At 44.1% G+C, this 144,179-nt stretch overlaps 5 protein-coding genes across 10 annotated transcripts in view; 3 read left to right on the plus strand and 2 right to left on the minus strand.

The window, feature by feature from the left end:
• Positions 1–5,054: 5,054 nt before the first annotated feature.
• Positions 5,055–18,899, plus strand: LOC106580285 (repulsive guidance molecule BMP co-receptor b). Of its 2 annotated transcripts, none has more exons than XM_082966333.1 (3): positions 5,055–6,003; positions 11,023–11,540; positions 15,304–18,899. In XM_082966333.1, exons 1-3 carry the CDS (start codon positions 5,883–5,885, stop codon positions 16,042–16,044), a joined length of 1,380 nt encoding a protein of 459 aa, XP_082822459.1. In that variant the 5' UTR covers positions 5,055–5,882; the 3' UTR covers positions 16,045–18,899. The 2 variants fall into 2 exon arrangements, with proteins under 2 accessions (XP_082822459.1, XP_082822460.1); XM_082966334.1 differs by having other exon boundaries at positions 5,063–6,000.
• A 153-nt stretch (positions 18,900–19,052) lies between these two features.
• On the minus strand, positions 19,053–27,382 carry LOC145862398 (uncharacterized). Its single transcript, XM_082966335.1, has 6 exons — positions 26,576–27,382; positions 25,798–25,941; positions 25,506–25,673; positions 25,337–25,378; positions 25,116–25,221; positions 19,053–19,486 (listed from the first exon to the last, which is right to left on the minus strand). Coding segments are annotated over exons 1-6 (516 nt in total). The 5' UTR covers positions 26,631–27,382; the 3' UTR covers positions 19,053–19,485.
• A 3,637-nt stretch (positions 27,383–31,019) lies between these two features.
• On the plus strand, positions 31,020–45,042 carry LOC106580284 (endoplasmic reticulum aminopeptidase 2). Of its 2 annotated transcripts, XM_045703189.2 has the most exons (21): positions 31,053–31,110; positions 31,261–31,280; positions 32,369–32,926; positions 33,213–33,382; positions 33,625–33,763; positions 35,468–35,602; positions 36,081–36,201; positions 38,095–38,249; positions 38,582–38,695; positions 38,823–38,954; positions 39,106–39,237; positions 39,328–39,396; positions 39,544–39,719; positions 39,817–39,896; positions 40,560–40,743; positions 40,918–41,074; positions 43,364–43,548; positions 43,709–43,870; positions 44,026–44,166; positions 44,434–44,515; positions 44,666–45,042. In XM_045703189.2, the coding sequence occupies exons 3-21, from the start codon at positions 32,573–32,575 to the stop codon at positions 44,810–44,812; spliced, it is 2,835 nt and encodes a 944-aa protein (XP_045559145.1). In that variant the 5' UTR covers positions 31,053–31,110; positions 31,261–31,280; positions 32,369–32,572; the 3' UTR covers positions 44,813–45,042. The 2 variants fall into 2 exon arrangements, with proteins under 2 accessions (XP_014016590.1, XP_045559145.1); XM_014161115.2 differs by lacking the exon at positions 31,261–31,280 and having other exon boundaries at positions 31,020–31,110.
• Positions 45,043–54,412: 9,370 nt separating this feature from the next.
• LOC106580282 (leucyl and cystinyl aminopeptidase) lies at positions 54,413–79,291 on the plus strand. 3 transcript variants are annotated; one of them, XM_014161112.3, is made up of 23 exons: positions 54,413–54,505; positions 54,622–54,762; positions 61,429–61,523; positions 61,647–61,840; positions 61,998–62,109; positions 66,602–66,859; positions 67,070–67,260; positions 67,440–67,578; positions 67,792–67,926; positions 68,074–68,194; positions 68,504–68,655; positions 68,868–68,981; positions 69,062–69,199; positions 69,303–69,434; positions 70,754–70,914; positions 71,221–71,309; positions 72,743–72,926; positions 73,335–73,491; positions 73,610–73,794; positions 73,961–74,122; positions 74,643–74,783; positions 75,573–75,654; positions 75,757–79,291. In XM_014161112.3, exons 2-23 carry the CDS (start codon positions 54,741–54,743, stop codon positions 75,886–75,888), a joined length of 3,096 nt encoding a protein of 1,031 aa, XP_014016587.1. In that variant the 5' UTR covers positions 54,413–54,505; positions 54,622–54,740; the 3' UTR covers positions 75,889–79,291. The 3 variants fall into 3 exon arrangements, with proteins under 3 accessions (XP_014016587.1, XP_014016589.1, XP_014016586.1); XM_014161111.3 differs by having other exon boundaries at positions 54,426–54,762; XM_014161114.3 differs by lacking the exons at positions 74,643–74,783; positions 75,573–75,654; positions 75,757–79,291 and having other exon boundaries at positions 54,424–54,762; positions 73,610–73,798.
• Positions 79,292–135,850: 56,559 nt separating this feature from the next.
• Positions 135,851–144,179, minus strand: part of LOC106580280 (SET-binding protein) — a 163,150-nt gene continuing 154,821 nt past the window's right edge. For both annotated transcript variants that reach the window (XM_082966337.1, XM_082966336.1), the window contains exon 6: positions 135,851–140,662. In XM_082966337.1, the coding sequence (XP_082822463.1) occupies positions 140,193–140,662 (470 nt within the window). In that variant the 3' untranslated portion in view covers positions 135,851–140,192. The remainder of the gene's footprint in view (positions 140,663–144,179) is intronic.

Consider the following 144,179-nt stretch of genomic DNA (forward strand, 5'->3'; position numbering starts at 1 on the left):
AACTGGTCTGCTTGGTACAATTTTGTGATACTCAGAAGAGACAATATAGCCATATTACCATAAAACTGTTTATATAATAGACTCAGCTTGAGACTTGCATCATAATGGGTGTATAGAATGTATTAATAAGGATGAAGCTTTTATAATACATTGAGATGCTATTGTACTGATGTTAATGTGATAGAATTGTATTTCTGTAACCAAGTCTAGCTCAGTCATCGGCCCGCCCCCAGGGACACATACAGGACCAGGCGTCATTTGACAAGCCTGTTCGATGGGCACTATAAAACACCCCCTGATTTACATTTCTTCAGACCAGGCCCCCACTCCATGGCCAATAGGTTTTACCATCCAATTCCTCTACTGAAAGTGAACCATACCACGTGGTTAACTTTTAGACTATTGATACCGACAGAATAAGAACAAGTCTTTGATATTAATTATTAGTCTGCAGCTAAGTAAATTATATCATTGAACGCGAAGACCAACGAAACATCCATTCTAACCGAGAGAGAGAGAGAGAGAGAGAGAGAGAGAACGCGGGGAAAAGTCGCCAACAGAACCGAACACTCTAGCAAGAATCAGAACGACACACTGAGCGTAAATATATATTGATTGCAATTGTTCCCGAATGAGTGAGCCTTCAATTGTCAATTGTTAATATTAATGAACTCTGTAGGTGTGCATTCTCAGCTGACCGTTTATGACCCATTGTCTAACAGACCAGCCATGCCTGTTAGCCATTAGCGCACATTACTATACCAATCCTTTGTGACGATAATTACTGTTTGTATGTTTTCTGTTAATTACTTAGTGTAGTAAATAAATGATTTTAAGACAATTGATGTATGGATGATTTTAGTAAAGACTGGGTTCGTGCAGATACAACAATTTACGACGTTTGGAATGAGACTGGACTAAAGGTAAAATACACCATTTAAACCAGAAGATAATCGGCCTATACTATAATAGAATATAATATTATAGTACAGGAAAGTTATATTAGGAAAATTATAGCTTTGTAATCTGAATATTCTCCTTGGTGCCCCGATCTCCTAGTTAATTACAATTAAACGATTAATCAGTTTAATCGCGTGATAATAATTACAGGGAGCTAATTGATAAACATATCTTCAGTTTAATGGTACCCCCAAAGACACGACAACACCAACCTAAATGACACCAACCTAAAGCACACCAACCTATAACACTCACCAACCTATAACACACACCAACCTATAACACTCATCAACCTAAAGCACACCAACCTATAACACTCACCAACCTATAACACACACCAACCTATAACACACACAAACCTATAACACTCACCAACCTATAACACTCATCAACCTAAAGCACACCAACCTAAAGCACACCAACCTATAACACACACCAACCTATAACACACACCAACCTATAACACTCACCAACCTAAAGCACACCAACCTAAAGCACACCAACCTATAACACACACCAACCTATAACACACACCAACCTATAACACACACTAACCTATAACACACACCAACCTATAACACACACCAACCTATAACACACACCAACTTAAAGCACACCAACCTATAACACTCACCAACCTATAACACACACCAACCTATAACACACACCAACCTATAACACACACCAACCTAAAGCACACCAACCTATAACACTCATCAACCTAAAGCACACCAACCTATAACACTCATCAACCTAAAGCACACCAACCTATAACACTCACCAACCTATAACACACACCGACCTATAACACTCACCAACCTATAACACACACCAACCTATAACACACACCAACCTATAACACACACCAACCTATAACACACACCAACCTATAACACACACCAACCTATAACACTCACCAACCTAAAGCACACCAACCTAAAGCACACCAACCTATAACACACACCAACCTATAACACACACCAACCTAAAGCACACCAACCTATAACACACACCAACCTATAACACACACTAACCTATAACACACACCAACCTATAACACTCGCCAACCTATAACACACACCAACCTATAACACACACAAACCTATAACACTCACCAACCTATAACACACACCAACCTATAACACACACAAACCTATAACACTCACCAACCTATAACACACACCAACCTAAAGCACACCAACCTATAACACACACCAACCTATAACACTCGCCAACCTAAAGCACACCAACCTATAACACTCACCAACCTATAACACACACCAACCTATAACACACACCAACTTAAAGCACACCAACCTATAACACTCACCAACCTATAACACACACCAACCTATAACACACACCAACTTAAAGCACACCAACCTATACCACTCACCAACCTATAACACACACCAACCTATAACACACACCAACCTATAACACACACCAACCTAAAGCACACCAACCTATAACACTCATCAACCTAAAGCACACCAACCTATAACACTCATCAACATAAAGCACACCAACCTATAACACTCATCAACCTAAAGCACACCAACCTATAACACTCACCAACCTATAACACACACCGACCTATAACACTCACCAACCTATAACACACACCAACCTATAACACACACCAACCTATAACACACACCAACCTATAACACACACCAACCTATAACACACACCAACCTATAACACACACCAACCTATAACACACACCAACCTATAACACACACCAACCTATAACACACACCAACCTATAACACTCACCAACCTAAAGCACACCAACCTAAAGCACACCAACCTATAACACACACCAACCTATAACACACACAAACCTATAACACTCACCAACCTATAACACACACCAACCTATAACACACACCAACCTATAACACACACCAACTTAAAGCACACCAACCTATAACACTCACCAACCTATAACACACACCAACCTATAACACACACCAACCTATAACACACACCAACCTAAAGCACACCAACCTATAACACTCATCAACCTAAAGCACACCAACCTATAACACACACCAACCTATAACACTCATCAACCTAAAGCACACCAACCTATAACACTCACCAACCTATAACACACACCGACCTATAACACTCACCAACCTATAACACACACCAACCTATAACACACACCAACCTATAACACACACCAACCTATAACACACACCAACCTATAACACACACCAACCTATAACACACACCAACCTATAACACACACCAACCTATAACACTCACCAACCTAAAGCACACCAACCTAAAGCACACCAACCTATAACACACACCAACCTATAACACACACCAACCTAAAGCACACCAACCTATAACACTCATCAACCTATAACACACACCAACCTATAACACACACCAACCTATAACACTCACCAACCTATAACACACACCAACCTATAACACTCACCAACCTATAACACTCACCAACCTATAACACACACCAACCTATAACACTCACCAACCTATAACACTCACCAACCTATAACACACACCAACCTATAACACACACCAACCTATAACACACACCAACTTAAAGCACACCAACCTAAATCACACCAACCTATAACACACACCGACCTATAACACTCACCAACCTATAACACACACCAACCTATAACACTCATCAACCTAAAGCACACCAACCTATAACACTCACCAACCTATAACACACACCGACCTATAACACTCACCAACCTATAACACACACCAACCTATAACACACACCAACCTATAACACACACCAACCTATAACACACACCAACCTATAACACACACCAACCTATAACACACACAAACCTATAACACTCACCAACCTATAACACACACCAACCTATAACACACACCAACCTATAACACACACCAACCTATAACACACACCAACCTAAAGCACACCAACCTATAACACACACCAACCTATAACACACACCAACCTATAACACACACCAACTTAAAGCACATCAACCACTGAGCAGCTTTTCCATACTCTGGCAAACACAGGCACACACTCACACCCTTACGCATACATACACACACACACACACACACACACACACACACACACACACACACACACACACACACACACACACACACACACACAGCATGACCACACTGAGCAGCAGTGATGTTAATGTGAACAGAGATTCCCACTGGTGTCTAACTGTTCCAAACACCTGGCACATTCTGGCTGGACTAAGGGAGAGAATTAACAGCCACACACACACACATGCAAACACACACACACCCTAGAAGAGTAGAAGAGAGAGAGAGAGAGAGAGAGAGAGAGAGAGAGAAGGGATGACAGAAAAAGAGCGGTGAGAGGGAGAATCAAAGAGGAGAGAGGAACAGTTGGAGGGAATTATATTTTTTCAAAAGATGTTTCATATGCAGGCTCAGCATTCCAGACATCAACAATGGAAATGAGATGCTGTGAAGGTGTGTAATATTCTCCTCTGAGCTAGTCTCCATAACAAATCTGTTTGGGTCTCAGTGGGACTCCAACACCCATGATGCCTCTGTCTCACCTGTCAGGAGATGAAAGACATTGTACACCTGTGTGTGGCATAAATCGGTTTGAGCATGTTTAATAGTGTCATCATAATCATTACCATTAGGGCTTGTAAAACTTAACTTTGTCTGTAGGTCTTTGTCTTACTTCTGGAAATGTATTGCATCAATACATAATGTTTTTAAAATAACTATTCCTCTCCCTCTTTCTCCCGCTCTCATTCCCTCCCTCTTTCTCTTTCTCCAGGGAAGCCAAGGGGCGGTGCCTGCTCTATTAGAGGCAGGTTTTGCGCCAATGGTATGGTTCATTCGCAAAGCGAACAGAGGAAGAAGCAATGCGAGACGGATAAGTGGGCCAAAAATCTGTTTCTCCAGCAGGTGGCGATTTTTATTTTATTTTTTCGCTCACCAAGCGAAGAATTTGTGTATGGGAGGTGATGAAGAGTGTCGAATTTGGTTAACGAAACTTTGAATGTATTATTTGATACGTGAGGCTTATTTAATCAAATAGAATATCGCAATACTTAGCTTATTACGAGTTTACTGATATAAGTAGGACACGTGACATCCCGGCAACTTTGATTTAAAAAAAACCCCACTTTATATCGGAGTTGTGCCCGTTTTCACACACGTATCTGTCCTCTCATTGGCTATAATGTTTCCAACTGATCTTGCCTCCTCCCGACTGCCTTCTATTTTAAATACGTTTCTTTTCATTGTTAGAGGGGCCACTTGAGTATCTGGTCAACAATGGATCATCTGTGGTATCCATCTGGGAAAAGGCTATATGGTCACTCCTGACCTGCAAATTGATATTTCATTTCAGAATCGGTTAAAATTTGGTTATGGTTAGGGTTAAGGGTTTAGTTAAAGTAAGGGTCCGTTTTAGATTTTAGTTAGTCGTTTGCAGGGCAGCAGTGCCCTTAAGTCTCTCCCATAGATCTGAGGAACAGAGGAGAGGGGCAGGATTCTGAGGTGAGGTAGAGAGAGACAGAGAGGGGAGCTGAGGTTGATCGCTACAACAAGACTCAACTCAGTCAGGACAGAATAGGCTGCTAGAGACACACTGCGGGGTCTGGGAAGGAAATCTGTCGCAGGGGACGAAGAAGGAGTGAAAGTGTTTATGTTGCTGGATGGACTTGTATTTTTATATCGCAACTTAGTTTTTCCCTTTTCCTCTCCTTTCCTTTCCACCGCCCTAACGGATCGCATTCCGCGGAGCAGCTGCGCTTTAATGCCCCTGCGCACTCGAGGAGGAGAAGGAGAGAAGAGGCCTGACTTCTCGGAAACCGCTCCGCCGCCCCTCACGCCTCTCCCCCGTGGCTGTCTGTCCCCTCTTCCCTCCTGGCCCTGTATGGACGGGGATGGGGAGAGCCGGATGTTGTTACCGCGGGGCTGAGCGCCTCGCATCCCCACCGAGGGTGCCCAGCCTGCGCCCGTTGCTGGTGCTGCTCCTTGCTCTCTGCTACGGGGCTCACAGAGGTGGTAACTATATAACTTCGGATGTTGTTCATTCTCGGTAGCCTACATCGAGACCTAGTACCCTGTACGCCGTTCACTTCAGCGCGAGCGCTGCGAATGTGCCATAACAGTTATAGGCTAATGAAGAATTAATAACCAGTTAATAATGATACAACTAAGAATGTCCCACTGGGCACAGACGTAAATTCATCGTCTATTCCACGTTGGTTCAAACCACGTTGATTCAACCAGTGTGTGCCTAGTGGGGTGGGATTGGAATGAGTCTTCCATGTGGTTTAAGGGGAGTCTAATGGTGTGTATATCCTATAGGACTGTAGCCTATGGGAGTGTATTGGAATTGGACCTCCTGTCCTCTTCGTGTTATTGTTTGATAGTGCCTCTCTCTTTCTCTCTCCTGCGGACCGCAGTAACGCAGCAGTTAAAAGGTCTCTCCCGTGTTTCTCCAGAGTTTCTCCCGCGGTGTCTCTGCCGTGGGACGCTAATGGCTGATAGAGAAAGGGAAGGGTGGCTGTGCAGATATCTTGGTGGAAGGTCCTCAGCAGCCAGGCTAACAGATTATTGTTGACACGTTTTAAAATAATATAGGTTTATAATAATAATATTTGGAATGTAAATTATAATTGTGTACAGTTATGTCACAAAATTATAGCTTTACTTTTACTTTTAATACACAAAGGAAATAGTAGAATATAATAGGACCACATGGAGACTCTAGAATAGAATGGAATAGAATAGAACAGAACCTTATTGTGACAGTGTAAATAATAATTTGTTGTTAATTTAATTACTTATATCAATAAAGGTAAAATAGAAATAAATATAACTATATAATCTAGAATAGAATATAACAGAATACAATCATACAGAAACTCTAGGATATAGAGAAATATAATCTAATCAAAATGATGTAATGAAGTAGAATAGACAGAGGAAAGCACTTTGGGTGCTGGTAGGCTAGGCTACTTGAAGTCATCATATAGAGTCTGGGTTGGCCTCAGTAACCTGGTGCTAGCTGGCCGTTGTGCCCAGACAGAGAGCCACGTTCTGGGCTGGCACTGCGACAGCCCACCACCCCTCTGGATGTCCCCCAGACCCCAGGCCCTGCTGTGCAACTCGTGCTCAATGACTGTGTGTGTGGTGTGAGTGTGTGCAGCAGGTAATTAGTTTAACACGGTCCCAGACAGCTGGACATGATACTGTCTGTGTACAGTTCTCTGCAGTAGGAGGATGAGGACTGGTTGAGAAGCATGAAAAGCACTGTGATGCTCCCTGCCAATAAGAATTACAATTTAAAATCATCTAATCTATTTAGAAGGTCCTATTTCACTTTTGTAAGTTTGTTCATGACACCATAAAACACCATTGACAGTATAATTCCATTTAACTGATTCACACTTTTAATTGATCAGCATGTCCTGTCTCATTGGGGATGTCAGATGTTGCAACGAGGAGATATATACAAAAACAAAACAACAATTATTGTGAAGAAACAGTGACTTGGTGTGTGTTATAGTGTTGTTGGTGTGTGTAGCTAGCTTGTAACAAAACTTGGTCCGTGGGTTATTCGGCTGATGGTGTGTGGTCTGTGACTTTGTGTTACTGGTCAGTGTGTTGATGGTGTGTGTAGCTAGCTGGTCTGTGTGTTATTGTGTTGATAGTGTGGTGTGTGTCTTGCTTACTGGTAACAAGGCTCCATAGCTGTCTCATGGTGCTCATGACCAGCAGATGCAGCAGACCGGCCAGGGAGCTATGACTTCTGATCCTGATATTATGTTGCAGCGTCATTACCGCCAGCCGTCCACACTATTTACCGTTATTCAGTTCTGTGTGTGTGAGCGAGAGAGGGGACTGAAACGGAAGTGAGTGTCTCTGAAGCGGAGGCCAGAGCAGCTGTGTATTGTGCCACAGTCAGTCACAGTTATCAGTATGTTCAGACTAGACACACTGCACAAAGACCTGTGTGATCAGAAAGACCTGTGTGATCAGAAAGACCTGTGTGATCAGAAAGACCTGTGTGATCAGAAAGACCTGTGTGATCACAAAGACCTGTGTGATCAGAAAGACCTGTGTGATCAGAAAGACCTGTGTGATCAGAAAGACCTGTGTGATCAGAAAGACCTGTGTGATCAGAAAGACCTGTGTGATCAGAAAGACCTGTGTGATCAGGAAGACCTGTGTGATCAGAAAGACCTGTGTGATCAGAAAGACCTGTGTGATCAGAAAGACCTGTGTGATCAGAAAGACCTGTGTGATCAGAAAGACCTGTGTGATCAGAAAGACCTGTGTGATCAGAAAGACCTGTGTGATCACAAAGACCTGTGTGATCAGAAAGACCTGTGTGATCAGAAAGACCTGTGTGATCAGAAAGACCTGGAGACTTACAGTACATGTGTTTGGCATAGAGGTTTAATCTCAAGATTCAGCCTGAGAATGAAACTGTTTAGTTGTTCACTGTATCTGTGAGTAACTATTTTGTGTGTGTGTGTGTGTGTGTGTGTGTGTGTGTGTGTGTGTGTGTGTGTGTGTGTGTGTGTGTGTGTGTGTGTGTGTGTGGTGTGTGTGTGTGTGTGTGTGTGTGTGTGTGTGTTTGCTGAAGAATCGTGTTAGTATTTAACACAATGAAGGGAGATTCTGATCCGGAGTGTGAGTTGGACGTGTTATGTTGTGGACCCCCCTCTAATACTCAGCACACTGCTGCCACCACCTGGTTGGCCCGGGTACTGACACACACACACAACCCTCTCACCACACAGCCTTGAGAGAGTGAGTGTGTTGGTTTTATGCAAACATTCTTCTTTCTGTTATCCCTTCATCTTATGGTTCAGGGCAATCATACCAGTATAACCATGGATGTGTTTGCTTTACCTCTGTATGCACCATGGGAACTGGGCATATTGTTAGCATAAGTTCTGTATGACGTGTGTGTGAATAGGCCTATATTGTGTGTGTGTGTGTGTGTGTGTGTGTGTGTGTGTGTGTGTGTGTGTGTGTGTGTGTGTGTGTGTGTGTGTGTGTGTGTGTGTGTGTGTGTGTGTGTGTGTCTGCTGCAGCGGTTTGAACCAGAACAGAACATTGAAAGTGATCTCTAGTGGTTCAGAACAGAACTGTTCAAATCTTGAGAAACGGTAAATAATTGTATTTTTTGTTCCAAAGAATATTCCTGGTGTCTGGTATATCATTGTGTAGATGATTGGAGTTATGATGATAGTAATAGCCTAAGCACATTCCAACCCATCATCATGCTCAGTGCTTCAAGACAAACCCCCTCCATGTCCACCGCTCTCTCCCCACCCGTGGAATTTCAATCACATCTCTGCCTGCACTTATCTGTCCATCATACATGTAAACAACTAGCTTACCCATTCCGTAGCAAGATGTTCTATCCATGCTAATTGGTGGGTGGTAAATGAATGAGCTAAATGTAGAAACTATGTTGATTTCCTGGGGAACAGTGAACAGTTACTTTTGTTTGGTTGGAAACGGTTCAGAACTTTGTAATGCTGGTTGGAACACTGGAACGGTACAAAATAAATAGGGGTTCTACTCAGAACGGAATGATTCCAACCCCTGGTGTACTGGTGTCTGTTAGTAAATCATGCCGTAATCAGGTGAGCTCTGACAGTGTGTGTTGTCGGCAGCGGAAGCAGAGCCAGTATTCTCTCAGAGATAGTTATAAGTGTGTGTGTGTGTGTGTGTGTGTGTGTGTGTGTGTGTGTGTGTGTGTGTGTGTGTGTGTGTGTGTGTGTGCGTGCGTGCGTGCGTGCGTGTGTACGCATTAGAGAGCCTCTGCTCTAATCTAATAGTTCTCACTGTGTCTGATGCATTAGGCCTGGCATCTTCTCCTCGTATCTCTTCTTTTCCTCTCTCTCCCTCTTCTCTAAGCCTTAACAGGCCTCTCTTTTCCAAGCCTATATGAACTACTGCTGCAGTACATTGACCAAAATGCTGCACAACGTAGGAACACATTATCGCTGGCTGAACCATCTCTAGATGGCCTTTACTGCTGTTTAGATGTAATCAGTGAATCATTCCAACGTGTTTCTTTTCCTCCGTTGGCTAGAGGCCGGGGGCAGAGGTCACTGCAGACTCCAGCCTGACACTGAGAGCTATGAAGAACTTCTAGATCATAGAGTTGGCTAAGACACTGCGGTCTGCGGCCACCCGCAGCTTTTAGCACTTCTTCATGATGCTGTCTCTGAGCTCTTAAAGATGCACTCAGGAGTTTTCTTTCCCATGTGGGGGCATTATTTTGAGGCAATATCATAAACATGGCAGTTTGGAGAAGGACAAGCTTCATCAGGCAGCAGAGAATATTACGTAACGGTTATCAGATGTGGATGTGTGTGATCAGTTATTCTTTCACTCTCTAGCTCAGTCTTATCTCTGGCTCTGTGGGAAGGTCTGCAAGTTCTGTCTCAGTCTCTCAGCGCTGCTCTTTGTTCTGGTTTATAAAAGTCATAAAGTGGTGTTACTGTACACACACACACACACACACACACACACACACACACACACACACACACACACACACACACACACACACACACTGTAGCCTGTTCTTTCTCTGCTTTATTGGTCTAATCTGACCAGGCCGGTAATGTTGTGTGTGTTTATTTGTGCCATAGAGATCAAAGCCTCCTTCACACCCCTAACCAACCTGACTCTGTGTGCGTGTGTGTGTTTGTCTGTGTGTGTGTGTGTGTGTGTGTGTGTGTGTGTGTGTGTGTTTGTGTGTTTGTCTGTGTGTGTATGAAGACGAGAGCTTCCGTGAAGATGTAATGTATGTCATACCAACGACTATGACTTTCTGTTATAGCCACATATCATCTGTACCACATGTTCTCTGTCTTTGGTACCACGAATGAACATGGATATTCTATATGACATTAATAGCCTGTCAATAGATATGGTATTGCTACCCTGCCAGGGCACTGGTACTGTATTAGTGCTGTCATAATAGAACTGAAATACTCTCATAGTTGTACTATAGTACTGACAGTTAGTATGTGTGTGTTTCTCCAGGTCATTGCCAGGTGGCCACCCCTCAGTGTCGTATCCAGAAGTGCACCACAGACTTTGTGTCCCTGACGTCTCACCTGACCCCAGCGCTGGATGGCTTTGACGTAGAATTCTGTAAGGCTCTGAGGTCCTACAGCGCCTGCACCCAGAGGACAGCCAAGTCCTGTAGGGGCAACCTGGTCTTCCACTCTGCCGTCCTGGGCATCTCAGACCTCATGACCCAGAGAAACTGCTCCCGGGACGGGCCCACCTCCTCCACACACCCCGAGATGCAATCAGAGCCCTGCAACTACCACAGCCGCACCCAGCACGCTCTCACACACCCTCACACACACACTCACACGCCGCCGGGGTACCTGTTCTGCGGGCTGTTCGGGGACCCCCACCTGCGGACGTTTAAGGACAGCTTCCAGACCTGCAAGGTGGAGGGGGCGTGGCCGCTTATTGATAACGACTACTTGTCCGTGCAGGTGACCAACGTTCCAGTGGTAACAGGATCCAGCGCCACGGCGACCAATAAGGTGAGGGGACCTCATTACTCTATATATATATATATATATATATATAAACTCCTTCCTACATACTTCAGAAAGGGTGCTATTCCACAAAGTAGAAAGCGATACACTTATAGATACAGGAAGATTGTTTTGTTTCAATATAAAACATAAATAAATGGACTAAAAGTATTATTTGGAGCATGTTCCATCTTGTAGTAGAGTAAAGGTATGAAACACACAGAACAGACCCTACTATAGAGCCCTGAGGTACTCCCTCTGTAAGACGTCTGATAGATGAATGTTCTGACCCAGCTCTCCACTGAGGAAGCAGGGTTCTGAGGATGTAGTATACAGTGAAGGCTGGGACGGAAGAAAAGAGGTTGAGTTTGGCGTACAGAATAAACAAGCTGCTTGGTATGAAGAGCTGTGCAGCTGAAGCCAGAGCTGTTCTCATTGAGGCAGAAAACACACACACACACACACACACACACACACACACACACACAGTCTCACTCACAGGTGCGAGGAGAGCAGAGCAAACAGTTGAGTCTTGTGACCAACACTTGTGACTAACGTGGTGTTGGAATCCTAACTTAACTAATAGCTGCTTATAGCATGACCCCTAATACCCTGGAATGAGGAGCGTGAAAGAAACCACTGTGTGTGTGTGTGTGTGTGTGTGTGTGTGTGTGTGTGTGTGTGTGTGTGTGTGTGTGTGTGTGTGTGTGTGTGTGTGTGTGTGTGTGTGTGTGTGTGTGTGTGTGTGTCAGCAGTGGGCCCAATAACTTTCACACACATATGGCCTGAAGCAGGTTACTGTCGAGAGCGAAGGGCACCATACCATAAACAACAAAACACACACACACACACACACACACACACACACACACACAGGCTGAGAGTGTTGTTAGATGTCATTAAATCTGTTTTGTGCCTCACAAAGGCATCTCTGTGGTGGCCAAGTGGCCATGCAGTCCCCCCCACCCATCCAGGTGATAGTTATACTGCTGCTGCTCTGACCCTGTGTCAGGGCTCGCTATTAGTCAGAATTATTAGCACACACACACACACACACACACACACACACACACACACCACACACACACACACACACACACACATACACACATTGATGTGTGACTGTGCCTGCAACAGGCCTAATGGCTGCCCAGACCTCATCTCTGACAACTGGACAAAGCAGTCATTCATGCTAATGCTAATCCTATGACTGTGTGGCTATGGCCACAGCCTTGTAGATAGAAGGACCTGGCTAGGGCTAACGCTAGGGCTAACACCATACCACTGCGTCTGCCATCCCTCAGCCTGGGTGGGTTTGCTTAGCTGTGTCTGCTAATCACAACTGGTTAAAAAGTCATTTGGTCATTGCTAAAATGTATTCTGTGGAGAGTTAATGGCATGAGTGTAGCGACAGGTAGCCTAGTGGTTAGAGCGTTGGACTAGTAACCCAAAGGTTGCAAGATCGAATCCCTGAGTTGACAAGGTAAAAATCTGTAGTTCTGCCCCTGAACAAGGCAGAACTGGGTCATGAGGTCTGAGATGCCCAGGACAGCGGAGTGGAAGACCAGGTTGCCCCTACAGGACTTGGCTAACCCACTGTTCCTAGGCCATCATTAAAAATAAGAATTTGTTCTTAACTGACTTGCCTAGTTAAATAAAGGTCAAATAAAAAAAATTGTTTGTGTAAGATAGAGTTAGGCTGAGCCCTCTGACAAATATGATTTCAGAGAATGCCAAGAGTGTGTAAAGCTGTCAAGGCAAAGGGTGGCTACTACTGAAGAATCTCAAATATAAAATATATTTGTTTAACACTTTTTTGGTTACTAGTTTTGATGTTTTCACTATTATTCTACAATGTAGAAAATAGTAAAAATAAAGAAAAACCCTTGAATGAGTAGTTGTGTCCATACTTTTGACTGGTACTGATATTGTAGTATTTTACAATGAGTGTTCAAAACATTAAGGACACCTTCCTAATATTAAGACCTTCCTAATATTAAGTTGCACACCCCCTTTTTTTCCCTCAGAACAGCCTCAATTCGTTGGGGCATGGAATCTACAACGTGTCGAAAGCATTCTACAGGGATGCTGGCCCATGTTGACTCCACACGGGAAACTGTTGAGCGTGAAAAACCCAGCAGCGTTGCAGTTCTTGACACAAACCGGTGCACCTGGCACCTACTACCATACCCTGCTCAAAGGCACTTAAATATTTTGTCTTGCCCATTCACCCTCTGAATGACACACACACACAATCCATGTCTCAATTATCTCAAGGCTTAAAAGTCCTTCTTTAACCTGTCTCCTCTCCTTCATCTACACTGATTGAAGTGGATTTAACAAGTGACATCAATAAGGGATCAAAGCTTTCACCTGGATTCACCTGGTCAGTGTATGTCATTGAAAGAGCAGGTGTCCTTAATGTTTGTACACTCAGTGTACAGTGGCAAGAAAAAGTAGGTGAACCCTTTGGATATACCTTTATTTCTGCATAAATTGGTCATCAATTGGCAGACAGATAGCCTAACATTCTCCTGCAAAATGTCTTGGTAGCGATGATAGCAAGCTATCCAGGCCATGAGGCAGCCCCAAACCATGATGCTCCCTCCACCTTACTTTACAGTTGGGATGAGGCTTTGATGTTGGTGTGCTCTGCCTTTTTATCTCCACACATAATGTTGTGTGTTCTTTCCAAACAACTCAACTGTAGTTTCATCTGTCCACAGAATATTTGTCCAATAGCGCTGTGGAAAATCCAGGTGCACTTTTGCAAACTTCAGACATGCAGCAATGTTTTTTTTGGACAGCAGTGGCTTCTTCTGTGGTGTCCTCCCATGAACACCATTCTTGTTTAGTGTTTTACGTATCATAGACTCGTCAACAGAGATGTTAGCATGTTCCATAGATTTCTGTAAGTCTTCAGCTGACACTCTAGGATTCTTCTTAACCTCATTGAGTATTCTGCGCTGTGATCTTGCAGTCATCTTTGCAGGACGGCCACTCCTAGGGAGAGTAGCAACAGTGCTGAACTTTCTCCATTTATAGACAATTTGTCTTACCGTGGACTGATGAACATCAAGGCTTTAAGAGATACTTTTGTAACCCTTTCCAGCTTTATGCAAGTCAACAATTCTTAATCTTAGATCTTCTGAGATCTATTTTGTTCGAGGCATGGTTCACATCAGGCAATGCTTCTTGTGAATAGCAAACTCAAATGTTGTGAGTGTTTTTTATAGGGCAGGGCAGCTCTAACCATCACCAATCTCGTCTCATTGATTGGACTCCAGGTTAGCTGACTCCTGACTCCAATTAGCTTTTGGAGAAGTCATTATCCTAGGGGTTCACATACTTTTTCCAACCTACACTGTGAATGTTTAAATTATGTATTCAATATAGACAAGAAAAATACAATAATTTGTGTGTTATTAGTTTAAGCAGACTGTGTTTGTCTATTGTTGTGACATAGATGAAGATCAGATCAAATTTGATGACCAATTTATACAGAAATCCAGGTAATTTCAAAGGGTTCACATCATTTTTCTTGACACATTAGTATTTTATGTCAGTGTGCAGTCAGTGTTCTCTTTGCTGCCTAGAATTGGGGTTTGAATAAAACAAGTTGGGAGGTCAGTATCCTTGCTGTGTTTGGATTGCAAGATAAACTTTATAAGATATTATAAAGTGTCTGGCAAACCTGTTTTAACCTGTTTCATACAAAGATCAAAGTTATTGTGTGCCTGGTCACTTTATGATGTTTGTGTGTCCATAGATCACCGTCATATTCAAGCCATTTGAGGAGTGTACAGACCAGCGTGTGTACCAGGCAGTAACAGATGACCTGCCCGCTGCCTTCGTAGATGGTACCGTGAGTAGCGGGGCCCCTGACCATAACCTTAACGGAAATAACGGTGACTCTACCGGGAAGGTACAAGCGCTGTGGATCTCGGAGCATAGCCCCGGTCGCCACGTGGAGCTGCATGCCGGCTACATCGGCGTGACGATTATCGTACGGCAGCTGGGGCGCTACCTGACCCTGGCGGTGCGCATCCCGGAGGAGATGGCCCATGCCTACGACGCTACGCAGGACCTGCAGCTCTGCCTGAATGGATGTCCCACCTCAGAACGCATCGACCGGGGGGGTCACCTGCCTCTCCCTCTACCACATCCAGCGCTGGGTTTACAGCTCCAACAGCCACACGGCCAGGGCCAGTCCTCACACACACACTCCCACACGGCTCCCTACAGCGCCCCCCAGGGGTTCAGTATGGAGGGTGCGCGGGCACGCTGCAGGGAGCAGCTTGAGGTGCAGGATATTTATTTCCACTCGTGTGTGTTTGACCTCCTGACCACCGGGGACGCTAACTTCACGGCAGCGGCGTTCAGCGCCCTGAAGGACATGGAGAGTCTCCACCCCCATAGCGAGCGCTGGACGATCTACCCACCCAGCTCAGCCCACACCTCTCAGCCTATCACATGTCTCCTACTGCTCACGCTCTGTGCGCTCGGATAGGCACTGGTATAGCGTGTGTTTGTGTTTGTGTGTGTGTGTGTGTGTTTGTGTATGTGTGTGTTGGCATAGAGCTCCTAGCTGAGCTGTAGGATAAAGTTCCCTCTTGATGCAGATCTAAGTTCAGTTTTGTGTTTTCGCCCTAATGGTTATGATTGGGGAGGGTAACCTAAGCTGATCCTAGATCTGTGTCTAGGAGAAACTTCTAACCAGAGCCCCTCTGGAGATTTACCCTTTTCTTCTTCTTGACTGAACACCCCGAGGCATATTACTGCCACAAAGGAGCTGCAAGCCCACAGGTCCAAGCCCACAGGTCCAAGCCCCCAGGTCCAAGCCCACAGGTCCAAGCCCACAGGTCCAAGCCCCCAGGTCCAAGCCCCCAGGTCCAAGCCCACAGGTCCAAGCCCACAGGTCCAAGCCCCCAGGTCCAAGCCCATAGGTCCAAGCCCCCAGGTCCAAGCCCATAGGTCCAAGCCCACAGGTCCAAGCCCCCAGGTCCAAGCCCCCAGGTGGATTCTGAACAGATTCCATGACACTCTTGTACTATTCCCAACTCTGCTATGTGGGATCTAGCAGGCCTTGTGGAGATTAGGACCTATCTATATGTGAGGATAACACATATAAAGGAAGACCCAAATAAACACTCCCAACTTGTGTGTATATTGTAGAAACACACTCCAGACTGTAGGTAGTGTGTGTGAGTACCGTATCCAGGTAGTGTGTGTGAGTACCGTATCCAGGTAGTGTGTGTGAGTACCGTATCCAGGTAGGTAGTGTGTGTGAGTACCGTATCCAGGTAGTGTGTGAGTACCGTATCCAGGTAGGTAGTGTGTGTGAGTACCGTATCCAGGTAGGTAGTGTGTGTGAGTACCGTATCCAGGTAGGTAGTGTGTGTGAGTACCGTATCCAGGTAGTGTGTGTGAGTACCGTATCCAGGTAGGTAGTGTGTGTGAGTACCGTATCCAGGTAGTGTGTGTGAGTACCGTATCCAGGTAGGTAGTGTGTGTGAGTACCGTATCCAGGTAGGTAGTGTGTGTGAGTACCGTATCCAGGTAGTGTGTGTGAGTACCGTATCCAGGTAGGTAGTGTGTGTGAGTACCGTATCCAGGTAGTGTGTGTGAGTACCGTATCCAGGTAGGTAGTGTGTGTGAGTACCGTATCCAGGTAGATAGTGTGTGTGAGTACCGTATCCAGGTAGATAGTGTGTGTGAGTACCGTATCCAGGAACGCTGAATGGCGTTGACTTTTGGTTGTTATTTTGGCTTGATTTTGTTGTGATTGTTTTTTTATACCTCAGACAGAGGAAGTTGATTTAACAGAAGCACTTTATTTATTTTTTGTTGCTAAATCCATACCAGTGTTCCCCCTCTCCCCTCTCTACCCCACCCCCTCAACCTTTCCCCCTACATGACACTTTTCTCTCCCCCGCCCCGCCACCAACAGCCCAAGCTGTGGATTTCATCTGCCATTTTCTTCACTCACAGTGCAAATCTCAAATGACACCTGATTTCCTCAATATGCACTTTTCACCAGAGGGACATAGGGAGAAACATAGGGCATGGTCAAATGTAGTGCATTATATAGGGAATAGGGAGCCATTTGAGACAATTAACCAGCTCACTAACACAGTGAGATGGAACCTCTGTTTTAAAGCCGACATTCCAAAGGCAGTTGAGTTGATTTAGCCGCTGTTCTATAGTAAATACATTTTTCTGTTGAATGTATGGTACCAGAGTAGCTGTTAAGAACAGTTTCACACACCATTACCGTTTAATGTTTGGTTTTTCATTTACATTTTACAGTATGTCTGCAAATACAGGGTGTGTGTGTATGTGCTTGTGCGCAAGTTTGCGTGTTTTACCTGACTTGTCGTCTGAGGACTGAAAAGTCAGTCACCCTCAGCAACTCTTTTAATGAACATATTCCCTGTTCACACTGGTGTAATGACTATAACATGCTCTGACTATGTTTTCTTTACAGCTGGTGGTAACAATCCGTTTACCAAACAGCTTTGACTCTCAGCTTTTCTATGTTGTGGTTTTCTCTTTCTATGAGTGTTCAGTTTGCTTTCAAAGACAAACGCATACAGTGATTCACCATACAAGTTCGCCAGTGTTCATACGTTCGAACATGATAATCACACATCCCCTCCAAAGCCAAACCGTAACCCCCGCCCTGACCCCTTCCTACACATCTGGAACTCTTAGGAAACTGCAAAGCCAAACCGTAACCCCCGCCCTGACCCCTTCCTACACATCTGGAACTCTTAGGAAACTTGCTATTGTAGATCAACTCTATTTTGGGCTGCTCCCCAACTGGACACATGGCTAGACTGTAGTAAACTGTAGACCAGGGTTGCACACTTTAGTTCCAGCCCAGCACTAACACACCTGATTCAGCTACCCAAGATATTGATGATTGGTTGATTAGTTAAACCAGGTAAGTTATAGCTGCGCTGGAACAGAAGACTGCGCACAATTCCCTACAGTAATAGTGTTGCCTACAGGCTGTAGATGGAGCACTGGGACTCCCACAGGCCGAGACGACGTCGCACACTTACAGATAAATCTACAATGCAGTGTCTGATGGGATATACTGTACATGCCTATTGCGCTCATATACAATTACAAAGCAGTATCTGATGGTAAATGAATGCTCAGTCTGCTTCTGGCATTGTGAATTATTAAGTTGTGTGTGAGTGTCCGTGTGGTGACTGCTCAATGTTGAAATATGTAACTTATTTATAAACATAGTGTCTGTTAGAGGAAGGTACGCTTCAAATTCTGGCTGTTTCAGATGGGATTGTACTGCCACCTAGTGGCGCTCCGTTGCTATGTCAGTGTTTTACTCTTAATGGATGCACTAAAGAAAACTTGGGGGAAAAAAATGAAACGTGTGCAAGTGTTTTATTTAAAAAACAGTAAATGAAAAAGAGACCCATTGTTTCTTTTTCAGATTCTGTTGTTGTTGTAAACAATGAGAAAAGGGAAATCAATCTACAGACCAAATAATTTTGTTCTCAAACTTATTTACATTTTATTTACTTATCTTACGTTATTTCACATTGTCTCTGGTCTTAGTGTTTCTAACTGACAGAGAATTAGGTCAGAGCGTAAGCCAATTGTCTCTGTATGTACATCTGTCTGAGGTGATCAGATACTGCAGGTTTGTTCACACAGACACACACACAGCTACAGTAACTGTCACCCTAACATTCACAGGGACACCTGCAACCTCCAGGTTTCTGAGAAGCACGCCCAAACTCATGAACACACACATGCACAGCTACTCCAGGGGATGCCCTCCACAGACCCTAGCCATTACTGGACAATGTCCTCTGTGGTGGTCATCATGGTAGAGGTGAGAAGTCATCCTTTCAGTGGACCATGGTCTCTCCTCTATAAAGACCGTATAGAAGTAATCCTCTTCATCTACTCCTGGCCATCTGAAAAAGGGAAATACTAACGTTACTATTACAGCCAACAGTTAATGTTATACAGTTGAAGTCGGAAGTTTACATACACCTTAGCCAAATACATTTAAACTCAGTTATTTCACAATTCTTGACATTAATTCCTGACATTTAATCCTAGTAAAGATTCCATGTCTTAGGTCAGTTAGGATCACCACTTTATTTTAAGAATGTGAAATGTCAGAATAATAGTAGAGTGATTTATTTCAGCTTTTATTTCTTTCATCACATTCCCAGTGGGTCAGAAGTTTACATACACCCAATTAGTATTTGGTAGCATTGCCTTTAAATTGTTTAACTTGGGTCAAACGTTTTGGGTAGCCTTCCACAAGCTTCCCACAATAAGTTGGGTGAATTTTGTCCCATTCCTCCTGACAGAGCTGGTGTAACTGAGTCAGGTTTGTAGGCCTCCTTGCTCGCACACGCTTTTTCAGTTCTGCCCACAACTTTTCTATGGGATTGAGGTCAGGGCTTTGTGATGTCCACTCCAATACCTTGACTTTGTAGTCCTTAAGCCGTTTTGCCACAACTTTGGAAGTATGCTTGGGTCCTTGTCCATTTGGAAGACTGATTTGCAACCAAGCTTTAACTTCCTGACTTATGCCTTGAGATGTTGCTTCAATATATCCACATAATTTTCTTTCCTCATGATGCCATCTATTTTGTGAAGTGCACCAGTCCCTCCTGCAGCAAAGCACCCCCACAACATGATGCTGCCACCGATGTGCTTCATGGTTGGGATGGTGTTCTTCGGCTTGCGATTTTGGAGCAGTGGCTTCTTCCTTGCTGAGCGGCCTTTCAGGTTATGTCGATATAGGACTCGTTTTACCTGTTTCCTCCAGCATCTTCACAAGGTCCTTTGCTGTTCTTCTGGGATTGATTTGCACTTTTTGCACCAAAGTACGTTCATCTCTTGCACCACAGAACGCATCTCCTTCCTGAGCAGTATGACAGCTGCGTGGTCCCATGGTGTTTATACTTGTGTACTATTGTTTGTACAGATAAACGTAGTACCTTCAGGCATTTGGAAATTGCTCCCAAGGATGAACCAGACTTGTGGAGGTCTACAACATTTTTTTCAGAGGTCTTGGCTGATTTCTTTGGATTTTCGCCATGATGTCAAGCAAAGAGGCACTGAGTTTGAAGGTAGGCCTTGAAATACATCCACAGGTACACCCAATTGACTGAAATGAAATTCGAATCCAAGATGGTGTAGCAGTCAGACGTCTTTGTCCTGTCGTGTCCCTTGTATATATCTTTTTACATATTTTTCTTCGCATATCTTTTAAAAATATTTTCCTAAACCTCAACTTCTAAATACTCTCCTGCAACCTGCCTCACCCAATGTGGCGTGGATCTGTTTTTTTCTAAAGTATTTCTATTTACTTCGGATCTGGAATCCCTCAACTGAAGCTAGCCAGCTAACTACCTACCAGCTATCAGTCAGCAAACCACTGCTAACGGTCATCAGCTAACCTTTAGCTCGGAAAGCTCTCGCCAGTTCGAACAACGTGACTCAAACCAGAGCATAACGGACCTATTATTATTTTATTTTTTTCCCATATCCCCGGATTCCTACCGCAAACTGAACATTTTCATCTAGATCTTCGCAACTAGCTAATCCCAATCCCGGGTGACTACTCCAGGCTAGCGTTTCCATCCCGGAGCAAGCGCCAATTAGCCTGAAGCTAGCCTGGCCAGGGCTCCTGTGATACCACCGAAGCCCACTCCTGGGCTACAATATCCGGACCCCTTCTACTGCCGGTACGGGGCACGGAACCCCGCCGATCCTCTACGACTGGAATACCGACATAATCTGCCCGAGGATTCCAACAGGCCCCTCAGGTGTGACGTCCGCTGAAGGCCCATTCTGCTAACCGCGGCCTACTAGCTACCTAGAGCTACTTGGAACCCTACTAATTCCACGACTGGTCTATCGACGTCACCGCACGAAGAGGCAAAAACAGACTTATCTCCATCGCGACGTCCCCCAAAGGCTAACTTGCTAGCCCCGGTCTGCTAACTACTAGCTTGTTTAGCCCCGGCCTACTAACTGTTAGCTTGTTAGCATCGGCCTGCTAACTGTCTGAATCGCTGTGTCCCCAGTCAGCCCAACCACTCACTGGACCCATATGTTCTTGGCTACGCATGCCTCTCTCTAATATCAATATGCCTCGTCCATTACTGTCCTGGTTAGTGATTACTGTCTTATTTCACTGTAGAGCCTCTAGCCCTGCTCATTATGCCTTAACCAACCATGTTGTTCCACCTCCTACATATGCGATGACATCACCTGGTTTAAACGTCTCTGGAGACTTTATCTCTCTCATCATTACTCAATGCCTAGGTTTACCTCCAATGTACTCACATCCTACCTTACCTTTGTCTGTACACTATGCCTTGAATCTATGCTATTGTGCCCAGAAACCTGCTCCTTTTACTCTCTGTTCCGAACGTGCCAGATGGTCAGTTCGTATAGCCTTTAGCCGCACCCTTATCCTACTTCTCCTCTGTTCCTCTGGTGATGTGGAGGTTAATCCAGGTCCTGCAGTTCCTAGCTCCACTCCCACTCCCCATGTGCTCTCATTTGTTGACTTCTGTAACCGTAAAAGCCTTGGTTTCATGCATGTTAACATTAGAAGCCTCCTCCCTAAGTTTGTTTTACTCACTGCTTCAGAACACTCTGCCAATCCGGATGTCTTAGCCATGTCTGAATCCTGGCTTAGGAAAACCACCAAAAACACTGAAATCTCCATCGCTAACTATAACATTTTCCGCCAAGATAGAACTGCCAAAGGGGGCGGTGTTGCAATTTACTGCAAAGATAGCTAGTAATACAGAACTCTGAGGCTAAGACTAGCTTTTTCAAACAGAAATTTGCATCCTGTAGTACTAACTCAAAAAAGTTCTGGGACACTGTAAAGTCCATGGAGAATAAGAGCACCTCCTCCCAGCTGCCCACTGCTCTGAGGCTAGGAAACACTGTTACCACCGATAAATCCACTATAATTGAGAATTTCAATAAGCATTTCTCTACGGCTGGCCATGCTTTCCACCTGGCTACCCCTACCCTGGTCAACTGCCCGGCACCCTCCACAGCAACCCGCCAAAGCCCCCACCATTTCTCCTTCACCCAAATCCAGATAGCTGATGTTTTGAAAGAGCTGCAAAATCTGGACCCATACAAATCAGCCGGGCTAGACAATCTGGACCCTCTCTTTCTAAAATTATCTGCTGAAATTGTTGCAACCCCTATTACTAGCCTGTTCAACCTCTCTTTCGTATCGTCTGAGATTCCCAAAGATTGGAAAGCTGCCGCGGTCATCCCCCTCTTCAAAGGGGGTGACACTCTAGACCCAAACTGCTACAGACCTATATCTATCCTACTCTGTCTTTCTAAGGTCTTCGAAAGCCAACTTAACAAACAGATTACCGACCATTTCGAATCCCACCGTACCTTCTCCGCTACTCTCAAGGTCCTAAACGACATCATAACCGCCATCGATAAGAGACATTACTGTGCAGCCATATTCATCGACCTGGCCAAGGCTTTCGATTTTGTCAATCACCACATTCTTATTGGCAGACTCGACAGCCTTGGTTTCGCAAATGATTGCCTCGCCTGGTTTACCAACTACTTCTCTGATAGAGTTCAGTGTGTCAAATCGGAGGGCCTGTTGTCCGGACCTCTGGCAGTCTCTATGGGTGTGCCACAGGGTTCAATTCTCGGGCCGACTCTCTTCTCTGTATACATCAATGATGTTGCTCTTGCTGCTGGTGATTCTCTGATCCACCTCTACGCAGACGACACCATTCTGTATACTTCTGGCCCTTCTTTGGACACTGTGTTAACTAACCTCCAGACGAGCTTCAGTGCCATACAACTCTCCTTCCGTGGCCTCCAACTGCTCTTAAACGCAAGTAAAACTAAATGCATGCTATTCAATCGATCACTGCCCGCACCTGCTCACCCGTCCAGCATCACTACTCTGGACGGCTCTGACTTAGAATACGTGGACAACTACAAATACCTGGGTGTCTGGTTAGACTGTGAACTCTCCTTCCAGACTCACATTAAGCATCTCCAATCCAAAATTAAATCTAGAATCGGCTTCCTATATCGCAACAAAGCATCCTTCACTCATGCTGCCAAACATACCCTCGTAAAACTGACCATCCTACTGATCCTCGACTTCGGTGATGTCATCTATAAAATAGCCTTCAACACTCTACTCAACAAACTGGATGCAGTCTATCACAGTGCCATCCGTTTTGTCACCAAAGCCCCATGCACTACCCACCATTGCGACCTGTACGCTCTCGTTGGTTGGCCCTCGCTTCATACTCGTCCTCAAACCCACTGGCTACAGGTTATCTACAAGTCTCTGCTAGGTAAAGCCCCGCCTTATCTCAGCTCACTGGTCACCATAGCAGCACCCACTCGTAGCACGCGCTCCAACAGGTTTATCTCACTGGCCACCCCCAAAGCCAATTCCTCCTTTGGTCGTCTTTCCTTCCAGTTCTCTGCTGCCAATGACTGGAACGAACTGCAAACATCTCTGAAGCTGGAGACTCATATCTGCCTCACTAGCTTTAAGCACCAGCTGTCAGAGCAGCTCACAGATCACTGCACCTGTACATAGCCCATCTGTAAACAGCCCATCTATCTACCTACCTCATCCCCATACTGTATTTATTTATTTATCTTGCTCCTTTGCACCCCAGTATCTCTACTTGCACATTCATCTTCTGCACATCTACCATTCCAGTGTTTAATTGCTGTATTGTAATTACTTTGCCACCATGGCCAATTTATTGCCTTAACTTACCTCATTTGCACTCACTGTATATAGACTTTTTGTTTTCTTTTGTTCTACTGTATTATTGACTGTATGTTTTATTTATTCCATGTGTAACTCTGTGTTGTTGTATGTGTCAAATTGCTATGCTTTATCTTGGCCAGGTCGCAGTTGCAAATGAGAACTTGTTCTCAACTAGCTTACCTGGTTAAATAAAGGTGAAATAAAAATAAATAAATAAAATTAGCCTATCAGAAGCTTCTAAAGCCATGACATCATTTTCTGGAATTTTCCAAGATGTTTAAAGGCAGAGTCAACTTAGTGTTTGTAAACTTCTGACCCACTGGAATTGTGATACTGTGAATTATAAGTGAAATAATCTGTCTGTAAACAATTGTTGGAAAAATGACTTGTGTCATGCACAAAGTAAATGTCCTAACCAATTTGCCAAAACTATAGTTTGTTAACAAGAAATTTGTGGAGTGGTTGAAAAACTAGTTTTAATGACTTTAATGACCTAAGTGTATGTAAACTTCTGACTTCAACTGTAGATCAGTGATGTCTGAAAATAAATAGTCAGGGGATAGAGTTAGGAGTGGAGCAGATTTAAGGGTCAGGTAATCTTGGTTGAGTCATGGTGGACACACTATGCTCCCAAGGGGTCAAAGAGGTTTAAATTAAAAAAAGTCAACCCTGGTTAACCCAGAACTAAAATCTCAGGTCATTTTGGATCAGGGGTTAGAGGTAAGGGTTGGAGGTCAGGGGTTAGAGGTCAGGGTTGGAGGTCAGGTTTACGGTCTCACCACTTTCTAACAGCACATGCTGTGATCAGAGCATTAAAGATGGTGGTCTTTAGGAGGAGAAGCCTCAAGGCCTGTAGAGTCACCTGATCAGTCCATAAGCCATTGGCTGCAGAGAGAGAGAGGAACACAGCTGTAATAAATGTTTGTTTGTTTCAAATGATTGTTCTAACTTAATTCACTACCTCAATGGCAGTTTAGTTCTTGACAATGCTTACACTTACCTTGAAACACACTGTTGTGATGTTCATAGCAACTCTCTTCATCTGTAGAAAAAAGCTGTTCACCATCGCACTCTTTCAACAGAACTAGAGTATTGTATACCAGGTTATTTGAAAGAAAGCACGCACACACACACACACACACACACACACACACACACCCAAGCCCTACCTGTGAAGGTGGCATGGTGTGTCCTAATGACTCTGGCGTGGCGGCGGTGACTGACAAAGCAGCTGTACGATGCCCATTCGCTGGTCGCCACGGTTACTATGGCCACGGCGCTGCGGCCACTGTCCTGTTCCTCCCCGGCCACACTGTAGGGAGCACTGGCAGGACTCACTAGATTACCATGTCAGAGAGAACAGATGTGTCAATTCACTAGACTGTCATACTGGAAAGGGCAAAAACAGCAAGAATTTCTAAAATGTAACATCTAGTCTAGTGTGTGTGCTGATGTGCCTACCATCTCCAGGTGACCTCCAGCTGACCTCCAAGTGACCCCTCCCCAGGTCAGTGATGACACACACCAGCAGTGTCCAGCCCACCCTCTCACCTGCCAGGTGCACTGGTGGGGCCAGGGAGGCCAACACATCACCATGTACTAGGACTGTGGTAGGATGGAGGGGGAGAAGGAGAGGAGAAAACTACTGTAAGTCACTGTGGGTATGGGCATGATAAAAAGAGAAGGATGAAGAGAGTGAGAGTGAGCTGTAACACAGTCTCTAATGGTCTCAGGCTCTACCAGTCCTTCCTTAATTTGTTACTCAATATATTTACATCATCATTTAAGCTATTGAGAACAAAAAACAGTAGTTGATTATGCATGAGGATACTAAAGATCACTCTTGAGAGCAGCAAAAGGTGTGCTGGCAAATGACCTAGTGGCCTTGTGGATGGAATATTATTTATATTTTTCAGAATTTCATAATTCTTTTTAAATGCCGAAAATCCAGTGTTTCTATGTCAAACAGTTTCTTTATATTTCAGTTTTCTGTGATGTATATAAAGTGTAATATTGGGATGAAAACTCAAAATGTAATACATTTCAACTCTCTATCTGACATGGTACAGGTGTCTTCTTTTTTAAAGCCCATAACCATGTGTGTGAGGTGTATACTTTTGTTTGAAAGTAGATTTGTTTAAGACTACCAAGAATCACTCTGTGTGACCCTGATTTAGCCCAGTGCAGTAAAAGGTTAAAGACTATTAGTTAGTTAGGTAGTCAGGCAGTTTTTACTCACCAATCCAAAGGTAGAGAATAGTGAGGCAGAGGAGAATCCTATGTCGTTCTTTCATGTCTGTGGTAGGTCTATGTTACGGATGAGCATCCTCCTCTATGGAGCCGTTATGCATGCATGTGAAAGTGTGTGAGAGAGAACATGAGTTGGGAGAGTGTTTGAGTGAGTGAGTGTGAGTTCTTTTGTTTGTCAGTAGCGTTCTACAGGGTGGAGACATTTCACAGCAGTGCATGAGGGGGATTATCAGCCCATAGTCATGTGATCTCACCCGCCACGGAATCTCCCCAGAGATTGAGAGGGAGATTGAGAGAAAGACAACGAGAGACGGACAGCGAGCGAGACCATTTCACCTCTGCTCTTTCACAGTGTCATTTTAACTGTATCAAGTCGTGTGTCTTGATAAAGTGTCTATAGTTCAGAAGTCCATAGGATCTTAATGTAGTGTACAACAGGGAGTTCTCTGATTGAGTCTTCTACTGTGTGAGTAGGCCAGTAGTCTACCAGTAGTAGATCAGTAGTAAACAGGTAACCACAGAAGACACCTGGAGCTCTGGGCTGTTAGATCTGAGGTAAGAGTCTGATCATATCAATCATCCCCAGAGTACACCTGCACATATAACCGCAAGCACACACACACACACAAACACATCTCATGCTCTACAGAAGCCTGGTGTTCTGGAACAAAAGAGCATCACTTCATGAACCCCATGGTACTGTCAGGAGGCTAGTTTAGCACTGTGGATGAGATACATGGAAAGTATGTTGTCTTGCAGCGTGTGTATACAGGAGAGATGGTGGGGTTGGATATAGTACGTTAGTCTCCAGTATGTAGTGTGAGTTCTTGTGGAGGTCATGTGGATTAACCACCTGTTTTCCCCTGCTGACAGGCTAAATACGGGCACAGGTACAGTATATATATATGTGTATATATATATATATATATATATATATATACACTGCTCAAAAAAACTGCTCAAAAAAATAAAGGGAACACTTAAACAACACATCCTAGATCTGAATGAAAGAAATAATCTTATTAAATACTTTTTTCTTTACATAGTTGAATGTGCTGACAACAAAATCACACAAAAATAATCAATGGAAATCCAATTTATCAACCCATGGAGGTCTGGATTTGGAGTCACACTCAAAATTAAAGTGGAAAACCACACTACAGGCTGATCCAACTTTAATGTAATGTCCTTAAAACAAGTCAAAATGAGGCTCAGTAGTGTGTGTGGCCTCCACGTGCCTGTATGACCTCCCTACAACGCCTGGGCATGCTCCTGATGAGGTGGCGGATGGTCTCCTGAGGGATCTCCTCCCAGACCTGGACTAAAGCATCCGCCAACTCCTGGACAGTCTGTGCTGCAACGTGGCGTTGGTGGATGGAGCGAGACATGATGTCCCAGATGTGCTCAATTGGATTCAGGTCTGGGGAATGGGCGGGCCAGTCCATAGCATCAATGCCTTCCTCTTGCAGGAACTGCTGACACACTCCAGCCACATGAGGTCTAGCATTGTCTTGCATTAGGAGGAACCCAGGGCCAACCGCACCAGCATATGGTCTCAGAAGGGGTCTGAGGATCTCATCTCGGTAACTAATGGCAGTCAGGCTACCTCTGGCGAGCACATGGAGGGCTGTACGGCCCCCCAAAGAAATGCCACCCCACACCATGACTGACCCACCGCCAAACCGGTCATGCTGGAGGATGTTGCAGGCAGCAGAACGTTCTCCACGGCGTCTCCAGACTCTGTCACGTCTGTCACAGGTGCTCAGTGTGAACCTGCTTTCATCTGTGAAGAGCACAGGGCGCCAGTGGCGAATTTGCCAATCTTGGTGTTCTCTGGCAAATGCCAAACGTCCTGCACGGTGTTGGGCTGTAAGCACAACCCCCACCTGTGGACGTCGGGCCCTCATACCACCCTCATGGAGTCTGTTTCTGACCGTTTAAGCAGACACATGCACATTTGTGGCCTGCTGGAGGTCATTTTGCAGGGCTCTGGCAGTGCTCCTCCTGCTCCTCCTTGCACAAAGGCGGAGGTAGCGGTCCTGCTGCTGGGTTGTTGCCCTCCTACGGCCTCCTCCACGTCTCCTGATGTACTGGCCTGTCTCCTGGTAGCGCCTCCATGCTCTGGACACTACGCTGACAGACACAGCAAACCTTCTTGCCACAGCTCGCATTGATGTGCCATCCTGGATGAGCTGCACTACCTGAGCCACTTGTGTGGGTTGTAGACTCCGTCTCATGCTACCACTAGAGTGAAAGCACCGCCAGCATTCAAAAGTGACCAAAACATCAGCCAGGAAGCATAGGAACTGAGAAGTGGTCTATGGTCTCCACCTGCAGAACCACTCCTTTATTGGGGGTGTCTTGCTTATTGCCTATAATTTCCACCTGTTGTCTATTCCATTTGCACAACAGCATGTGAAATTTATTGTCAATCAGTGTTGCTTCCTAAGTGGACAGTTTTATTTCACAGAAGTGTGATTGACTTGGAGTTACATTGTGTTGTTTAAGTGTTCCCTTTAGTTTTTTGAGCAGTGTATATATATATATATATATATATATATATATATATATATATATATATATATACTGCTAAAAAAAAATATATATATATATATATATACAGTACCAGTCAAAAGTTTGGACACACCTACTCATTCAAGGGTTTTTTCTTTATTTTTACTACATTGTAGAATAATAGTGAAGACATCAAAACTGTGAAATAACACATATGGAATCATGTAGTAACCCAAAAAGTGCTAAACAAATCAAATTATATTTATATTTGAGATTCTTCAAAGTAGCCACCCTTTGCCTTGATGACAGCTTTGCGCACTCATGGCATTCTCTCAACCAGCTTCATGAGGTAGTCACCTGGAATGCATTTGTTGTTAATTTGTGAAATTTCTTTCCTTCTTAATGTGTTTGAGCCAATCAGTTGTGTTGTGACAAGATAGGGTTGGTATACAGAAGAAAGCCCTATTTGGTAAAAGACGCTAATCAGTTGTGTTGTGACAAGGTAGGGTTGGTATACAGAAGATAGCACTATTTGGTAAAAGACCAAGTCCATATTATGGCAAGAACAGCTCAAATAAGAAAAGAGAAACGATATTCCATCATTACTTTAAGACATGACAAGCTGTAAAGAAACCACTACTAAAGGACACCAATAAGAAGAAGAGACTTGCTTGGGCCAAGAAACATGAGCAATGGACATTAGACCAGTGGAAATCTGTCCTTTGGCATGATGAGTCCAAATTTGAGATTTTTGGTTCCAACCGCCGTGTCTTTGTGAGACGCAGAGTAGGTGAAAGGATGATCAGCTACAATAGTCATTTACAACATTTACAATGTCTACACTGTATTTCTGATCAATTTGATGTTATTTTAATGGACACAATGTGCTCTTCCATCAAAAACAAGGACATTTCTAAGTGACCCCAAACTTTTGAACGGTAATGTGTGTAAAGTCCGTAAATTCCGGACTATAAGCCGCAACTTTTTTCCCGAGCTTTGAACTTCGCGGCTTAAACAATGACGCGGCTAATATATGGATTTTTCCCGCTTTCAAATTTGTGGGTCCTGACAGCGTGGAGCATTGTCAAAAAATCCACTATCATCAACGGGTTTCAAAAGGCTGGACTGCTGCGTGTTGAAGAGGGCTCAGCGGGGGATTTGCCTCCGGATGAAAGTGACGAGAGCAACAATGAAAACGATCCAATATCGGATGAAGCAATTCTGAGGCTATTCAACTCCGACACATTTATTTTTGTTACAAGCCGTGTTTCGTTAAAGCCTATTTATTTTTGTTACAAGCCGTGTTTCGTTAAAGCCTATTTATTTTTGTTACAAGCCGTGTTTCGTTAAAGCCTATTTATTTTTGTTACAAGCCGTGTTTCGTTAAAGCCTGTGTAAAGTTCATTTGTTTCAATGTACCGGTAGGCACCTGCGGCTTATAGACATGTGCGGCTTATTTATGTTCAAAAAATAAAATAAATTTTAATTCAGTGGGTGCGGCTTATATTCAGGTGCGCTTAATAGTCCAGAAATTACGGTATATATATATATAGTCCTAACATCAGCCTGAAAATTACGAAGAAATACACATACAAGTTTGTTTTACTATCCTTGCTGGGATCAAACAATTGATTCCCATTCAAAATCCTATTTCCCTAACTCTAACCCAACCCTAATCCTAACTCCTTAACCTAAACATAATCCCTAACCTTAATTGTAACCCTAAACCTAAAATAGCCTTTTTCCTTGCGGGGATCGTCAAAATGTCCCCGCTTGTCCAAATGTTCCTTGCTTTACTATCCTTGTGAGGACTTCTGGTCCCCACAAGGATAGTAAAACCACACACACACACACTCACACTCACACACTCACTCACTCACTCACTCACTCACTCACTCACTCACTCACACACACCTTCTGTACTCGCGATAGAATATGGGGGCGGGAGCATGAAAGAGAAAATGAAAGCAGAGTCAAAGAGCAAGGGAAGGATGATGAAGCTAACATGAGGTAAACGAATACAAACATGGAATTAACCTCCATTCTAGACCTCCCCCAACTCAGGAAACAACTGGGGTGCTAAGGCAACATGATTACTGCTCTATTGTGATAGTGCTGAACTTACTAATGTTAAAACAAAGTTATTTTGCTGTTTTGCAGGGCATGATTCTGTGTGTGGAGTGAGTTTGCGCAGAGATGGGCAGTATTTCTGTTACATGTATTTGAAATATGTATTTCAATTACTTTTAAGAATTTTGTAATTTGTATTACACTGGGCTGAACTACACTCCAATGTATTTTGTTAAAAGATACTTTCAAGAGCTGTATTTTGTATTTTCAAAATGCCATTTTTGTTCACCATTTGGTGGCCCCCTTTCACCCTACATTGGTATCAGAAGTCTGATGGCACTATGGTGTGATGAGAGCGTCCGCTAAATGAACTAACTATAAATGTACATATATTTAAAAATGAACAATTGCAAAGCATGCTGAGTATTATTCTACTGAGCTCCGCCCCGAACAAAGCCAATAATTAATACCTAGTGTATTTTGCAGTTCATTTTGGTTTGTTCATTTTCACATATACACTTACATTTTGGCCATTTAGCAGACACTCTTATCCAGAGTGACTTACTATTTACAGTCAGTGCATTTAACTAAGGTAGATAAACAACAACATATCACAGTCATAGCAAGAATACCTTTCTGTAACCTTTACTGAGAATGTTGTTGCTGTTTGGGCCGGCTACTTGCAAATGTATTTCTGTATTTTAAAATAGAAAATACATGTATTTGAATTAAATACATTAAAAATACTTGTATTTTGTAGTTTATTTTGATACATTCATCTTTATGGTATTTTGTGCTTTAATTTTGTAATTGTATTTGGTCATTTTTGCCCATCGGTGAGTGTGCATTTGTGTGTGTCTATCCCAGTTTGAACTCAGTAGCCGTACCAGATTACAATGAAAGCCCTGGACAGCTATAGTGTAACTCTTCAACCAACTATCTCTTCCACTCACCATGTTATTTGTTGACATGTAACACACTGGGCTTGCTGTCTGGGCTGTAAGCGTGTGTATCATAGCATAGAATAGATAGTAACCTTTAACGACCTGACCAAAATGTGAGTTGTTCAGCTTCTTGGATTTATAAAATCAGACAGAATCAATACAACATATTAACACCTCACTGTGTGAGATCCTAGATGAGATTCACTGTTGCTGTTTTTAAATAACAATAACATAGCTTCTTCTTCTGTCTTCAGGTTCGAGAAAGAGCTGCTGAATATTTCAAGTCAATTCTCCTGGCCTGTTGCTGTAAGCTTAGACTACACTCCTCCTGAAGTCTAATGATTAACAGATATCTACGTTCTGAAAACAAACGGAATGCCAGTACACCATTTGCTGCCCTTGAGTGATCTTTAGTATCCTTATCTTTACAGTAGTCAGCCAACAACTTTTCCACCATAATGTTCTGGGTCAGGTTCTTGTTTCTGGCCCTCCTGTCTCTGGCTGGTGTGACCCAGACCTCCTCTAGCCCAACCCAGGCCTCTGAGCCCCCTAACCCTACTGAGGAGCAGCCTCCCTTGAATACGGGAAGCCTCTCATTCCCTTGGAGCCACCTCCGTCTTCCGGAGTACATTGTTCCGCTCCACTATCACCTCCTGCTCCACCCTAACCTCACCATACTCAGCTACATCGGTACAGTCAGAATAGAGCTCCAGGTTCAGAACAATACCAACTGGGTGGTGCTGCACAGCAAGGGGCTTCGTATCACTACAGCAACTGTGCTGGACCAGAACCTGGCTCACCTGTCAGACCAGGTAAGCTACTCCCTTAGCACTAAACTATCATGCCCAGTTTGTAACAACGTTCCCACTTCTGCCTTCTCTGACAACTCTGTCTAATGACTACCATGTGTGTGTTCCTGTTCGTGTGTGTGTTCCTGTTCGTGTGTGTGTTCCTGTTCGTGTGTGTGTTCCTGTTCGTGTGTGTGTTCCTGTTCGTGTGTGTGTTCCTGTTCGTGTGTGTGTTCCTGTTCGTGTGTGTGTTCCTGTTCGTGTGTGTGTTCCTGTTCGTGTGTGTGTTCCTGTTCGTGTGTGTCCTCAGGTTCTCCCTGTTCTCCACAACCCTACCCATGAGCAGGTTGCCATATTCTCTCCCAGAGCGCTCACTGGTGGGCAGAAGTACTTCCTGTTTCTGGAGTTTGGGGCAGATCTAGGAGAGGGCTTCTATGGCTTCTACAGGAGCACCTACAGAACCAGCACCGGAGAGACACGGTACGGAATGTGTGTACTTGTTTGCGTGTGTGTATATATGTGTGTGTAAGGTATACTAAATGTACACGGGCTCTGTGTAGGCTACCTCACTCTCCATCTCCATGTGGGGGAGAAAGGCTGACACTCCTCATATAAACACAGAAACTACTTGTGGAGAGACATCACATGAAACTCCTTGTATTTTCTCTTTCTCTCCCGCCATTCCACCATCCCTCCTATCTCCCCTACCTCTATCTCTCCAGGACCCTGGCCTCCACTCATTTTGAGCCCACCAGTGCTCGGATGGCGTTTCCCTGTTTTGATGAGCCTAGTATCAAGGCTAATTACTCTATCAGTATCAGGAGGAGCCCAGCACACACCGCTCTGTCCAACATGCCTGTAGTGAGTAAACACACACACACACCATGGTGGAGATGTAAGACAACATGGTGGCAGGCAGATCATAGTGTGTTAGTGTACAGTGCCTTCAGAAAATATTCACACCACTTGACTTTTCCCACATTTTGTGTTACAGCCTGAATTTAAAATAGATTAAATTGAGTTTTTTTTTAATTGGCCTACACACAATACCCCAAAATGTCAAAGTGGAATTATGTATTTCGACATTTTTACAAATGTACTACAAATGAAAAGCTGAAACGTTTGAGTCAATAGGTATTCAACCCTTTTTTTATGGCAAGCCTAAATAAGTTCAGGTGTAAAAATGTGCTTAACAAGTCCCATAATAATTTACATGGACTCTGTGTTCAATAATACTGTTTAATATTATTTTTTAATGACTACCTCACCTATAATTATCTGTAAGGTCCCTCAGTTGAGCAGTGTATTTCAAACATAGATTCAACCACAAAGACCAAGAAGGTTTTCCAATGCCTCACGAAGAAGGGCACCTATTGATATATGGGTCAGATATTGAATATCCCTTTGAGCATGGTGAAGTTATTCATTATACTTTGGATGGTGTATCAATACACACAGTCACTACACAGATACAGGTGTCCTTCCTAACTCAGTTGCTGGAGAGGAAGGAAACCGCTCAGGGATTTCATCATGAGGCCATTGGTGACTTTAAAACAGTTACAGAGTTTAATGGCTGTGATAGGAGAAAACTGAGGATGGATCATTATCATTGTAGTTACTTCACAATACTAACCTAAATTACAGAGTGAAAAGAAGGAAGTATGCACAATATAAATGTATTCCAAAACATGCATCCTGTTTGCAACAAGACACTAATGACTTAAATGTAAATGTAAATGTAAAGTAATACTGCAAAAAATGTGGCAAAGCAATTCACTTTTTATCCTGAATTCCAAGTGTTATGTTTGGGGCAAATCCAATACTACACATTACTGAGTACCACTCTCCATATTTTCAAGCATAATGGTGGCTGCATCATGTTATGAGTATGCTTGTAATCATTAAGGACTGCAGAGTTTTTCAAGACAAAAAATAAATGGAATGGAGCTAAGCACAGGCAAAATCCTAGAGGAAAACCTGGTTCAGTCTGCTTTCCACCAGACACTGGGAGATTCATTTACCTTTCAGCAGGACAATAACCTAAAACACAAGGCCAAATCTACACTGGAGTTGCTTACAAGAAGACAGATAATGTTCCAGAGAGGCCAGGTTACAGTTTTAACATAAATCAGCTTGAAAATCAATGGCAAGACTTGAAAATGGTTGTCTATAAATGATCAACAACCAATTTGACAGAGCTTGAAGAATTTTTTAAAGAATAATGGGCAAATATTGTACAATCCAGGTGAGCAAAGCTCTTAGAGACTTACCCAGAAAGACTCACAGCTGTAATCACTGCCAAAGGTGATTCTAACATGTATTAACTCAGCGGTGTGAATACTTATGTAAATGAGATATTTCTGTATTTCATTTGAAATAAATTAGCAAACATTTCTAAAAACATGTTTTCACTTTATGGGGTATTGTGTGTAGACGGGTGAGAAAGAAATTCATTAATCAATTTTGAATTCAGGCTGTATCACAACAAAATGTGGAATAAGTTAAGGGGTATGAATACTTTCTGAAGGCACTGAACATTACAATGTGTGTGTGTTTTCCCTCTAGGAGCAGACAGAGGTCCTGGATGATGGACTAATGGAGGATCGTTTTGCTGTGAGTGTGAGGATGAGCTCCTATCTGGTGGCCTTCATCGTGTGTGACTTCAGATCTGTCAGCGCAACAACTGCCTCAGGGGTCAAGGTAGGTATGACTGGGGGCAGGGGTCAAGGTAGGTATGACTGGGGGCAGGGGTCAAGGTAGGTATGACTGGGGGCAGGGGTCAAGGTAGGTAGGACTGGGGCAGGGGTCAAGGTAGTAGGACTGGGGCAGGGGTCAAGGTAGGTAGGACTGGGGCAGGGGTCAAGGTAGGTATGACTGGGGGCAGGGGTCAAGGTAGGTTTGACTGGGGGCAGGGGTCAAGGTAGGTATGACTGGGGGCAGGGGTCAAGGTAGGTATGACTGGGGGCAGGGGTCAAGGTAGGTAGACTATCGGCAGGGTCAAGGTAGGTATGACTGGGGGCAGGGTGTGTCTGTGGGTGTGTGTACATGTATGTACGTGCAATGTGTGTGTGTGTGTGTGTGTGTGTGTGTGTGTGTGTGTGTGTGTGTGTGTGTGTGTGTGTGTGTGTGTGTATGTGTATGTGTGTGATTTCAGAACATGATGTTAATAATGTTTCAGGTTTCTGTCTATGCTGCTCCAGAAAAATGGCAGCAGACCCATTACGCTCTGAAGGCTGCAGTCAAACTACTGGAGTTCTACGAGAAATACTTCAACATCAGCTACCCACTACCTAAACAAGGTAACTAAATATATCAACATCAACTACCCACTACCTAAACAAGGTACTGAAATATATCAATATCAACTGCCCACTACCTAAACAAGGTACTGAAATATATCAATATCAACTGCCCACTACCTAAACAAGGTACTGAAATATATCAATATCGACTACCCACTACCTAAACAAGGTACTGAGATATATCAATATCAACTACCCACTACCTAAACAAGGTACTGAAATATATCAATATCAACTACCCACTACCTAAACAAGGTACTGAAATATATCAATATCAACTACCCACTACCTAAACAAGGTACTGAAATATATCAATATCAACTACCCACTACCTAAACAAGGCAACTATACTGAACAAAAATATAAACGCAAAATGTAAAGTGTTGGTCCGATGTTTCATGAGCTGAAATAAAATATCCTATAAATGTTCCATATGCACAAAAAAATTTCATGGCAAGTATATTCATTTCAACCAGTTTGCTGCAGCAGGAAAATAATTGTACAGCAACAGGAAATGGGAATTATTATGTGGATTATAATTAATGTACAATTTGGTAGGGGTTGATACATTTTTCGTAAGGGAAAATCAAGTCAGACATTTTTAAACTGCAAATACTACAAGTTCTCCTGCAACAGGGTGATCAAATTAAGATCCTACATCTGTATCTATTATTTTGAATGCTAGACAGTGAATAAAATTATTTAATATATTATATAGATCAATAAAAACAAAGAAGGCTATTATTTTTACTAGTATAATGTGTGTTTCTCAGTTTTATGTCATTGGTGTTATCACATTGAACGTAACTGATTACAAAGATATCAAGTTCCACATTTCAAGTTTTATTAATCGTATGTAAGGCGAACACATGGTTTACACCGTCCAACAACATGCTTACTTGCAGGTTCCTTGTCTACAATGCAACAACAATAAGAAATAATAAAATATAAGAATATGAACATAAAGTAAATGGCTCAGTAGAATATATAAATATTTCAGCATCACTATAATACAGGAAGGCAGTATTTAGCAATCTAATAAGAGTATGGTAGCAGTTGTGATGTGTATCATGAATGAGTGTGTGTGTGTGTGTGTGTGTGTGTGTGTGTGTGTGTGTGTGTGTGTGTGTGTGTGTGTGTGTGTGTGTGTGTGTGTGTGTGTGTGTATGTGTGTGTGTGTGTGTGTGTGTGTGTGTGTGTGTGTGTGGATGAGTGTGTGTGTGTGGATGAGTGTGTGTGTGTGGATGAGTGTGTGTGTGTGGATGAGTGTGTGGATGAGTGTATATCTGGATGAGTGTATGCGTGAATAAGTGCAAATATACAAGGGCTTTGAGCATTTTCTCCAGTGGCAAACAGTTATTGGGGGAGGGATATTAAAAAAATGGATTAGCTAATCACACCCTTTTAGTATATCATCAATTTGAGACTTCCATCCCTCTGATAAGTTAGTGTGTGTAAATCTGAAGTGTCACTTGGTATTAGTCAATTGAAATGAAGTGGAAATAACATTGTAAGCAAAATGATTAATCACATCACTTTAGTAAATGTCTTTTAAAGGTTTGATGACCTTAGATTTGAGCATTTAAGGCCTGCATTTCAGAAAATCCTAATTTATCTAAAATGTCTCATTGGTGTTACCATCATTGATCTTACAACTCCTACTGGTGTCACAATGTTATCATAATGGTACACATTATTTAAAGTCATTAAGCTATCATATTGGTTATTTTAGAATGGGAAGATGTACCCAAATACATTTAAATACAAATCTAGAAAAATGAAGTAACATTTTTCCAAAATGCCTTGCCCAAAGGCCACCGTAATTCAAGAACAACACAGTTGCTTAAACAAGACAATCATTCTTAAGTTACTGCCTGCCTCCCCCTCCAGACCTGGTTGCTATCCCAGACTTTCAGTCCGGAGCAATGGAGAACTGGGGTCTGATCACCTTCAGAGAGACCAGCCTGCTCTACGACCCCACCACCTCCTCAGCCTCTGATAGGCTCTGGGTTACCAAGGTGATCGCCCATGAGCTCGCCCACCAGGTAAGAGTCAGACAGGTTACGTTCACAGTGTAGAACAGGAAGTAGCCAGTCATGGCAATGATTTTGATTTTATATGATATGACTACAATGACATGAAGAGGGATTAACAGTGATGGCATGAACCTCTGGATTCTTCAGGAAGTTTACCTGCACTAGAAGACAAATGGAACTCCTCTCTTCTCTTGACATCTCTCATTGTCTGTCCTCGCCTGCCTGCCTGCCTGCCTGCCTGCCTGCCTGCCTGCCTGCCTGTCTGTCTGTCTGTCTGTCTGTCTGTCTGTCTGTCTGTCTGTCTGTCTGTCTGTCTGTCTGTCTGTCTGTCTGCCTGTCAGTGGTTTGGGAACCTGGTGACCATGGAGTGGTGGAACGACATCTGGCTGAATGAGGGCTTCGCCACGTACATGGAGTACATCTCAGTGGACACCACATACCCCAAACTCAGAGTGGTATGATCCTGTTACTCACTTGTTGTACACATCCCTAGCCCGAGTTCACAATATGAATGTTTCAAATGATCTAGACATGTCCCTGAGGGAAATTCCTGTTGAAACTGTGCCTTTTTTAATCTCTTAGGAGGACTATCTTCTGGACACCTGCTTTGTTGCGATTGGTCGAGACTCTCTAAACTCCTCCCGCCCCATCTCCAGTGTAGCTGAAAGCCCTACACAGATTAAAGAGATGTTCGACACAGTATCCTACAATAAGGTAGAAAATCACGCATACACACAAGCACACGTTTTCCATTTCATAGCTTTCATCAACCCTGTCTTTACTTCAAGTGAGGGAGTAAGGATTCATGTCTAAAGTATTTGATCAGGCCCCCAGTGTTGATGTACTTTGTTGTTTGTTCCACCAGGGGGCATGTGTCCTGCACATGCTAAGACACTACCTGACTGACCAAGTGTTCCAGAGTGGAATCATGCGTTACCTTCGCAGGTACAGCTACAGCAACGCTCGCAACCAGGACCTGTGGGACAGCCTGGCAAACGTTCGTAGATCAATCAAATGATACATCATTTTTTGATCCCTGCAGGTTGCTTTAGTGTGAAAATGTGAACTGCTGTGTTGTTGTTCTCAGACATGTCCAGAAGAGGAGTTCACCTCTGGAGGACACTGCTACAGCAACAGCCAGGCAGCTAAGAACGCAGTAAACACACCTCTCTTTACATAACAGTACATTACATTACAAGACCAACAGTCTGACCATTACAAACAGGTACTCTGTAAACGTCTCACCACTGATTTAACTGTGTGATGTTTACCTGTGGGTGTGGTTTTGATGTGTGTGTGTCAGTACCTGTACGCTGGGGAGCACCTGGACCTGACGACCATGATGAACACCTGGACGCTGCAGACAGGTGTGCCCTTGGTAACGGTTGCTAGACAGGGGTCTCGTCTGGTGCTGAAACAGGAGAGGTTCCTGAGGACCACACATCCGTCTGATCCAGCATGGCCCAGCCTGCAGCAGGGGTAAACATACACACACACACTCTCACTCTGATGGTCAGGTGTTGTGAGGTCATATTCCTGCACCTCATCCCTCCCCTCTCTGATCTCTGTGTGTTAGGTACCTGTGGCACATCCCTCTGACATACAGGACTGACACCTCAACTAGCATTCACAGACACCTCATGACTACACTCACAGGTAAGACACCTACTGACCACACTCACAGTTAGGACACCTACTGAGCACACTCACAGGTAGGACACCTACTGACCACACTCACAGGTAGGACACCTACTGACCACACTCACAAGTAGGACACCTACTGACCACACTCACAGTTCGGACACCTACTGACCACACTCACAGTTCGGACACCTACTGACCACACTCACAGGTAGGACACCTACTGACCACACTCACAGGTAGGACACCTACTGACCACACTCACAGTTAGGACACCTACTGACCACACTCACAGGTAGGACACCTACTGACCACACTCACAGGTAGGACACCTACTGACCACACTCACAGTTAGGACACCTACTGACCACACTCACAGGTAGGACACCTACTGACCACACTCACAGGTAGGACACCTACTGACCACACTCACAGGTAGGACACCTACTGACCACACTCACAGTTAGGACACCTACTGACCACACTCACAGGTAGGACACCTACTGACCACACTCACAGGTAGGACACCTACTGACCACACTCACAGGTAGGACACCTACTGACCACACTCACAGGGAAGATAATTGCTTTCTCTCTCCTCAGTGTGGAGCTTGCTGTGGAGTTGATTGACTGGTTGTTTCACTAAATGATTGATTGCTGTGTCTCTTCTCTCCTCAGACAGTGTGGAGGTGGGGGAGGAGGTGGGCTGGGTGAAGGTGAATGTGGACATGGCTGGTTATTACCTGGTCCACTACGATGGTTCAGGCTGGGACGACTTGATACAACTACTGAAGAACAACCACACAGCTCTCAGCTTCATGGACAGAACACACCTCATACACAATGCCTTCCAACTCACCACGTAAGAGACCGTGTGTGTGTGTGTGTGTGTGTGTGTGTGTGTGTGTGTGTGTGTGTGTGTGTGTGTGTGTGTGTGTGTGTGTGTGTGTGTGTGTGTGTGTCCATGCGATTATGTGAATAGACAACACAAACACTCTTTTGTTTCTGACATCATCTCTCTATAATATTTCTATAGAGCAGGTCGGCTGTCACTCGATAAAGCCTTGGACCTTATTGGCTACCTGCGATCAGAGAGTCACACTGTGCCCCTCCTCCAAGGGTTGGCCTACCTGGAAGCCTTCTACAGGATGGTGGAGAGGATGGACATACCTGACGTCACACAAAACCTCAGTGTAGGCCACATACACAAACACATAGAACAGTAAATACATCTCAAACATTCTGCTTCAATTACATGAAGTTTCAGTTGGGTATGTGTGTGTGTGGTCTGATGTCTTCTCTGTGTGTGGTCTGATGTCCTCTCTGTGTGTGGTCTGATGTCCTCTCTGTGTGTGGTCTGATGTCCTCTCTGTGTGTGGTCTGATGTCCTCTCTGTGTGTGGTCTGATGTCCTCTCTGTGTGTGGTCTGATGTCCTCTCTGTGTGTGGTCTGATGTCCTCTCTGTGTGTGGTCTGATGTCCTCTCTGTGTGTGGTCTGATGTCCTCTCTGTGTGTGGTCTGATGTCCTCTCTGTGTGTGGTCTGATGTCCTCTCTGTGTGTGGCCTGATGTCCTCTCTGTGTCGGGTCTGATGTCCTCTCTGTGTGTGGACTGATGTCCTCTGTGTGTGGCCTGATGTCCTCTCTGTGTGTGGTCTGATGTCCTCTCTGTGTGTGGTCTGATGTCCTCTCTGTGTGTGGTCTGATGTCCTCTCTGTGTGTGGTCTGATGTCCTCTCTGTGTGTGGTCTGATGTCCTCTCTGTGTGTGGTCTGATGTCCTCTCTGTGTGTGGCCTGATGTCCTCTCTGTGTCGGGTCTGATGTCCTCTCTGTGTGTGGTCTGATGTCCTCTCTGTGTGTGGTCTGATGTCCTCTGTGTGTGGCCTGATGTCCTCTCTGTGTGGGGTCTGATGTCCTCTCTGTGTGTGGTCTGATGTCCTCTCTGTGTGTGGTCTGATGTCCTCTCTGTGTGTGGTCTGATGTCCTCTTTGTGTGTGGTCTGATGTCCTCTCTGTGTGTGGTCTGATGTCCTCTCTGTGTGTGGCCTGATGTCCTCTCTGTGTGTGGTCTGATGTCCTCTCTGTGTGTGGTCTGATATCCTCTCTGTGTGTGGTCTGATGTCCTCTCTGTGTGTGGTCTTATGTCCTCTCTGTGTGTGGTCTTATGTCCTCTCTGTGTGTGGTCTGATGTCCTCTCTGTGTGTGGTCTGATGTCCTCTCTGTGTGTGGTCTGATGTCCTCTCTATGTGTGGTCTGATGTCCTCTCTGTGTGTGGTCTGATGTCCTCTCTGTGTGTGGTCTGATGTCCTCTCTGTGTGTGGTCTGATGTCCTCTCTGTGTGTGGTCTGATGTCCTCTCTGTGTGTGGTCTGATGTCCTCTCTGTGTGTGGTCTGATGTCCTCTCTGTGTGTGGCCTGATGTCCTCTCTGTGTCGGGTCTGATGTCCTCTCTGTGTGTGGTCTGATGTCCTCTCTGTGTGTGGTCTGATGTCCTCTGTGTGTGGCCTGATGTCCTCTCTGTGTGTGGTCTGATGTCCTCTCTGTGTGTGGTCTGATGTCCTCTCTGTGTGTGGTCTGATGTCCTCTCTGTGTGTGGTCTGATGTCCTCTCTGTGTGTGGTCTGATGTCCTCTCTGTGTGTGGTCTGATGTCCTCTCTGTGTGTGGCCTGATGTCCTCTCTGTGTCGGGTCTGATGTCCTCTCTGTGTGTGGTCTGATGTCCTCTCTGTGTGTGGTCTGATGTCCTCTGTGTGTGGCCTGATGTCCTCTCTGTGTGGGGTCTGATGTCCTCTCTGTGTGTGGTCTGATGTCCTCTCTGTGTGTGGTCTGATGTCCTCTCTGTGTGTGGTCTGATGTCCTCTCTGTGTGTGGTCTGATGTCCTCTCTGTGTGTGGTCTGATGTCCTCTCTGTGTGTGGCCTGATGTCCTCTCTGTGTGTGGTCTGATGTCCTCTCTGTGTGTGGTCTGATATCCTCTCTGTGTGTGGTCTGATGTCCTCTCTGTGTGTGGTCTTATGTCCTCTCTGTGTGTGGTCTTATGTCCTCTCTGTGTGTGGTCTGATGTCCTCTCTGTGTGTGGTCTGATGTCCTCTCTGTGTGTGGTCTGATATCCTCTCTGTGTGTGGTCTGATGTCCTCTCTGTGTGTGGTCTTATGTCCTCTGTGTGTGGTCTGATGTCCTCTGTGTGTGGTCTGATGTCCTCTCTGTGTGTGGTCTGATGTCCTCTGTGTGTGGTCTGATGTCCTCTGTGTGTGGTCTGATGTCCTCTCTGTGTGTGGTCTGATGTCCTCTGTGTGTGGTCTGATGTCCTCTGTGTGTGGTCTGATGTCCTCTGTGTGTGGTCTGATGTCCTCTCTGTGTGTGGTCTGATGTCCTCTCTGTGTGTGGTCTGATGTCCTCTCTGTGTGTGGTCTGATGTCCTCTCTGTGTGTGGTCTTATGTCCTCTCTGTGTGTGGTCTGATGTCCTCTCTATGTGTGTTTTCTGCAGACGTACATCCTGTGGTATTTCCGTGGTGTGATTGACCGTCAGACGTGGAGCGACAAGGGCTCTGTGTCTGAGAGGCGGCTGAGGTCGGAGCTCCTCTCTCTGGCCTGCCATCTAGGAGACCTCCCCTGTCTGGAGCAGGCCCAGCGCAGCTTCACACACTGGCTGGACTCCAACAGCACACTCAGGTCTGTCTTGTTTACTGTCTGTCAGCTATCTGAGAGAGTAGTTACATCCCATGGACAGCAACATACAGTACTTTGTTCAATCCCTGACCCAATCAAAGGTGCAAACTTTTCCTGACTGCAGAAGTAAACCATGTCCTGTCTGTGCCTCTCCCTCCACCAGCCTGCCTGCAGATGTAACAGAGACAGTGTTTTCAGTAGGGGCCCAGGAGGACAGTGGCTGGGCGTCTCTCCTCCACATATACACTCTCTCCCTCTCAGAGACACACAAACACAAGATCCTCTCTGCCCTGGCCAGCAGCAGAGACACAAACAAACTACACAGGTACGTATAGTCTTCTATACTCTGTCAATTCAATTCAATATATGACCTTACATTCTGTGTGTGTGTGTGTGTGTGTGTGTGTGTGTGTGTGTGTGTGTGTGTGTGTGTGTGTGTGTGTGTGTGTGTGTGTGTGTGTGTGTGTGTGTGTACCCCAGGTTGTTGGAGCTGGGTCTAGAGGGGGAGGTGATCCGTACCCAGGACCTGGACTCCCTCATCGTCATGGTAGCCAGGAACCCCAGGGGACATCATCTGGCCTGGAGCTACGTCCAGAAATACTGGAGCACCCTGGTGGACAAGTAGGTGGTAGAGAGGGAGAGGGAGGGGGCTGGGAGAGAGGGGATGGAAGAGACAGGCACAGGGAGAGGGAGAGGGAGAGAGAAACTAACACTCAGGAGGAGAGATAGGTGGAGTCTATCCCTGTGGTAGAGAATGAGAGAGGGAAAGGGAGAAAGATGAACTGATAAACTGGCACTGGTGAAAAAGTAGGTATTAGTCGACCAGCAGTCCCATAGCCTGGGTGCTTTAGCCAACCTGTGATGTTTCCTCTTGTTTCTACCCTGCAGGTTCCAGTTGGGATCGTTCTCTATTAGAAACATCATCATCGGCACCACAGGCCAGTTCTTCTCAACAGAGGAACTCACTGAGGTGAGATTATTGATCTGTTAGTGGCAATATCATTCTCAACAACTAGACCCTGACCCTGGAAATGTATTGTATCAGTAGCAATGTACGAGCGAGGGTGTGTGTGTCCCAAAGCCCACGGCCATGCTTACCAAGAATGTGTGTGTTCCCTAGGTGCGTGTATTCTTTGAGTCGATCCATGAGCAGGCGTCTCAGCTGAGAGTCACTCAGGTTGCCATGGACAACATCCAGAAGAACATCCTTTGGATGCAAAGAAACCTGGGAACTCTGAGGAGCTGGCTGAACCAACACATAGACTGAAGAGAGAAAGGGGGGGGGGAGAGGGGTGGGGAGAGAGAGAGAGAGAGAGCAATAGAAAATGAGCTTGGAGTTTTTTAAAGCTTAATTAGAGCTTTGATTTTTAATTATGAATATTTGGGGGATAATTGAGTGTATATACTTTGGTCATGTTTTTCAGTTTACATCAGGGATTTGGAAATGTTTTTGTTGAATTTGGTTAAGATGTTTGATAATAAAATGTTGTGAAAGTATTATTTGAAGAGCAGTAAGTAGGCCAGGATCATGTTGAATTACACAGAGTAAGAGCAAATTAAATACAAACAAAAAAACATTTTTAGCTGTGACTGTAGGAGTGGTCTGAAAATGCTAAAACATCACAGGACAGAATGAAGCTTGGCCTCTGCATGGCCTCACACACACTACAACTTCACAGCCACTAGTGGGAACAGATGATAATTTAGTGTGAAACAGATGTGTGTAAACATATTGCGACGTACACATACAGATCTGCTATCTTAATTTGATCACTGTTATCAGCAGAACATTTTAATGTGCAGCAGAAAATGCAAATTGTAGTGTATTCAAGGTTTAAAAAGGCTTCTAAAGTTAGCAATTTCCACTTTAAAACGTCAGACTTGATTTCCCCTATCAAAACATTTATCAACCCCTACAAAAATGTCCATTAATTATAATCCACATATTAATTCACATTTCGTGTTGCTGCATGATTATTGTCCTGCTGTCAGAAGCAGGGTAAAACTAAGATCTGTATCTATGTTGAGAGTAGGTTTAGTTGGTTTCCAGAAGACAGACATATCTTTCACCTATAGTGTTTGCAAGTTGGTTGAATCATATCAAATAAAATGTTATTCGTCACATGCTTTGGAAACAACAGGTGTATACTAAATGCTTACTTACGGGCCCTTCCCAAACATTGTAAGAGAGAGAGAAAATAGAGAAATATTAGAAAAGTAATAACACGTAATAATAAAAGTAACAATAAATACACAATGAGTAACGATAACATGGCTATATACACGGGGTACCAGTACTGAGTGTATCTGTAGGCGTACAAGGTAATTGAGGTAGATATGTACAGTCATGGCCAAAAGTTTTGAGAATGACACAAATATTAATTTTCACAAAGTCTGCTGCCTCAGTTTGTATGATGGCAATTTGCATATACTCCAGAATGTTATGAAGAGTGATCAGATGAATTGCAATTAATTGCAAAGTCCCTCTTTGTCATGCAAATGAACTGAATCCCCCAAAAACATTTCCACTGCATTTAAGCCCTGCCACAAAAGGACCAGCTGACATCAAGTCAGTGATTCTCTCGTTAACACAGGTGTGAGTGTTGATGAGGACAAGGCTGGAGATCACTCTGTCATGCTGATTGAGTTCGAATAACAGACTGGAAGCTTCAAAAGGAGGGTGGTGCATGGAATCATTGTTCTTCCTCTGTCAACCATGGTTACCTGCAAGGAAACATGTGCTGTCATCATTGCTTTGCATAAAAAAGGCTTCACAGGCAAGGATATTGCTGCCAGGAAGATTGCACCTAAATCAACCGTTTATCGGATCATCAAGAACTTCAAGGAGAGCGGTTCAATTGTTGTGAAGAAGGCTTCAGGGCGCCCAAGAAAGTCCAGCAAGCGCCAGGACCGTCTCCTAAAGTTGATTCAGCTGCGGGATCGGGGCACCACCAGTACAGAGCTTGTTTAGGAATGGCAGGAGGCAGGTGTGAATGCATCTGCACGCACAGTGAGGCGAAGACTTGTGGAGGATGGCCTGGTGTCAAGAAGGGCAGCAAAGAAGCCACTTCTCTCCAGGAAAAACATCAGGGACAGACTGATATTCTGCAAAAGGTACAGGGATTGGACTGCTGAGGACTGGGGTAAAGTCATTTTCTCTGATGAATCCCCTTTGCGATTGTTTGGGGCATCCGGAAAAAAGCTTGTCCGGAGAAGACAAGGTGAGCGCTACCATCAGTCCTGTGTCATGCCAACAGTAAAGCATCCTGAGACCATTCATGTGTAGGGTTGCTTCTCAGCCAAAGGAGTGGGCTCACTCACAATTTTGCCTAAGAACACAGCCATGAATAAAGAATGGTACCAACACGTCCTCCGAAAGCAACTTCTCCCAACCATCCAGGAACAGTTTGGTGATGAACAAAGCCTTTTCCAGCATGATTGAGCACCTTGCCATAAGGCAAAAGTGATAACTAAGTGGCTCGGGGAACAAAACATTAATATTTTGGGTCCATGGCCAGGAAACTCCCCAGACCTTAATCCCATTGAGAACTTGTGGTCAATCCTCAAGAGGCGGGTGGAAACCCACAAATTCTGACAAACTCCAAGCATTGATTATACAAGAATGTGCTGCCATCAGTCAGGATGTGGCCCAGAAGTTAATTGATTTCATGCCAGGGCGGATTGCAGAGGTCTTGAAAAAGAAGGGTCAACACTGCAAATATTGACTTTGCACCAACTTCATGTAATTGTCAATAAAAGCCTTTCACACTTATGAAATGCTTGTAATTATACTTCAGTATTCCATAGTAACATCTGACAAAAATATCTGAAGACAATGAAGCAGAAAACTTTGTGAAAATTAATATTTGTAACATTCTCAAAACTTTTGGCCATGACTGTACTTATAACTAGGAATAAAGTGATTAGAAAACAGGATAGATGATAAACAGTAGCAGCAGCATATGTGATGAGTCAAGAAAGTTGCAATAAGGGTCAATGCAGATAGTCCAGGCAGTTATTTGGTTAATTATTTAACTAACAATCTTATGGCTTGGGTGTAGAATATGTTCAGGGTCCTGTTGGTTCCAGACGTGCATCGGTACTGCTTGCCGTGACGTAGCAGAGAGAACAGTCTATGACTTGGGTGGCTGGAGTCTTTGACAATTTTTAGGGCATTCCACTGACGCCGCCTGGTATAGAGTTCCAGGTTGACAGAGAGCTCGACCCCAGTGAAGTACTGGGCCATACACACTAACCTCTGTAGCGCCTTGCAGTCGGATGCTGAGCAGTTGCCATACCAAGTTGTGATGCAGCTAGTCAAAATGCTCTCAATGGTGCTTCTGTAGAACTTTTTGAGGATCTGAGGGACCATGCCAAATCTTTTCAGTCTCCTGAGGGGGAAGAGGTATTGTTGTGCCATCTTTACGACTGTGTTGGTGTGTGTGGACCATGATAGATCCTTAGTGATGTAGACACTGAGGAATTTGACGCTCTCGACCTGCTCCACTACAGCCCCGTTGATGTGAATGGATGCGTGCCTGGCACTCTGTTTCCTGTAGTCCACGATCAGCTCCTTTGTCATGCTGACGTTAAGGGAGAGGTTGTTGTTCTGGCACCACACTGCCAGGTCTCTGACCTCCTCCCTGTTGGCTGTCTCATCGTTGTCACTGATCAGGTCTACCACCATTGTGTCATCAGCAAACTTAATGATAGTGTTGGAGTCATGCATGGCCACACAGTCGTGTGTGATCAGGGAGTACAGTATGGGACTAAGCACGCATCCTTGAGGGGCCCACGTCTTGAGGGTCAGCCTGGTGGATCTGTTGTTGCCTTCCCTCACCGCCTGGGGGCGGCCTGTCAGGAAGTCCACGATCCAGTTGCAGAGGGAGGTGTTCAGTCCCAGTGTCCTTAGCTTAGTGATGAGCTTGGAGGGCACTATGGTGTTGAACCCTGAGCTGTAGTCAATGAACAGCATTCTCACATAGGTCTTCCTCTTGTCCAGGTGGGAGAGGGCAGTGTAGAGTGCAATAAATATTGCGTCATCTGTGGATCTGGATCTGTTGGGGCGGTATATGAATTGGAGTGGGTACAGTGTGCCTGGGATGATGCTGTTGATGTGAGCCATTACCAGCCTTCACAAGCATTTTAAGGCTAAAGATGTGAGTGCTACAGAGCGATAGTCATTTAGACAGGTTACCTTTGTGTTCTTGGGCAGAATGGGTCAGGGAGAGGTTGAAAATGTCAGTGAAGACACTTGCCAGCTGGTCCGCGCCTGCTCTGAGTCCGCATCCTGGTAATCCGTCTGGCCCTGCGGCCTTGTGAATGTTAACCTGTTTAAAGGTCTTACTCACATTGGCTACGGAGAGCATGATGACACAGTCATCAGGGATCAGGGATGGAGGATGGAGGGACAGGCGATGAGAACCTCATAATCTCTTCTGTGTTGTCGTGGCAATAGCCAGGAAACCAGTGGATGGGCCTGAAAAATATGAAAAAGCTGTTGGAGCAGTACAGCCAAAGATTGTGGATAAATGAAGATGTCCCACTCAGACCGTTTACTATTGAATAAAAAGCAGTTCCAGTCTGCTTAATGGGGTGGCTCTCCCATAGGCACCAATGCATTAGCAGCTGGGTCTGGTCTGCTTAGTGGATGTCTCACATTCTCTTCCGTCTCTGGTCGCAGCTTTCTCACGCTGCTAAAACAACTTCCTGAAATCAGACACACAGTTGCAGGGCAGGAGCACTACCTACAGTGCTCTAGCAATTCAAATATCTTGGCTACACTGACCAATAATGAACTTCCAAGCAAATGCACATTTGCAGATGCATACATATGTAATGTTTCTGAAGTGCTGTGACACGCTAAACTGTGTGTGGTGACTGACTGTTAGCAATCTCTTGTTATAAAACTGATTGTTAGGATCCTCGATGCTGATTGGACAAGCAGCGTTCTTAGCCGTGCTGTATTGGCCTTTATAGGCACACTATGCCTGCTAACAGTTCCATCTCATAAATTATCACTGCGTCTCATAACAATATCATGTACATTTTGCTGTCCAAATCATCTCTTTTATTTATCTCAAGTCACACATTATTTTCATTAAGGACAGGGAAGTAGCCAAAGCTCAGTCACATGCTGGCTTTGGGCCATGGGGACATCGTCTTACTGCATGTGACTCCTGACCTCCTGTACTGTGTGTGTGTGTGTGTGTGTGTGAGAGAGAGAGAGAGAGAGAGAGAGAGAGAGAGAGAGAGAGAGAGAGAGAGAGAGGAGAGAGAGAGAGAGGAGAGAGAGAGAGAGAGAGAGAGAGAGAGAGAGAGAGAGAGAGAGAGAGAGAGAGAGAGAGGAGAGAGAGAGAGAGGAGGAGAGAGAGAGAGAGGAGGAGAGAGGAGAGAGAGAGAGAGAGAGAGGAGAGAGAGAGAGAGAGAGAGACAGCCCCCCCCCCCCCCGACACATGCAACTCAGAATGCTGAGTGTATGGATTCCTCTCCTAATGGACTAGTAGCCACAGAGACGGTCAGGGTCCTACACAGAGGTCGAACTGTCTTTCAATGCTTATATGAGTATATTACTGACCCGTCTGTCTGTATCACTATTGGTTTGAGACATCACAATCAAGTTTTTTCCCCTGAGATTTGTGAAAGAATCTTCCCATTTGACACGTACACGAATAGATGTTTGCATGTAGAATAGAGTTTTTTTGTTATTCATAAAATACAGCAAGGGTTCTGACTTTTCCTTACGAGCCTCCGCTATGCACTATGGAAAAAGAAGGAACAGCATGTCAGAAATCAGCTCAATGTAATTGAAGAATCCATAGACTCTAACCACTTCTAGGAAAATTGGAAAACACTAAACAAACAACAACACGAAGACTTATCTATCCAAAACGCACATGTATGGATAAACCACTTCTCCAATCTTTTTTGACCCTATATCAAAGAACAAACAGCAAAAACATATACATGATCAAATTCAAATCTTAGAATCAACTATGAAAGACTACCAGAACCCACTGGATTCTCCAATTACATTGAATCCTCTGGGTATTTATACCTGTGTTTTCTGTCTGTGTGGGTCAGTTCTCCTTGCTTGTCAAGTTTAACAGCGTTTGTCCTGTCAGCTCCTGTTTTTTCCCAGCCTCTTTTTCTCGCCCTCCTGGTTTTTGACCCTTGCCTGTCCTGACCCCACCCGCCTGACCACTCTGCCTGTCCCTGAGCCTGCCTGCCGTCCTGTACCTTTACTCCACCTCTGGATTACTGAACTCTGCCTGACCCTGAGCCTGCCTGCCATCCTGTACCTTTACTCCACCTCTGGATTACTGAACTCTGCCTGCCCCTGAGCCTGCCTGCCATCCTGTACCTTTACTCCACCTCTGGATTACTGAACTCTGCCTGACCCTGAGCCTGCCTGCCATCCTGTACCTTTACTCCACCTCTGGATTACTGAACTCTGCCTGCCCCTGAGCCTGCCTGCCATCCTGTACCTTTACTCCACCTCTGGATTACTGAACTCTGCCTGACCCTGAGCCTGCCTGCCATCCTGTACCTTTACTCCACCTCTGGATTACTGAACTCTGCCTGACCCTGAGCCTGCCTGCCATCCTGTACCTTTACTCCACCTCTGGATTACTGAACTCTGCCTGACCCTGAGCCTGCCTGCCATCCTGTACCTTTACTCCACCTCTGGATTACTGAACTCTGCCTGTCCCTGAGCCTGCCTGCCATCCTGTACCTTTACTCCACCTCTGGATTACTGAACTCTGCCTGTCCCTGAGCCTGCCTGCCATCCTGTACCTTTACTCCACCTCTGGATTACTGAACTCTGCCTGACCCTGAGCCTGCCTGCCATCCTGTACCTTAGCTCCACCTCTGGATTATCGACCCCTGCCTGCCTTGACCTGTCATTTGCCTGCCCCTGTTGTTACAATACACATTGTTGCTTCACACAGTCTGCACTTGGGTCTTACCTTGATTCCTGATAATGGCCTGTGGAAAGAAATGTGTGTGTTTTTTGCCAATTTTAACTGCACACATGTTGTTTGTGTACATGGATTTTATGTAGTTTGTTTTTCCCCCAACACCACTTTCCACCAATTTGTATAGCAGACCCTCATGCCAAATTGAGTCGAAGGCTTTTTGAAATCTATAAAGCATGAGAATAATTTGCTTTTGTTTTGGTTTGTTTGTCAATTAGTGTCTACAGGGTGAATATGTGGTCTGTCATACAGTAATTTGGTAAAAAGCAAAGAATTCACAAAATTCCCAAAAAGGTTCAGTTGCCAGGACCACAAATACAAATTCCATCTAGACACCGTTGCCCTAGAGCACACGAGAACTATACATACCTCATCCTAAACATCAGCACCAGAGGTAACTTCCACAAAGCTGTGAACAATCTGAGAGAAAAGGCAAGAAGGGTGTTCTATGCCATCGAAAGGAACATAAAATTCTAAATATCAATTAGGATCTTGCTAAAAATACTTGAGTCAGTTATAGACCCCATTGCCCTTTATGGTTGTGAGGTCTGGGGTCCGCTCACCAACGAAGAATTCACAAAACAGCAAATTGAGACTCTGTATGCAGAATTCTGCAAAAATATCCTCCGTGTAGAACGTAAAACACCAAATTATGCATGCAGAGCAGAATTAGGCCGATACCCGCTAATGATCAAAATCCAGAAAAGAGCAGTTCAATTCTACAACCACCTAAAGGAAAGCGATTCCCAAACATTCCATAACAAAGCCATCACCTACAGAGAGAGGAGCCTGGAGAAGAGTCCCCTAAGCAAGCTGGTCCTGGGGCTCTGTTCATAAACACAAACAGACCCCACAGAGCCCCAGGACAGCAACACAATTAGACCCAACCAAATCATGAGAAAACAAAAAGATAATTACTTGACACATTGGAAAGAATTAACAAAAAAGCAGAGCAAACTAGAATGCTATTTGGCCCTAAACAGAGAGCACATAGTGGCAGATTACCTTACCATTGTGACTGACCCAAACTTAAGGAAAGCTTTGACTATGTACAGACTCAGTGAGCATAGCCTTGCTATTGAGAAAGGCCTCCGTAGGCAGACCTGTCTCTCAAGAGAAGACAGGAAATGCGCATGATCAAAACATATTGATACAACAGTAGCTAAGATGGGGAGAAGTCTGTTCATAATAAAACCCAGCTCTACCTTCTTACCAGCACTATCAACAAAAACAGGCTCTAGTTTTGTCACACCTGGACCACTGTTCAGTTGTGTGGTCAGGTGCCACAAAGTTTTGGGCTCAGAACAGGGCAACACGGCTGGCCCTTGGATGTACACAGAGCACAAACATTAATAATATGCATGTCAATCTCTCCTGGCTCAAAGTGGAGGAGAGATTGACTTCATCACTACTTGTATTTACGAGAGATATTGATATGTTTAAAGCACCGAGCTGTCTGTTTAAACGACTAGCACACAGCTCAGACACCCATACATACCCCACAAGACATGCCACCAGAGGTCTCTTCACAGTCCCCAAGTCCAGAACACACTATGGGAGACGCACAGTACTACATAGAGTCATGACTAAATGGAACTATATTCCACATCAGGTAACTGATGCAGTAGAATCAGATTTAAAAAACAGATAAAAATACACCTTATGGAACAGCGGGGACTGTGAAGCAACGCAAACATAGGCACAGACACATGCATACACACACATGATAACATACGCACTATACACACACGTACACATTAATTTGGTGTTGAAGATATGTGGTAGTGGAGTTTGGGCCTGATGGCACACACTTAGTGCATTGTGAAATGTTCTATGAATGTATTGTAATGTTTTTAAAATTGTATAACTGCATAAATTTTGCCGGACCCCAGGAAGAGTAGTTGCTGCCTTGGGGATCCATAATAAACACAAATACACTGCCCACAAAATGAGGTGGAAACTGAGCTGCACTTCCTAACCTCCTGCCAAATGTATGACCATAATAGAGACACATATTTCCCTCAGATTACACAGACCCACAAAGAATTCCAAAACAAATTAAATGTTGATAAACTCCCATTTCTTTTGGGTGAAATACAACAGTGTGCCATTTTTAGCAGCAAGATTTGTGACCTGTTGCCACAAGAAAAGGGCAACCACTGAAGAACAGACACCATTGTAAATACAACCCATATTTATGTTTATTTATTTTCCCTTTTTTACTTTAACTATTTGCACTTCGTTACAACACTGTACATAGACTTAATATGACATTTGAAATGTCTTTATTTGTTTGGAACTTTTCTGAGTGTAATGTTTACTGTAATTTTTTTACATTTAGTTTTTACTTTTGTTTCACTTGCTTTGGCAATGTGAACATGTTTCCCATGCCAATAAAGCCCCTTAAATTGAAATTGAGAGAGAAAGATAGCAATTATAGATGTACTTTCCTCATGCCATGAATTATTATACATTTTTATTTAACTAGGCAAGTCAGTTAGGAAACAAACTTTTATTTACAATGACGGCCTAACCCGGCCAAAGCTGGGTCAATAATGCACCGCCCTATTGGACTCCCAATAACGGCCAGATATAATACAGCCTGTATTTGAACCAGGGACTGTAGTGACACCTCGTGCACTGAGATGCATTGCCTTAGACCACCGCGCCACTCAGGAGCCCTAGAATATGCCTTGCCATCTCCAGACAACTCCGATATAAAGTGTTTTTGCTCAAAGCTGTCAGTACACTCGTAAGAACTTAAGCATTACGAGACTTATATTCGATCAAATAAACCTCACGTATGAAATAAGTCAATGTTTTCTTGTTGACCAAATTCGACACTCTCATTGACCTCCATACAAAACTCCCTTGCTTGGTGGGCGAAACAACGCTACCTGCTGGAGGGAGACAGATTTCCCGTCGAGTTGGGCCTCTCTTCCCTACAGTCATTGTCGGGCGGAGACGAAGGAAGGAAGGAAGTAAGCAGTTATTTAAATGCATGGCGAATAGTTTGGTGACAGAATATCGTTTGGATGATTGATCATATTTAATTCATTTGATCGCACACGCTAATAACAAACCGTGTGTGTGGCAGCTAGCTAGCCAAGTTAGCCCACAGACTGCAGCTACACAGTGGACTGATCCGGGCTGACCTGCGGCGTGCTGTTATTATCAGTGAAGTGAGGACAGCTCGGCTCTTTCAGATATCTTGTCATGGAGGACCCATTTGACAGTGGTAAGGAATAATGATGACGCTACCTAGCTGCTCCCCATACTTTCCAGCCAGCCACAATTTCTGTAGTAACGTTAGTTAGTTAGTTAGCTAACTAGCATTTTAGCTTGCGGACGGTTACCTACATAACGTTCCAAGTCAACAAGTGTCAGGCTCTTGATAGCCAGGCAGCAGTTTTGGTACGAACTAATCAGCATTCATACACTTGTAATGATGGGTACGTTAGCTGATAGAAACATGGATAGCTACGCCTGGCCTTGGAATACAGCTAAATTAAAATAGCCAGTGTATCTCTGACAGAGTTTGCCTGAGTAGACTGTGATCTGTAGCTTTAGTTCTCAGTGTGACATTCACTTGGGGACATTCCCCAGTCGGGCTGAGGTCAGGGTAACTTTTGACTCTTTTCAGCCGTGGGCCTATTTTATTTAACCCATTAAAGCAGTGTTACTCACTATTTTTTGTAAGGGGGCTACTTGGGGTTGAGACAATCATTCAGAGGGCTGCATACGTCTTTAATTTGTTGTACTTCTAATTCCAATATTATCAATTGAGAGCAATAGAGCACATGTACATATATACATACACACACCAAATGGGCAACATCACATGTATAAGACCCATATGTTGGATGACTGAAAATGTCCCTTCTGCTCCTTGACTGAATTCATTCTAAATGTATAGTCTGTTGCCATCCTTGTGAGGCAAACCAGGTGTGCATTGGCCAGTCTGTTTTTCTGTTTTTATTTCACAATATTCATTGTTGAAAATGTTGCTTCACATGAATAAGTGCTGACAAAAATGGTCACCCTTTGCACACACTGCTTCAGAAGTGGATACTATGAGTCTGACACAAGGCTCCAGAAACATCTGATCTTAGTTCACCTTGCTTTGTCATTTGCCTGCAGCTCCACTATCTCACTCTCTAGTCCAGCACGGTCAGGACAGAGGGCTGTGATGACACTATCTCACTCTCTAGTCCAGCACGGTCAGGACAGAGGGCTGTGATGACTGGGGTCAGAGATGACACTATCTCACTCTCTAGTCCAGCACGGTCAGGACAGAGGGCTGTGATGACTGGGTCAGAGATGACACTATCTCACTCTCTAGTCCAGCACGGTCAGGACAGAGGGCTGTGATGACTGGGTCAGAGATGACACTATCTCACTCTCTAGTCCAGCACGGTCAGGACAGAGGGCTGTGATGACACTATCTCACTCTCTAGTCCAGCACGGTCAGGACAGAGGGCTGTGATGACTGGGTCAGAGATGACACTATCTCACTCTCTAGTCCAGCACGGTCAGGACAGAGGGCTGTGATGACTGGGGTCAGAGATGACACTATCTCACTCTCTAGTCCAGCACAGTCAGGACAGAGAGCTGTGATGACACTATCTCACTCTCTAGTCCAGCACAGTCAGGACAGAGAGCTGTGATGACACTATCTCACTCTCTAGTCCAGCACGGTCAGGACAGAGGGCTGTGATGACTGGGGTCAGAGATGACACTATCTCACTCTCTAGTCCAGCACAGTCAGGACAGAGGGCTGAGATGACACTATCTCACTCTCTAGTCCAGCACGGTCAGGACAGAGGGCTGTGATGACTGGGTCAGAGATGACACTGGCACACGAAAGGGGTTCTCAATGAAGTTATCCTTGAATCTTGACTCCAACTCTTCCAACACATGCACCAATGCATCATAGCTAAAATGTTTTAGTATGTCTGGGTTGGATGTGGTGACTGGGAAATTAAGAAATAGTCTTGTCAGGTATGAACCGTGTGGTGATTTTATTTTGAAATGCTGTGACCACACGCAGCATTTTGCCTGGAGTTTTAGCTTTCCCTTGGAGTTGGGGATTCATTGTTCAGGTGAAGTCAGTTCAAAAAGCCAGCTTTAATATCCACTGTGGATCATCCAGCTCGGGCTCCTCTCTGCCCTTGCTTGCAACAAATTCACGGATTTGAGGAAAAATCTTTCCAAAACTCTGCCACCAGACAGCCATATCACCTCATTGTAAAATATCATGTCGCAGTAGTCTGTCTGGTTTTCCTCTAGCAACTGGCAGAAGTGCCGGTGATTCGGTGCCCTCGCAATAATAATGTTCACCACGCGCACGACTTGCTGCATCAAATTCTGTACGTCACAGTACGTCACACTTTGAGTTTAGCCACAAGTTCTTCCTGATGAATGAAACATAACAAATTCGGGAATATCCTCTCTCTTGCAGAGTTGCAGTCCCTTAATTTGCTTTAAAATAGCCTCCTTGTTTGTGAAATCAGCATACAATATTTAGGCTGAGGCCAAAAAACATTATTTTACATTGCCGTGTCTGTGAAGGCCGCCTTGTTTCTTGCGAGTATCCTAGCAATCTCATATGTTGCCTCTGTCATTTTCTCTGCAACAGTGTTAGATCTGTTTATTTGTTTTTGTCCTTTGAGTAGCGCTATTTTGTTGTTTCTGAGGTTGCTTTGTGGCAGATATGTTTTGTCGTGGTGTGACTGGAAATGTCGCTCTAAATTTGCTCGTTTAAAACAATTGACTGCCTTCTGGCAAATAAGACAAAGTGAGCTAGTCCCACCATGCTGTACAAAAAAAATTGTCTGTCCATTTCTCTTGGAACTTTCTGTGTTCTTGAATCGATCGTATCCTTCGTTTAGCCACCGGAGCCACATTAGCTAGCTACATTTCCTCGCCATCATCTTCCTGATTTTCCGGTGGTTGTTTGTTCATAGCTGTCACGTTGTTCTTCAGCTCTTCCCCCTCATTTTCATTGTCAATAGATTTACATGTATTTTTTACAATCGATCCATGTCGACCAGACTGCAAAATTAGCTAGTAACAAACTGATATGTCAGTCGCTGTAGCTGAGCAGTCGCGTCCATTTCAGCCTTTCTGCTAAACATCTCCGCTATAACGCCATCTATTTGCTGTCCAGGGAACAATAGATATATCTAATGAAGTGATTCAGTCCTGCATTAAATAGTACCCGTCTCAACGTCAACAGTGAAGAGGCGGCTCTGGGATGCTGGCCTTCCAGTCCAATGTCTGTGTTCTTTTGCCCATCGTAATCTTTTCTTTTTATTGGCCAGTGTGAGATATCGCTTTTTTCTTGTAACTCTGCCTAGAAGGCCAGCATCCCGGAGTCGCCTCTTCACTGTTGACGTTGAGACTGGTGTTTTGCGGGTACTATTTAATGAAGCTTCCCGTTGAGGACTTGTGAGGCGTCTGTTTCTCAAACTAGACACTCTAATGTACTTGTCCTCTTGCTCAGTTATGCACCGGGGCCTCCCACTCCTCTTTCTGTTCTGGTTAGAGACAGTTTCCGCTGTTCTGTGAAGGGAGTAGTACACAGCGTTGTACGAGATCTTCAGTTTCTTGGCAATTTCTCGCATGAAATTGCCTTCATTTCTCAGAACAAGAATAGACTGACGAGTTTCAGAAGAAAGGTCTTTGTTTCTGGCCATTTTGAGCCTGTAATCGACTCCACAAATGCTGATGCTCCAGATACACAACTAGTCTAAATAAGGCCAGTTGTTTTGCTTCTTTAATCAGTACGACAGTTTTCAGCTGTGTTAACATAATTGCAAAAGTGTTTCTAATGATCAATTAGCCTTTTAAAATAATAAACTTGGATTAGCTAACACAACATGCCATTTGAACACAGGAGTGATGGTTGTTGATAATGGGTCTCTGTACGCCTATGTAGATATCCATAAAAAATCTGCTGTTTCCAGCCACAATAGTCATTTACAACATTAACAATGTCTACACTGTATTTCTGATCAATTTGATGTTATTTTAATGGACAAAAAATGAGCTTTTATTTAAAAAACAAGGACCTTTCTAAGTGACCCCAAACTTTTGACCGGTAGTGTATGTCAGCTACTAATACTTAAAAATTTTTTTAAATAGGCCCTATTATATTTCAAAATTCTAATCATATTCGTGAGCCTATAATTGTAACTTTGTAGGCTGCATATCCTGTACCAGCATCACATGTTCTCTCCCAGCATCATGGTCTGAACGAGGTGCGTAATTCCAGTTCGTAATACAGTACAATACAGTAAAGTAGTATAGTCCAGACTAAAAAAGATTAGCCTCCTGGAACTTGTTTAATTTATTAGCTACATCTATGGGCTTTAATGTTTTTCTGTTGTGCGTAATGTGTGGTAGCCTATATATCATAAAATATATTCGATAACGGCACAATCGCTTGGGCTCATAAAATGTATTTAATGTAGGGATCATAAAATGTATTTAATGTAGGGATCAAAAAGGTCTTTAATGAATTGCTCAGGTAGCATCAGACTTGAATTTTCATGCCGATCAAAGCTCTAATGAAATCCAGACATGTTTATATGCTTTAGAATGACACTAACGATTTTGGCCAGAAATCCTGGGTGAAAGGGGATTTATTCTCGGGATGGATGGAACATTTGTAAAATACCAGGAAAATATTAAACCCTACTACTCAGGAAAGTGAGGAAACACAACTCAGAGTTTTGGACTGGATGTGTTTTATTCTTCCAGTCGTCATCAGAGGGCCGTTGTATGTGTGCATGTATTAACCAGCGTTCTAAAATATGTTTTACTCTTGTGGATTTCTATTCCTTTGCTACTACTGCTATCACTCACTGATAACAACAAAATGCAAATAATTCCAGTAGTCTGGTCTTTCTGGTTCCTCTCCTGTGTGTAGGTGAAAATAGCATTTTTGGGCAAGAGATCTTAATCTTTGGCCCAAAAAATACTTCTGACTCGCCTCATGGGCCAGTGCCTTTCTCAGACCTTAGTGTCTATCCCTGCGAAATGTAATAGACATTTGGTGTTAGTTGCAGGTGGAAATGTTACATGTATCTCCTGTAAATAACAACAATCATTCATAAAATGAGTCAGAATTGGATATGTAGCTCACAGTTTTGTGCTACTCAAAGATGCTGTCTCCTCTTGTTCTGGTTACTCAGGCCAGCCTAGGCCAAGCTGTGTGTAGTGTTATTTACAGTCTGTGACTGCTTTAGCGTAGTGCATTTGTTTATCTGTTCTAAAAGCACATCGAGCTGTTGGAGACACACCGAGCCTTGTGCAACATACACACTAACAACTGCAAGTGACACACCCAAGAAGGCAGGCTACGTTATGTCACAGTTGAGTTTATCCTACACAACTCAATCATTTTATTTTCCTCTTAACTCACTCAACTGGTTACTTGTTCAGGCCTGTACATTTGATTGGGCTCCTTATCCCGTCGTGTGTGTGTGTGTGTGTGTGTGTGTGTGTGTGTGTGTTTAATCTGATAAGGACCAGAAGGTTCTTTCTGTAGGCTCAGTAGCACTGACTGTACTCTCCTGCTCTGTGCTGTCTGCTTTATTACAGCAAATAAAGGACTTCTGTCTTTTCGGATTAGAACACACAGACACTCACACACACTACTAGTCAATAGACACAGCCATCTTTCTCTGTGGGGGGCGTTTTCATTAAAGCTTAATTGACTATTTGAAAAATATTCCAAGTATGTTATTTCGTTAGCCTAGCCTGCCGCAATTCAGAATGCACAAGGCCTACGTGAAAAGCCTAACTGATGGGGGAATCCTGTCCTGGACATTGTGAGTGCACTGTAGGCCTATGTATGGAGCTGAAATGTCCAGAGGTTATGCCTTGTTCAGCTGACAGACAGTCAGGTTGTTTTCACTCAAACACAGCTTCACCTACTTGGCCTTATATGCCCTGCACTGGCCTCAAACTTCAGGTCTGCCTGTCTCTAGCTAAGTGCTGTAGGCTATAGGATAAACATATATGTCTGTGGCTCTGAGTCTGTGTATGTTTGGTGAAAACAGTAAAAGTGTGGTGAGCTGCTGCTGACACTTTCCATTTCACTGCAGCTTCCGCTACAGCCCTTGCTGTTGCAGCTTCAGCTAGAGCTCTTGTGGTTTCAGCTTCCGCTACAGCCCTTGCTGTTTCAGCTTCCGCTACAGCCCTTGCTGTTTCAGTTTGAGGTGTCGTCATTTTAGTCTGAATAACATATACAACATTTATAGAACAGCCTCATTTGACACTAATACTAGTTGTTCTAACATGGCATTAGGTCTATCGGGTTGGTGTGAGTCTAATAAGGTTGCTATGGTTCTTTTGATCTGGGTATTTTTACATGGGCCTATTATTCAGCTCCATATTATTAGGAGCAAGACTGGCTGCAGTGCTGCAGACCACATGACCTCTGAATCAGGACTCTGTCTGCTGCAGGAAGGGATAGGGGAAACTGATGGCTTCATTTAGCTTTCTCTTGTTCACTTAGTGTAGGCAGCTAGGCCCTACCAACACGCACGCTTTCTCACAATGGAAAACACAATGCAACGAACGTACTTGGTGTATGAGATGGCTTTGTTCTAGCTCTTCACTTAGCCTACACGGTACACCCACTATTCACAGACACACGCTGGGACTTCAGAATACTTGGTCTTATTACAGGAGAGAATGGGACATTTTATACAGTTTCACAACTGCTGTTATTATTGAATTAGAGAGAGTTGAGCGTTTGTCTGTAGAGACACATGGGATAATCAATAGAAATGGAGCCACACACACACACACACACACACACACACACACATTTTATTGAACGTGTGTGTGTGTGTGTGTATTAACCTTTTTGTTTGTTTGTGTGTGTAACCAGAGCGAGCGTCCCTGCCCAGGAATATGATAGAGAACAGTATGTTTGAGGAGGAACCTGACGTGGTGGACCTGGCTAAAGACTCTGCAGCCTTCCCGGTAATTACATACTATACAGCACTGACATTAACCCATCCACCCATCAGTTGTCCCGTCTCTTCTAACTGTTGGACTTTTTCCAGATGGTCATATTGTCCCCCCTCTTCCACCTCCCTCCTCCAGGCGTTGGAACCAGATGAGGTGGTCTACGAGCCCCGTAGCTCCCGTCTGCTGGTGCGAGGTCTGGGAGAGAACGACCTGGACGATGAGGAGGAGGACTATGAGTCGTCAGCCCGCCTACTGGGCATGTCCTTCATGAACAGAAGCTCCACCCACAATCCTAGCTCCTCCCCTTACAACAGACAGGCTCCACCCAGGTCCTTTTTACTTTTCAAATCCAATCAAACTTTATTTAAAGTGAATTTAAACATCCCAGTACACTTTACAGTAAATTAAAAACAATAATATAAACAATACTAAAGATAAATATTATATTTATAGATTCGTAAATACTGTTTTTTGGTTTTTGACCAGGTCATGTTCCTGCCCCTCGGCTCGTATGCTGGTGGTGGGCGTGTTCATTTTGGTACTGGTCGCATCCATGGCGATGGTTCTCTACTTCCTGCCTGGCTGTACCTTCACTAAGGTAGGGGTGTGTGTGTTGGAGTGTCGGGGGTTTATGTATGTGAAAAGTGTGTGGCTCCTGCATTGGCCTCCACAGGTACGGGAAGTGGTACCAGTGCCAAAGGGAAAGATGGTGTGTGTATACAGTTGATGTCGGAAGTTTACATACACCTTAGCCAAATACATTTAAACTCAGTTTTCACAATTCCTGACATTTAATCCTAGTAAACAATCCCTGTCTTAGGTCAGTTAGGATCACCACTTTATTTTAAGAATGTGAAATGTCAGAATAATAGTAGAGAGAATTATTTCTTTCAGCTTTTATTTCTTTCATCACATTCTCAGTGGGTCAGAAGTTTACATACACATTCCACAAGCTTCCCACAATAAGTTGGGTGAATTTTGTCCCATTCCACCTGACAGAGCTGGTGTAACTGAGTCAGGTTTGTAGGCCTCCTTGCTCGCACATGCTTTTTCAGTTCTGCCCACAAATTTTCTATGGGATTGAGGTCAGGGCTTTGTGATGGCCACTCCAATACCTTGACTTTGTTGTCCTTAAGCCATTTTGCCACAACTTTGGAAGTATGTTTGGGGTCAATGTCCATTTGGAAGACCCATTTGCGACCAAGCTTTAACTTCCTGACTGATGTCTTGAGATGTTGCTTCAATATATCCACATAATTTTCCTCCCTCATGACGCCATCTATTTTGTGAAGTGCACCAGTCTCTCCTGCAGCAAAGCACCCCCACAACACGATGCTGCCACCCCCATGCTTCACGGTTGGGATGGTGTTCTTCGGGTTCCAAGCCTCCCCCTTTTTCCTCCAAACATAACGATGGTCATTATGGCCAAACAGTTCTATTTTTGTTTCATCAGACCAGAGGACATTTCTCCAAAAAGAACGATCTTTGTCCCCATGTGCAGTTCAAACAGTCTGGCTTTTTTATGGCGATTTTTAAAGCTGTGGCTTCTTCCTTGCTGTGCGGCCTTTCAGGTTATGTCGATATAGGACTCGTTTTACTGTGGATATAGATTATTTTCTACTTGTTTCATCCAGCATCTTCACAAGGTCCTTTGCTGCTGTTCTGGGATTGATTTGCACTTTTCGCACCAAAGTACGTTCATCTCTAGGAGACAGAATGCGTCCCCTTCCTGAGCGGTATGATGGCTGGTGGTGCCATGGTGTTTATACTTGCGTACTATTGTACAGATGAACGTTGGTACCTTCAGGCATTTGGAAATTGCTCCCAAGGATGAACCAAACTTGCGAGGTCTACAATTTTTTTTCTGAGGTCTTGGCTGATTTATTTTGATTTTCCCATGATGTCAAGCAAAGAGGCACTGAGTTTGAAGGTAGGCCTTGAAATACATCCACAGGTACACCTCCAATTGACTCAAATGACGTCAATTAGCCTATCAGAAGCTTCTAAAGCCATGATATCATTTTCTGGAGTTTTCCAAGCTGTTTAAAGGCACAGTCAACTTAGTGTATGTAAACTTCTGACCCACAGGAATTGTGATACAGTGAATTATAAGTGAAATAATCTGTCTGTAAACAATTGTTGGAAAAATGACTTGTGTCATGCAGAAGGTAGATGTCCTAACCGACTTGCCAAAACTATAGTTTGTTAACAAGAAATGTGTGGAGTGGTCGAAAAACAAGTTTTAATGACTCCAACCTAAGTGTATGTAAACTTCCGACTTCAACTGTATATACAGTGCCTTCAGAAAGTATTCATACATCTTGACTTATTCCACATTTTGTTGTGTTACTGCCTGAATTTAAAATGCATTAAATTGCCTCATACCTCTGCACATTGATCTGGTACTGGTGCTCCCTGTATATAGCTCCACATTGATCTGGTACTGGTACTCCCTGTATATAGCTCCACATTGATCTGGTACTGGTACTCCCTGTATATAGCTCCACATTGATCTGGTACTGGTACTCCCTGTATATAGCTCCACATTGATCTGGTACTGGTACTCCCTGTATATAGCTCCACATTGATCTGGTACTGGTACTCCCTGTATATAGCTCCACATTGATCTGGTACTGGTACTCCCTGTATATAGCTCCACATTGATCTGGTACTGGTACTCCCTGTATATAGCTCCACATTGATCTGGTACTGGTACTCCCTGTATATAGCTCCACATTGATCTGGTACTGGTACTCCCTGTATATAGCTCCACATTGATCTGGTACTGGTACTCCCTGTATATAGCTCCACATTGATCTGGTACTGGTACTCCCTGTATATAGCTCCACATTGATCTGGTACTGGTACTCCCTGTATATAGCTCCACATTGATCTGGTACTGGTACTCCCTGTATATAGCTCCACATTGACTCTGGTACTCCCTGTATAGTACTGCTCCTCGTATATAGCTGCACATTGATCTGGTACTGGTATCCCTGTATATAGCTCCACATTGATCTGGTACTGGTACTCCCTGTATATAGCTCCACATTGATCTGGTACTGGTACTCCCTGTATATAGCTCCACATTGATCTGGTACTGGTACTCCCTGTATATAGCTCCACATTGATCTGGTACTGGTACTCCCTGTATATAGCTCCACATTGATCTGGTACTGGTACTCCCTGTATATAGCTCCACATTGATCTGGTACTGGTACTCCCTGTATATAGCTCCACATTGATCTGGTACTGGTACTCCCTGTATATAGCTCCACATTGATCTGGTACTGGTACTCCCTGTATATAGCTCCACATTGATCTGGTACTGGTACTCCCTGTATATAGCTCCACATTGATCTGGTACTGGTACTCCCTGTATATAGCTCCACATTGATCTGGTACTGGTACTCCCTGTATATAGCTCCACATTGATCTGGTACTGGTACTCCCTGTATATAGCTCCACATTGATCTGGTACTGGTACTCCCTGTATATAGCTCCACATTGATCTGGTACTGGTACTCCCTGTATATAGCTCCACATTGATCTGGTACTGGTACTCCCTGTATATAGCTCCACATTGATCTGGTACTGGTACTCCCTGTATATAGCTCCACATTGATCTGGTACTGGTACTCCCTGTATATAGCTCCACATTGATCTGGTACTGGTACTCCCTGTATATAGCTCCATTCTTGTGTATTTTTGTGTTAGTTACTATTTTATTTTGGATTATTTTTGCATTGTTGGGAAATGTTCGTAAGCAAGCATTTCATTGTCAAGTCTACACCAGTTGTATTCGGCGCATGTGATAAATATAATTTGATTTCTAACATATATTATTTCTCACGCATCTACTCACAAATGAAATACAGACATCACATTTCCCTAAGTATTTACTCCACTGAGTTAATACATGATAGAATCATCTTTGGCTGTGATTACAGCTGTGAGTCTTTCTGGGTAAGTCTCTAAGAGCTTTGCACACCTGGATTGTACATTATTTTCAAATTATTCAAACTCTGTTTTAGGTTATTGTCCTGCTGAAAGGTGAATTTGTCTCCCAGTGTCTGTTGGAAAGCAGACTGAACCAGGTTTTTCTTTAAGATTGTGCCTGTGCTCAATTCTGTTTATTTTTATCCCCAAAAAACTTCCTAGTACTTGCCGATGACAAGCATACCCATAACAAGATGCAGCCACCACCATGCTTGAAAATATGAAGAGTGGTACTCAGTGATGTGTAGGAATTGCCCCAAACATAATGCTTTGTATTCTGGACATGAAGTTACTTTCTTTGCCACGTTTTTGCACTTTTATTTTTGTGCCTTAGGATGCATGTTTTAGAATATTTTTATTCTATTCAGGCTTCCTTCTTTTCACTCTGTAATTCAGGTTAGTATTGTGGAGTAACTACAAAGTTAATGATCCATCCTCAGTTTTCTCCGATCACAGCCAGTAAACACTGTACCTGTTTATAAAGTCACCATTGGTCTCATGGTGAAATCATTGGTCTCATGGTTTCCTTTCTCTCTGGCAACTGAGTTAGGAAGGACACCTGTATCTGTGTAGTGACTGGGTGTAATGTACACCATCCAAAGTGTAATTATTAACTTCACCATGCTCAAAGGGATATTCAATGTCTGCTTCTTTTTATTTTACCCATCTACCAGTAGGTGCCCTTTGCGAGGCATTGGACATCCTCCCCGGTCTTTGTAGTTGAATCTGTTTTTGAAATTCACTGTTCGACTGAGGGACCTTACAGATCATTGTATGTGTGGATACAGAGATGAGGTAGTCATTCAACAATCATGTTAAACACTATTTCACACAGAATGAGTCCATGAATCTTATTATGTGACTTGCTAAGCACGTTTACTCCCGAACTTATTTAGACTTGCCATTGTTGAATACTTATTGACTCAAAACATTTCAGCTTTAATTTTTAATTAATTTGTAAAAATGTTGAAAAACATAATTTCACTTTGACATTCTGGGGTATTGTGGCTGTAACACAACAAAATCAAGGTGTGTGAATACTTTGTGAAGTAACTGTGTATATTCACTGTGTTGATCCTCTTTCTCCCCAGGCTGGCTGTGGTAAGGCTAACTCCTCCACTCCTATGGAGCCATCCTATCCTAACAGCACCAATGGGGAGCTGTTTCCCTGGAATGAGCTCCGACTCCCAGCCAGTGTACGGCCTGTGAACTATGATCTCTCCTTGACCCCTAACCTGACTTCCATGACCTTCACTGGCCGCACTGTCATCAACATGACAATACTACACAACACCAAGCACGTAGTTCTGCACAGCTCTGAACTCATTATCACCAAGGCAACCTTCCAGGTAACCTATGATCAGCCATGCCATTGCTATTTGCTCGAAATTAATATGAAGAGAATGTGTAACTGTCAGACTAGCTTCCCCTGTGAAGATAAATTGTTTTACCTCAATAATGATGTTTTCCCAAGATAGTTATGTTTTCCCTTGCTCAATAATGTTTTATTAGACGATGTTTTACCTTATTAAATGCTGTTTTTACTATAACCCTTCCAGGTTGGAGAGGGTAAGAGTGTTGAGGTGAAGGTGTTGGAGTATAAACCATGGCAGCAGATAGCTGTCAGCTTCCCAGAGGATCTGAAGGTAGGCCAGGTGTGTGTGTTAACGTTGGACTACGCAGCCAGCCTCTCACACACCTATGACGGCTTCTATAACAGCTCCTACAATGACAAGACTGGAGCCAAGAGGTAAGCAAAATTATTTTTAAAAACTATTTACTAAAGTTTGCTCTGAAAATAACATCTTAACTCAGGGTGAATGCAGTGAGATGCATTGTGTAATAGTGTGTAAACCTGACAATGTTTGTTGACGTAGTAAACTACAGCTCCTCGCTCTCTGTGTGTGACTTTGGCCACCCTCTCCTCAGGGTCCTAGCTGCCACCCAGTTTGAGCCCCAGGCGGCCAGGAAGGCCTTCCCTTGTTTTGACGAGCCAGCCTTTAAAGCCACTTTCCTGGTCAGGATCACAAGGGAGCCTGGATACATCACTCTGTCCAACATGCCCCAGGTACGGTGTGTGTGTGTGTGTGTGTGTGTGTGTGTGTGTGTGTGCGCCGAGAGTTTGCCTGCACCAGTGTGTGTTTAAGTGGTAAACATGCATCAATACATTACAAAATCAGATACGAGATGTGTTGATATCAAGTGATTACTGGAGACACTTGACATGAAGAATGCCAGTGATTAAGTAATCTGTTAATATAGCTGTTGTTGTGTTCCCCAGGCTAAGACGACCACATTACCCAGCGGCCTATTGGAGGATGAGTTTGAGCAGACTGCTGTTAATATGAGCACCTACCTGGTGGCCTTCATCGTAGCCAACTTCACCAGCATCACTAGAAACGTCTCCAATACACTGGTACGTACAGAATCTCTGCCTCACAATCTAGTCATACTATTTCTATGGCCTGCAAAACACTGGAATGCAACTGTCTACTCTGTGCCTATCCCCCTATTTTGGGATCTATTGTATTTATTCCATTTCTATGGTGTGTGTGTGTTCTAGGTGTCAGTGTACTCTGTGCCAGAGAAGAAGGAACACACACACTATGCTCTGGACACAGCCTCCAAGCTGCTGCACTTCTACAACACCTTCTTTAAAATCAACTACCCGCTGAGGAAACTAGGTGAGAGGTGACACAGAAACACACAGACACTCAGCCCTCACACAATAAACTCATTGATTAGGGATTTTTCTTTTAAGTCAATTTTAGATTAAGGCTGTAATGTAACAAAATGTGGAAAAAGTCAAGGGTTCTGAATACTTTCTGAATGCACTGTAGTATGAAGGCCAGAAGATTCATTTTGAAAATGTGTGAGAGAAAAGTGTAATGTTTTCGATAATGAGACACAAAATATGCCTTGGTATTTACCCCTCTACCTTTCCGTCCGTCCCTCTCTCTCTACTCTTCCTTCCTTCTCTCCACCTCCTCCAGACCTGGTTGCTATCCCAGACTTTCTGGCGGGAGCGATGGAGAACTGGGGTCTGATCACCTTTAGAGAGACCAGCCTGCTGGTGGGAAACCAGTCCTCTCCTCTTGACAAACAACTCATCGCTAACGTCGTAGCCCACGAGCTCGCTCACCAGGTGTGTGTTTGTCTGGTGTGTGTGTGTGTGTAGGCTACTACAAGGTGATGGAACATATGTGTATGTATCTCAGTCTTAATGCTGTTTTGATGTTTGGTTAGAAAGCGCTGCTGTTTTATGCAGTTGCTATAACAGTGCTGTAATGCTCATTATGATAGTGTTATAAAGCGGTCATAAAACTGTTCTAATTCCGCTGTGATGTTGTGTGTCAGTGGTTTGGGAACCTGGTGACGATGCGTTGGTGGAATGATCTGTGGCTGAACGAAGGCTTCGCCACCTACTGGCAGTACATGTCCCTAATGACAGAGTTCCCACAGCTGGACCTAGTAAGCAGCACCACGTCACACATGCAGGTTCTGTGTAGGTTTAGATAACAGTGGATTGATGATCTGTCTTCCGTCTCCAGGGCAATGTGTTCCTGGGGGTACGCTTTAAGGCTATGGCCAAAGATTCTCTGAACTCCTCCCACCCAGTGTCAGTGTCGTCCCAGGTGACCACACCTGAGCAGGTGTCTGAGATGTTTGACTCTGTCACCTATGAGAAGGTACAGTCTCGAGCTTTACTCACAAATGTGCTTAAAAGTTAATTGATTAGTAGAGTGAAGGATATTGGTGCTGTAGTGTCTGTCTGTCCGTGTGTGTCTGTAGGGTGCTTCCCTCCTGCTGATGTTGAACACCACTCTGCCAGACGGTCAGTTCAAGGAAGGACTCATGAAATACCTGGATACCTACAGAGGCTCTAACACTGTTACTGAAGACCTCTGGAACAGTCTCACCCAGGTAGCTGTGGTCTGTCTGAGACACTCTTTTTCCGTTTCCTGATGAGTTATTTTCACAGGTTCCTTATTTTGCGGCTGTAAAATCTGGCGCCATATCCTTCCTCTTTTCACAACGGTCACCCTGTCTGTTCTTTACGTGGGGGTGTCTTGTCTGTTGTATTACGTGGGGGTGTCTTGTCTGTTGTATTACGTGGGGGTGTCTTGTCTGTTGTATTACGTGGGGGTGTCTTGTCTGTTGTGTTTCGTGGGGGTGTCTTGTCTGTTGTGTTACGTGGGGGTGTCTTGTCTGTTGTGTTAAGTGGGGGTGTCTTGTCTGTTGTGTTAAGTGGGGGTGTCTTGTCTGTTGTGTTAAGTGGGGGTGTCTTGTCTGTTGTATTAAGTGGGGGTGTCTTGTCTGTTGTATTACGTGGGGGTGTCTTGTCTGTTGTATTAAGTGGGGGTGTCTTGTCTGTTGTATTAAGTGGGGGTGTCTTGTCTGTTGTGTTAAGTGGGGGTGTCTTGTCTGTTGTGTTAAGTGGGGGTGTCTTGTCTGTTGTGTTAAGTGGGGGTGTCTTGTCTGTTGTGTTAAGTGGGGGTGTCTTGTCTGTTGTGTTAAGTGGGGGTGTCTTGTCTGTTGTGTTAAGTGGGGGTGTCTTGTCTGTTGTGTTAAGTGGGGGTGTCTTGTCTGTTGTGTTAAGTGGGGGTGTCTTGTCTGTTGTGTTAAGTGGGGGTGTCTTGTCTGTTGTGTTAAGTGGGGGTGTCTTGTCTGTTGTGTTTCGTGGGGGTGTCTTGTCTGTTGTATTTCGTGGGGGTGTCTTGTCTGTTGTATTACGTGGGGGTGTCTTGTCTGTTGTATTAAGTGGGGGTGTCTTGTCTGTTGTATTAAGTGGGGGTGTCTTGTCTGTTGTATTAAGTGGGGGTGTCTTGTCTGTTGTATTACGTGGGGGTGTCTTGTCTGTTGTGTTAAGTGGGGGTGTCTTGTCTGTTGTGTTAAGTGGGGGTGTCTTGTCTGTTGTGTTAAGTGGGGGTGTCTTGTCTGTTGTGTTACGTGGGGGTGTCTTGTCTGTTGTGTTACGTGGGGGTGTCTTGTCTGTTGTGTTACGTGGGGGTGTCTTGTCTGTTGTGTTACGTGGGGGTGTCTTGTCTGTTGTGTTAAGTGGGGGTGTCTTGTCTGTTGTGTTAAGTGGGGGTGTCTTGTCTGTTGTATTAAGTGGGGGTGTCTTGTCTGTTGTATTAGTACTACTGATGTTGATACTCCATCTCTCTCCCATGGTGATGAGTAGTCAAATGAGTAGATTCTTTGTATTTATTATTGATGATTGTTGGTTCTGGATGCTCCAGGCCCAGGTGCTTCCCCAGCAGGAGAATGTGTCAGACATGATGAGAACATGGACGCTGCAAAAAGGCTTCCCATTAGTCACTGTTAGCCGCAAGGGTGGTCACGTGACGCTCACACAGGAACACTTCCTGCTCTCCGCAGACAACACCACACACACCTCTAGGTGAGACATGCGCACCCACCCACACACACACACACACACACACACACACACACACACACACACCTCTCACACATACACACACCTCTCACACATACACACACTCTCACACATACACACACACTCTCACACATACACACCACACACACTCCTCTCACACATCCCACTCACTCTCACACATCACACCCCACACACGCCTCTCACACATACACACACACACTCTCCCTCACGCACACACTCTCTCTCACACACACTCTCTCTCTCTCACACACACACATTCACACCAACCTTTCTTTGTGTTCTCCTCAGCCTGTGGCATATCCCCGTGACGTATGTGAATGACAGCTGTAGCTCTGCCCCTTCCTGCAGACAGATCTTCATGCTGAGAAATAAGACAGGTAAATAATAAGACAGGAAAATAATAAGACCGGTAAAACTCTGTACATTCAGCTCTGTAGTTGTCAGTGAGCTTGACTAACTTCATTAATTGTCCAATTCAGGACAAGCAAGCCTTTATGATTTTAATTGCTTGTGATATATACAGTGCATTCGGAAAGTATTCAGACCCCTTGACTTTTTCCACATTTTGTTACGTTACTGTTTATTGTTTTTTTCCCCTCGTCAAGCTACACACAATACACCATAATGACAAAGCAAAAACAAAATTGTTGCCAATTTATAAAAAAATAAAAAAATGAAATATCATATTTGCATAAGTATTCAGACCCTTTACTCAGTACTTTGTTGAAGCACCTTTGGCAGCGATTACAGCATTGAGTCTTGGGTATGACGCTACAAGCTTGGAACACCTATATTTGGGGAGTTTCTCCCATTCTTCTCTGCATATTCTCTCAAGCTCTGTCAGGTTGAATGGGGAGCGTTGCTGCACAGCTATTTTCAGGTCTCTCCAGAGATGTTAGATCTGGTTCAAGTCCGGGCTCTGGCTGGGCCACTCAAGGACATTCAGAGACTTGTCCCGAAGCCACTCCTGCATTGTCTTGGTTGTGTGCTTAGGGTTGTTGTCTTGTTGGAAGATGAACCTTCACTCCAGTCTGAGGTCCTAAGAGCTCTGGAGCAGGTTTTCATCAAGGATCTCTCAGTACTTTGCTCCGTTCATCTTTGCCTCGATCCTGACAAGTCTGCCAGTCCCTGCCACTGAAAAATATCCCCACACCATGATGCTGCCACCACCATGCTTCACCATTGGGATGGTGCCAGGTTTCCTCCAGACGTGACGTATGGCATCAAGGGCGAAGAGTTCAATCTTGGTTTCATCAGACCAGAGAATCTTGTTTCTCATTGTCTGAGAGTCTTTAGGTGCCTTTTGGTAAACTCCAAGTGGGCTGTCGTGCCTTTTACTGAGGAGTGGCTTCCATCTAGCCACTCTACCATAAAGGCCTGATTGTTGGAGTGCTGCAGAGATGGTTGTCCTTCTGGAAGGTTTTCGCATCTCCGCAGAGGAACTCTAGAGCTCTGTCAGCGTGACCATCAGGTTCATGGTCACCTCCTTGACCAAGGCCCTTCTCCCCGGATTTCTCAGTTTGGCTGGACGGCCAGCTCTAGGAAGAGACTTGGTGGTTCCAAACATCTTCAATTTAAGAATGTTTTCGCTTTGTCATTATGGGGTATTGTGTGTAGACTGCTGAGGATTTAATAAAACATGTAATAATCCATTTTAGAATAAGGCTGTAACGTAACAAAATGTGTAAAAAGTCAAGGGGTCTGAATACTTTCCGAAGGCCCTGTATATAGTAGCCTGCTGGTTGTATGCGCTGAGGTTCTAGGTAAAAGCATAACCATGTGTCTAAGTGCATTATGTGTTTCCACTTAGCGACTCTGAATGTGTCGGACAGTGTGAAGTGGCTGAAGTTGAACTACATGAACACGGGCTTCTATATAGTTCACTATGGAGACGAGGGCTGGACCACTCTCATAGACGCTCTTAAGACTGATATCAACACACTCACAGCCCACGACCGCGCTTCACTCATACACAACATCTTCTCCCTGTCCAGGTCAGTGTGTGTTTGTGCTGCGGCATAGTACGCTAATGATAATAGTAGCGGGGAGATGGATGTCTGTCTCTCAGAAAGACTCAATTCATTATTTTTTTTATGTGGTCGATGCTGTAAAAAATAATGTTCTCAGTCAACCTACCTGGTAAAATAAGGTTAGAACTAGATTATACATAGATTCATCTATTTTTAACCTCATTTTACCAGGTAGGATGACTGAGAACACATTATTTTTAACAGCAATGACCACTTTAAAAAATATATATATAATAATTGGAGGCCTGTCTTAATACTCTGCCTGGACTTGTACGATTGCGTGAATGTCTGTATTTTTGCTCCACAGACAACAGACACAAATAGACAGAATTCATTCAGATCTATTGTCTATTTTTCTCTCCCCCTCATCAGGCTGGGTCGTGTATCCTTCCGTCAAGTTTTAAATTTGTTGGACTATGCCACCAATGAGACTGAGACTGCTCCTCTGACAGAGGCCCTATCACAGCTCAGCTCTGTCTACAGACTACTGGACAAGAGACAGGAGCAAACACTGGTGGCCCGCATGAAGGTAAATGCATGCATACATACACACATACACACTAGATTGTCAGGTACCTTGTTTTGGAGCCTAGTCCCACCATTTGGGACACACTGACTGTGCTTTCACTTTGTAATGTGTGTTTCAGGCGTACATTTGGGGTCATTTTGGCCAGCTGATGGACAGTCAGGACTGGGGAGAGGAGGAGAGTGTGTCCAGACAGGAGCTGAGGTCAGCCCTGCTAGAGATGGCCTGTAGTCTGGGACGGCAGAACTGTACTGACCAGGCCACGGCCCTCTACGACCAGTGGACCAACTCCAACCAAACCAAACAGTAGGTACACACACCAATTGACTTTAGAGTTTATATATAAGAATATATACTTTTGCTGGTTTAAAAAATATATATACTTTTAGATTTGTTGGCCGCCATGGTCTTCATCAGTAGTAAAGCTAGATATCTATTCTATAGTGATCTTGTGGTGCTCTGTCTCCTCCAGGATCCCAGGTGATCTGCAGCGAGTGGTGTTCTCTGTAGCAGCCCAGTCTAACCTCGGATGGCTTTCTCTCATGGAGGCCTACAGTTCCACCACGTATGACTCTGAGAAACGCAAGATACTGCAGGCCCTGGCCTCCACACAGGACCCACAAAGCATCGTATGGTAAGGGAGAGTGTGGGTCCACAGTACTTAATCAATCAATTTACAGACAGATTAACTGGCCAACTAACCTCTACCCAGAGTTTGTGCAGAGAGACATACAGCTGTACTCAAGCTGATCTTCCCCCTGAAGCTAGGACAGAAGAGTCCCTTCCCATCTTCCTGAAAACATCTGAAACCCTACCTCTTCAAGGAGTATTTTAAATACCCTCCCCCCTCTTCTCGCACCCCCTCCTCATGCCCGAGGCTTTCGTGAACTAACATTCGCACTTCACTTTTTGCCCCCTTACTAGATCTGACTTTGCTGATAGCTACTTTATTGGGGAAAAAGTGCACTTACTATGACTGAGATATGTGGTTGTCCCACCTAGCTAACTTAGGATGAATGGACTAACTATGTCGCTCTGGATAAGAGTGTCTGCTAAATGACTAAAATGTCAGATGTGCCCAAGCTGTGCCCAGATATGTTTGTAGAGGCTTATGGTGTGTGTCTCTGCATCACTCTAAACACTTCCTCCTTCAGGATTCTGAGCACAGGGCTCGAGGGAGGGATTATCCAGACCCAGGAGCTGCCATTGGTCATCAGCACCATGAGCGACGGCTTCGCTGGCCACTTGTTCGTTTGGGACTTTGTCAAAGAGAACTGGGACAAGATCATAGAGAAGTGAGTGCCACCTTATGAATAAGATCAATTATACACTGAGTGTACAAAACATTAAAAACACCTGCTCGTTCCATGACAGATTGACCAGGTGAAAGCTATGATCCCTTTTTAATGTCACTTGTTAAATCCACTTCAATACGTGTAGATGAAGGGGAGGAGACAGGTTAAAGAAGGATTTTTAAGCCTTGAGACATGGATTGTGTATGTGTGCCATTTAAGAGGGTGAATGGGCAAGACAAAATATTTAAGCGTCTTTGAACGGGGTTTGGTAGTAGGTGCCAGGCACCGGTTTGTGGCAAGAACTGCTACGCTGCTGGGTTTTTCACGCTCAACAGTTTCCTGTGTGTATCAACAATGGTCCACCACCCAAAGGACATCCATCCGAGTACACACAACTGTGGGAAGCATTGGAGTCAACATGGGCCAGCATCCCTGTGGAACGCTTCCGACACCTTGTAGAGTCCATGTCCTGACTAATGTAGGCTGTTCTGAGGGCAAAAAGGGGTGCAACTCAATATTAGGAAGGTGTTCCTATGTTTGGTATAGTAGGTGCACATTTACATACTTACAGCATCAACCTACAGAACAATGGACCCAAAAACAATAGTTTCCCAATTGATATCAGTGGGCCTGTTTCGAATTGGCTGTTGTGGAGCCTAGCCTATTTTGATTGGCTCTTGTGGAGCCTGGCCTGTTCCGATTGGCTCTTGTGGAGAAGTGGCCTGTTTCTATTGGCTGTTGTGAAGAAATGGCCTGTTTTTGATTTTATGTGTGTGTGTGTGTGTGTAGGTTCCCAGTGGGGTCCTATCCCATCCAAAGCATCATCAAGTCCACCACCTCCCAGTTCTCCACTCAGACACACCTGGAGGAGGTGAGCTTACACCTCAGAACCATGCCGACTCTATATCATGTGTCTGTGTATCAGATACCTAGTGCGTGTTGGTCTTCTCTCATGTCAACTGTGTGTGTGTAGGTCCAGGGTTTCTTCTCCAGTCTGAAGGAGCGGGGCTCTCAGATGCGTAGCGTCCAGGAGGCTTTAGAGACCATCAGACTGAACCAGCTCTGGATGGACAGGAACCTCCCAACACTCAGAATCTGGCTCTAACATGGCCGCTTGGCAACTGTCGCTCCCAGCAACCTGCTCCGGGGGCCATGTTGGCATGGCAACAGGAGTGTTTGCACTATAGTAGGGCTTGTGTCTCAAATGACATCATATTCCCCATATAGTGACTACTTTATTTTTCACTATGGTCAAGAGTAGTTCACTATATAGGGAACAGGGTGTCCTATGAGTTGTAGTAGCCAGCTCAGGGTTGCTCTAGAGATTGTATCTGACCCCGTATCAGTCGGACTCTAACTCCTCTCTCTCTATGCTGTCGACCAAACCTTCACACCACTTTCATCACAACAGCATGCCTGGACACACAGCAGAGTGTCTTTTCTTTCAAACTCAACGTGCTTCACATTGTATGGAGGCAACTCACCCCTTCCACCACCCCCTAGTGCACATATGTGTAGCATCCACCTGAGAAAGAAGGACAAGGAATACAGGAAGAGAACATGCTGTGTAATCAGCGCTGGCAACATGTCATCAATATGCGTCACCTGTGAAACTCTCATTGCTCAGTGAATAATTGTGCTCTTTCAGGCCCCAGCCCCGACTCCAGCCTCCACATGACTGTCCTACTGTCTGGGGGAAGAGGGGGAGATGGGAGAATGTCTGTTGAAGGCCAGAGTAAGGCTACAGAGCTGACACACAATACAAAGGGGTTAGGTGACCGTGTACAGTAGGCACGCTCAGCAGGCTACAGCCAGAACGTGTATATGTTGAAGGAAAATACCTTACTGTTTAGATCAGTGGTGTCCCCCCCCAAAAATGTGGGACTAAAAATGACTAAAACCAAATTGAAACTGTGTAAAAATGCTAATGGCGCTATATTTCTACCGTTTATTGACTGTCCAGCTCGCTAATAATCACCGAAATGAAAACTAGACAGTCAGGGAGCATCAAAAATGATCAAAATGATGGATAGAGGACAAGTTTTTTTTTTGCCGATTTTGGAACTTTTTAAATATATTTGTTTTTAAAGACTGAATGCGGCTCTCAGGGCAAAATGAGTTTGAGACCCCTGGTTTAGATGTTCCCAAAGTTAAACTCTACCACATTTCCACCACTGTGGGTCTGTTAGACCTCAAGAAGTGTTTTGGTCTGTTGGTATAAACCAGGGGACAACGTTTGGTTTGGCCTGCAAGGACCACTAGGACCACTTTTTTTAGGAAGTCAGTCGGGTTCACAACTTACTGTTAGGAGATAGCATAGTAGAATACACAACGTAGAATACATTTGGTAGTGCATCAGTAGTTTTCCTCTTGTTATGTCAGTCACTGACAGTCAATCAGTTAGCCCATGTCAGCTAACATCGATTGCTAGGTAAGTTAGTCTAGCCAGCTATCTAAACCTTGCAGTAATCATGGCCGAATTACTGACTGGGAACCCAAGGCACGTGCCCAGGGGCCCTGACCTCCAGGGGGCCCTCCATTTGATTTGTTAATCATTCTCGCGGATATCATAGGAACATGGCATAAGCCATAGCAAAATGTGTAGAACTGCAGGGAATTAGCATTAAACGTGGAAAAATGTCTCACCATCCCATGGAAGAATGTGTACAATCACATGTAATTAGTCATGTGAAATTGCTGAAAATCTGCTTTAAAATATTGGTAATCAGAATGTGTTGTTAGGTGTCAAGTTATATGGCTACGATTTGATTCATGTTTCAAGATCCTAAAAAGCTATTGTTTACCTTTTTTATATTTCTAAATAAATGATTTCTTTGTTCGGCCCGCAGCTCATCACTCAGATTATATTTTGGTACACCAAGCCCAAAAGTTTGAGCACCCCTGGTGTAAACGTTGTTGGGTGAACTAAACCCCCCAGCATTTCTGTTGACGTAACTTTCATTGTTACATTTTGACAGTTAATGTCATACTGGAACCATTGTTAGATAAACAGGAATGTAACTGGCCTGCTGTCTAGCTTTATTCAGATTGAAGGAGTATAGTTAAGACCGCTTTTCCACTTTTCCTTTGCGTACGAGGCAATCTGTGTACAGATATTTCACTCTCTCGCAATGCTTGTGAAGATGTAATTATTGTGTAAATGCTACTGCTATCCTTACGTTGCTTTTTGCTCATGTTTTCTGTGCTTGCAGATTTTTTCGTTCGTTTTTGATGTTTGGTTTTGGTTGTATATTCGGTGTGTACAGTGTGATGCCTCAGACGTAAGAGTCCTGGTCAAAGGCTTTTAATGGTTTTGTTTTTAAAAATGATGAGCAACAATCGCGGTGGGCTTGGAATACACTGACAATTCTGCAAAGAAGAACAATGTATACTGATGAATGTGGGGTCACTTCAAGGGCTCAGGATCTTATATGAAACACAGCTAACAGTAGATCCTTATTAGGGTTGGGTGGCTGCATCATGGTTCTTTTCAATCTAAGTGGTGGTAATAATGAAATCAACAACTTCTTTAAAAATACCAATGTATGTTTTTAAAGTACAGGGTTGCCTGATTTTGTTTCTGTCTTTTCCATTTAAGGAGTTGAGTGAGTGACCTAACAGCGTTGTGTCTGTAGACCTGGGTAGTGCAGTTTTAGCTGTGTCTGTAGTCCAACAGTCTTCTGTCATTGGTTAGCCTAGCTTAGTGGGCTAGGTTACGTTGTCTCACTATGTGCGATCTCTATGGAACTCCGTTGTCTATGGTAGCCCTGTTGTTTTTTTACTCCGTGTGGAAGATGATTGTATCAGCCTCCCGTCTGACTCTGGGTAGAAGTTCCCTGTAGGAACAGATCTAGGATCAGTTACACAACATTCAGACCTTAACCAAATATAAAACTGACCTTGGATCAGTGTCTAGGCCACAGTTAATTGGGGAGGACGGGCTTGTGGTAATGGCTGGAGCAGAATAATGGTATCAAATGCATCAAACACAGCTTCCATTCCAATTCCTTCATACCAACAATTATTTTGAGCCGTCCTCCTCAGCAGCCTCCACTGGTCTAGGGGTAACTACCTCCTCTCTGCTGCAGCAGCATTGGCTCAAATGTTGGCAACCACTGAATGTCCTGAAGGAGCTCTTCTATTACATAACAACATGACAAATGAATATCTGAGCTTCTACTGTTGCTTCTCTTCTAATCTAAAGCCTCAGATGTCTGTAGCCATGTCTCCTGTTTGGTACTGTCTCAATCTGAAGGAGGGTTTACTTCTCACTTTGAATGTTGTGATGTCATGTTGAAAACATTGGAACAGCCAGGTCATATTGGCCGTTATGATATGTCTATTATGAAATCTATCTTTGGTGCAGAATTGTCAGTGTATTCCTATGCCAAGCCCACCGCGAATGTTGCTCATCATTTTAAACTGTTTTGCACTGGGGTTGAATGATGCTGAATATTGTCAGGCTCTTCATGTCATGAAAAAAAGACGAATAAAATGTTTTTTCTGGACTTTCGCTGTTCTGTATTTGTGTACTAAGCGTGGTTTGTGTTCAGCAGTAAAAGTGTTCGCTTGAGGCTTATCCAAATGTACTGCCTATCTAGGGAGTTTTTCCTAGCCACCGTGCTTCTACACCTGCATTGCTTGCTGTTTTGGGGTTTTAGGCTGGGTTTCTGTACAGCACTTTGTGACATCAGCTGATGTAAGAAGGGCTTTATAAATACATTTGATTGATATAAAGGTAATGTAGAGTATACAGAGCTAGCACAGATATAACAATGAGACAGATGTTTCACTGGACGAATAACTGAAGCATCCGTTTGGGGTTTCCACTACGAAATATGGTAGTGAGAGGAAGCCCATTGGCCGGCAGTGGGAGAAGATGGAACGAGATGGATTTTGGCCAACTTTCTGCACATTTTGTCATCAATGAAACATTTGATCTCAATACGGTTTTCTGCTCCCAAAACTAAAATCTGTGCCGAACAGAGTTGATAAAGATTTGTAGACTTTACCCTTTGCCAAAGTTTATAAAAAATGTGTTGTTTAGGAGTTCAAATATTGCACAATTAGTTATTGCACAATCGCACGTGTCAGAGTAGACGTTCCCTAACGGAAATATGCAAATATATGCTAGAACGCTCCAAAAGGATCTTGCTAGCTTATGCTTGGCTATAACCATCTTGCTTGTTCTGCCCACTATGACTCATTTGTCCCATTGGTAATGACAGGCTGTGGTCTATCTTAGTTATAAAAAACTTTGGAGCTGGTGTTCTGTTATTGGATTGTGAATGGTTAATTGCACAACTAGACCACCAGAGGATGCTCTTTCCCTCTCCCAGTGAGGCCTTGCAGTCCGCAGCCTTGTTCCTCATATATCTATGGATGAGGGCACATTTTAATACAACACAGATATATTGTATGAAAACACAACCTTAAACTATTTCTTTCATGTTTGTGCACCAATCAACTCCTGTCATACACTGGCTATGGGACTGTAAGATTCTCTCGCACGGAAATACACTGAACAAAAATATTAACGCAACAAGTAAAGTGTTGGTCCTGTGTTTCATGAGCTGAAATAAAAGATCCCAGATATTATCAGTATGCACAAAAAGCTTATTTCCATACAAGTGTAAAGGAATGAATAAGAATATGTACATACATATATGGATGAGCGATGGAAAAGCCATGGACCAAAAGAGAAAAGCAAACTTATTGGAAGACGAGATCACGGTGATGGTAGAGGAGATAGAAGACAGGCAACACGTATTATTCGGTTGACAAACAAAGCCAAACAGGTAGCTTGGGAGTGTTTCCGCTGCAGTGAACGAGGTGGGGCAGCAAGACAGAACTGTGCATGATGTGAAAAGAAATGGTCTGACCTTAAACTGCAAGGGGAAAAAGAATATCCATACATAACCGCAGCACTAAGGCAACGGGAGGGGGGCCTGGCACGCCGGAGCTCTCCCAAATGGACCAGCGCATTGGGGAAAGCGCATACACCGGCACATGCTCCGACAGCGACAGTGAATGTTTAAAAAAAGGTGAGTTATTTCTATTTTGTTTTTTATTTTTCATATGGTTTAATCCCAACTTTTTAGCAGTAACATTGGAAACGGTGAAGTTGGTGCGCAAAACCTCCTCGACTGCATGACTGGATCACGGTAAGTAATTAAGAGAATGTGAAACTTGGTTGTCAGTAACTTAATATACAAGACAGGCACTGATTTATTTTATTCACATAGAAACGTGGGAAGCTGCGTTGCAGCCCGTGCGCCGGGTGAGGGTGCCCCCCGCCCTACACTACAGTTTGCATGTTGACTGCCTCAGTCCTGCAAACCCAGAACGAGTTTAACACATTGGTTAAGCAGATTGTGACTGAACTCTGAAAAATACGCAGGGTTTTGACTCATTTACATGATGCAATTATTGAATGTTTTCCGCAACATGAAGAAAAAAAAACGGAAAAAAAACGATGCTTTGTATATTGTCCTTACCACCAATCTCTATGAGCTGCAGCCTCCTCACTGCATCAGCCGGGGCAGGTGCTCCATTGGGTGGTGGGTTAGGAGGCTCTTGTGGGTCCATTCTAATCTCTGCATCCATTTCAATACCATGCCTCAAGGCTATGTTGTGGAGCACACCACATGTCAGTATTATGCGTGTCACCTTTGATTGGGGAGGGAAACCATTCATTCTTAAAACAGGCCAACATTTTACATTTAGGTTTGAAATTGTACACCAATGTTCTTGTCAAACAAACTTGCACTACAGTTACTGAGATGTCCCCTTGAATTTTGTTCATTTTGTTGCAATGCTAGTAGAAACGATAGAAATCAGTTGATTCCATTCGTTTACACGAGCATTGCTACAAAATGAACATCTCAGTAACCGTAGGGCCAAATTAAAAACAGTTTTCAGTTACAAAAAAGGGATTGACATTAAATGTATTTTAAAAAAAATCTAATTTAGATCTTTTTAAATATACTTAAGTATATTTATCACAGTCCTACTTAAATATATTAAAATATATTAATGAAGTATGATTTAAGTATATTTAAATATTATTTGTTTTTCGCTTGGGAGAGTTAGATATACATACTGTATAATACCATACGCCTGAGTTACCTACCGTACCTGAGTGCTAGTTACCTGAGTTTTGGGCATTTTGCAGAAGTAATAAACAATATGATTTACATTTTACATTTAAGACATTTAGCAGACGCTCTTATCCACAGCGACTTACAAATTGGTGCATTCACCTTATAATATCCAGTGGAACAACCACTTTACAATAGTGCATCTAAATCTTTTAAGGGGGGGGGGGTTAGAAGGATTACTTTATCCTATCCCAGGTATTCCTTAAAGAGGTGGGGTTTCAGGTGTCTCCGGAAGGTGGTGATTGACTCCGCTGTCCTGGCGTCGTGAGGGAGCTTGTTCCACCATTGGGGTGCCAGAGCAGGGAACAGTTTTGACTGGGCTGAGCGGGAACTGTGCTTCCTCAGAGGTAGGGAGGCGAGCAGGCCAGAGGTGGATGAACGCAGTGCCCTTGTTTGGGTGTAGGCCCTGATCAGAGCCTGAAGGTACGGAGGTGCCGTTCCCCTCACAGCTCCGTAGGCAAGCACCATGGTCTTGTAGCGGATGCGAGCTTCAACTGGAAGCCAGTGGAGAGAGCGGAGGAGCGGGGTGACGTGAGAGAACTTGGGAAGGTTGAACACCAGCGGCTGCGGCGTTCTGGATGAGTTGTAGGGGTTTAGTGGCACAGGCAGGGAGCCCAGCCAACAGCGAGTTGCAGTAATCCAGGCGGGAGATGACAAGTGCCTGGATTAGGACCTGCGCCGCTTCCTGTGTGAGGCAGGGTCGTACTCTGCGAATGTTGCAGAGCATGAACCTACAGGATCGGGTCACCGCCTTGATGTTAGTGGAGAACGACAGGGTGTTGTCCAGGGTCACGCCGAGGCTCTTAGCACTCTGGGAGGAGGACACAAGGGAGTTGTCAACCGTGATGGCGAGATCATGGAACGGGCAGTCCTTCCCCGGGAGGAAGAGCAGCTCCGTCTTGCCGAGGTTCAGCTTGAGGTGGTGATCCGTCATCCACACTGATATGTCTGCCAGACATGCAGAGATGCGGTTCGCCACCTGGTTGTCAGAAGGGGGAAAGGAGAAGATTAATTGTGTGTCGTCTGCATAGCAATGATAGGAGAGACCATGTGAGGATATGACAGAGCCAAGAGACTTGGTGTATAGCGAGAATAGGAGAGGGCCTAGAACAGAGCCCTGGGGGACACCAGTGGTGAGAGCACGTGGTGCGGAGACAGATTCTCGCCACGCCACCTGGTAGGAGCGACCTGTCAGGTAGGACGCAATACAAGCGTGGGCCGCGCCGGAGATGCCCAGCTCGGAGAGGGTGGAGAGGAGGATCTGATGGTTCACAGTATCAAAGGCAGCAGATAGGTCTAGAAGGATGAGAGCAGAGGGGAGAGAGTTAGCTTTAGCAGTGCGGAGAGCCTCCGTGACACAGAGAAAAGCAGTCTCAGTTGAATGCCCAGTCTTGAAACCTGACTGATTAGGATCAAGAAGGTCATTCTGAGAGAGATAGCAAGAGAGCTGGCCTAGGACGGCACGTTCAAGAGTTTGGGAGAGAAAAGAAAGAAGGGATACTGGTCTGTAGTTGTTGACATCAGAGGGATCGAGTGTAGGTTTTTTCAGAAGGGGTGCAACTCTCGCTCTCTTGAAGACAGAAGGGACGTAGCCAGCGGTCAAGGATGAGTTGATGAGCGAGGTGAGGTAGGGGAGAAGGTCTCCGGAAATGGTCTGGAGAAGAGAGGAGGGGATAGGGTCAAGTGGGCAGGTTGTTGGGCAGCCGGCCGTCACAAGACGCGAGATTTCATCTGGAGAGAGAGGGGAGAAAGAGGTCAAAGCACAGGGTAGGGCAGTGTGAGCAGGACCAGCGGTGTCGTTTGACTTAGCAAACGAGGATCGGATGTCGTCAACCTTCTTTTCAAAATGGTTGACGAAGAGAGGGAGGAGGGGGGGGAGGGGGAGGAGGATTCAGGAGGGAGGAGAAGGTAGCAAAGAGCTTCCTAGGGTTAGAGGCAGATGCTTGGAATTTAGAGTGGTAGAAAGTGGCTTTAGCAGCAGAGACAGAAGAGGAAAATGTAGAGAGGAGGGAGTGAAAGGATGCCAGGTCCGCAGGGAGGCGAGTTTTCCTCCATTTCCGCTCGGCTGCCCGGAGCCCTGTTCTGTGAGCTCGCAGTGAGTCGTCAAGCCACGGAGCAGGAGGGGAGGACCGAGCCGGCCTGGAGGATAGGGGACAGAGAAAATCAAAGGAAGCAGAGAGGGAGGAGAGGAGGGTTGAGGAGGCAGAATCAGGAGATAGGTTGGAGAAGGTTTGAGCAGAGGGAAGAGATGATAGGATGGAAGAGGAGAGAGTAGCGGGAGAGAGAGAGCGAAGGTTGGGACGGCGCAATACCATCCGAGTAGGGGCAGAGTGAGAAGTGTTGGATGAGAGCGAGAGGGAAAAGGATACAAGGTAGTGGTCAGAGACTTGGAGGGGAGTTGCAATGAGATTAGTGGAAGAACAGCATCTAGTAAAGATGAGGTCAAGCGTATTGCCTGCCTTGTGAGTAGGGGGGGGAGGTGAGAGGGTGAGGTCAAAAGAGGAGAGGAGTGGAAAGAAGGAGGCAGAGAGGAATGAGTCAAAGGTAGACGTGGGGAGGTTAAAGTCACCCAGAACTGTGAGAGGTGAGCCATCCTCAGGAAAGGAACTTATCAAGGCGTCAAGCTCATTGATGAACTCTCCAAGGGAACCTGGAGGGCGATAAATGATAAGGATGTTAAGCTTGAAAGGGCTGGTAACTGTGACAGCATGGAATTCAAATGAGGAGATAGACAGATGGGTCAGGGGAGAAAGAGAGAATGTCCACTTGGGAGAGATGAGGATTCCAGTGCCACCACCCCGCTGGCTCGATGCTCTAGGGGTATGCGAGAACACGTGGTCAGACGAGGAGAGAGCAGTAGGAGTAGCAGTGTTATCTGTGGTAATCCATGTTTCCGTCAGCGCCAGGAAGTCTAGGGACTGGAGGGTAGCATAGGCTGAGATGAACTCAGCCTTGTTGTCCGCAGACCGGCAGTTCCAGAGGCTGCCGGAGATCTGGAACTCCACGTGGATCGTGCGCGCTGGGACCACCAGGTTAGAGTGGCATCGGCCACGCGGTGTGGAGCGTTTGTATGGCCTGTGTAGAGGGGAGAGAACAGGGATAGACAGACACATAGTTGACAAGCTACAGAAGAGGCTACGCTAATGCAAAGGAGATTGGAATGACAAGTGGACTACACGTCTCGAATGTTCAGAAAGTTAAGCTTACATTGCAAAAATCTTATTGACTAAAAATGACGAAAATGATACAGTACTGCTGGCTGGTGGAGTAGGCTAGCTAGCAGTGCCTGCGTTGTTGACTTTGAACGTGTAGTTGGCTAGGTAACCTCGATAGTTTCAGTACTACACCTTGTCATGATACAAAAGCAACTTTGTAGCTAGCGAACATAACACTAATCAAGACGTTCCTTTGTAATGTATTTAGTTTCTACAATGCTGCTCGTCGGTAATAGTTGGCTGGGTTTGGAAAAATGGCGTCGCTGGGGACGGAAATAGCTGGCTAGCTAACCTCGATAATTACTAAACTACACAATTATCAAGCTATGACAAAGACAACTATGTAGCTAGCTAGCTAACACTGCACTAGTCAAATCGTTCCGTTGTAAAGTATTAGTATCTACAGCGCTGCTAGTCGGTAACGGTTGGCTAGCTAGCAGTGGGTTAATGATGACTAGGTGTGTTGACTAAGTCTGGCGTCGCGTCGCGTCGCGGCTGGCTAGCTAGCCTCGATAATTACTCTAAACTACACAATTATCTTAGATGCAAAGACAACTATGTAGCTTGCTAACTAACACTAACACTACACTAATCAAGTCGTTCCGTTGTAATGTAATAGTTTCTACAGTGCTGCTAGTCGGTAGAAGTTGGCTGGTTGGCTAGCTAGCAGTGTTGACTAGCTAGCTAGCAGTGATGACTACGTTAGGAGGACGAAGATAGCTAACCTCGATAATTACTCTAATTACTCTAAACTACACAATTATCTTTGATACAAAGACGGCTATGTAGCTAGCTAAGAAAAATTGCTCAGATCAAACAAATCAAACCGTTGTAATGTAATGAAGTGTAATATTACCTGTGGAGCGAAGCGTAGTGCGAATGCTCGCTCCAAACCGGAAGCATGATAAGTTACATACAGAATGTATAATGTTAAAACAAACACTACAGACACACACATTTGTCCTTCATCACCTGAGTCACTACTTCGACATAAAGTCAGCAAAAGAAGAAATTTCCTCTCACTGTCAACTGTTTATTTTCAGCAAACTTAACGTGTGTAAATATTTGTATGATCATAACAAGATTCAACAACTGAGACATAAACTGAACAAGTTCCACAGACATGTGACTAACAGAAATGGAATAATGTGTCCCTGAACAAAGGGGGTGTCAAAATCAAAAGTAACAGTCAGTGTCTGGTGTGGCCACCAGCTGCATTAAGTACTGCAGTGCATCTCCTCCTCATGGACTGCACCAGATTTGCTAGTTCTTGCTGTGAGATGTTACCCCACTCTTCCACCAAGGCACCTGCAAGTTCCCAGACATTTCTGGGGGGAATGGCTCTAGCCCTCACCCTGCAATCCAACAAGTCCCAGACATGCTCAATGGGTTTGAGATCCGGGCTCTTCGCTGGCCATGGCAGAACACTGACATTCCTGTCTTGCAGGAAATCACACACAGAAGAGCAGTATGGCTGGTGGCATTGTCATGCTGGATGGTCATGTCTGGATGAGCCTGCAGGAAGGGTACCACATGAGGGAGGAGGATGTCTTCCCTGTAACACACAGCGTTGAGATTGCCTGCAATGACAACAAGCTCAGTTCGATGATTTTGTGACACACCGCCCCAGACCATGACGGACCCTCCACCTCCAAATCGATCCCGCTCCAGAGTACAGGCCTCGGTGTAACGTTCATTCCTTTGACAATAAAGGCGAATCCGACCATCACCCCTGGTGAGACAAAACCGCGACTCTTCAGTGAAGAGCACTTTTTGCCAGTCCTGTCTGGTCCAGCGATGGTGGGTTTGTGCCCATAAGCGACGTTGTCTCCGGTGATGTCCGGTGAGGACCAGCCTTACAACAGGCCTACAAGCCCTCAGTCCAGCCTTTCTCAGCCTATTGCGGACAGTCTGAGCACTGATGGAGGGATTGTGTGTTCCTGGTATAACTCGGGCAGTTGTTGCCATCCTGTACCTGTCCCGCAGGTGTGATGTTCGGATGTACCAATCCTGTGCAGGTGTTGTTACACGTGGTCTGCCACTGCGAGGACGATCAGCTGTCCGTCCTGTTTCCCTGTAGCGCTGTCTTAGGTGTCTCACAGTACGGACATTGCAATTTATTGCCCTGGCCACATCTGCAGTCCTCATGCCTCCTTGCAGCATGCCTAAGGCATGTTCACACAGATGAGCAGGGACCCTGGGCATCTTTCTTTTGGTGTTTTTCAGAGTCAGAAGAAATGCCTCTTTAGTGTCCTAAGTTTTCATAGCTGTGATCTTAATTGCCTACTGTCTGTAAGCTGTTAGTGTCTTAACGACCGTTCCACAGGTGCATGTTAATTCATTGTTTATGGTCCATTGAACAAGCATGGGAAACAGTGTTTAAACCCTTTACAATGAAGATCTGTGAAGTTACTTGGATTTTCACTAATTATCTTTGAAAGACAGGGTCCTGAAAAAGGGATGTTTCTTTTTCTGCTGAGTTTATGTACTCTACATCTCATAGTAAAACATCTGGAGACTGTTGTTGAGTTACCCAGCAGCTCCTGCTCCTTCACCCTCCACTTTTCCTCATCTCTCTTCTTCTCTTCCTCTCTCTCCTTTAATTGGTCATATGACACACAGACAAGAGGTACACGGTGGGCATTGTAGTGTGAACTCACCACAGGTGATAACCAATAGGTGAGAGCGTAGAACATGCTTCCGATAGCAACTCATACCATGCCCAAACCGGATGCAAATTGATTTTGTCCCCCCACACCAGACGTGATCACGACATGCAGGTTGAAATATCAAAGCAAACTCTGAACCAATTATATTAATTTGGGGACAGGTCGAAAAGCAATAAACATTTATGGCCATTTAGCTAGCTAGCTTGCAGTTGCTAGCTAATTTATCCTATTTAGCTAGCTAACTTGCTGTTGCTAGCTAATTTGTCCTGGGATATAAACATTAAGTTGTTATTTTACCAGAAATGCACAAGATCCTCTACTCCGACAATTAATACATACATGAAATGGTCAGCCGAATCGTTTCTAGTCATCTCTCCTTCTTCCAGACCTTTTCTTCTTTGGACTTTATATGGCGATTGGCAACTAACTTTCATAATAAGGTGCATTACCACAACCGACCTCAGTTCATCTTTCAATCACCCACGTGGGTATAACCAATGAGCAGCTGGCACATGGGCATATGCTTCTAAAAGCCAATGAGGAGATGGGAGAGGCAGGACTTGCATCGCGTTCTGCATCGCAAATAGAAGCAACTTCTATTTTAGCACTTGGCAACACAGACGCTCGTTGGCACTCGCGAGCAGTGTGGGTGCTATGATTGGAATAACATGTATGTTTATTTTGCACGCAAACGCAAGTGGTGTGGTCAGCATGTCAGGCTAGAACACAGTTATAACCCCAAAGTAGATAGCATCAAATGGAGCCAGCAGGGGCCAGACTTACAGGAAGAGAACCACACACCTGGATTCATTCTGCTGAACCATACTGTACAGAACACTATTCAAATACCTAATCTGGAACACTTTTGTAGTACTGTGGACATTGGTTGGCTAACTCAGTCAACTAAGAGCAAACTCTGTTGAAGTGCTGTGCAGATCCCCAGCCTCAATTCAAGTACATTCATGTTGTATGTAGTCTGATGTGTGTGTGGGTGCTTACCTGAGACCATGCCAACTGCAGATCCGATGGTAGCGTGAGCACAGGTGATGGGAGAGGAAATTAAGAAAGCTATCATGAAGATTCCTCCTGCACAGGGGTTATCACACACATACACCTGGCCTATACCTACTGGCACTGCTGTGAACAGAGCGGAACCCCGTTATCTCAAATCATATGTCAAGTGTAAGCATAGCTGGGACGTTTATGCAAGATGTGTGTGTGTCTGTCTGTCTGTCTGTCTGTCTGTGTGTGTTACAAGGCTCATTATAAAATGTATGTCATTTTATAATGAGTCAAACAAGGCTGATACAGATCAGATATGTTTCTTCTTTTACCCTGTCATCCTGTTATTAGTGGAAGTGACAAGGTAGAAAGTCATTAATGTCATTTGACCCGATGATGTGATAAATAGAGGCAGACATACAGTAAAAGAGACAAGCATAATAGTCTGTCATTTTGTCACGACTTCCGCCGAAGACGGTCCCTCTCCTTGTTCGGGTTGCGGTCGACGTCACCGGCCTTCTAGCCATCGCCGATCCACTTTTTATTTTCCATTTGTTTTGTCTTTGTCTTACACACCTGGTTTCAATCCCCCAATTACTTGTTCATTATTTAACCCTCTGTTCCCCCATGTTTGTTTGTGAGTAATTGTTTGTCTTGTATACGGTCCGTTATTGTAGTGTATTTGTGATTACTTGATTAAATACGTTGATTACTCATATCTGCTGTCCTGCGCCTGACTCTCTACACCAGCTACACAGGCCGATTACACATTTGGACGCCATGATGAGATAAAAGTCCCTTTGACCAGATGACGATCTAAGTGCGCCAGAGAGCCACCTTTTCCTGGTAATGAAAAGAGGGCATTCTTCTAATGCTCGATTCACGTCCAAAACCACATGAGAGGGTGGATATCAGGTCATCTGACGGGGTATCTGGTGGCACTATCTACACATTAAGATCATCATCTGGTCCAAATTACATTTATCACTTTCTACCTTCTCTACCCCACTTTCACAGATGACGGGATGAGAGGGGAAAAGAATCTCCTGTTCACCCTAACAATGACAGGAGGTGAATAGAGATGTCATGATCTGTGATGCGGGTTCTAGTGTCATACATCTGCTGTCCCACCAAATAGTCTGTATTCGTCTGTTCGATTCTATTCTGAGGCAATTCTCTTCTTCTGACGTTGTCTTCCACCTATCACAGTGTTACACGGAGATCGGCCCATGTATCTCTCTCACACTGAGGGCCGCTGAGAGGGTCCGTTTGACTTCAGCTGTTGAACTACAGTATAGAATAAGATCCAGTGAGCAGCTCCGTTTATAGTATTTTATTTTACCCAGAATTCACTAGTGTCTATGTTTTGTTTTTACCATCTCTTTAAGTAATTTTTAATTATTGTTTCTATTGTATTTTATTTTATTTTATTCTAGATTTTACTTTTATTTGAATAAAATACTTCAACTGCACAGCTGTATAATGTTGGATTTGATTGTATTAATTTATAAGGAATGGCCTGAATGGAATGTGGCTAGAGTAGTGTGTGTGCACGGTATGTTATGGCTCTCTCCATTGTCTGTGCTATTTTTCAGACTGATCATCCTCCCAAGCTCAATAAATACCCAGGAACAATGTGAAAACAAACAAACAAACAAACAAACAAACAAACACACACACACTGAGGAGTGGATGTTGTCAATCTCCTTTTCACAGTTGTTGACAAATTGGTCCACAGAGAGGGAGGTGAGAGGAGGTGGAAGATAAAGGAGGGATGAGAAGATGGAAAAGAGTTTCCTAGGGTTACAGGCAGAAGCTTGGAATTTAGAGTGATAGAAAGTGGCTTTAGCAGCAGATAAAGAGAAGGTAGAGAGGAGGGAGTGGAAGGATGATCGGTCCTCAGGAAGTTTAGTTTTCCTCCATTTTCGCTCAGCTACCCGCAGCCCCGCTCTGTAAGCTCGCAATGAGTCCGAGCCATGGAGCAGGAGGGGAGGGTCGAGCCGGCTGGGAGCAAAGAGGACAGTGCGAGTGATAGGATGCAGAAAGAGAGGAGACTAGGGTTGAAGAGGCAGAATCAGGAGACATGAAGGAGAAGGATTTAGTAGAAGGGAGAGAGGGAGAAAGAGAGCGAAGATTGCGACGGTGCATGACCATGTGGGTAGGGGCTGAGTGGCTAGGGTTGGAGAAAATAGAGACCGAAAAGGAAACAAAGTAGTGATCAAAGACCTGGGGGGGTTGCAGTGAGATTAGTAGTCGAACAACCTCTAGTAAAGATGAGGTCAAGCGTATTGCCTGCCTTGTGAATGGGAGAGGACTGGGAAAGGGTGAGGTCAAAAGAGGCAAGGAGTGGAAAGAGAGAGTTGGAAAGAAATGAATCAAAGCAGACATCTGGAGGTTGAAGTCGCCAAGTACGAAGAGCAGTGAGCCATCGTCAGGAAATGAGCTTATCAAGGTGTCAAGCTCATTGATGTACTCTGGTGGGTGATAGATGACAACAATGTTAAGCTTTAGTGGACAGGGGACAGTGACAGCATGGAATTCAAATGAGGAGATATACAGGTGAGAGTGAGAATATTTGGGGTTAGTGTTAGAGGCATGGCTGTTTTGTTCACTCCAGTCTAGTGTAGTCTGGGTAGGAGTGATGCTGGCCTCTGCTGTACTGACAGGTGACTGGCATGTTACACAACACTACCAGTTGTCTTCTGTGCTCTCTGTCCTGTTGTAGAATCCTCCACAACTCATCTATCTCTCTATGTCAGGCACTGACACAGGAACAGCCTGTAAACAAACAAAAAAGCCCATTCACAGATTCACAGATTCGCACACAAATACGGACACGTGCAAGCACGCGCACACACACACACACACACACGCACACACACAGATATAGAGCCATGGGGAACCACAGAAGAAAGCACCCAAAAATGTGTGTGTGTTTATCTGGGAGTCCCGCAACAGTCTATGGAACCTGATACTTCATGACTTCCAATCACAGGAATGTGACTTTCCTTCTCCTGGAGAGAGACTCTGGCCTGACGCCCAATCACATCCGTGTGTGTGTGTGTGTGTGTGTGTGTGTGTGTGTGTGTGTGTGTGTGTGTGTGTGTGTGTGTGTGTGTGTGTGTGTGTGTGTGTGTGTCAACATTTTTCTAACTGGAAACACTTGATAAAATACTACAGTTTACTATAGAATACTACAGTACTTACTATGTAATTATGTAGTAAGCTGTTGTATACTGTAGAATTCTATACTACACACTGTAGTATCCCTCAATCATGTGAAGTACTTACTATCACATTTTGTAGTATACTGAAGAATACTAGGGTCAATTCAACAGAATACTGCAGACCCCAAAAACACTACAGTAAATACTACGTCTGCAAAAACACTATAGTAATTACTATAGTAATACTTGAGTATTTCATTTGCATATACCCTGCCCATTCCCCTCACTCGTATCCCATTTTGGGCCACTCATAAGTGAGAAACCTACATGCCAAGTATAGACCACATACTGTGTTCTCTACAGGTTATAGAAAAGAGTAGAAGTTCTGAACTCTCTGTTTAGACCGCAGTCCTACATACAGGTTATGGACATTTGCACTTTTAGTATATGCCTAGTAGGCTTCCTCAAGGAAAAAGCTCCCACTTCTAAGTCAAAGATAATAAAACATAAATACTAAATACTACAGTAATATCAACAAAAACGCTACAGTAAAAACACTACAGTAAATACTACAGTGTAATACAGTCCGGAGAATCACTGAAGTAATTACTGTAGTATATACTGCAGTTTGCTTTACAACATAATTAATACTATAGTAAACTGTAAATACTATACTGTACTACAGTAATGTCTGCAACACTACAGTAAATACTACTGTATTCACTGTAGTGTTTTTGCAGTCATTAGTCTTCACACTACAGTGAATACTTCAGTAAAGTCCGCAAAAACACTACTGTGAATACTATAGTATTTATACCATAGTATACTGTAGTATTTTGTCATGTGGGTGAAACATTTATGCACACAAACACACACATACAACTACAGAGAGAGCATTGATATAAACTGATGACCAGAGAAAGAGAGAGAAAGAGAGAGAGTGAGAGAACCTGAGCCTACGCCTTCACTATGGTGAATCACTAAAACATTACAGAAATACACTACGGAAAAAGAAGGAACAGCACGTCAGAAATCAGCTCAATGTAATTGAAGAATCCATAGAATCTAATCACTTCTGGGTTAGATTCTAACCCTTCTGGGTTAGATTTGAACACACTAAACAAACAACACGAAGAGTTATCTATCCAAAATGAAGATGTATGGGAAAACCACTTCTCCAATCTTTTTGGCTCTATAACAAAGATCAAAAACTTATACAAATAAATAAATGAATACAAATCTTAGAATCAACTATTAAAGACTACCAGAACGCACTGGATTCTCCAATTACATTGAATGAAATACAGGACAAAATACAAACTCTCCAACCCAAAAAGGCCTGTGGTGTTAATGGTATCCTAAATGAAATTATAAAATATACAGACCACAAATTGGCTATACTTAAACTTTTTAACATTATCCTCAGCTCTGGCATCTTCCATCCTTGTAAATAAGAATTTGTTCTTAACTGGTTTGCCTAGTTAAATAAAGGTTAAATACAAAAGATAAAAACCAAGGACTGATCACCCCAATCCATAAAAGTGGAGACAAATTTGACCCCAATAACTACCGTGGGATAAGTGTCAACAGCAACCATGGGAACATCCTCTGTATTATCATTAGCAGCAAACTCATACATTTCCTCAGTGAAAACAATGTACTGGCTTTTTACCAAATTACCATACAACCGACCATGTATTCAACCTGCTCACCCTAATTGACCAATAACCAAACCAAAACAAAGGGAAAGTCTTCTTATGCTTTATTGATTTCAAAAAAGCTTTTGACTCAATTTGGCAAGAGGGTCTGCTATACAAATTGATGAATAGCGGAGTTGGGGAAAAAAACATATAACATTATAGAATACATGTACACAAATATTGGGGAAAAAACACACATTTCTTTCCAAAAGGCCTTGTGGTGAGACAGGGATGCAGATTGAGCCCCACCCTGTTCAACATACAGTTGAAGTCTGAAGTTTACATACACTTAGGTTGGAGTCATTAAAACTCGTTTTTCAACCATTCCACAAATTTCTTGTTAACAAACTATAGTTTTGGCAAGTCGGTTAGGACATCTACTTTCTGCATGAAACAATTTTTCCAACAATTGTTTACAGAAAGATTACTTCACTTATAATTCACTGTATCACAATTCCTGTGGGTCAGAAGTTTACATACACTAAGTTGACTGTGCCTTTAAACAGCTTGGAAAATTCCAGAAAATGATGTCATGGCTTTAGAAGCTTCTGATAGGCTAATTGACATCATTTGAGTCAATTGGAGGTGTACCTGTGGATGTATTTCAAGGCCTACTTTCAAACTCAGTGCCTCTTTGCTTGACATCATGGGAAAATCAAAAGAAATCAGCCAAGACCTCAGAATAAAAATTGTAGACCTCCGCAAATCTGGTTCATCCTTGGGAGCAATTTCCAAATGCCTGAAGGTGCCACGTTCATATGTACAAACAATAGTACGCAAGTATAAACACCATGGGACCACGTAGCCGTCATACCGCTCAGGAAGGAGACGCGTTCTGTCTCCTAGAGATGAACGTACTTTGGTGCGAAAGGTGCAAATCAATCCCAGAACAACAGCAAAGGACCTTGTGAAGATGCTGGAGGAAACAGGTACAAAAGTATCTATATCCACAGTAAAACGAGTCCTATATCGACATAACCTGAAAGGCCGCTCAGCAAGGAAGAAGCCATTGCTCCAAAACCACCATAAAAAAGCCAGACTGCGGTTTACAACTGCACATGGGTACAAAGATCGTTATTTTTGGAGAAATGTCCTCTGGTCTGATGAAACGGGAATAGAACTATTTGGCCATAATGAACATCGTTATGGCTTGCAAGCCGAAGAACACCATCCCAACCGTGAAGCACGGCGATGGCAGCATCATGTTGTAAGGGTGCGTTGCTGCAGGAGGGACTGGTGCACTCCACAAAATAGATGGCATCATGAGGGAGGAAAATTATGTGGATATATTGAAGCAACATCTCAAGACATCAGTCAGGAAGTTAAAGCTTGGTCGCAAGTAGGTCTTCCAAATGGACAAGGACCCCAAGCATACTTTCAAAGTTGGCTTAAAAAATGGCTTAAGGACAACAAAGTCAAGGTATTGGAGTGGCCATCACAAAGCCCTGACCTCAATCCCATAGACAATTTGTGGGCAGAACTGAAAAAGCGTGTGCGAGCAAGGAGGCCTACAAACCTGACTCAGTTTCGCTGGAGCTCTGTCAGGAGGAATGGGCCAACAATTACCCAACTTATTTTGGGAATCTTGTGGAAGGCTACCCAAAACGTTTGACCCAAGTTAAACAATTTAAAGGCAATGCTACCAAATACTAATTGAGTGTATGTAAACTTCTGACCCACTGGGAATGTGATGAAAGAAATAAAAGCTGAAATAAATAATTCTCTCTACTATTATTCTGACATTTCACATTCTTAAAATAAAGTGGTGATCATAACTGACCTAAGACAAGGAATGTTTACTAGGATTAAATGTCAGGAATTGTGAAAAACTGAGTTTAAATGTATTCAACTGTATATTTCAATGAATTGGCGAGGGCACTAGAACAGTCTGCAGCACCCGGCCTCACCCTACTCGAATCTGAAGTCAAATGTCCACAGTTTGCTGTTGATCTGGTGCTTCTGTCCCCAACCAAGGAGGGCCTACAGCAGCACCTATATATTTTGCACAGATTCTGTCAGACCTGGGCCCTGACAGTAAAAATAATGGTGTTCCAAAAAAGGTCCAGTTACCAGGACCACAAATACAAATTCCATCTAGACACCATGGCCCTAGAGCACACAAAAACTATACGTACCTTGGCCTAAACATCAGCGCTACAGGTAACTTCCAAAAAGCTGTGAACGATCTGAGATACAAGGCAAGAAGGGCCTTCTACACCATCAAAAAACAAGAATTCCCAAAATGAAAGGAACACCAAATTAAATGCAGAATTCTGCAAAAACATCCTCAAGGTACAACGGAAAACACCAAATAATACACGCAGAGCAATATTAGGCCGATACCCGCTAATTATCAAAATCTGGAAAAGAGACATTAAATTCTACAATCACCGAAAAAGAAGTGATTCCCAAACCTTCCATAACAAAGCCATTACCTACAGAGAGATGAACCTATAGAAGAGTCCCCTAAGCAAGCTGGTCCTGGGGCTCTATTCACAAACACAAACAAAGGCCCAGGATAGCAACACAATTAGACCCAACCCTGAGAAAACAAAAATATTATTACTTGACACATTGGAAAGAATTAACAAAAAAAACTGAGCATACTGGAATGCTCTTTGGCCCTTAACAGAGTGTACATAGCGGCAGAATACCTGACCCAAAAGCTTTGACTATGTACAGAGTCAGTGAATATATCCTTGCTATTGATAAAGGCCGCCATAGGCAGACCTGGCTCTCAAGAGAAGACAGGCTATGTGCACACTGCCCACAAAATGAGGTGGAAACTGAACTTCACTTCCTAACCTCCTGCCAAATGTATAACCATATTAGAGACACATATTTCCCTCAGATTACACAGACCCACAAAGAATTCCAAAACAAATCCAATTTTGATAAACTATCATATCTAATAGGTGAAATACCACAGTGTGCCATCACAGCAGCAAGATTTATGATGTGTTGCCACAAGAAAATGGCAACCACTGAAGAACAAACACCATTGTAAATACAACCCATATTTATGTTTATTAATTTTCCCTTTTCTACTTGAACTATTTGCACGTCGTTACAACACTGTATATAGACATAATATGACATCTGAAATGTCTCTAGTCCTTTGGAACTTTTGTGAGTATAATGTTTACTGTTCATTTTTTATTTTATTGTTCACTTTTGTTTATTATGTATTTCACTTGCTTTGGCAATGTAAACATATGTTTCCCATGCCAATAAAGCCCTTTGAATTTAATTTAATTTAGTTGAATTGAGAGCGAGGAGCGAGGAGATTTCATTTAATAAACTGGACTTCGCAGACACTCCAGCCTGGTAGCTTGTGTTCGTTTGCATGTGTGTGTGTGTTTGTATGCGTGTGTGTGTGCGTGTCTGGATCTGTGTGTGTGCGTACATGTGTGAGCGTGAATATGTGTATATACTGTATGTATGTGTTCAACCGCAGGTAGGAAGGAACACAATGGCTGACTTGTTCACAGTGTCACTTCGTCATCATTACACCCTTCACATGTTTACACTGTAAATCTCTGGTCAACGTACACACACACACACACACACACACACACACACACACACACACACACACACACACACACACACACACACACAGAGAGAGAGAGAGGGATGTAATAAACTGGACTTCGCAGAAACTCCAGCCTGGTGTGTATGCTTGTGTTAGTGCTCGTGTGTTACGATCTGTCTGGGTGAGTCGCTATTTGCTAAGAATGAGATGAGTAAGTCTCCTCTCCTCTCTTACTTTCTACTCAGGTGGGCTCCAGGGAGGATGGGAGGGGGAGAGACAAAGGGCAGAAGTGCTGAAAATGGGTAGAGTGGGGTGGAGGGGAGACGAACATGTAACTGTGTGTGTGTGTGTGTGTGTGTGCGTGCGTGCGTTCGGGCGTGCGTGTTATATATGTGTCCATAGACATAAACACAGAATACACACACAGGCACACAGTCCACACACGCACACACACATGCATACATAGACAGACAAACAGACAATAATTGGCTCTATGATGGCTTCCAGCTGCATGGACTACAGCCAGATTAACTCTCCTAGGCATAGAACACTGTGTGCCATAACATACACACACACACACACACACACACCACAGCAGTAATAATAATAACATACGTTAGTAATAATAACACACTGTGCTGTCCAGCACGACAAATAGTCTTTGTGGTCGGAATAATTGGCTCTCAGACTGCAGTATTGTAAGGGCTGTCGTGAGAGAGAGTAGACCAAGGTGCAGCGGAGTTAAGTGTTCATCATTGAATATTTAATAGCAGAAAGAACACTATACAAAACAAAACGAGAAAACTGACAGCCAAACAGTCCTGTCAGGTGCAAACACTAACAGAAACAATTACCCACAAAACCCAAAGGAAAAACATGCTCCTTATGTGTGACTCCCAATCAGCAACAACGAACTTCAGCTGTGCCTGATTGGGAACCACACACGGCCCAAAACAAAGAAATACAAAAAACCTAGAAAACGAACATAGAACGCCCACCCAATGTAACACCCTGGCCTAACCAAAATAAAGAACAAAAAACCCCTCTTTATGGCCAGGGCGTTACAACAAGGTGCGGACTCCGGCCGCAAAACCTGACACTGAAGTGGAGGGTCCGGGTGGGCCTTCTTACGGCGGCGGCTCAGGTGCGGGACGTGGCCTCTACTCCACCCTTGGCGTCGCCCTCTTAGGTGGCGCACCTGGCCGCGCCGAAGGTCTGGTGGGCGACCCTGACTGCGCCCGGCTGGTGGGCGGTGATGGTTGCGCCCGGCTGGCGGGCGACCCTGGTTGCGCCCGGCTGGTGGGCGGTGATGGCTGCGCCCGGCTGGCGGGCGGCGATGACTGCGCCCGGCTGGCGGGCGGCGAATGCTGCGCCCGGCTGGTGGGCGTCCCTGGCGGCTCCGGCGGCACTGACCCAGGATTCACCAGGCTGAGGAGACATGTAAGTGGCCTGGCCCTAGGCGCAGGCACAGGACTCACCGGGCTGGCGGGCGGCTCTGACTGCTCCGGACAGGCGGGCGGCTCTGGCGGCTCCGGACAGGCGGGCGGCTCCGGACAGGCGGGCGGCTCTGGCGGCTCCGGACAGGCGGGCGGCTCTGGCGGCTCCGGACTGGCGGGCGGCTCTGGCGGCTCCTGACTGGCGGGCGGCTCTGACGGCTCTGGACTCGCGGGCGGCTCTGGCGGCTCCCGACTGGCGGGCAGCTCTGGCGGCTCCGGACTGGTGGGCAGCTCTGGCAGCTCTGGAATGGCGAGACCCACTGGAGGCCTAGTCCTAGGAGGCGGCACAGGATGGACCAGGATGGGGAGACCCACTGGAGGCCTGGTCCGAGGAGGAGGCACAGGCTTAACCAGGATGGGGAGACCCACTGGAGGCCTAGTCCTGGGAGGTGGCACAGGACGGACCAGGATGGGGAGACCCACTGGAGGCCTGGTCCGAGGAGGAGGCACAGACTTAACCAGGATGGGGAGACCCACTGGAGGCCTAGTCCTGGGAGGTGGCACAGGACGGACTAGGCTGGAGAGATCCACTGGAGGCCTGGTCCGAGGAGGAGGCACAGAATAAACCGGGCTGTGGGGGAGCACTGGAGTTCTAGATTTCTACCCATACTCCAGGCTGAATGCCCACTTTGGCCCGGCACGGGCGGAGAAGCAGGCATTGGGCGAACTGGACCCTCCCAGCGCCCTGGAGACACAGTGCGCAGAGCCGGTGCAGGATACCCTGGCCCGAAAAGGCGCACTGGAGACAAGACGCGCTGAGCTGGCACAACCCATCCTGGCTCGATGCCTGCCCTCACATGGCACTTGCGGGGGGCTGGTATGTAGCGCACCGGGCTTTGAACGCGTACTGGGGATACCGTGCACTTTACCGCATAACACGGTGTCTGACCAGTACTGCGCTGCCTCCTGTAATCACGGGGAGTTGGCTCAGGTCTACCGCCTGACTCCGCCAATCTCCCCGTGTGCCCCCCCAAAAAAATATTTGGGGGGCTGCCTCCCGTGTCCGTTGCGCTCCCTCTCTTCGTACCAGCGCCTCTCAGCTCTCGACTCTTCTATTTCCCATTGCGGGCGGCGATAATCCCCCGCTTGAGCCCATGGTCCTTTCCCATCCAGGATTTCCTCCCAAGTCCACGACTCCAGATAACTTTTCTTCTCCTGGTGCCTCTCCTTCCTCCGCTGCTTGGTCCATTTTTGGTGGGTAATTCTGTAAGGGCTGTCGTGAGAGAGAGTAGACCAAGGTGCAGCGGAGTTAAGTGTTCATCATTGAATGTTTAATAGCAGAAAGAACACTATACAAAACAAAACGAGAAAACTAACAGCCAAACAGTCCTGTCAGGTGCAAACACTAACAGAAACAATTACCCACAAAACCCAAAGGAAAAACATGCTCCTTATGTGTGACTCCCAATCAGCAACAATGAACTTCAGCTGTACCTGATTGGGAGCCACACACAGCCCAAAACAAAGAAATACAAAAAACCTAGAAAACGAACATAGAACGCCCACCCAATGTAACACCCTGGCCGAACCAAAATAAAGAACAAAAAACCCCTCTCTATGGCCAGGGCGTTACAAGTATAAAGACACCACACTTTTGGGACAAGACTGATCTATGATTCATGCAACCACCTATCAAACCTGGTCATCAGTTTACATTAATTATGTATTATTTTACTAGGCTCAAGACTAGGCAGCTACTAGAGGCTAGACTAGACTAAACTAGAGACTAGGCTGCTACTAGAGACTAGGCTTCTACTTGAGACTAGACTAGACAAAACTAGAGACTAGGCGGCTACTAGAGACAAGACTGGAGACAAGGCTGCTACTAGAGACTAGACTAGACGAGACTGGAGACAAGGCTGCTTCTAGAGACTAGTCTAGACTAGATACGAGGCTGCTACTAGAGACTAGACTAGAGACTAGGCTCCTACTAGAGACTAGACTAGAGACTAGGCTGCAACTAGAGACTAGACTAGAGACTAAGCTGCAACTAGAGACTAGGTTGTTACTAGAGACTAGACTAGAGACTAAGCTGCTACTAGAGACAACACTAGACTAGAGACTAGGCTGCTACTAGAGACTAGACTAGATACTAGGCTGCTACTAGAGACTAGACTAGAGTCTAGGCTGCTACTAGAGCCTAGACTAGAGGCTGCTACTAAAGACTAGACTAGAGACTAGGCTGCTACCAGAGACTAGAGACTAGACTGCTACTAGAGACAAGACTAGAGAGTAGGCTGCTACTAGAGACTAAACTAGAGGCTAGGCTCCTACTAGAGACTAGACTAGAGACTAGGCTGCTACTAGAGACAAGACTAGACTAGAGACCAGGCTGCTACTAGAGACCAGGCTGCTACTAGAGTCTAGGCTGTTACTAGACTAGAGACTAAGCTGTTACTAGAGACAATACTAGACTAGAGACTAGGCTGTTACTAGAGACTAGACTAGAGACTAAGCTGTTACTAGAGACAATACTAGACTAGAGGCCAGGCTGCTACTAGAGACTAGGCTGTTACTAGACTAGAGACTAAGCTGTTACTAGAGACAATACTAGACTAGAGATTAGAATGCTACTAGAGACTAGACTAGAGACTAGGCTGCTACTAGAGACTAGACTAGACTAGAGACCAGGCTGCTACTAGAGACTAGGCTGCTACTAGAGACTAGGCTGTTACTAGAGACTAGACTAGAGACGAAGCTGTTACTAGAGACAATACTAGACTATAGACTAGGCTGCTACCAGAGACTAGACTAGAGACTCTGCTACTACAGACTAGACTAGTGAGTAGGCTGCTACTAGAGACTAGACTAGACTGGAAACTAGGGTGCTACTAGAGACTAGACTAGAGACTAAGCTGCAACTACAGACTAGACTAGACTAGAGAGTAGGCTGCTACTAGAGACTAGACTAGATACTAGGCTGCTACTAGAGACTAGACTAGAGACTAGGCTGCTACTAGAGACAATACTAGACTAGAGACTAGGCTGCTACTAGAGCCTAGACTAGATACGAGGCTGCTACTAGAGACTAGACTAGAGACTAGGCTGCTACTAGAGACTAGACTAGAGACTAGGCTCCTACTAGAGACTAGACTAGAGACTAGGCTGCAACTAGAGACTAGACTAGAGACTAAGCTGCAACTAGAGACTAGGTTGTTACTAGAGACTAGACTAGAGACTAAGCTGCTACTAGAGACAACACTAGACTAGAGACTAGGCTGCTACTAGAGACTAGACTAGATACTAGGCTGCTACTAGAGACTAGACTAGAGACTAGGCTGCTACTAGAGACAATACTAGACTAGAGACTAGGCTGCTACTAGAGCCTAGACTAGATACGAGGCTGCTACTAGAGACTAGACTAGAGACTAGGCTCCTACTAGAGACTAGACTAGAGACTAGGCTGCAACTAGAGACTAGACTAGAGACTAGGTTGTTACTAGAGACTAGACTAGAGACTAGGCTGTTTGTTTTCCCCAGACTCTGAAATAAAGGTCCAACAGAAATACTGGGACAAGACTGAAATAAGACGAATGGACGAAAGCAAACCAGGTTTTGGACCCAGATCATCATGTGTCTTCATCCACCCTCTGGAAAATCCAGAGGGTGGATGAAATGAACTTCTCCCTAGGTTCTGACAGAGCACTGAGTCGATGTGTTGATGTGAGTGAGAGAACGAGAGTGAGTGAGTGAGTGAGTGAGACAGAGAGAGAGAGAGAGAGACAGAGAGAGAGACAGAGAGAGAGAGAGAGAGAGAGAGAGAGAGAGAGAGAGAGAGAGAGAGAGAGAGAGAGAGAGAGAGAGAGAGAGAGAGAGAGAGAGAGAGAGAGACAGAGAGAGAGAGACAGAGAGAGACAGAGAGAGACAGAGAGAGAGAGAGAGAGAAGACAGAGAGAGAGAGACAGAGAGAGACAGAGAGAGAGAGAGAGAGAGAGAGAGAGAGAGAGAGAGAGAGACAGAGACAGAGAGAGAGAGAGAGAGACAGAGAGAGACAGAGAGAGAGAGAGAGAGAGAGAGAGAGAGACAGAGAGAGAAAGACAGAGAGAGAGAGAGAGAGACAGAGAGAGAGAGACAGAGAGAGAGACAGAGAGAGAGGAGAGACAGAGAGAGAGAGACAGAGAGAGAGAGAGGGAGAGAGAGAGAGAGAGAGGGAGAGAGAGAGAGAGAGACAGAGAGAGAAAGACAGAGAGAGAGAGACAGAGAGAGAGAGACAGAGAGAGAGAGACAGAGAGAGAGAGACAGAGAGAGAGACAGAGAGAGAGAGACAGAGAGAGAGAGAGAGAGAGAGAGAGGGAGAGAGAGAGAGAGAGAGGGAGAGAGAGAGAGAGAGAGAGGGAGAGAGAGAGAGAGAGAGAGGAGAGAGAGAGAGGGTCATCAGGTAGCCACCAGAGGGCACTAAGAGGCATATATGCTTTTTAGAGGAGAGGAAGAGAAATGGAAATAAGAGGAGAGGAGGAAGAGAGAGAAGGAAGAAGAGGGAAGGAGATGATTGGAAGAAAGGAAGAGATAGATACATTAGAGGATTGGAGGAGATGGTGGAAGGGTGAAAAATAGAAGAGGGGAATGATGAAAAGGCCTCTATAGACCATAGGAATCTGGGTCACACACACACACACACACACACACACACACACACACACACACACACACACACACACACACACACACACACACACACACACACACACACACACACACACACACACACACACACACACACACACACACACACACACACACACATCATTGAAACAGTGTCTGTCTGTGTTCAGAGTGAGCCAGTGTGGAGTGTAACTTTGTCATATGGATTTACTGACACCTCCGCTCTGCATGAGATCACACGAGTGGGACAGATGTGCTGTGTAGTAAATTAGCAAGCGTTTCTCGGAGCGAAGTGAAAGTTTGTCACAATGTCAACACATACGCACACACACACACACATAAATCTCTGTGTTTAACAACAACAGACAGAAGCTTCATAGCCTCCTCAACAATCACATGCATAAATCAGGCATAAATGGTTCATTGGCCCCGTCACACGTCCCCAACTGTTAGCTGTCAGGGAGAGAGGGGAGAGTGGGAGAGGGGTAGAGAAAAAGAAAGGGAGAGAGGGAGAGAGTGAGAGTGAGCATTCAAATAGAGATGTCACAACAGTAAAACGTTCATTCAAAGAACAAACATCTGCCTCTATCTTGTTTATCTACCTCTATCTACTATTATCCTGACTTTATTATTGTGGAAGAAACTGTAATTCAATCAAAATATTATTGTATTAACATATAATGTTTCACTATTATTCCCGACTTCACAGAATAATAAAGGCTGAATCTTAGAGGAATAGTCTGAAAAGAAAAAACTACAATTGAAAGATTATGATAATAATTTCAAGATGCTTAACAGTCGCTGAGGACTGGTATAAACAAGACATTACTAATCTGTCTGCTATTTGACATTCTCTATATCTCCCTGTCTCTCTCCCGCTCTTTCTTTCTTTCTTTCTTTCTTTCTTTCTATCTCCCTCCCTCCCTCCCTCCCTCCCTCTATTTCTCTTTCCCTCTATTTCTCTCTCCCTCTTTCTCACTCTAGCTCTCTCTCCCACTCTCTCTCATTTACACAGGATCCTGGTTGCCTGGAGGTTTTGTTTAATAAGTCAAAACATTGGCAGGCAGAATAGCATTTTTAAATTCCTCTTTCAAAGTGCTTTTCCCTTTCTGGCTCGTGGTGAAAAGATTTAGAGCCATCACTCATGTGTCCCTGACCAGGACAATGATGCTGTCAGAGACATACTAACGAAGAGAAGATTCTGTAGATCTGATACCGTACGACTTATGATGTCTGGTTCCTTCCCACTTCAACCCCACAGCATTGGGGAAAGTGTGTCTAACAGACAAGCCAAAGTTTCTCTGTGTTGTATGAAAGTACTACTTAAGAGACTGTGAGGCCATTGAAGTACTGAAGTACTTCCCTGTACGCTTCACAACACCCTGTATCTTTCACAACACCCTGCACCTTCACAACACCCTTACCCTTCACAACACCCTGAACCCTTCACAACACCCTGCACAACACCCTGGACCCTTCACAACACCCTGCACCTTCACAACACCCTGAACCCTTCACAACACACTGTACCCTTCACAACACCCTGCACCTTCACAACACCCTGAACCCTTCACAACACCCTTACCCTTCACAACACCCTGCACCTTCACAATAAATACCCTTACCCTTCACAACACCCTGAACCCTTCACAACACACCCTGAACCCTTCACAACACCCTGCACCTTCACAACACCCTGAACCCTTCACAACACCCTGCACCTTCACAACACCCTGCACCTTCACAACACCCTGAACCCTTCACAACACCCTGAACCCTTCACAACACCCTGAACCCTTCACAACACCCTGAACCCTTCACAACACACTGTACCCTTCACAACACCCTGTACCTTCACAACACCCTGTACCTTCACAACACCCTGAACCCTTCACAACACACTGTACCCTTCACAACACCCTGAACCCTTCACACCACACTCTACCCTTCACAACACCCTTACCCTTCACAACACCATTACCCTTCACAACACCCTGCACTTTCACAACACCCTGCACCTTCACAACACCCTGTACCTTTCACAACACCCTGAACCCTTCACAACACACTGTACCCTTCACAACACCCTTACCCTTCACAACACCCTGTACCTTCACAACACCCTGTACCTTCACAACACCCTGTACTTTCACAACACATTTTACCCTTCACAACACCCTGTACCTTTCACAACATCCTTCCTCTTCACAACACCCTGTACTTTCACAACACACTTTACCCTTCACAACACCCTGTACCTTCACAACACCCTGGGTCAGCATAGTGAACTCCATGTATCCAGCTGTAAGTCAGGTATCTATACCTGGGACCTGTCCTTAGCTGGAGGAAACTATCAACAAAAAGAAGGAAAACAGAAAACGTCAAGTTCAGGTAGCGTCTCCTCCTCTGATGAAATCTAAATGAAATCATATTCTCAGGTACAGTAATATGAGCAGTTATAAGTCACACAGCAGTTATGTACACTAATATATGAGTTCAACAATGTAATTATGTTATTAAGCACAGTAATGACATTAAATGTGTAGCTGTAAACTATGATCATGTTCTCATATATATAGTAATGAATGAGCTACTCGTTAATCAGACCTGTGTTTAACCTTCTAATGGCTCTTCGTTAGCTAATGAGCTTAACGAGCTTCGCCACTGAAACACTAATTAAGGCTGTTAGGAGGCTGTAGCAGATTACCCAGCACCCCTGTGGAGTCGACAGAACTAGCACACACACGCTCTCTCCAGCACCCGTCCGTGAGCCAATCTAAACACTCATCAGCAATCCAAAAAGCCCCTCACTACTACTGAAATGATTACTTGGTTGGCCTACATGTAAATTTGTGTGTGTGTGTGTGTGTGTGTGTGTGTGTGTGTGTGTGTGTGTGTGTGTGTGTGTGTGTGTGTGGTGAATGCGACCACAGTATTGCCCCTTGCAGGTTTGGCCAGCTTTTCTCTCGTTCACACTGCATTACAATACCTCTGTTACTATTACCAACAGACACATGCATACACACACAGTGTGCCCATGCTGTGGTTTTAGGGAGAGTTGATGGTGAGGACAGGGATGAGGATCTATGGAAACTCTGACATGAAGAGACGACTGGTTTCCTCGTTTCAGACTGGACAGACTGCTGATATATGAACTAGCCGTTTGATGTGTGTGTGTGTGTGTGTGTGTGTGTGTGTGTGTGTGTGTGTGTGTGTGTGTGTGTGTGTGTGTGTTTAGCTGTAGTTATTTCACCACAGGCCAGAGAAAGAAATCATAGTCTCTCCAATAAGAGTGGAAGCTCCTAGTGATGGATTGTGGTGAAGTTTAACATGCCCCAGTTGTGATTGATATATAGTATAACTCTGCACACACAACCCCTGTATTCCTCTCTCTCTTTCTCTGTCACATACACTGAGCGAGAGAGAGAGAAAGAGAGAGAGAGAAAGAGAGAGAGAGTGACTGTAGCAGGTCATCCAATAGGAATGCAGAGCTGCTCCCTGGCCCCGCCCACCAGGATTTCAAATGGCTGCCTAGGGGCATTGCAGAGTAGGGGTTCCATCATTAACGCTACACCTTACATTCATCTAAGACAATCTGTTCCCCCTCCACTGGCTGACAGTTAAGGAGCCAGGGACCCCAATGTGCAAACACACACACACACACACACCAGTGCTGTGCGTTCACATAGTCCAGATGTTGGCAGCAGTCTTCATCTCTGCTCCAGATGAAGACAGGGCAGTTGGCCAACAACCTGAACCGCTCTCTCTCTTTCTTTCTCTCTCTCTCTCTCTCTCGCCATCTCTCTCTCTCTCTCCCTCTTTCTCCCTCTCTCTCTCTTTTTCTCTGTCTCTTTCTTTCTTTCTTTCTTTCTTTCTTTCTCTCAGCCCATCAAATTATATGTTTACAATAATACTGCTACGCTTCGAGGGACACACGCAAGCACACACACACACACCGAGGTGCAGTTTTCAGACGGGTAGAAAATTGTTTTTAGTGAAGCAGAAAGAAAAATGAAAGATGGAGAAAAGTTTGAGGTTCTTTTCATTAACATTGCCATGTTAAGAACAGTATTTATTCTACTCTGCTCTTGTCTATCAGAGAGATGGAAAACAATGTTAAGCAATCTTTTCTTTGAATTTCTCTCTCTCTCCTTCTCACACACAACACAGCACGCACGCACGCACGCACGCACACACACACGCACACACACACACACACACACACACACACCTAACAGGGCTTGTAATGAGCACTCAGTGTGTGAGCAACCAGTTCTCACAGTCTCACGTGAGAACTACAACTTCACAAGCGGTCCATCTTGGCAGAGGTTTTTCGTGATGGCGCCGTCTTATTGGCTCTTAACCAACCGTGCTATTTTGTTAGTTGTTTTGCGTTGTTCGTAACTTGTTTTGTACATAATGTTGCTGCTACTGTCTCTTATGACTGAAAAGACCTTCTGGACATCAGAACTGTGATTACTCACCTCAGATTAGACGAAGAGTTCTTCTTCAATGAGTCAGACAGGAGGGACATACTACTACAGACAGCCGACCAGGCACAGATCCCCGTGATTCGCTGGAGAAGGAAATGGAGATTTTGCGGAAAAAGATCAGGGGGCCTTGTGAGGATCAGGCGACGAGTGGCGAATCTGCCTTTGCCTTCCGTCCTGCTTGCTAACATTCAATCGCTGGAAAATAAATGGGACGAACTGAAAGCACGTATATCCTACCAATGGGACATTAAAAACTCATCGACGGGGTTGTGGTGGAGCAGGTTGAGAGCTTCAAGTTCCTTGGCGTCCACATCACCAACAAACTAACATGGTCCAAGCACACCAAGACAGTTGTGAAGAGGGCACGACAAAACCTATTCCCTCTCAGGAGACTGAAAAGATTTGGCATGGGTCCTCAGATCCTCAAAAGGCTTTACAACTACACCATCGAGAGCATCCTGATGGGTTACATCACTCCCTGGTATGGCAACTGCTCGGCCTCCGACCACAAGGCACTACAGAGGGTAGTGCGTACGGCCCAGTAAATTGCCAGGGTCAAGATTCCTGCCATCCAGGACCTCTATACCAGGCGGTGTCAGAGGAAGGCCCTAAAAATTGTCAAAGACTCCAGCCACCCTAGTCATAGACTGTTCTCTCTGCTACCGCACGGCAAGCGGTACCGGAGCGCCAAGTCTAGGTTCAAAGGCTTCTCAACAGCTTCTACCCCCAAGCCATAAGACTGCTGAACAGCTAATCAAATGGCAACTGAACAACTAATCATTGCCCCCCCCGCACCCACTTCTACGCTGCTGCTACTCTCTGTTATTATCTATGTATAGTCACTTTAATAACTCTACCTACATGTACATATTACCTCATTTACCTCAACACCGGTGGCCCCGCACATTGACTCTGTACCGGTAACCCCTGTATATAGCCCGCTATTGTTATTTACTGCTGCTCTTTGTTATTCTCATCTCTTACTTTTTTGTTTGTATTTTCTTAAAACTGCATTGTTGGTTAAGAACTTGTAAGTACGCATTTCACTGTAAGGTCTACACCTGTTGTATTCGGCGGATGTGACAAATAAAATTCGATTTGATTTGATTAGACATTCATCCATGTTTCTCAAACGTCAACTTTTGAAGTGTTTATGTTTAGGCATTAACTCTGAATTTTTAAGGTTAGGGTTCAGTTCAGGCATTAACTTTAATATTGCAGATAGATTTTGGCAGCCATCAACATAATTGTCTGCATCATTTCCAGTCCCCCATATCTTTTTGGGTACATATATATAAAATATATATACTGCTCAAAAAAATAAAGGGAACACTTAAACAACATATCCTAGATCTGAATGAAAGAAATAATCTTATTAAATACTTTTTTCTTTACATAGTTGAATGTGCTGACAACAAAATCACACAAAAATAATCAATGGAAATCCAATTTATCAACCCATGGAGGTCTGGATTTGGAGTCACACTCAAAATTAAAGTGGAAAACCACACTACAGGCTGATCCAACTTTGATGTAATGTCCTTAAAACAAGTCAAAATGAGGCTCAATAGTGTGTGTGGCCTCCACGTGCCTGTATGACCTCCCTACAACGCCTAGGCATGCTCCTGATGAGGTGGCGGATGGTCTCCTGAGGGATCTCCTCCCAGACCTGGACTAAAGCATCCGCCAACTCCTGGACAGTCTGTGGTGCAACGTGGCGTTGGTGGATGGAGCGAGACATGATGTCCCAGATGTGCTCAATTGGATTCAGGTCTGGGGAACGGGCGGGCCAGTCCATAGCATCAATGCCTTCCTCTTGCAGGAACTGCTGACACATTCCAGCCACATGAGGTCTAGCATTGTCTTGCATTAGGAGGAACCCAGGGCCAACCGCACCAGCATATGGTCTCACAAGGGGTCTGAGGATCTCATCTCGGTACCTAATGGAAGTCAGGCTACCTCTGGCGAGCACATGGAGGGCTGTGCGGCCCCCCAAAGAAATGCCACCCCACACCATAACTGACCCACCGCCAAACCGGTCATGCTGGAGGATGTTGCAGGCAGCAGAACGTTCTCCACGGTGTCTCCAGACTCTGTCACGTCTGTCACGTGCTCAGTGTGAACCTGCTTTCATCTGTGAAGAGCACAGGGCGCCAGTGGCGAATTTGCCAATCTTGGTCTTCTCTGGCAAATGCCAAACGTCCTGCACGGTGTTGGGCTGTAAGCACAACCCCCACCTGTGGACGTCGGGCCGTCATACCACCCTCATGGAGTCTGTTACTGACCGTTTGAGCAGACACATGCACATTTGTGGCCTGCTGGAGGTCATTTTGGTAGGGCTCTGGCAGTGCTTCTCCTGCTCCTCCTTGCACAAAGGCGGAGGTAGCGGTCCTGCTGCTGGGTTGTTGCCCTCCTACGGCCTCCTCCACGTCTCCTGATGTACTGGCCTGTCTCCTGGTAGCGCCTCCATGCTCTGGACACTACGCTGACAGACACAGCAAACCTTCTTGCCACAGCTCGCATTGATGTGCCATCCTGGATGAGCTGCACTACCTGAGCCACTTGTGTGGGTTGTAGACTCCGTCTCATGCTACCAATAGAGTGAATGCACCGCCAGCATTCAAAAGTGACCAAAACATCAGCCAGGAAGCATAGGAACTGAGAAGTGGTCTGTGGTCCCCACCTGCAGAACCACTCCTTTATTGGGGGTGTCTTGCTAATTGCCTATAATTTCCACCTGTTGTCTATTCCATTTGCACAACAGCATGTGAAATGTATTGTCAATCAGTGTTGCTTCCTAAGTGGATAGTTTGATTTCACATAAGTGTGATTGACTTGGAGTTACATTGTGTTGTTTAAGTGTTCCCTTTATTTTTTTGGAGCAGTGTATATAAACACCGTCCTGTTTTCTATTTGCCATATATTTTTCAACTGTGCTTTGATGTTTCACAAAAGTTCTGAACCTTTCTATTCTCATAGTTTCTACAGATTGTAAATTAAAGATAAACATTTTAGCAAATCACCCAGCAGTACTATTTGCAGAGATAGCTGCAGGTAAATGTTACAATTCTTCCGCTGTCATAATGAACTTAACATGCTGTGATTTATTTTATTTCACCTTTATTTAACCAGGTAGGCTAGTTGAGAACAAGTTCTCATTTGCAACTGCGACCTGGCCAAGACAAAGCAAAGCAGTTCGCCACATACAACAACAACAGTTACATATGGAATAAACAAACATACAATCAATAATACAGTAGAAAAATCTATATGCAGCATGTGCAAATGAGGTAGGATAAGTGAGGTAAGGCAATAAATAGGCCATGGTGGCAAAGTAATTACAATATAGCAATTAAACACTGGAGTGATAGATGTGCAGAAGATGAATGTGCAAGTTGAGATACTGGGGTGCAAAGGAGCAAGATAAAAAAATAAACAAATACAGTATGGGGATGAGGTAGATTGGATGGGCTATTTACAATGATCTGGACGAGACTGCCGAATCAAGGCAAAGGTAAGAATCTCTGGATTAACCATCTAAATTTAGTAATTAAGACATTATTACTAATTGAGAATTCTGAGAACTGTCTTGTGGAATTTTTAAATTGACACAATACCTGTTAGCAAAGGTGCCAGCTAGAGATACGTGCAGGAGTTTGCAGGGATTTGTAGTCTTGCATGATGTCTACTTTGATGCTAATTAGAATTGTCAAATCTGAGAGGAAATAGAGCTGAAAATATTGGCAAAAGTCACCTTGTCCAAAAGAGATTTACATGGTTATCAAATGGGCATGCCACGCTAAGCCTACACGAAACACAGCTCTTGTTTTAAGTGTTTCTAAAATTCCTATGGGAAAAACGAACGGTGGAACCATTTCCCTGTTTGACCTCTAGGTTTTATAGGTATTATGACACCTCCACTGTGGGGCTTTATATTTTCACATAACCCTTCCCTTCTACTGTAAAATAAATTGAACACCCACCCCCTCATAGAATTGACTCAAAATAATGTTTAAGCCCACAAAGAAAAATAACTGTAGTGACCCTATGTTAATAAATGTGGATGTTGAATTTGCCACTTAAGCATACAGTCTATGCCAGCAGGGCTTCTGGGACAGAAGGTTGAGAGTTAGCAGACCGCCACAGACGAGATCACTTGTTTCATTACTTCACGATCAGAGCCGGTTGCAGACAATGAACAGCTACGGGAATCAGATTTTCAACATTTTGATGCCATATTTATAATTCTATAAAATATATGCAACACCAACAGTTTTCTGTACCAATGAACCACACAAGGAATAAATAAAGCATACTGAATTCGAGCACTTCAATATCATGGTTAGCGTTTTCATCACCACAGTAAATAGACTATGTCAATCTCGACAAACAAACCTACAAGTCATTCCTCCATACCTTGTAGGCTTACCCAGTATTAAAGGCTTGGCTTGTCAATCTCTTGAATGTCATTCAACTTTTGTAACAGGTGTTTTGTAACATATGTTTCTTTCCATTCATCACATTGCGGCTGCACAGTTTGGATTGATTGACTGATTGATTTTATTTGTCAGTAAAAAAAAAAACATGTACAGTACCTGTCAAAAGTTTGGACACACCTACTCATTCAAGGGTTTTTCTTTATTTTTTAATATTTTCTACATTTAAGAATAATAGTGAAGACATCAAAACTATGAAATAACACATATGGAATCATGTAGTAACCAAAAAAATATATTTTAGATTTTAGATTCTTCGAAGTAGCCACCCTTTGCCTTGATGACAGCTTTGCACATTCTTGGCATTCTCTCAACCAGCTTTATGAGGAATGCTTTTCCAACAGTCTTGAGGGAGTTCCCACATATGATGGGGAACTCTCTCCCTTGGTTGCTTTTCCTTTACTCTGCGGTCCAACTCATCCCAAACCATCTCAGTTTGGTTGAGATCGGGTGATTGTGGAGGCCAGGTCATCTGATGTAGCACTCCATCACCCTCCTTCATGGTAAAATAGTCCTTACACAGCCTGGAGGTGTGTTTTGGGTCATTGTCCTGTTGAAAAAAAAATTCTAGTCTCACTTAGCGCAAACCAGATGGGATGGTGTATCGCTGCAGAATGCTGTGGTAGCCATGCTGGTTAACCTCTTACATCTAGACGTTCCGCTAGCGGAACACCTGCTCCAATATCCAATGATAGGCGTGGCGCGAATTACAAATTCCTCAAAAATACAAAAACGTCCATTTTTCAAACATATGACTATTTCACAGCATTTTAAAGACAAGACTCTCCTTTATCTAACCACACTGTCCGATTTCAAAAAGGCTTTACAGCGAAAGCAAAACATTAGATTATGTCAGCAGAGTACCCAGCCAGAAATAATCAGACACCCATTTTTCAAGCTAGCATATAATGTCACAAAAAACAAAACCACAGCTAAATGCAGCACTAACCTTTGATGATCTTCATCAGATGACACACCTAGGACATTATGTTATACAATACATGCATGTTTTGTTCAATCAAGTTCATATTTATATCAAAAAACAGCTTTTTACATTAGCATGTGACATTCAGAACTAGCATACCCCCCGCAAACCTCCGGTGAATTTACTAAATTACTCACGATAAACGTTCACAAAAAACATAACAACTATTTTAAGAATTATAGATACAGAACTCCTTTGTGCAATCGAGGTGTCCGATTTTAAAATAGCTTTTCGGTGAAAGCACATTTTGCAATATTCTGAGTAGATAGCCCAGCCATCACGGCTAGCTATTTAGACACCCACCAAGTTTAGCCCTGACCAAACTCCGATTTACTATTAGAAAAGTTTGATTACCTTTGGTGTTCTTCGTCAGAATGCACTCCCAGGACTGCTACTTCAATAACAAATGTTGGTTTGGTTCAAAATAATCCATTGTTATATCCAAATAGCGGCGTTTTGTTCGTGCGTTCAAGACACTATCCGAAGTGTAAATAAGGGTCACGAGCATGGCGCATTTCGTGACAAAAGATTTCTAAATATTCCATTACCGTACTTCGAAGCATGTCAACCGCTGTTTAAAATCAATTTTTATGCCATTTTTCTCGTAAAAAAGCGATAATATTCCGACCGGGAATCTGTGTTTAGGTAAACAGACGAAAGAAAATAAAGCATGGGGTCGACTCGGGCACGAGCCTGAGTCTCACAGTACTGTGACCAGCCACTATCCCAACGCGCTACTTTTTTTTCAGCCAGAGCCTGCAAAGCCACGATTCAGCTTTTTGCCGCCTTCTGAGAGCCCATGGGAGCTGTAGGAAGAGGCACGTAAAAGCAGAGATCCCCTGTAATGGATAGAGATAATCAAGAAGGGCAAGATATTGTCAGACAGGGCACTTCCTGCATGGAATCTTCGCAGGTTTTGGCCTGCCAAATGAGTTCTGTTATACTCACAGACACCATTCAAACAGTTTTAGAAACTTTGGAGTGTTTTCTATCCAAAGCTAATAATTATATGCATATTCTAGTTACTGGGCAGGAGTAATAATCAGATTAAATCGGGTACGTTTTTTATCCGGCCGTGAAAATACTGCCCCCTAGCCATAACAGGTTAAGTGTACCTTGAATTCTAAATAAATCACAGACACTGTCAACAGAAAAGCACCCCCATACAATCACACCTCCTCCTCTATGCTTCATGGTGGGAACCACACATGTGGAGATCATTCGTTCACGGCGGTTGGAACCAAACATCTCAAATATGGACTCATCAGACCAAAGGACAGATTTCAACTGGTCTAATGTCCATCGCTCGTGTTTCTTGGCCCAAGCAAGTCTCTTCTTCTTATTGGTGTCCTTTAGTAGTGGTTTCTATGCAGCAATTCAAGAATGAAGGCCTGATTCACGCTGTCTCCTCTAAACTGTTGATGCTGAGGTATGTCTGTTACTTGAACTCTGTGAAGCATTTATTTGCACTGAAATCTGAGCCTGGTAACTCTAATGAACTTATCCTCTGCAGCAGAGGTAACTGTTATTCTGTCTCTCACTGTTCAAATAAACCTACCATTAAAATTATAGACTGATAATTTCATTGTCAGTGGGCAAACGTACAAAATCAGCAGGGGATCAAATACTTTTTTCCCCTCACTGTATGCATGCATCAGCCTACTAATTATACAAATGTAAAATAGGCCCTATTATATTTCAAATTTGCTAGCCTATAATTGTAAACTTTGTAGGATGCATGTTCTGCACCAGGATCACATGCTCTCTCCCAGGTTCATGGTTTGAAAGAGGTGCATAATTCCAGTCCATATAATACAGTATAATACAATACAGTAATACAGTCCACACTCAAAAAGATTACCTTACTGGAACTTGTTTAATTTATTTACCCAAGAAAGCATAGCTACATCTATGGGCTTTAATCTTTTTCTGTTGTGCTTAATGTGCAGGATCCTATCATAGGCTACATATTGGACAAAGGCATAATCATTTGGCCTTTTTTGGGCTTGGGCTCAGAAAAAGACTTTAATGTAGGGATAATAAAATGTATTTAATGTATGGCTCATCAGCCTCAGGTAGCATCAGACTTGAATTCTCATGCGGATCAAATCTCTAATTAAATCCAGACATATGCTTTATAATGACACTTCCGGTTTGGATTGGAAATACCAGGTTACCAGGGAGAAAAGTGATTATTCCCGGGAATGAACATTTGTAAAATACAGGGAAAATATTGAACCCTAATCTGTAGTTTATTCTTTAGATGTTTGGAGCTGCTGGTGAACCATGATGAGCAGGCATAATTGTCACGTCTACTCCCTCTTCTGAAGTGGACTGCGCAAGGAGGTCCAGACGGAGTTGGCATGCCAGGACGACAACCTTTAACCTGGAGACGCTCATCGCAATGGCTATACGTCTCGACAACCTTCTCTCTCTTCACCCTCCTCCTTTGGCCATCCTGAGGCAGAGCCTGAACCTATGGAGATATGGATCACAGGAGGGGTATCCGGTGCATCCTAACCCGAAGTCCACTGGGACAGAGGGACAACCCGTGATCCTCCGCCTCCCAGAGTAGGAGTGATTATTCCTTCATCATCGTTTTCCATCAAACCCTTCCTGGTTTCCATTTCACTGGTTGGCTGTTCCTTAGATGTTGTCTCCACGGCTCTGGTGGACTCCGGTGCCGCAGGGAATTGTATCGACCAGGCCCTGGTCTCCTCCCTGAACATCCCAAGTACCCGCTCTCCTCTCCTTTTCCGTTCCAAGCCTTGGATAAACGACCCTTGGGATCCGGCACTATCACGCACAGCACAGCACCACTCATCCTCACTGTGGGACCCTTGCACTGATAAAGCCTTCCCTTCCTGATCACCACGGCTCCCGTACACAGTCCTCTTCGGCCTCCCATGCCTCCAACTTCCTGTCCCCATCATCTCCTGGTTGAAGATGAAAATCACTGCATGGGCACCTGGATGTCATACCTCCTTCCCTTACCTTGTGGTTCCATGTCGATTGAGAGTCCTGTGAGTGCCCACCATTCTGTCCTCCCATATTGTTGGTCCCGTGTTTTGGGACATAGATGTGGACATCCACCAGGCTCTGGAGAGGGAACCTGTGCATGCTGCTGTAGGTGAAAATTCATGACCATGGGTGATTTTCCAGTATCTAGACTGTTCTCCCAGAAGTATTGAGACAGAAAACATAGGGTTAATTAATAGACATGTGTAAGCAGAATAAAGGCTGATCTCAGGTGAATGAACAGAGCTGGATCAATAGAGTTAACCATTGGACAGGTAAAAACAAAACTTAAGCAGAATCCATGGGAGTGTACAGGCTGGGTCAACATGGAGTTAATGACTAGACATGTAAAAACAGAATGTAAGCAGAAAATGTGTACCTTAGTTAATTAATATCGGCACCAAAAGCCATGTATCTGTAATAAAAACATATGTTTGTACTAATCAAATATTATTAGAAAAGCACTTATATTAGGAAAGTATACAGTTGAAGTCAAAAGTTTACATACACTTTGTTTGGAGTCATTAAAACTCGTTTTTCAACACCTCCACAAATTTCTTGTTAACAAACTATAGTTTTGGCAAGTCGGTTAGGACATCTACTTTGTGCATGACACAAGTAATTTTTTCTACAATTGTTTACAATTGCGCCGGTCAGGCGGGCGGCTCTGGCTGCGCTGGACAGGCGGGTGGCTCTGGCTGCGCCGGACAGGCGGGTGGCTCTGGCGGCTCCGGACTGGCGGGCGGCTCTGGCGGCTCTGGCGGCTCCGGACTGGCGGGCGGCTCTGGCGGCTCCGGACTGGCGGGCGGCTCTGGCGGCTCCGGACTGGCGGGCGGCTCTGGCGGCTCCGGACTGGCGGGCGGCTCTGGCGGCTCCGGACTGGCGGGCGGCTCTGGCGGCTCCGGACTGGCGGGCGGCTCTGGCGGCTCCGGACTGGCGGGCGGCTCTGGCGGCTCCGGACTGACGGGACTTGCAGTAGGCTTGGATCTGGGCGCAGGCACAGGATTCACCAGGCTGAGGAGACATGCAGGAGGCCTGGCTCTGGGAGCAGGCACAGGACTCACCAGGCTGGGGAGACATGCAGGAGGCCTGGCTCTGGGAGCAGGCACAGGACTCACCAGGTTGGGGAGACATGCAGGAGGCCTTGCTCTGGGAGCAGGCACAGGACTCACCAGGTTGGGGAGACATGCAGGAGGCCTTGCTCTGGGAGCAGGCACAGGACTCACCAGACTGGGGAGACATGCAGGAGGCTTGGCTCTGGGAGCAGGCACAGGATGTACTGGGCTGGGCAGGCGCACTGGAGAGAGAGTTGCGAGAGGCAGGCACCTGCTTACCGCAAAAGGCACGGGTAGTTGATTCAGGCCTCACCCCTGGTCCAGCCAAACTACCCGTGTGCCCCCCCCAAAAAATGTTTTGGGGCTGCCTCTCGTTCTTCCCGGGTAGGCTCCGATATCTGTCGATCACCTGGCCCCAAGTCCAGTCTCTCCTCCCAATCCACTCCTGATGAGACCAGGTGTCCATCTCCTCCCGAGCACGCTGCTTGATCCAGTTGTGGTGGGTAGTTCTGTAACGATCGTCTGACAGAGAGGACCAAGATGCAGCGTGGTAAGTGCTCATATTAACTTTAATGACACTTTAAATAAAACAAGAAAACGAAAGCCAACAGTACTGCCAGGTGAACACACAAGACAGAAAACAACTCCCCACAAGACCCCAAAGGAAAACAGGCTGCCTAAGTATGGCTCCCAATCAGCGACAACGATGTACAGCTGTCCCTGATTGAGAGCCATACCAGGCCAAAACAAAGAAATACAAAAACATAGAAAAAAGGACATAGAATGCCCACCCTAGTCACACCCTGGCCTAACCAAAATACAGAACAAAAACCTCTCTATGGCCAGGGCGTGACAGCCTTCATATAATAGGCTTGCTTTAGCTAAAGTCTAATAATAGCCACCAGACCTTCATAAATGTTTCTAAACTTTATTGTGGTAATCTCAAAAATAAGTCAAGCCATTGTTTTTAGGGAATATATAAGAAGGCTATTATATTGCGGCAAACAAAGTATTGCAGTTGGAACTGGTCTCAACAGAATTAAATATGGTTTAAACCTTCACATCAGTTCTGAACAGGCTATATTGCAGCAATTAACCAACAAAGGCAAGTGCCTACAATATGCAACAAATTAAAGAAATAGGCTAATGTCATTTATTTTACAACAGACCTACTTACTTAACTAAATAAGGCGCACACAATTAAAGACAGATTGAATTGAATTTAGACACTTAAAATGTCAACAGAATTAAACAAAACAGGTTTTGCATATCGTTTTTGGGGGTTTTGATTCATAAATAGGCTTACAATAATAACAATGATAAAACAAATTATTATAAATAAATGTAAATCCAAAATTGCATCCTACCCGAATAGGGAGTTGCACAGAGGCCTACATTTGGCCATGCCAACTTTCTTCTCGTCTTCAATTACAATATTAAAATCTATATTAAATTCCCCTTGTAGGCTTTTCACTATAGGCATACTCTTTTTCCTCCAAAGTTTGTTTTACTTCAATGAAAAAGGCCTCCATCTTCACAATCAACAGTAGCCTAGGCAAGGCTCCTCTCTCACTCTCTCCTCAGGAGCAGGCTCCCATGCATTCAAGGCCTGAGAGAATGGTGCTGATGAGCAAATTTGGGGTGTAAGCTATGACAGACAGCTTCTCCAGGATTTCTGGCCTGCTACAATTTAATTTCTTGGCTTTTCATTTTTTTTTTCCATCGGCCACAATTACCGTCTAAGGTTAAGGGAAACTCTGGGGCATTTTCCCAGAGTTGTGTTTTCATCAAATTGACAAAAGTCTGGACATAAATATGTAGTGCACAAAAAAATAACTTTTGAGGTTAAATTCCCATGTACCAAATAAAAAACTAGTTAAATGGGTTTCCGTCAAATTTTCCATTCTAGGCCTACTGATGGTTTTGTCACTAAAAATAAAATGTTTTTTTTATCCAACATGTAGGCTACTTTACTGCATAAAAAGGTTGGATGGAAACCCGGTCAATGTCAAGCCATTTTAAGGAGGCTGGAAATATATTTTGGATGAACGTGCGCATGCCTACAGGAGACATTTGAAGTAGCCTAATCAGATTAAAACACTGTGACTGTTTGTGTTTATGCCACATAGAAAAGGTAATACATTTTAAAAGTTTAATAATTCATATTTAGGCTATATTGAAGTGTTATGCCCGGTGTTCACTAGCACGCGGTGCCCCCGCGGTGAGAAGCGGAGAGGGCGGGGACCTTTGTGGCTCGTTTTCACTAGCAAGCAGGTAAATTGCCAAGTGCCGCTTAGGCTTGCTTGTGGGCATGCTGGCAGTATATAGCAGCATGTTAGATTGTGCGTCAAGAATTGAGCATAGCAAGTCTGTATGAAGGTCTGGTTATTAAATGGGTAAATAGTTAAATAGTAATATGCTCTAAAACGCTCTGGTGACAAACAAACTTTGCTGCTATGTTTCCAATTGTCCACATGGCTCAGAGAATCTATTCAAGTAAATACATTTCGAAAATGTAAAAAATCCTATATATTATTAGCTAACTAGTTACAGTGCAGGCTAACTCAAATGAGCTGCTAACGTAGCTAGCTAGCTATATAACCAACTTTACGTACTGTATAGATAGATAGCTGGCTAAGTTAATTAAATATCACCAGCTACCTAACTTCATATTAGCTAGCTATCTTGATGTATTTATCACTGTAAAAAAAACTCTATGCAATTGTTTTGTAGCTAGCTAACTAACAGCCATGGAGGAGAGGGAAAGCATAGCAGCCCCAACTGTCAAAGTAGGCTATTCTGGATAGGGCAGGTACTTTTGTGTAGTTCCAGTCCCTAGAAGTGAGGACGGAGATAATAGTAACATAATATTCAGTGTGGTGTAATTTGAGGACATGAAGTCTGTTTTCTCAGGTTTTCAGTCCTCAGATAAAGAGAGCTATGAAAGCCTGTCTACATATGAAGAAGTCCCAATGAAGAGCACTGGTTTTCAGTCCTGGTCCTGGGGACTCAAAGGGGTGCACATTTCTGTTTTTGCTTTAGCACTGCACAGCTGATTCAAATAATCAACTCATCATCAAGCTTCAAGTGGTATTTATGTATTCATTTGTGACGCTATCCTTGATATGATCCTGTCATTGTCACATGCATCTATCAATCCAATGTTATCATGATTTGTTATGAGGGATATTATCCTTTGGTAATCCACAATGACCTGGTGATGTAAAAGTCTAATAATGACATTATCTTCCATATTCCTACAGATACCTTGAATCATGTTTCTAGTCTATTGCATAGTTACAATGTGCAACCATTGATGTCCCAGGACCAAGATTGGTAAGCACTGTTGAAGTATATAATTGTAATACATACAGTGGCAAGAAAAAGTATGTGAATCCTTTGGAATTACCTGGATTTCTGCATAAATTGGTGAAAAAGATGTGATCTGATCTTCATCTAAGTCACAACAATAGACAAACACAGTCTGTTTAAACTAATAACACACAAACAATATGTTTTCATGTCTTTATTGAACACACTGTGTAAACATTCACAGTGCATAGTGTGAAAAGTATGTGAACCCTTGGATTTAATAACTGTTTGACCCTCATTTGGCAGCAATAACCTCAACCAAATGTTTTCTGTAGTTGCGGATCAGACCTGCACAACGGTCAGGAGGAATTTTGGACCATTCCTCTTTATAAAAGTGTTTCAGTTCAGCAGTATTCTTGGGATGTCTGGTGTGAACCGCTCTCGAGGTCATGCCACAGCATCTCAATCGGGTTGAGGTCAGGACTCTGACTGGGCCACTCCAGAAGGCGTATTTTCTTCTGTTGAAGCCATTCTGTTGTTGATTTACTTCTGTTTTTTGGGTCGTTTTCCTGTTGCATCACCCAACTTCTGTTGAGCTTCAATTGGCAGACAGATAGCATTTCAATCTCCTGCAAAATGTCTTGATAAACTTGGGAATCCATTTTTCTGTCGATGATAGCATGCTGTCCAGGTCCTGAGGCAAAGCAGCCCCAACCCATGATGCTCCCTCCACCATACTTTCCAGTTGGGATGAGGTTTTAACGTTGGTGTGCTGCGCCTTTTTCTTCACACATAGTGCTGTGTGTTCCTTCCAAACAACTCAACTTTAGTTTCATCTGTCCACAGAATATTTTGCCAGTAGCGCTGTGGAAAATCCAGGTGCACTTTTGCAAACTTCAGACGTGTAGCAATGTTTATTTTGGACAGCAGTGGCTTCTTCCGTGGTGTCCTCCCATTAACACCACTCTTGTTAAATGTATTGTAGACTCATCATCAGAGATGTTAACATGTCTTTAGCTGACACTCTAGGATTCTTCTTAACCTAATTGAGCATTCTTCTCTGTGCTCTTGCAGTAATCTTTCCATTATGGCCACTCCTAGGGAGAGTAGCAACAGTGCTGAACTTACTCCATTTATAGACAATTTGTCTTACCGTGGACTGATGAACATCAAGGCTTTTAGAGATACCTTTGTAACCCTTTCCAGCTTTATGCAAGTCAACAATTCTTAATTGGTTTTCTAAGATCTCTTTTGTTCGAGGCATGGTTCACATCAGGCAATGCTTCTTGTGAATGGCAAACTCAAATTTTGTGAGTTTTTTTTAATAGGGCTAGGCAGCTCTAACCAACATCTCCAATCTCGTCTCATTGATTGGACTCCAGGTTATCTGACTCTTGACTCCAATTAGCTTTTGGAGAAGTCATTGGCCTAGGGGTTCACCTACTTTTTCCAACCTACATTGTGAATGATTAAATTCAATATAAACCAGAAAAATACAATAATGTGGGTGTTGTTACATTAAGCACACTGTGTTTGTCTATTGTTGTGACTTAGATAAAGATAAGATCAAATTTGATGATCAATTTATGCAGAAATCCAGGTATTCCAAAGGGTTCACATACTTTTTCTTGCCACCATACATGCAGACACAGCATCATTCCAAGACTTGAATTTGATACTACTGGTATTGGATATGACTGAAAAAAATCTCAAAGATATTCATACCTGAACTGCACCTTTATTTTCAAAGGTAGAGTACATGATCAGTGAATATATTAAATGTACAGGCTACAATGTGGGGATCTCATGCATGGTAATAACTACATGTACAGTTGAAGTCGGAAGTTTACATACATGAAGGGAACATTTTGGCATTTGCTGTATGGTCAGTGAGAAAGTCCATATTGCAAATGTACGGTCCCTTACTAGACGTCCGCGAACGTTTGTAAAATTCGCGGAGGGAGTCGAGCCGTGCACCGGGGCCGGATCTTCCGGGAAGTCATTGAACGGAGTCTCTCGGACGTTCGGTTTCCGTTTTATAACATTTTCACATTTTGGGCATTTCTCACCTGTCCCGGATTATACCACAGGAGGGCGAATGGAATCATATTGCAAATGTAACAAACATCACCAATCACGACGTGGCCTTTTCTCCTAAACGGAAAAGACTTCGAAGACGAAACTTGGTGAGCATTGGTTTGGCATAATGGGCAGTTGGCCCCGAACAAGATGGAGTCGAGGCCTCGACGCTTTTGGAGTTAAGGCCATTTTTCTGGGATTGAAAGTCAAAAATTAAAATAGAGCGCTAATTTGACCACTTCACGTCAAAGTACATGAGCCTACGGTGTCAGGTAAAAAGAACCAGACATTTATCTATCGTAATTTAAGAGAAATTGTACAATGTCAAATTGGTGATATTCAAAAAAATTTGTTTTTCCACCCCAAAAGTTACAGATCCAGTTGCAGCGTGTTCAGATGAATCCGGTAAGGCGGATTTCGGCGCTCTGTGAGATTTGTGATTTTCTGTGATTTTCTGAAACAACACACACTTGTTCAACCCTCTGTAAATAAGTCAGTTCTTAACGTAAAGACTTAAAACTCAATATTCTATAAGAGCCTAACCCAAGGAGGATATGTGTTCACTTTCAGCTTCCTGTGTCAACCAGAAGTGCCTTAAAATGGTGTCATAGGGGCTGTTTCGAAGGGTTAAAAAGGTCAGATCTTTCCACAACTTCATATGTGTGACTAGGCAACACTCATGAACTGTAAATCAGTCATCCCATCAGATGTCAAATAAAAGCTCACACACACACACACACACAGAGCAAGGATGGAGTGACACAGTACGGTGCTTAAAGACACACTGAGCCTGCAATGGCATTACCATTATCTCTAGGCTGTGCCGAGTTCAACGAGATGCCCCGCTTGACCGTAGCTCGCTCGGTCTAAGCGCAGTGACCGTGAGAAAAAGTAGGCCCAAAATTAAGCCTGGCCCTAATTTTCAAGTGCTTTTGGGTGACAGCGGCGGAACCGTTAGGGTTAGAAGCACAATTCGACCTCAGGAATGTTCCTGAGGTCCTCCCGATCTATGCAAGCCTAACATTGACCATGTGGCATTAACCCTTAACCTCTTGGGGCTAGGTGGGACGCTAGCGTGCCACCCGTGGTGCACTCCATCAACAGCAGGTGCATTTCAAGAGCGGCAAATTTGAATCCAAATAAATGTCAAAATTCAAATTTTTCAAAAATACAACTATGTTACACCATTTGAAAGATAAACATCTCCTTAATCTAACCACGTTTTACGATTTCAAAAAGGTTTTACGGCGAAAGCCTAAATTTAGAGTATGTTAGGACAGTACATTTACAAGAGTTGTGTGTAATGTTTTGTCAAGTCAAAGACAGGGTCACCAAAACCATAAAACCAGCTAAAATGATGCACTAACCTTTTACAATCTCCATCAGATGACACTCCTAGGACATTATGTTAGACAATGCATGCATTTTTAGTTCTATCAAGTTCATATTTATATCCAAAAACAGCGTTTTACTATGGCATTGATGTTGAGGAAATCGTTTCCCTCCAATAACCGGCAGTCAAGTCAGCGTCAGAAATTAAATAATTAAAATTAGAAAACATTGGTAAAATATTATATTGTCATTTAAAGAATTATAGATTTACATCTCTTGAACGCAATCAACTTGCCAGATTTAAAAATAACCTTACTGGGAAATCACACTTTGCAATAATCTGAGCACTGCGCCCAGAAAAATACGCGTTGCGATACAGACTAGACGTCATGTTGGGGAGATCTAAAATCGAAAATACTATGTAAATAATCCATTACCTTTGATTCTCTTCATCAGATGTCACTTCCAGGTATCACAGGTCCATAACGAATGTAGTTTTGTTCAAAAAAGCTCATCATTTATGTCCAAAAATCTCCGTCTCGTTAGCACATGATGTAAGCCAGCCGGACTTCTCGTCATGAACGAGGGGAAAAAATATATTTCCGTTCGTTCAAACATGTCAAACGTTGTATAGCATAAATCATTAGGGCCTTTTTTAACCAGAACATGAATAATATTCAAGGTGGACGAATGCATACTCTTTTATAACGTATTGGAACGAGGGTACCCAACATGAACTCGCGCGCCAGGTGTCTAATGGGACATCACCGTTCCATGGCTCTTGTTCGGTCAGATCTCCCTCCAGAAGACTCAAAACACTTTGTAAAGGCTGGTGACATCTAGTGGAAGCAATAGGAAGTGCCAAAATATTCCTAAACCCCTGTGTTTTTCAATGGGATAGGTTTAAAGTCAATACAACACATCAGGTATCCACTTCCTGTCAGAAAATGTCTCAGGGTTTTGCCTGCCAAATGAGTTCTGTTATACTCACAGACACCATTCAAACAGTTTTGGAAACTTTAGAGTGTTTTCTATCCATATATAATAAGTATATGCATATTCTAGTTACTGGGTAGGATTAGTAACCAGATTAAATCGGGTACATTTTTTTATCCAGACGTGCAAATGCTGCCCCCTAGACCCAACAGGTTAACAGTTAAAAGAAGGTGTTTACATCAAAAAGTTTGCAATGACTTTTCTCCCCATAGGAATACATTGCCTATTCCCCTAAATTCAACCTGAAGCCTATGTAGGTTATGCATGCCTTATGAACTTGTCTTCGATGACATACCTTCAGGCCACTATGAGGTCTACCTATGTCGATTCTAAGCTTCCTGGAGCAACCTGAAGTGGTTAAAAACACCCAAAAAGTGTTTTTCTATAACCAGCCTGCAGATTATGAAAATCACTGCATTCAACCCTATGTAGATCAGTCCATTCTTAATGTAAAGACTTAAAAAACTCAGGATTCTGTAATAGCATACCCCAATCAGGATATGTGTTTACTTATAGCTTCCTGTTCCAACCGGAAGTGCCTTAAATATGGGTCACAGTAGCTGTTTTGAAGTGTTAAAAAAGTCACATCTTTCCAGAACTTCATATGTGTGACTAGGTAACCCTCATGAACTGTAAATCAGTCATTTATCCCATCAGATTTGCAAAAACAACGAACACACACACACACAGCTAGGTCATAGTGACACAGTGTGGGGGCTTAGAGACATACACTGCCTGCAATAGTTACCTTCGTTCGAATGATCAAAGAACCGTCAGACCTAGAGCTCTGAAACTTTAGAAACCTGTTCTAGAGCTCAAGTCCGATAGGGTACGGTGAGATATGTGGCTCTAGAAGGTTCTCAGACCGAGAAACAGCCTCGTACATTTGCAATATGTTCAATTCATTTTGATCATCACGAAAATGGCGACATTTAGAAATGTCCCAGAGTCGCAAGACTAGGTGCATTGAAACTGTCTCGGCCCATAGAGACGGACCCCAACGTTTCTGTCCGATAGCTCATTCAAGGACCCCGTAGCAACGCCCTGAAAAAGTGGATTTTCAGCACCAATTAAGGCCGTTGCTCAGGCACCAAATGACCTATCAAGCCGAAACTTGGGATTCGGGGTCGCCTCACATAGGCCTACAAATAATGTCAGAGCTGGACCCGCAGCTTGAACGTAACTACATGTTTTATGTTTTTTTATGGTTTAAACTGAAGGCGCTGTGAATTATGGGCCTGCTCTGATATATGTGATAGTTGGCTTCTAAACGAGTTGGAAAAAGTGGATTTGGTGTCAGATGGTATCAGTTTGGTATCAAAATGACATCTAATTGACTGATGGACGCTGACTTGCTGGGTGACGACCGATGGAGAGGAACCAGAGTCACTGCCCGGCCATCCCGAGTTCATCGGGCCAGTCAATTTTGCATTTCTGCAGTATTTTTGAGCATGTCAAATTCGTGATGGTAATGGTCATTTTGGACGTTTTTCTAAAAATCGTTTACAAACAACAGAGTCCCACTTCTCCCTCATCATACATGACAAATAGACCACCTAGGTTGATTCATGGCTTAACATAGGGCTATATATATCATTTGGGCAGTATAAATGCCATTTGGACATGATTCACTGACTTTTGGGTTTGGAAACCGACTTCCTATGATCGTACATGGCAAATGGACAAACATCCTGATTTGGCACATTCAATACTTTCATACATGTATAATTGACCAAAAAAATAATTGGACATTTCATTTGGACATTTCTAATGGCATTTGGCAACCCAAAACAATTGAAATGTCACTTTTGACTTCCTATGAAATCATATTCCAAATGCACATATGCCTTATGCACAAGCAAAAACAACCCAAAAAATTATATAAATAAAATATATCAAAAGTATGTTCATACAGCTCTTATACATGTGTAATTGACAAAAAAAATTGAAAGAATTTTGAAAACGGTCAGAAAGCACTTTAAGGGGGTGATAAGTTTTCAATTTTTTTTCTTCATTTTTTTCAAAATTTGACTCTTGGGTCTTGACTTGTGTTACATTTGCAATAAGAAAATTCACTGTGGAGAGCGCTCGCCATCTATTGGATATTTGCTATGATTTGGCACATTTAATGCTTTCATAATTGACAAAAAAAGAATTGGACATTTCATTTGGACATTTCTAATGTCATTTGGCAAAAAAAAGAACAAAAAAAAGTAACTTTTGACTTACTATGAAATCATATTCCAAATGCACAAAACATATGCCTTATGCACAAGCAAAAACAACACAAAAGATTGTCAATAAAATATGTCAAAAGTATGTTCATACAGCTCTTTACATGTGTTATTGACATAAAAATCGAAAAAAAATACAGAAAAATGGTCCAGAAAGCACTTTTTTAAGGGGGTGATAAGTTTTAGTTTTTTAAATAATTTTTAAAAAATTTGACCCTTGGGTGTTGACTTGTGTTACATTTGCAATATAAAAATCCACGGTGGAGCGCGCTCGCCATCTATAGGATTTTTGGGGTTGTGTTACACTTGGCATTTGCCATATGAAATTTGCAATATGATTTGGATGAATGTGGACCAAATTGGGTGGTATTGGCATTAGGGTGTATGATTCGTGCGGTGCCAATATGAAGTCATTAAAACTCGTTTTTCAACCACTGCACAAATTTCTTGTTAACAAACTATAGTTTTGGCAAGTCGGTTAGGACATCTACATTGTGCATGACAAGTCTTTTTTACAACAATTGTTTACAATTTTCCATTATAAGTGAAATAATCTGTCTAAACAATTGTTGGAAAAAAGACAATCACATAGTTAGCTACGTTATTTCATCTATCTGCATTGCATGGAAAATATAAGCAAGGCAAGTTTACAAAATTGTACATTGGATTTGCACTAAATATTTTAGCTAACTAGATTCTTTACATCCACTGTTTCACAAGACGACAGCCTGGTTTGCTGGTTGTTTCAGGAGTCCTTAAAACATTAAACAACCAGAATTACAATTTCATACTCATGTCACAACACCCATAAAGCTAGCCAGCTAGCTGACTAATGTTAGCTAGTCACCTAGCTTGCTAAATCGCGATTTTCGTAAATTAACCATGATAAAAAAATATGCATAATCGTTTGTCTCTATGTTAACTAACATATTCCTGTCAACTGTAAATGTTTTGTATGATTCGTTATGATGTTATAAATCACTTACATTTAATTCCATCCTTGCATTTTTGTCAGCCATCTTTGTTGAAGAAAGTCTCCAGCCTTGGGTTGCATAGCGTCAAATTCGTCATAGGAACCACTCGATATGATTGGTCATTGCCCAGTGGTCGCCGCTGGTGATTTACATAAAGTTGGGAAAAGTTTATATTTTTCACCGCCTCCCACGCCACCTTCGCACCACCCAAAGGTCGCCCGCCCTCTCCGCTTCTCACCATTTACCTTCCATTGAAATTAATGGGAAGCGGTGTTTCACCACGCGGAATTCTGTGCTAGTGTATCATGCCCGTAACTGGGCCTGCTTGGAGCATATCTGGCCACATTATTATAGGACGACTTGGGAGAATGATAATCCGAAACATACAGCGCATTCAGTATCAGAAGTAAAAATGCAGCCAGACTGGCTTGCTATGTAGCTATGCTTTGTAGACCATATCAACTGTCAAGAGTAGACCAACAACGGATCCAATTGAAACGACATTCAAACGACATTTCTACTGCAGCCAGAGTCGAATTTTGGACTCAATTGAGAACAATAATCAAATTATTCATTACATTGTAGGGTTGTAGGCTACTATTGTCTAGGTAGGATAGTTGTATTGCCCCTAAACAATATCAATAGGGGAGTTTTTGAGCCGAGTTTCATGTATTCACTGTTCTTTCATGCTGTTCCTGGGCTGTCCGCAGCCATTCCTATTTGTTCTTGTCGATTCATATTGAAAATTGATGCAGCTTGAATGCTTTTACAGTGCCTTCAGATTCAGACCCTTTGACCTTTTCCACATTTTGTTACGTTACAGCCTTATTCTAAAATATTAAATAAAAAAAATCTATTTTTTCCATTGATCATTCATGAGATGTTTCTAAAACTTGATTGGATTTCTCCTGTGGCAATTGATTGGACATGATTTGGAAAGGCACACAGCTTTCTATATAATGTCCCACAGTTGACAGTGCATGTCAGAGCAAAAACCAAGCCATGAGGTTGAAGGAATTGTCCGTAGAGCTCCAAGACAGGATTGTGTCGAGACACAGATCTGGGGAAGGGTACCAAAAAATGTCTGCAGCATTGAAGGTCCCCAAAAACATAGTGGCCTCCATCACTCTTAAATGGAAGAAGTTTGGAACCACCAAGTCTCTTCCTAGAGTTGGCCGCCTGGCTAAAATGAGCAATCGGGGGAGAAGGGCCTTGGTCAGGGAGGTGACCAAGAACCCAATGTTCACTCTGACAGAGCTCCAGAGTTCCTCTGTTGAGATAAGTGAACCTTCCAGAAGGACATCCATCTCTGCAGCACTCCAACAATCAGGCCTTTATGGTAGAGTGGCCAGACGGAAGCCAATCCTCAGTAAAAGGCACATGACAGCCCGCTTGGAGTTTGCCAAAAGGCTCCTAAAGACTCTCAAAACAAGATTATCTGCTCAAATGAAACCAAGATTGAACTCTTTGGCCTGAATGTCAAGCGTCACGTCTGGAGGAAACCTGGCACCATCCCTACGGGGAAGAATGGTGGTGGCAGCATCATAATGTGGGTATGTTTTTCAGCGGCAGGGACTGGGAGACTAGTCAGGATCGAGGAAAAGATGAACGGAGCAAAGTATAGAGAGATCCTTGATGAAAACCTGCTCCAGAGCGCTCAGGACCTCAGACCTGACAGAGCTTGAGAGGATCTGCAGAGATGAATGGGAGAAACTCCCCATATACAGGTGTGCCAAGCTTGTAGCGTCATACCTAAGAAGACTCGAGGCTGTAATCGCTGCCGAAGGTGCTTCAACATAGTACAGAGTAAAGGGTCTGAATACCTTCAGTATGCAAATGCGATATTTCCGTTTTACATTTTTTATACATTTGCACAAATTTCCCAAAAACGTTTTTTCTTTGTCATTATGGGGTATTGTGTGTAGATCAATGAGGAAAAAACGATTGAATTAATTTTAGAATAAGGCTGTAATGTAACAAAATGTGGAAAAAGTTAAGGGGCCTGAGTAATTTCCGAAAGCACTGTATGTGTGGTATGATTGCTAGTTAGCCTATTGCAGATCTGGACAAACGATCCACCTACCACTATTGTCACTATGAATGGTGGGTAGAGGGCAGGATAGACCGTTAGACTGGTAGACTATACTGACCTGTGAAATAGTAAAAGTTAGCACATGGAAAAGCGTAGTGCATAAGGGAAGTAGCAAAACACCTTGATATAGGGGAGGCGCATGCAAGCAGATTATGAAATTTGGCTCGGATGGGCGGCAGGTAGCCTACCAGTTAAGAGCATTGGGCCAATAACCAAAATGATCAAATCAAATCAAATGTTATTGGTCACATACATGGTTTTAGCAGATGTTATTACGGGTGTAGCGAAATGCTTGTGCTTCTAACTCCGACAGTGCAGTAATATCTAACAAGTAATATCTAACAAATTACACTACATATACCCAATACACACAAATGTAAGTAGGAATGAATTAAGACTATATACATAAGGACGAGCGATGTCAGAGCGGAATGGACTAAGATACAGTCGAATAGTATAAAAAACAGTATATACATATGAGATGAGTAATGCAAGATATGTAAACATTATTAAGTGACTAGTGTTCCATTCCTTAAAGTGGCCAGTGATTCCTAGTCTATGCCTATAGGCAGCAGCCTCTAATATGATGGCTGTTTAACAGTCTGATGGCCTTGAGAAATAAGCTGTTTTTCAGTCTCTCGGTCCCAGCTTTGATGTACTTGTACTGACCTCGCCTTCTGGATGATAGCGGGGTAAACAGGCAGTGGCTCGGGTGGTTGATGTCCTTGATGATCTTTTTGGCCTTCCTGTGACATCGGGTGCAGTAGGTGTCCTGGAGGGCGGGTAGTTTGCCCCCGGAAATGCGTTGGGCAGACCGCACCACCCTCTGGAGAGCCTTGCGGTTGCAGGCGGTGCAGTTGCCATACCTGGTGGTGATACAGCCCGACAGGATGCTTTCAATTGTGCATCTGTAAAAATGTGTGAGGGTTTTAGTTGACAAGCCAAATTTCTTTAGCCTCCTGAGGTTGAAGAGGCGCCTTCTTCACCACACTGTCTGTGTGGGTGGTCCATTTCAGTTTGTCAGTGATGTGTACACCAAGAAACTTGAACCTTTCCACCTTCTCCACTGCGGTCCTGTCGATATAGATAGGGGGGTGCACCCTCTGCTGTTTCCCGAAGTCCACGATCATCTCCTTTGTTTTGTTGACCTTGAGTGAGAGGTTTTTTCCCGGGCATCACACTCCCAGAGCCCTCACTTCCTCTCTGTAGGCTGTCTCGTCATCGTTGGTAATCAAGCCTACTGCTGTTGTGTCGTCTGCAAACTTGATTGAGCTGGAGGCATGCTTGGCCACGCAGTCATGGGTGAACGTACCCTTGTGGGGCCCCAGTGTTGAGGACCTAGTTGCACAGGGTGGGGTTCAGACCCAGGGCCTTGAGCTTAATGATGAGCTTGGAGGGTACTATGGTGTTGAATGCTGAGCAGTAGTCAATAAACAGCATTCTTACATAGGTATTCCTCTTGTCCAGATGGGACAGGGCAGTGTACAGAGTGATGGCAATTGCATCGTCTGTGGATCTATTGGGTTGGTAAGCAAATTGAAGTGGGTCTAGGGTATCAGGTAAGGTAGAGGTGATATGATCCTTGACTAGTCTCTCAAAGCACTTCATGATGACAGAGGTGAGTGCTACAGGGCGATAGTCATTAAGTTCAGTTACCTTTGCCTTCTTGGGTACAGGAACAATGGTGGTCATCTTGAAGCATGTGGGGACAACAGACTGGGATAGAGAAAGATTGAATATGCCCGTAAACACACCAGCCAGCTGGTCTGCGCATGCTCTGAGGACTCGGCTAGAGATGCCGTCTGGACCGGCAGCCTTGTGAGGGTTAACACATTTAAATGTTTTTCTCACGTCGGCCTCAAACCCCTGAGTTGACTAGGTTAACAATCTGTCGATGTGCCCTTGATCAAGGCACTTAACCCTAATTGCTCCTGTTAGTCGCTCTGGATAAGAGCGTCTGCTAAATTACTCAAATGTAAATGTAAGAAATTATATAGTAAAAGAGCAAACACGTTAAAAACACGTCAACCCGCAATGACAGACATGCGCCGCAACAACCTCTTTCTACAACACAGACATGCGCCGCAATGACCTCTTTCTACAACACAGACATGTGCCGCAATGACCTCTTTCTACAACATAAACATGCGCCGCAATGACCTCTTTCTACAACAGACATGCACGGCAATGACCTCTTTCTACAACAGACATGCACGGCAATGACCTCTTTCTACAACAGACATGCACCGCAATGACCTCTTTCGGGACCTGCTGATCCCGCGGGAAACCTGCGGGAATGCAGCCCTCTGACATGACCAAATATCTACTCTTCCGCCAAAAATGTATAGATATTCTCCCACTCTTATGAGTTTAAAAGGAATTGACTGGTCTACAAAATATGGTGGAAACTCCCGCTGGTCTGCTTAGGCCTACAATGATCGTACGTCCTTAATATAAGGAGATATGAGCAAACGCAAAAAGCATCTGGTGGCACCTTCATTGGGGAGGACGGCTCATAGTAATGGCTGGAACGGAAAATGGAAAGGTATCCAACATATCAAACACATGCTTTCCATGGGTTTGATACTATTCATGACATTCCAATCATTGTTATGAGCAGTCCTCCCCTCAGCAGCCTCCTGTATGTGTTCCCTGAGGGGGATCATTCATAATATGACTGTGGTATTCCCGAGTTTAATGACCAGACATTGAAATGGGTTTAGAATAGTTGAGGAAATGTAATTGATGTGAGAATTCAGATTAGGGGGAAATGAGAATGGACCAGATGAAGCCAAGGGCTGCAGATGAAAGATCCAGGTGTGGACTCTGTAGTTGTGGCTTGGAGTCATCAGGCCATGGTAGTTAGGCTGCTGTGGTGATGGGAATCCCCCCCAGCAGTTCCTTGGAAGAAACTGAGAGAACCTATAGATAGAATGTGGAGGGCTGCAAAGCTTGTTAAGGCTAGTAACGCACAATGCCGCGAAGCAGAACAAAGAGGAGGAACAGGCGTTTGGTCAGGTTTAAGTAGTGGTGGCAGTGGTGATTAAGGAGAGTGAGGACAGGTGTGGCATCTGATTAGCAATGAGAAGCAGCTGATGTTTGTTGAGGAGTTGCGTTCAAAGCAACTAGTTAAAGTGTTGCAAACACAGCCAGGTCGTTCAAGATAGAAGTCGAAGTTGGACATCTATCCATGTCCTGAGGACGTTTGGAAATGCACTCACTGTTGCTACTATGGCAACAGTGAGCGATATTACCAGCAAGTAGGGTTTTGCTAGGACGTTTAGCACTGACAAAAAGACAACTGATTAACGTATCTGAAGAACTGATCTGAGAGGAAGAGAGAGAGAGAGAGAGAGAGAGAGAGAGAGAGAGAGAGAGAGAGAGAGAGAGAGAAAAATGAAGTATGCTACTAATATAATTTAAATGGATCTGCTCATGAAGGCTCAACAAATGCACAACACACACATGAACGTGCACACACCAAAAAGACGACTCCACTCACCAAACTGCCATGAGTCATGCTGTCACCGTGGCAACAGTAGCCATCACTATGCAGAGCAGATTGCTCCTGATCAGAACAGGACAGGTAAAAGCAGATAGCTCCACAGTGAGCATCCACCACATTACTTTCACCAATCCTATGTTTTCTGGTCAAATATTTTTGACACCCTAGGTTAACTCCTCCTGCTCAGCATCTTTCCTTTTCTCCAAATGTCAAATTTGGAAGTTAAGGGTAAAGGTTTTGGATACAATTAAAACATTACGTTTAGGCATTCATTCCTAATGGTTAAGGTTTGGGATTGGGATATAACAAAAAAAAGATCATTGGTGTCTACCCCTGGGATTGAATATGTGACCTCGGATCCAGAGTCATGGGATTATCCACCAAACCTTAGCAAAGCCCAAGCCTACTTGATATTGATAGCACTCACTGTTGCCCATAGTGGCCAGTTTTGAAGGCAATCCTGATGTCCTCAGGACATGGACAGACGTCCAATTTCAAAGTCAATCTTGAGCGATCTGCCTGGTGGACAGTGATGGTCAGGGTATAGTTAAATTTCTTACCACCAGAGGTCGTCTCCAGTCTCTCTGCTGTGTGGACCACAGAACTGAAAAGCCAGAGTCAAAAGGGTTTGCATCCCAAACTGCACCCTATTCCCTACACAGGAGGCTGCTGAGGGGATTGGCTCATAGTAATGTCTGGAACGGAGCCAATGGAATGACATCAAACATATTGAAACCATGTCATAGATGTATTTGATACTGTTCCACCTATTCCGCTCCAGTCATTACCACGAGCTCGTTCTCCCCAAGTAAGGTGCCACCAACCTCCTGTGATTCCTTGTATAGTGCACTATTTTTGATCAGGTCATATAGGGCTTTGGTCAACAGTAGTGCACTATATACAGAATAGGGTGCCATTTGCAATGCACTCTACTAGAGAACAGGCCCAACTCCCAGTACTGACCAGACTTCAACAGTCTGTGGTGATGGAGTATATTATTATGGTGTTTTGACCTTCACTTTTCAGTTCTAAAAGAGACGCAAATGTTTAGTACATCTATCCTTTAACCCTGTAACCTTTCATAAAGGCAGATTCGATCTGTGGAGAGAGTTGTGGTAGTCAATAGATGGCAATGCTAGAAATCACTTCATCTGTTACGAAAAAATACTAATTGTTGAGTTGGTGAGCTATGTGTTATTTATCTGCTGGTAGAGTTATGATTTGATGTTTTAAATGTGTTAGGTGCCTGACCCTAGGGTAAAGAGGAGTGCACTGACCAGTGCAAGCATTGTGATCAGTCAAACATGGGCTCCTGAGGGGAGATTTAAGTGTGACAGCACTACATTCCAGAGTTCAATCAGAGGAATGATTTTAGCGCAATAACACCGGTGCCAACATTTCCATCAGCACTACACCAAACGCACAGACACACATTTGGGCAGTTCACACTGCAACCATGGCAACAGGAGAATTTTACAAGGTGGCAGCGGCCAATGGTAAGGCACTTCCCTCTTAGCCTACACCAATCACAGAGTGGCCTGCAGCCCAGCCTACCCTGCACAGCTCTTGATGAGCTAACAGAGGGCGAAAGTAGAGGGTATCTACTCTGTAGGTTACGCTAATAGCGAGGACATTATGCGCGCGTGTGTGTTGTAATGTAGGTGTGAGAGTAAAATGTAAGTGTGAGACTGTGTGTGATCCTCTGCAAGCTAGTAGAGTGTGGAAATGTGTGTATGCATGTGTGTGTGGAAGTGTGACAGAGTTGTGGGTCTCTGCAGCATTGCACAGCTTACTGCAGCCATCTAACACGCACGAACGCACGCACGCAGAGAACTGGTCAAAAGTAGTAGACTATATAGGGAACAGGGTGCACTTGGAACACACACCGATGTTCCCCTGTGGAAGGTTACCTCAATAAGAGGTCAGAACAAACACATCAATGACATCATCAGCTTTCAATAAATTCATTTATTATTTCACACAATGAATAACATGAACAAGTTCAACTGTATTTCATCTTAATAAGTGCCCAATGCTGCCAGCCAGGAAAACGGTAGCAAAAGAACAAGCTTTTCCTCAGAGAAAAGAAATAAAAAAAATAGACTACAAGATCATGATAGGTAAACATGACCAGAAGCATGCCAGCAGACATGGATATACATATACATTGCATGTATATGTGCATATTACATATATCTGTATATGAGAGAAGGCAAATACAAAATATGTGTACATTTACACATACATACTAAGAAGGATATATGCATATGCATGCCCATCTAAGTATTTACTTATTTCTATGTCAAATATTTGCAATTTTTTATATTCATACAATGTACAAAAATGCTTTATGAATTAAAAATCCATTACAAAAAGAAACATATCAAACAATGTACAAGTCTTGCTCCAAATTCAATTGAAATTCAACTTCTCCGCTTGTCTAAAATATTGATGAATACAATCAAGTGGAGCATGCAAATAAAGGAAAACCCACTAGTAAAAAGGTTCAAATACACTATGTATACAAACTCAAATATGTCAACACAGTTAAGAGCTCACTTTGTGCTCTTGCAAAGTACATTTATTGGTTTCCTCATCGACGCTTCATCTGCATGTTCAGCTTTGAACAACATTATAGCGTAGAAACACAACATATATGTTAATGAATACACATATTAGTAGAGACTGTGGCTGCTTCTCACATAACTCCATATTTTCCATATAGTCTTCTGTAGTAGTAAACTACTTAGGGTGTAGGGAGTGATTTGAGATGCATGCAGTATGATTCAGCTCCAGTGGCTGTATTGGACTAGTCAGACTGGCCTAAGTGTGGAGGGGTAGAACTCTTCCCTAACCACTGATCCAGGACCAGATGTTCTTTCATCCCCCTGATAATGAAAGTTATGATTTAGGGTTGGGTGATCTGACCCTGGATCTGTGGTTAAGGGCAACTTCTACTTGTAGTCATACCAGCCATACAGTTGGACCAGAGTGAATACAGAATCCAGTACACAACAGGGAACGTAAAACCCACCTTGACCGTACTGGACCATGCGGTCGGTCTCTGTGTGTAGTTAAAGCAGAGGATCAGAACAATACTAGTCAGCTGTAGAAGGCACCGGAACATCGGCTGGTAGAGAAACAGACAGATCCCAGTGGCTTAACTCCAACATCAGAGACCAACCATGGAATACTGAGCTGCCAAGCTTGAAGTCTATAGACCCCTTAGACTGCAACTATACCAAATCTAGACCCCTTAGACCAAACCTAGACTACCACTAGACCACACTCAGACACCCAGACCCTAGAACCGGTTAGAGAGATCCAGGCCTCCTGCGAAAGGTGTAGTTTGGTTATGAGATCCAGTTCAGTCTCTGCTCTCTCTAAGTGGCCTAGAACTGACACACACACTGACAAGGACAGGTGTATATTTGGTAATGCCCTCTGAGCACGTGGTCTGAGTACGTGGTTTGGTAATGCCCTCTGTGCACACACACACACACACACACACGCACTTCTGCACTAGGCACCAATTGGCTGAGGGGAGTATAGCTGCTAGCCAATGGGGGTTCTTGGTCTTGGCTGAAGTGCAACAAGAGTCATTATTATAGGCTGGCACAGGTCCTGGGATCTTAACCTTGCTATGACTGTTTGATGAAAATTCTAATTGATGGATAGAGACTGACTAAAGGGCTATTGCTGGTTCTAATGTCTAATGTTGACTAAGATAGGTCAGTGTTCTAGGATGGGCTTAGGTTGGTTGAGGGGATATGCCAGCATATGTAGCTGAGGCCAGTTTGTATCCATGCAGGCAGAACACAACAGAACAGACTATTTACAACAGATAAACACTTCACTACTGGAGCTTGACTTCTGATTAAGGCAGCACTGCAGGGAGCTGCAGTCACTAAAGTTGACATGAAATGATAGTCACTTTCTGCACAACGCTTTACAAATTATTACTGATATTATTCACACTTCTGGATACATGACTGCATGTTTTATTGGGTAAATAAGACACTTATTTGTCTATGTGGAAGGGTGGACTCCTCAGACAGCTCAGGCCAGACCTGATGCATAGCAAACAACTACGTAAGACAGCATGGTTCCCACCAGAACTCCCCTGGCACAGCCTGCACGCCCACAGCCCGGGGGGCCTGGTTCCATTTAGATCCAAGTCCACTTTCCCTTGCTCCTACCACCTCTGCTCCTCACAGCTCAGATATGAAAATACTGCATGGTGATGGATCCACCTGTCTCTCTAATAGAGTGCTTAACAGAGCTCTTTATCTGTTCAATCCAAAGAGCCAGGGGTGAGCATAAGGGGCGTGGAACCTGAAATGGAATCAGGCCTGTTGTACGTATGGCTGCAAAGGGACATAGGTAGTGCCCGTGTTGTGGTGGCTAAGACACACATGTCGAAAATGCACAATCGTTAGTACATGGTTTCAATCTCAGTGACTTCTCTACATTTTTAATTCCCACAGAATGAGATGTGATGGTTTAAGAAACAAACATAAGGCACGTGCAGAACTGCTGGAGCTGACAAGAACCTCCCAGAGAGAGGAGAGGCTTCCCAAGTTTACATTAGACATAGGTCCCAATGAAATACATACCTACTGCTATTTTATGAAATACTGAAAACATTCTAGCTAGCTAGCATCTAATGTCCTGTGTGTTTAGCTGTAGAATGAGAACACTGACAACCTCACACCTGTCTGACAAGTCTGTGAAACACGTAAAACTCGGAGACTTTGGTTCCCTATTCCAATACTTAATTGTTGTTTTTCTACCACTACTCAGATAGAAACCATCAGAGTACCACACACTGATCATTAGTCCTCCTCCAGCTTCACTATCCAATCAAATCTCAGGCTTGGGCTTAGGTTTGACGCCATTGGCTGAGCATCCTGCATATTCAAATGGTTTAAATTAATGCACGTTTCTGAATGGATGTCCACCATTGAAGTCAAGGCCAAATCGTAAGGCTAGAACAAGCATGTAAGTGCTGACTTTGATTAAATGTAAGTGTATGTTTATATAGCAAATTAAAACCAACTTTAAAGGTCGACATTGGGCACAAAAAAATGGTCCAACCCCTCCTCTTTCTCAATTTTCAAACAGAAATGAGGTGTTGGTGGTTCATTGACGTGTCATTCTGTTCTTACGCTACGACTGACGTAGCTAGTTTGTTAGCTAAGCTAGCCACTGTAGCTAGCCAGTATCTCCTCCATGTGTAGATGTCATTTCACAGGATTTGTTTTTGGACAGAAGCTCTAGAGATCGGTAGGAAATGGCACTTCTTTAGCCAAATATCTTATCTATATATTCTTTTGTTGCATTAAATGACCTGGTATGATGGAGCATTGATCAGTTATACAGTTAAAAGCCGTTATCTTTGTGTTTTTGCCCAAAGTTGACCTTTAAGGTTTCACCAAACACCCCTGATATTCCCATGTATGTGATGACCTTCTTATATACACAGAATAAATGAATGGATAGACGTGGTTCCTTCAGTCTGAAAACAAACATGTCTTGAGTCACATCCAGGTCTATTTTTGGTTATAAAACCACAATCCCCACATTTATGGACTATGGTACAACATTTCAGTTTGATATGAGCCAGTACATGTAAATGGGCTGTATTCTGCGGTGTAAAAGGCAGGTAAAAGTAGAGTATGTTCCTATGTACAGTTAGATCATAGCTGTAAAGGCCAGGGAGGCTCAGTCCAGCATATTGCCTTTATAGTATCTCTGCGGCGGGGGGGGGGGGCAAAACTAAGCAGAGCTGCACAATATCATATTAACCAATCACCACCCCCTGTCTGCTGGTAAAGGTGTGGCTATTGCCACATTCAGATAAAGACTATCATAAAGTACCATTGTATTTCATATCGTATAGTACCATAGTATCATACAGTACCTTATCAAATAGTGCCATATAGTATCAGATATTGTACCATAAAGTACCATACAGTATCATATTAAAAGTACCGTATGCATCATTGTTTCACATACATGTATGGTAAGTGTCATTGTCCGTCTTCAGAAGGAACACTCGTTCAGAGTGCAACACTGTTGCTCTTCTAATGTTACTCCAGAGAGACCTACTGCAGTCACACCCCTTACATCCAATCATAGAAGAGAAACAGACAGGCCAATTGGTCAAAGTGCACAGAGGTCCCAGAATTGACGTCTGTTTTGGCTGCTAAGGCCAGTGTTAGCTCCTCTCACCAGCTCTCTGATAGGCCAGAGCTCATCTGTATCGGCAACTGTCCTGCTGTCTGATTAGCTAATGAAACGCCATATCCCCTCCCTCTTCCTTCCTGGGTCTACCCCTGCGTTTCCCTCCTCTGGTCGGTAGGGGCACCAGAGAACGTGCTCTGTGAACTACCGTCTCAATAGCCACTGAGATTGAGTCGTGATTGGAAAACTCCAGAGGCTGGGGGGCGGGACTTGGTCTTAAGCTCCGCTTGCCCGGTAGGTCCACACACCTCTCCAGCACCGGCATCCCAAAGCCCCTCCCTATGTCGCTCCCGTAATTGTTGGGTTCAAATTCATCAATGGGGTGTTTCCGGGGGCGACCAGGTCGCCTTTTGACAACGTTGTTGCCGGTCTTGGCCTGGCGCTGGAGACGCTTCACACGCAGGATCTTCTGCACGTGCTCAAAGCTCCTCTGATTGTTGAGAGAACACATCCTCCTGACCTCACCGTGGATCTGTTCCACCTCATGACGCTTATATCTCCTCTTACCTGGAACACCTGAGAGAGAGAGAGAGAGAGAGAGAGAGAGACACAGGGAGAGAGAGAGTGATAGAAAGAGAGAGAGAGCGAGAAAGACAGAGAGAGAGAGAGAGAGAGACCAAGAGGGAGAGAGAGATAGACCGAGAGAGAGAGAGAGAGAGACCGAGAGAGAGAGAGAGACAGGGAGAGAGAGAGCGATAGAAAGAGAGAGAGAGCGAGAGAGACAGAGAGAGACCAAGAGGGAGAGAGAGATAGACCGAGAGAGAGAGAGAGAGAGAGAGACAGAGACAGAGACACAGGGAGAGAGAGAGTGATAGAAAGAGAGAGAGAGCGAGAAAGACAGAGAGAGAGAGAGAGAGAGAGAGAGAGAGAGAGAGAGACCAAGAGGGAGAGAGAGAGACAGGGAGAGAGAGAGCGATAGAAAGAGAGAGAGCGAGAGAGACAGAGAGAGAGAGAGAGACCAAGAGGGAGAGAGAGATAGACCGAGAGAGAGAGAGAGAGAGAGAGAGAGAGAGAGACCGAGAGAGAGACCGAGAGAGAGAGAGACCGAGAGAGAGACCGAGAGACCGAGAGGGAGAGAGAGAGAGAGAGAGACACAGAAAGACCGACAGAAAGAGAGAGCGAGACAGACAGACAGAGGAGAGAGAGAGGAGAGAGTTAGATGTGGGACCGCACTTTGACAATGTAAGATGGAGAAGGGGGGGGGGGGGGGGGTTACAAGACATAAATCAGCTGTTTAACAGTTAATGAAACAAAAGCTACATTAGGGGGTTCACAAGACAATGTTACCAAGAAAGAATTGTCTTGAATACCAACAAAAAGCCCACATTGCTGCTCATTGAAATATTTTGTTTTTTGTTTGAGTTCCTTCCTGCTAATTTCCGCCATATTCAGGCCTGCCTTGCCGCTGAAACAGAAGTAGAGATTCCATCCTGTGCTAAAGAGAGGAGATAGAGATGGATAGTGAGAGAGACAGAGAAAGAGATTGATGAATAGCGAGAGAGAGAGGAGCTTCCATTCTGCTAGCAGGAAACCCACAGAAATGTGTCCAGCCATTAAATGTGTCGCTATACAACAGTGTTTCTACGCATCTGGAGCACCGGCTGGCAAACAGGCCAGACACACGCACACGCACCACAGATAATAACACAAATGCACACACAAGCAGGCACACACACACACAAATTCAGCATAAGATTGGCTGAGCAGAGGAAACTGGAGACATATTGTTTCCTTCGTGCTGATGAACTGGGAACTCTGCCCTTCATACACACAGCTCTTTCTCTTTCCACCCCCCCTCCCCCCCTTCTCTCTCCACTATCTCGCTCTTGCTGTCTGGGAAGGACTTCTGGCTTTCTCGTTCAATGGGTTTTGAGAAGGAGACGAGGATAGAGGATGTGAGGAGTATGCAATTCAGATCTTCTCTCCCTCTCTAGCCCCACCCCCTCTTCTCTGGGCAGTGTTCCCAGATTGAACCAAAGCCAAAATGGAGGAATAGCACAATCAGACACAACAGGCCCAAAAACAGCCGCCTTTAAACGCGCCTGCTCTCTTCCTCTCTTTACCTCTCTCTACCTCCTCTCCTATTCAGTGTGGTTTCTCAGTATTTCAGGGTTTTCCTCCACATTGTTCTAAGCTGTGACAATGTAACAGTACTAACTAACCACTAAGGCTAACAAAGCGATAATTAGACCAAAATACATTTGAATGACACACAAATTAATTCATATTGAATCCATCATTGGTCTTCATAGCTATCAAATGCTTGCTGATGATTTTAAAAGACATTAAAACGTTTCGTCCAAACTCTAGTATTGTAAACATGCCCAATGGTATTGAGATAAGACCTGCATCATAATACGATCATGATAACGTATAAAGCCTCCTGTCCATAGATTCTCTTCTACTGAGACAATACACTAGCACTGAGTAGTAGCAATTTGTGAGGCACAGAAACACACAGACACGCACGCGGACACACACACATGGACAGGAATTTATGAGATGCATACACTGAGTGTACAAAACATTAGGAACACCTTCCTAATATTGAGTTGCACCAAATTTTGCCTTCACAACAGCCTCAATTCGTCGGGGCATGGACTACAAGGTGTCGGAAGCGTTCCACAGGGATGCTGGCCCATGTTGACTCCAATGCTTCCCACAGTTGTGTCAAGTTGGCTGGATGTCCTTTGGGTGGTGGACCATTCTTGATACACACAGGAAACTATAGAGCGTGAAAAACCCAGCAGCGTTGCAGTTCTTGACACACTCAAACGGGTGTGCCTGGCACCTACTACCATACCCTGTTCAAAGGCACTTAAATCTTTTGTCTTACCCCTTCACCCTCTGAATGCCACACATACACAATAAATTTGTCAATTGTCTCGAGACTAAAAAAATCCTTCTTTAACCTGTCTCCTCCCCTTCATCTAAACTGATTGAGGGATCAAATAAGGGATCATAGATTTCACCTGTCATGTTTTGTACACTCAGTGTATTAGCATCATAAAAATGATTACCTTCAGCAGTACTTAGAGCTCAGTATCTATAGTTCTGTCTCAGTCCAGTGGACAATAAAGTTACTGGTCTGAGGTCAGTTCTGTGTCCTGTTTAACTATTTAAGATTTTGGTATGGCAAGCTGATCCTAGACCTGTGTTTAAGGTACACTGCTATCCAGAGCTTTTAGCCAACTGCAGGAGGATGAATTATATTGTGTGCGTGGGTGTGCACACATACACAGAGAAAATCACTTTCATTAACTCCGTAAAAAGGATGACCTGCTTTTATGCAAATGATGGTGAGAGATTGCTGTCAGGTGCAGTTGAACCTGCTGATTAGTGGGAGCAGACACACAGTTCTAATCAGGCTCAGATAAACATCAAATCACAGGGCGGAAATGATTTAGAAACACCCAATCACAGGGAGGAAATGATTTAGAAACCTTCTATCACAGAAGGAAATGATTTCGGAACATTCTATCAGAGGGAGGAAATGATTTCGAAACATTCAACCAAGGAGGAAATGATTTCGAAACATTCAATCACAGGGAGGAAATGATTTCGAAACATTCAATCACAGGAGGAAATGATTTAGAAACATTCAATCACAGGAGGATATGATTTAGAAACATTCAATCACAGGAGGATATGATTTAGAAACATTCAATCACAGGAGGATATGATTTAGAAACATTCAATCACAGGAGGATATGATTTAGAAACATTCAATCACAGGAGGATATGATTTAGAAACATTCAATCACAGGAGGATATGATTTAGAAACATTCAATCACAGGAGGAAATTATTTAGAAACATTCAATCACAGGAGGAAATGATTTAGAAACATTCAATCACAGGAGGATATGATTTAGAAACATTCAATCACAGGAGGATATGATTTAGAAACATTCTATCAAGGAGGACATTTTTATTTTTATTTATTTCACCTTTATTTATCCAGGTAGGCTAGTTGAGAACAAGTTCTCATTTACAACTGCGATCTGGCCAAGATAAAGCAAACCTTTGCTCTC

Source organism: Salmo salar, chromosome 20 (genome assembly GCF_965601325.2).
Source record: "Salmo salar chromosome 20, fSalSal1, whole genome shotgun sequence".
NCBI lineage: Eukaryota > Metazoa > Chordata > Actinopteri > Salmoniformes > Salmonidae > Salmo > Salmo salar.

Excerpts from the sequence above, each read along its gene's own strand:
- LOC106580285 (XM_082966333.1), top strand. The coding sequence starts at position 5,883 with ATGGGGAGAGCCGGATGTTGTTACCGCGGGGCTGAGCGCCTCGCATCC. Across the intron at positions 6,004-11,022 it reads CTACGGGGCTCACAGAGGTG|GTCATTGCCAGGTGGCCACC; the intron begins GTAACTATATAA and ends GTGTTTCTCCAG. Across the intron at positions 11,541-15,303 it reads GCGCCACGGCGACCAATAAG|ATCACCGTCATATTCAAGCC; the intron begins GTGAGGGGACCT and ends GTGTGTCCATAG.
- LOC145862398 (XM_082966335.1), bottom strand. The coding sequence starts at position 26,630 with ATGAAAGAACGACATAGGATTCTCCTCTGCCTCACTATTCTCTACCTT. Across the intron at positions 25,942-26,575 it reads TATTCTCTACCTTTGGATTG|TCCTAGTACATGGTGATGTG; the intron begins GTGAGTAAAAAC and ends ATCCTACCACAG. Across the intron at positions 25,379-25,505 it reads ACACCATGCCACCTTCACAG|ATGAAGAGAGTTGCTATGAA; the intron begins GTAGGGCTTGGG and ends TTTTTTCTACAG.
- LOC106580284 (XM_014161115.2), top strand. The coding sequence starts at position 32,573 with ATGTTCTGGGTCAGGTTCTTGTTTCTGGCCCTCCTGTCTCTGGCTGGT. Across the intron at positions 33,764-35,467 it reads CTCTGTCCAACATGCCTGTA|GAGCAGACAGAGGTCCTGGA; the intron begins GTGAGTAAACAC and ends TTTTCCCTCTAG. Across the intron at positions 44,167-44,433 it reads TGGAGCACCCTGGTGGACAA|GTTCCAGTTGGGATCGTTCT; the intron begins GTAGGTGGTAGA and ends TCTACCCTGCAG.
- LOC106580282 (XM_014161112.3), top strand. The coding sequence starts at position 54,741 with ATGGAGGACCCATTTGACAGTG. Across the intron at positions 68,656-68,867 it reads CCCACGAGCTCGCTCACCAG|TGGTTTGGGAACCTGGTGAC; the intron begins GTGTGTGTTTGT and ends GTTGTGTGTCAG. Across the intron at positions 74,784-75,572 it reads TGGGACAAGATCATAGAGAA|GTTCCCAGTGGGGTCCTATC; the intron begins GTGAGTGCCACC and ends GTGTGTGTGTAG.